The sequence below is a fragment of the Phocoena phocoena genome, chromosome 16 (genome assembly GCF_963924675.1).
Source record: "Phocoena phocoena chromosome 16, mPhoPho1.1, whole genome shotgun sequence".
Taxonomy (NCBI): Eukaryota; Metazoa; Chordata; class Mammalia; order Artiodactyla; family Phocoenidae; genus Phocoena; species Phocoena phocoena.
The window spans coordinates 31,325,434-31,469,612 of record NC_089234.1 but is presented as its reverse complement, the minus strand read 5'-3'; the positions used below and the strand labels follow the sequence as shown (position 1 = coordinate 31,469,612).

At 40.8% G+C, this 144,179-nt stretch overlaps 2 protein-coding genes across 2 annotated transcripts; one reads left to right on the top strand and one right to left on the bottom strand.

Annotated features, from left to right (window-relative positions):
* Window positions 1-23,855: 23,855 nt before the first annotated feature.
* Window positions 23,856-28,325, top strand: ZNF518A (zinc finger protein 518A). Its single transcript, XM_065894896.1, has one exon. The coding sequence runs from the start codon at window positions 23,856-23,858 to the stop codon at window positions 28,323-28,325; it is 4,470 nt and encodes a 1,489-aa protein (XP_065750968.1).
* A 14,891-nt stretch (window positions 28,326-43,216) lies between these two features.
* Window positions 43,217-118,695, bottom strand: BLNK (B cell linker). Its single transcript, XM_065893971.1, has 17 exons — window positions 118,440-118,695; window positions 95,832-95,897; window positions 91,592-91,641; window positions 81,918-81,958; window positions 77,242-77,398; window positions 74,505-74,668; window positions 68,973-69,054; window positions 67,607-67,678; window positions 60,520-60,592; window positions 58,784-58,811; window positions 57,907-57,949; window positions 55,595-55,682; window positions 55,000-55,031; window positions 51,592-51,668; window positions 50,683-50,766; window positions 47,899-48,054; window positions 43,217-43,612 (listed from the first exon to the last, which is right to left on the bottom strand). Exons 1-17 carry the CDS (start codon window positions 118,484-118,486, stop codon window positions 43,493-43,495), a joined length of 1,380 nt encoding a protein of 459 aa, XP_065750043.1. The 5' UTR covers window positions 118,487-118,695; the 3' UTR covers window positions 43,217-43,492.
* Window positions 118,696-144,179: the final 25,484 nt, after the last annotated feature.

Sequence of the window (144,179 nt, the reverse complement as noted above, 5' to 3'; positions counted from 1 at the left end):
GCAAACCAAAAGTTTCATTGCATCCTCCTCTTTGCTAGTTAACTACTATTTTTTCTCAGGTGGCAATTTGCCCATTCCCAGGGTATAAATCATAATTGATTTAAATCAATCACAACAATCCTGTTTTCCGTTGCCATTTCCTTTGTTCCAGGGGAGAGTATGTTACTCGGTCCTGGCCAATAAAATATAAGGAGAAATTTATTGGAATAGGTTTTTCTTCCTGATAAAATAAGACAGAAAATTTTGCTCTTGTCTTTTTATATTTCTACATTTTCCCAATGATTTCTTGCTCTTGCTTTATATACTATCTTCCCTCATCTCTTTATGTACTATCTTACCTCATCTAAGTATATTTAGCATGTTTATTTTAAAACATTTGTCTTTCTGTTATAATAATTCTTCATCATATAGTATATGTTGTTTGGTTTGATATCTTTCTTTCTGTTAATTTTTCTTTTCACGTGTCTGGGGAGCTTGTGCTCCTCTTTCAGGTAATGTGTATTTGGGTCAGGTTGAAAACATATAGTCAGTATGTGTCCATTAGTGTGTGTTCCTTGGAGTGTGAGTTTAAGGAGAGAGGAATGAAAGAACCCCAGAGCTGAGAGACCAGGTACCACAAAGCCACTTCTGATCACTGTGGCCAATCCACTCATCCCATCACATCATGAACAACTTTTTCCTTTTTGTTGATTAGCCCTAATTCACCTTAATAATTCCTGTTTCTGCTTTCTTTCTTTCCACTGAAGAATTGTTTAGTTTCTCTGAGCAAGAGCAAAGCAAGTCAAACATTTCTGAGATTATTTGTTCTTAACAGATAAGATTTCCGGCACTTTCCCTTTATCATTAGTGACCATACAATTATAGTCCAAACTGGAACACTTTTGACTGAAAGAGAGCTAGGGAAAGCAGGCATTAATCAGGGCTTTCCAGGGCAAACTGAGTTGTATGGTCCCTGTATTCAACATAGATGAACCTTATGTCTGAGGGCAAGAGCAGGTCTTTGTATCCCCTGGCCCTTAGCAGGCATTCCAAAATGATTACTGAACTCTAGGCCACTCTTGTAATTTATACTTTGATAGTATCATTTATCTCCTCCATCTCTCCGAGGCCTTCTGAATCTATTCTCATATCAATCCTAGCTGTGTTTTTGTGTGCCTTTATATTCATCCACATGGTTTCCTCTGTGTTTCCAACTTCCAGTTGATATCTTTCCATACATACATGTAAAGTTTTAGAATAGAGCTTTTCTGCCTCCTTTGCACTTAATTCTTCCCTCTTTGACAAATTATGCTCTTCCTATTGCTGTGTTATACACTTAAATCCTTTGCTATCCTAGTTCTCCAGGGTTTCCTCACCACCTTGACATTTTCTAATGTCCATAGGAACAAGGCATGTAAAGCTAAATGAAATGAGTTATTGGTTCTTTTAAATTTCATAATTGTTTCTCATTTATTCCATCAGACATTTCAGGATATATTTTAATGACCTGTCTCCTCACATCCTCCACTTTCCCAGCAAACGACATTAACAAAAACAGAACATGAACCAAAACATTAATACAATTTTAAGACTTCTGAGGCATCATATATAGCAGTATTAAGGCATTATTAAAAGAAGTAAACAACCTGGGCTTAGGGTTTCATTTTTTTAAAGAGAGGAGTTAGAGAAATGTGCAGATGGATGTAACTTGGAAATTTTGGAGTAATGAGCCATAATAATCTACTCTTACAAGTTCTTAAGTGTAATTTAGTGATAATAACATGATGCAGTGTCACTGGTCTCACAGAAATTAGGTTTACCCTTTTAAAAAAAAACTTTCCACAAAACTTCAAATTAATTTACGTAGTATTTAATTTCCAACAACAATGGAAAGAAAGAGAGAGAGAGAGAGAAAGAAAGAAGAAAAGGAAAACTCTATACTTTTATTTTTTTAAAACTTTAAATAATGAAATGTACTATTCATATAAAACAGTATGCAAAGGAGTATAACATATATATGTATCAGGTTTGTTCTTAAAAGAAATATAATTAACTAGCATTCAATTCCCTCTCTTTAGTTTTGCAAGGCCTTGAGTTATCTGAGCCCTCTGTTCTCTTGCCTTCAGGATAGAGTGAATCTTAGAATTTTACATAATTCTAAGACAGGGAGAGGTGCCCTAAAATATTTATGTAAGGCCAATATAGTTTATATAGTTTAACATTCTTCACAGTTGAATATATTATCCACTGAAAGAATTAAGAGAGACTTTACTATCTTTAATAAAAACAATAGAAATAGCATATCCAAAGTCTTGGTCATCTAGGAAGTCTGAGTTGAGAGGAAACTGGCAGGGATGCCTACCCTAAAAAATATCTTTCTCATCACCTATCACAGTGTCTGAAATCCCACCTTTGTAATTGCTGTGTTGAATCATGAAATCTTTTAGGTATCAAAAATCTCCCATCATACTTGTTACTCCATAAGGGGTCATGTCTTATCACTAGCACAGTTTCTGGCACATAAACAGTGTTCAAGAAAATGTCTGCTGAATAAATATTGAATAACAAACATTGCAGAGGCCATTGGGAAGGATGATACTTGAAGCTCATGTTCAACTAACACTTGTTTGATAAATTGAAGAGAGTAATCAACCTATAATTTCTTAACCAAGAAGTGTGAGCACTTTAAGCTAGATCACCCAGGCTCTTGGTATCTCTATTCTTCCAATTCTGGTTACGCTTGATTATATTTTTGGAGGTAGGGCTTGTGGACTTGAGAGAGCAGCAAAAAGGAGACAGCCATTTAGAGAGAATTGTTCTCCAAATTAATATCATTTAATTCTTTAATTATGGTTGTAACAGTTATCATTTTTATAATGCTTATGATATACAAACTACAACTAAAAGCGTGCTTACATTTTTGTAAATGCATATATAAACTTGTTATAACTTTATTGTGGTATGATGTTATCTATGATTCGAAGGTGTGAATCCCTAGAGTGACATGTAATTTCCACTTATATGTTAACTATTTTTGTGAAGTATAGAATAATCCAGAATCCTTTCTTAAGCTATGTTTCAATATCCTCTTCTTTGTATTCTTTCTCGCTCTTTCTTTTAACCATCGTCTTTCCTTCCTTGTGTTTCATTACCTTTTATGTGCTAACCTTAATGTTCTAAAAAGAGGGCAAGAGAGTGGGTGGAGGTTGTGTGATACAGATGGAGGAAGAAAAGAGGGAAGAGACAAGTTTGGGACCGATATAAACGTACAATCTAATTCTTTCATAACATATGCAGGTTTGCAAGATTTTTTAGGTGAATGTATAATGCAAGGGTGAAGTTGTAATGTATGTACTGCAGAGAAGAGGGGTGAAATTTCTTAATGTGAAAAACAAAAATTACATCAAAACACAAAATAACTGTTCATGTTCCCAATTATCATCATGTTTTTTGCTATTAAAAAAAAATCCTACTTCTCTTTCCTCTGTGATGTATGTGCATGTCTGACTTGCATGGAAATAAAGACGGGAGAGAGGAGGAGGATGTTTAATGCAAAATAAAATCCATTTTGTAAACATGTTCTTCATTCCATATTGGCATTCCTTTAGGTGTTTATGTAAGATTTCTCCTTGTGTGTTTTATACAGGCATACGAGTACAAGATATATGAACACACCTAATGTGTACTACCCCTCATTTCCTTTTTTTGAACTATGTAGACCAGTAGACAGTGATAAGAAAATTCCTTAAAGACAGAGTGAGGATTCCACAGAGTACATTTTTATTAAACGATGCAGAAAATCGTGTGTATGGTTACATGTCAACATTTTCAAAAGCATACTCTAAGACAGTGAAAAATATTTAACAGTTTAGAAGTTTTTTTTAATCACAAACGGCATATATACTTCCTAAGAACATATGGAACATAAAAAATAGAAGACAAAAATTCTATCGCACTGCCCCTTTTAATATTTTGGCATATCCCTCCCCTCCAGTCACGTTATTTTTTTCATTTTAAAAAAAGCTGCCACCATAACAACCCCCACCCCCTCCCAAGGAAGGTAATTTATGTAAAAAAGTGAGGTCAATTAATAGATTTCATTTCAGAAATCCGCTAAAGGATAGAAGAGCCATACTGGCTCCTGGCGCAAACCTAATCATATTACTTGACCTCTTTGTCAGCCCTGTGTGTAGTGTTGGAAAAGATTCCTTTGATGGGGATGAGAGCCTCCCTTGTTGAACGATGGTTTTCAGATCAATTATTAAATATGTACATGTTTGGAGTTCAATATGTCTTCCAGTGCTGCTTGTGGCAGCTTCCTTCGTTGACATGGGCTGCAATGGCTGCTAAACCCTGCCATGTCAAAAGCAAGGAGTGGGGGAGACGCCATTTGCAAAGCCGGAAATGATTAAAATCTCAGGGTTGAGACCATTCCCAGTCAAGCGAGGGTTTGCCAAGAGCACAGTTCCTGCTTCTGAAGTCTTCCCTGAAGAGCATAGAATGGAGGTGTGTCTCTCATTCCATTGAAAGTAGGCTCTCTCCAGCTGCTGGTGAGCCAAGGGGGGGAGCGAGCCACTGCCGTGTCAGGCACCCGGGAAACGCGCTAAACGAGAGGTCAGCAGCGAGCCCAGCTCCGTGGCCTAGACTCACCAGGGTGGGGGGAGGACCCTGCCGGCCTCCGTCCTCTTCCGCTCGCCTCAGGTGCGGCACGAATCCCTCCGCCTCAGCGAGCGCTCCCGGTAGCGCTGCGATCGGCTTTTCGGCAAAACCCGGATGGAAGCATAATGGCCGCCATCAGGGACTCGCAGGCAATGGGGACCACGACAGGTATTCCCCGTGAGCGGGGCCGCCCAGACCTGTTAGGATGCCGGGACTTGTAGAGAGCCAGCCAGGGGGCAAAGGGCGAGTTTGTGGGGGCTGCAGGACCCCCCGAACCCTCTCAGGGTTCCGCCTCTCGTGATAGGAAGCGTCTGTTAAATAGTCCCGGCCATTCAGCGCTTCCGCCTAACTTGTCGCAAAGTTTTTCTAGAGAAGTCGGTCCTTTTTCTAGGCGCTCTTAGGCTGCCAGAGCTAACCTTCAGTCCTTTAGCCTGGGCTTGCTTTACGTCGAGGCTTTTTGAACTCCGCACTCTTCCACAGTCCAGGAACTGGAGCGGGAGCGCGGCACAGTGTGCCTCCGCGAGCCCGAGGGGCAGCCGAGCCCCGGAGGAAGGGGCGGATCGGGCGCGGTGTTTGGGACGGAGCGGGGCGCGCGGCGCTCGAAGCACCCACTCGGCGCGTACCGGGGCTGGTGGAGACTGCTTGGGTACCCCTCAGACCGCACCCCTCGAGCTGTAGGTTCGCAGGTCCACGGCACCCCGACTCGACGGCGTCCCCATTGTGGGTTCATTCTGTGGTCTTTGGAGGTCTTTTTTTGTTGTTGTTGCAGATATGCTCAAGTCTCTGGCGCGCGCGCCCTCCTCCAGAGTTGGCCAAGGGCGCTCTTCCGTGCAGACCCCAACCACACCCAGTGGCAGATGGATTTCTTTGTAACTGGCTTTCTTACTTGTAGGGTCCATTTTGAGTCTGTTCTTAACATGATGTCCTTATTGTCAAGTAGTAGACAGTCTCTTCCTAGATGGCTATGGTAATTGAAAATATATAGGATGAATGTATGTAAGGTAAAATGCTATAGCTCTTAAGTAGACCAATGAAACAAATACGGTAGCTTTAACGTTCTGAATGCAAAAGTCCAGGTTCACTTTTCTTTTTAGGTTTAAATTTGGGGGCGTTTAGTGTTTGTGAACAATTTTAGCGAAAACATTCATTGGGTATGTTTGGATATCAAAACTTAAAAAAACACTAGAAGAGTAAAATAAGTCAATGTTTAAAGAATACATAATAGTGTTGAACTCTGAGCGGTTGTCACGATGATGAAACATACCACCAAACTGTACATTAGGGTGGGAATTTCGTTAACTTTGAACGTCTAAGTGTTAGGCCTAGTTTACTGAAATGGTTGAATTGTTTTTCATGCAGGAAGGGATCTGATTTGAGTGTACTGTAAAGTTATTGTACTCAAGTTGAACAGATAGAAATCACTTAAATGGATTCTGTGAAATACCCTAACATTTTTCAGAGTTTAACTGCAAGTCAATAGAAATGGGTTCATTATTTTTCAGCAAAACTGAATTTTCCTGAAATTCATTAAGACATTGCATTGTATTAACTTTTTTCAGGGTGTTAGCATTTCATGAGGACGGTAAGCATAGTAGACCATGTTGATTTTTGTTAAAATTCTTGTAAATAAGATGAATCCTAGATCTAGAAAACTAACAAAAGGGTGGGGAGGGAGAAAAATGGAGGTATCTAACACCTGTTCTGCACATCCAAATTTTTCCTTGTTGTTGCTACGAAAAGTAAGTATAAGTATCAATTCAAAACGTTTTATGTCTGTTATTTGGGAAGGATAAAAGGACAGCAACCACAGTGAATATCTACTTTGCACATTGATAATGTTTGAGCTTTTAAATGCTTGCGATTTTTATCATCACACTTCAGATCTTCTCCTATCCTGTCTGGTAATAGTGTAGTCTGTTGTGATCCCAAAGTTTTGATATCTTGAAACATTCCAGAGGGGATATATTTTAGCATAACTCTACAGTTTGACTTTAAAATATACTTAAACATGCTCTTTTAATATACTTCTATTGTTTACTTTCCTGTTTATTTTTGATAAAGCATTGTGTACTGTAGATCACCTAATACAGCTTTTTTTTTTTTTTTTTTTAAAGATAAAAGACTTGGACCTTGCCCAGTTTCCTTCAGTTACTCTACTAAAAGTTTTTTGGCAAAGCACTATAAGCAAAAGAAAAGAGTTAAAGTTGAAAGTATTCTTAATTATCTTATATCAGATGCGTAGGCTATGAGTATTTCGGTTCTATATGGGGTATTGGCTTCACATGGTGAGCCATTTTCATGGAACCGTGGATATCAGAAGTGAGTATTAAGAGGTAGCATTATCATGGTAGGATATCTAGGTTGGAATCAGATCCAGATTCTAGTTCTAGCTTTGTGAATTTAGACAAGACTCATTTTCCTTATCATGTAATAAATGAAGATATTGAATTAGATTGATTCTAAGCTCCCTTCTAAGCTTTGAGTTTTGTGACTTGTAAATTTATGACATGTTATCACTGGGTGTCAATGATAGGTTATTTGTCTTAAGTGCAGAGAGATTTTTTTCTTCTAAATTTATACACATACGTTGACTATGAAGCATAACTGAATCAAAAGTTTAAAAACATTTTACTGACAGTTTTTGCAGTCAAAGTTTTAAAATTTTGGTCTTCATTTCCAGATATCATCTCTTCTTTTGATCACTGCTCCTGATTGTGGCTTTGTCCAAGCATTAAATTGTGTGCCTTTTGTTCCTTGAAGAAAGAGGTATGGTGAAGATTGAAGTACTATAGTACATAGTCTATTAAGTAGTAAGTTAATATGTTTTAATATGGGGCAAAATGGAATAGTTACCTATATATGAATTTCCGTAAGTTATAGTTTTACTTTTGGCCTAAATAAAATACATGTGGGTTTTCATTTTAATGGAAGCAAAAAAAGTAGTTTTTTGTTTCATAGTTTATGTTTCAACATTGCATTAGAAATCTAAAGATGATTTTAACTATATCATCCTTCTAAGTATAAAGATGACATTAAGGGCTCCTAGGTAATGGATGATGGAGATAAATATGGTAGGAAGATGTTTTGAAGCTGTATAAATGGCCAGAAGAGTGTTTCTGTTTTGCTCTAGTAAGTGCAAAGTAATGCACCTAAATAAAAATTATCTAATGTATATTTGTATTGTGATTAATGATATCTGCGTTGTGAGACAGAAAAGGGACTTAGGAATCACTATAGAAGTTATGACTGGTTTCCTGGAAACAGTCGTCTGAATATCCTGGTTTGGACAAAAAGAAGGAAAAATGCCTGCCAACAAATCCATGGTGTTATAATAAGGAAAGCTTTGCACTCAGTGGAAAATACTTTACCCTTGTACAAAAACGTGGCTTATTTATCCTTGAAACACAAGTGCCTCTTGCTGTTTGTGTTGGATAGATTTGGGGATATCACAGTATCATATAATTCCCCTCACCAAATGTATACCCATAAGTAGAACCCTAAGTTAGGAATAAGATTGTGTATGTAACTACTAAAATAATTTAAGTAGACTATACCAACTTAAATTATTACTGTAGTAATCGTAACCATGTTCTGTGAACTTTACTAGCAGATGGATTTTTTTTTTCAGGCCATTTTTCACAAAGGTACAAATTATTTTATTAAAAGTTAAGGTAATATAACAACTACAGTAAGAGAGCAACAAAGCTAAGTTGAGATACCAGGTTATCATTTATGTTCATTTACATGTGTCATTTCTTTGTATATAACATTTGTTTGATCTCTTACCGTGAGATTCACATGGGTACTGTGTTGCTCCTTAACAGAGAAAGTAAATGCTGAATGCTAAGAGTTTTCTTTGCTAAGTTTGAGCCAAACTACTCAAAAAAAGTAACATGGTGAACAATGAAAGCTTCACGTGTAACGAAGGAAATAAGAGACTGCTGTATGGTGACAGATCAAAATGATTTGGATTATCTGAGCTTAAAAATTATAAGCAAAATCTGACTAAAATTTTAAAATCATGATTGGTGTGACTGCATGAAACCAGTGTCAGAATATTGGAATGCAGGTTCATGACTTGAAGCTTAGGAAAATTAAGTGGGTTTCATGTGGGTCTCATTTCAAGAAGTGGTAATAGCTGAAAACAAATATTGGCTTTATAGGAAGTCAAATAATTTCAAAATATGGTAAAGTCATCACCAATTCCTAATTAAAATTGAGTTGTTGGAGGTTGTGGCTGGTAGAAGACGTATATATATGTGTGTATGCATATTGTTTTCGTCAACCCAGTATCTCTTCGTTTGGGGAACCATCTGTCCCCTGTTATGAGTGGTTGGTGTCTTGTCTTATGAGTCAGTGTTATAACGCAAGCCCAGTCATCCCTGTTGCAACAGTGATTGCCCGTTACTCAAGCAGAGCCAATCAGAATCCTTTGAAATTGATATATGAATGCTGGGAGAAAGATGCTCCCTTTTCTCTAATGTTGTTAATCTGGGAGGATGCTAGTGACATTCTTTCCTACATGTATGAGAACCGCATTTGTAGTAGGTGAAACTGAAGCCATATAGATGGGAGATAGATGAAGACAGAGTACCACTTTTAGTCCCAGGAGCCATGGTATGAGGTATCTATGGGTTTTTTTTTTATTCTGTCTGCTACCCTGGTGTCCTTTCCAGTCCCTTGGCCCAAAATTCTGCATATAAGTTAGTTTGAATTGGATTGTAGCAGAAAACCTCCTGATGAATATATGGCCTTTATGAATTTAAGATCTGTAGCTTCAAGTTGATCATTCACGTCCATACATAATTTGCCCTTTCCCTCTGCCTCATAAAAGATACCTTTTATTCATGCATGCATGCATGCATTCATTCATTATACATGTATTTAGTCCTTCATTCAATCTACACATATTTATCGGATACATAGTAGTATGTACAAGTATGTGCACCTGCCTGGGTAGTCAAGGATTGTACATACTTGGCTGAGTGGATGGTGGACTTTTTCTGATACAGCACAGTTTTATATACTTAGGTTACACAGGTCAACAAGCGTGTGTTGAGAATAATCTGTGGTGTACTTAGCTTTTTAGTAATATATAAGAATAAGAGGAGCTCTTTGCTTTCAAAGTGCTTATAGTTTAGTTAAGTAATCCACATTAATATACATGAAACATAATACAAATGGCTAAAAAGGTTAAATGAACGCACAGTCATATGGGTTGTAAGTCTGAGTTCTGATAGGGAGGAAATTAGTGAGGGCTGGCCCAGTCTAGAAAGGTTTCTTGAAAGGAGGTATAACTTCAAATGGATTTTGACTTATGAATTGGGTTTTGATAGGCATAAAGAATAATTGAAGAATGGATGGAGTTGAAAATGATTAAGTGCTCATCCAAGATTGGGAGGAGACTGGTTTGACAATAACAATTTGTATTTTGGGGGAATGAGAGGTAATGGGAAATAAGGTTGGCTGTTTTAGGTAAATCTATGTGTGAGGTATTTGGAAAGCCAGGCAGAAATTTTGCTTCTTTCTACTAAGGTGGAGCTTTCTTTGAGTAAAATGTTTGTGTTTCTTTCAGTGTGATACCATTTTTGTGATGCTAAGATATAAAATAAGTGTATTCAAGTGGTGTATATTTATTTGTCATGGAAAAGATCTCGTTGCTAATAACCATCCACCTTGAAAATTTAAAAAAAAAATGTAATTAACCTGCGATGCTGTTCTGTGTTTTATATGTAGTTAATTTCTTCTTACCTCCTTCTTTTTGAGGGCTCCCTTAGTACAGTGGCAAAACCATACCTCCTCTGTAGAGATAAAGCCAGTTCAAAACTAATATAGCAATAGTTATAAAAACATTTGAAAAGAGATGAGTGAAATTAAAGTAATGTTTGATTACTCATAGAATATTTTGAGCTCCAGGTATTAGGAATGATGTATAGGTTAATGTGTCATTCTCACTAAATGCTGTTGTTTCCTAGGTCTTTGTTTATCTTCTTTCTTCTTTGTTTATCTTCTTTCTTCTTTGTTTATCTTCTTCCTTTTTTCTTCTTTCTCCTTTGTTTCTTCTTTTCTATCTGGTCCTCAGCTCAAAGAGTTAACAGAGATTCCAATATACCAGGGTTGGCAAACTTTTGCTATAAATGGCCAGGTAGTATATATTTTAGGCTTTGTGGACATATGGTTTCTACTGTACCTATCAGCAGCTGTGTAACACCAAAGCAGCCATAAACAATATGTAAATGAATGAATGTGGCTGTGTTCCAGTGAAACTTAATTTACAAAAATAGGCAGCAGGCCAGAATTGGCTGTTGGCTGTAGTTTGCCAACCCCTATCGTAGACTTAAATGAGGCATTTCTCTCCACAACCTCTCACAATAACATCTACCCACCTGCTGATGTCCTTTTCTTTCTCTCCAGTAACTACAGGTGAATTATCTTTGTTCTTTTCTAAGTTCAACTCTTCCACTTGTTCACTAGATCGCATCTCTTCTCACTTACTAAAGGACATTGCCTGCATTTCTTTTCTTTCTCTCTTCCATTACTAATTTTAACATTTTTACTGGATCATTTTTATGAGCATACAATCATACTATAATTTCTTCTACCTTTAAAAAACAAACAAATCAAAAAACTCCAACTCCTCTATTTCTTGGTCCTTTGTAGTAAAATTCCTTGAAACAGTTGTCTGTATTACACCTCTACATCTCTTCCCATTTTCTCTTAAATTCATGTTTGTGAGCCACTGAAACCATTCTAATCAGTGTCACCAGCACTCTTGACGTTAAGTCCAGGGGTCATTTCTCAGTCTTCATCTTATTTGACAGAGTTGATCATTATGATTCTGGAACCACTTTCTTCACTTTGCTTTGAGGGTACCACTCTCCTAATTTACCTTCATTCTCACTGCTCATTCCTTTCAGCCACACCAGCTCTTCTCTTCTTTATCCTCTAAATGTTAGGGTATCTTAAGGCTCACGCCTTGGACTTCTCTCTTTTTTTACTTACCCCTTTCATTCAGTTCTATATACAAAAATACATACACATATATATACACAGACTAATAACTCCCCAAATTTTATCTTAACACCTAGACCTCTGTATTTTGTATTCGGTTACACATTCCATGTTTCCATTTGGATGTCAACTGGATATCTCCAATTCTACATGACCAAAACCAAATTCTTGATATCCTTTCCAAACCTACTACTCCCACACTATCTTTTCTTAGTAAAGAGCAACTCATTTCTTCCAGTTGGTGAGGTCAGAACTTTCAGAGTTATCCTTGATGTGTTTCTTTCTCTCATAGACCAAATTTAGTCTGTCAGCAAATCCTATAGGCTCTATCTTTAAAATATATTCAAAGTCTGACCATGCATTATTGTCTCTACCAAGCCACCATCTCTTACCTGGGTAATTGTCGTATAATAGTCTCCAAAGTGGTCTCCTTGCTCCCATTTTTACCTCCCTCTCAAATACTGGGTTCTTAACATAGCAGCCAAAGTGATCTTTTCAAAAAACGATTCAGCTCATGTTATTTCTCTACCCGAAATGCTCCAGGATCTCTCCTCATTACTTCTTTGATCTCATCTTCTCTGGCTGCTTTCCCTCTGGTGCTTTCTGTTCCCATCATACTGACCAACTTCTTGCTGTTCACCGGACATGTTAGGCACACTCCACACTCAGGGTGTTGGCACTTACTCTTTCTTTTCTTTTCTCGGAATGCTGCTTGTCTGCCTCAGCTCCTTAAGATCTTAGCTCAAATCAGACTGTTTCAAGTGAGGTCTCCCTGACTTTGTATTTAAAATTAGAACTCTGGTTCTGCCTTTCCTTCTCTACTTTGTTTTTTTCCACAGCATTTGTCACCTTTGACTATATTATATAATTTACTTATGTTGATATTATCTAAATAACCAGTAGAGTGTTAGCTCCATGAGGGGAGGGATTTTTGTCTGTTTCATTCACTGCTGTATTCCCAAGGTTTAGAACAAAGGCCAGCACATATTTGGTGCTAGTTACAAGGCCAGCACTGTGCCAGATGCTGGTGGTATAGCAAAGAATGTGACAGGTGTGGTCCACGTGTTTATGTGCTTTTATTCCAGTGGTAGAGACAGATAGAAAATAAATTGACAAATAAATAAAATATTGCCAGAGGGGAAAATGTTACAGAAAAAGAAATACAAGGGGCTAAAATAGAGAACAATTTTTTTTGTTTGAGGAGGGAATGGCTTATAGGTTGGGGAAAGCCTCTCTGAGATGGTGACATTTGAACTGCCTAAAAGATAAGAAGGATCTAACCATTTGAGGAATGGGAGAGAGAATATTTCAAGCAGGGAGTAGCAGGTGCAAAGGCCTGAGATAAGAAAGATAGGAAGGGAGTATCAAGGAACTGAGAGTCTATATATGGTAGCTTGCTGGAGTATATTTACAGATGGGAAGAGTGGCATGAGATGAAGTTGAAGAGTGAAGTCCAGGACCAGATGTCACTGTTTCTTGCAGGCCTTGGCCAAGAGATTAAATTTTGCTTGCTAAGTGCTTTGGGAAGCCCCTGAGGAGTTTTAAGCAGAGAATACTGTAACTTGTTTTATATTAAGAAGATCACTTTTGCTTCTGTGTGGAGAATGGATTCAGAGAAGGGTTGGTGGGCAGGGGGGGGAAGCGTGAATGCCAGTTAGGAAGACTATTATTTTAATCCAAGTTAGAGATGACAGTGGACTAAGATGATGCCAGTGGGGATGGAGAGATGAAAATAAAAGAATAAATGAATTAAGAATTTGTTAGGTCCCTGTGTGCCTAGTCTTCTTGGTTTTTGTGAGGGATAAATGAGAAATACGAAATAGAACTTATTTTTAAGATGCTTATAAGTTATCTTGGGAGGTAAAACTTAAAAATGAAATGATGTATCGATAAAAGTGTAATAAAGTGATGCGCAATGGCTATCCTTGAAATGAATATTCAGAGAAGGCGGGAAATTAGTGTGTATTGCAGAATGTTTCATGTCCCTACAGGAAGTAGAATTAGAAAAGAAGTTTGACCAGAATTGAATTAAGAGAAAGAGGGATGACAAGCCTGGTGAAAGGAAACAGTATGAACAAAGGTAAATATAGGTGTATATATTGGGGAGCAGAAAGCATCTTATGTGTTGGGCAGTGTGTGTGTGTACAGTGAGAAGTTATAGTTTCAGAGAGTAAAAAGAAATAAGATTCATCTGAGTCAGGAACTGCTTCTGTATTTTAATTTTAATTTTAAACTCCTTCATAATTGTATACCAGTGTCACAAATCTACCTGAATGGTATGTGGCTCACATGTACACTAGCATTTTGAATATTTCTATATCTGTACTTGATCACATTTGCATACTTAACTTTTTTTTTCTCTTTTTTGTGGTAAGTTAGGTCATTAGACCCCAGTGATTTGAAGGGAGCTGACTTTCAATATAAATTTCTACAATATTTATTTTTCACTTGTTTAAAATAAGATAGGTGTCGGCTTCTGGGGTAAACTTTTTAAAAACTTAAAACAGCTACAAAAAGAGTAAGCCCAAAATGTTCCAAGTCATGAAAAGATAATAGTTTATTTTGAGGACATTAAAATAGGTTCTGTTAGTTTCTACTAACACAACATTGTAAAACAACTATACCCCAATTAAAAAATAAAATAGGTTCTGCTTTGAAAATAAGAGTTTTAGTATTTTGTGTATTCTAGGTTCCTTTTAGGCAGAACTTTATGTTTTTCAGCAAGCTCTTCCTGCTGTACGCTGCTTTGTTCTATCTCCAGTTGTATGTTTATATGATTGTTTTGCATTCAGCTATCTCTGCAGAGAAAAATTCAATAACTCAAGGAATGCAATAGTTATAAAAAAATAATGACTAATCAGTTTTCTTAACTGTGTATGGACAATTAATGTGACAAGTTAGGTTACAGAGGTACATGCTGAGTCACAAAGAGGGCTAAACTAAGAGTTTTTTTAGTTCTTTGTTTAATGTTTGAGCAACTAGAACGTTGTGAGTTAGCACATAGATTCTTTTTATACCTTTTCACTAAAGCTGAACACTGTAGAATGTCTTTGCTTTTTAAAGCAAAACAAAACTCTGTTGTAGAAAGCAAAAAAAACTCTCCAGGAATGGCACTTTTTGATTCACTGTAAGTCTGTATCCTTGGAATTTTACTCTGGGAATCATCTTTTAAAAACTTTCTCTGTACCTACTGTGTGATTCCTAACATATGCTAACACTGCCAGTTCTCTGGTTCCTCACTTTTTTGTTTGGATTGTCACTTAGTCCTCTTAGTTTTCTCACTTCTATTTTTACTCTCTTTCTCCAATATATCTTGCTGTCTAGTAGCATTCTAATACTATTTCTAAAGTACTGCTTTCATAACTCTCTGCTCATAAAGTAATATGGATGGCTCCTTGTTACCTTTCATTTCAAGTTCAAATTTGTCCTCTGTAGTCTTCTTTTTTTTTTTTTTGCGGTACGCGGGTCTCTCACTGTTGCGGCCTCTCCGGTTGCGGAGCACAGGCTCCGGATGCGCAGGCTCAGCGGCCATGGCTCACGGGCCCAGCTGCTCCGCAGCATGTGGGATCTTCCCGGACCGGGGCACGAAGCCGCGTCCCCTGCATCGGCAGGCGGACTCTCAACCACTGCGCCACTAGGGAAGCCCGCCTCTGTAGTCTTCTTACTTATCCTTGCCATTCTGTCTGTGATCTAGATCCTGCAGTTCTTCTAATATTTCTTTTTTTCTGGTCTAGATAACCTTTCCTCCTTTCTTACATGTTTAAGTCGTTTAACTCTTTAAAGGATCATCACAAAACCTTCCTTTCTGTGAAATAAACACAGTCAACATTGATCTATTAACTTAATGTCAGCGATGCAGACATAGAGAACAGACGTGTGGACACAGGGAGGGAAGGGAAGGGTGGGATGAATTGGGAGATTAAGTTTGCCATAAATACACTACCATGTGTAAAATAGATAGCTAGTGGGAACCTGTGGTATAGCACAGGCAGCTCAGCTGGGTGCTCTGTGATGACCTAGCTGGGTGGGATGGGGAATGGGAGGGAGGTCCAAGAGTGAGGGGATATATGTATACATATAGCTGATTCACTTCCTTGTACAGCAGAAATTAACAAAACATTGTAAAGCAATTATACTCCAATTAAAAAACAAAAAGAAAGAAACTTTGGTTACAAGTAATAAAACTAGCTTAAGCTAGTTTAAGCTAATGTCAGCTGAAAAGGGGGAATTATGTTAAGGATACAGAATTTCCTAGAATTCAAGGGCAGGAATATACAGGCAGGCCTCAGTAAGGACTTGTGGTAGTGACATTGCCTTCTTGGTTTCAGTCAAGGTTCTTATGAGATCTGATGATTCTTTCCCTGTTGTTTTGGTTTATTTGGTTTTTTGTTTTTGTTTTATTTTATTTTGTTTTTTGCTGTGCCATGCTGTCATTCCTTTAAAATAAATTAACCTGTTATCAGTAGTTTGAAGGATATCTATAAATTTGTCTATGTACAAACATGTACTCATAGGATCTTTGCTTCTGACATAAAAACAAGGCTCTTTCCTGCTAATTTAAAAATATATTACATGCCTTAGTCTGCAACTTCCTTTTTTGAAAACTAAAAAAATTTCACAATAAATATCTTTCCAAGGCAATTCAATACATATACCTCTTTCTTTATATTGTTTTCATGTGGATATTCCATAATTCACTTAATCATTTTCCTATTCGTGGACATTTAAGTGCTACTGATACATATCTCTATGTTGTGCTTTTATTTCTGTAGGATAGGTTGTTAAAAGTAAGGTTTATGGAGGTATACTTAGAAAATGTGAAGGAAATTGCTTTTTTTTTTTTTTCAAGGAAAACCAAAGATCCCAGAAACCATAGAAGAACTTACAAAGATTGTAAGTCTAAAATTTAAAGAGGTACCAGACCCATATGGTGTGTTGGTGCAGTCTGTGTAATTTTAAAGAGCAGACAAGTCTCATGTTCAGTGAACTGTTCAAGAGCAGATTAAATGATGGAAGGTACCCCAATTCATTTTACAAATTCTTCATAATACCAATACCAAAACTTAATGAGAACACTAGAAAAGAAAATAAGAATAAATGCCATTTTGTCAGATCAAAACCAGTACTTTATTAAAGAATTATATGCTTAACTATTGCAAAAACAGTTCAACATTATACTTGCTATTTATTTCTTTATATAGTGTATAGAAAAAAAAAGTCAAACTTAGATTGATGTTACAATTTTTATTCTTTCTTTTAACAGTGTACCAAGATCAGGAATCATATTATTAGTTGAATACTACTTGTTTTCTGTATAAAATACATAACAACTTTTTATTTGTTTAACAGCAGTGCATACATAACTGCTATTCTGGTGGTGCCAACTCTCTTTTTACTTACTTTTTAAATAACCTCATGGCTTTCAAATTAATTGTTAAATTAAAAAATTTCTCTTCATAGCATGAATTTATGAGGTATAGTGACATCTAATAGCATAGTTCTTCATTCTCTGAGTATTATGTTTGCCGTTAGCTTTGTAGCTGTTACAGTATAATTGGGTACCTGTGTGTTGATAAGGGGAGGACAGCGTTGAATAATACCTATTTTGTTTTAATTTCTTGTCCACCTTTAGTGTCAATGTTCTTCAATTTTATACTGGTGTCAAGTTTACTATTTTGAGTTTGTTCAGGAAAATCTTAGTTGGTTTACCACAAAGTCAGTTGCTTTGTTTGAGAATTACAAAAGTTTCATGGATTCATGCCACTTTTTTTGATAAAGCTTCATAATAGTGTGGTCTAGGGACAAAGAGATTGTCATTCTTGTTACATCCAAATGTAAGCTATTTGCTTGTGCTATGATAAGGAAGTATGCCAGTGTGGAGGTCATAGTAATCCAAGGATAACATTTTAAGAAACACGTAAGGATAACCAGTAATCACTATAAACATTCTTTGTGTGTATGTTCTTGACTTCTTACTGAGAGTTTGTAGGGGACCATGTGTCTGTTTATCCATCTATTTTCTACCCATCTAATAATAGTTGAACAAATTAAATCCTAACATGTCTAGTGTTTGATTTCTGTTTTTTTCACTTAATGTGTCTTGGATCTCTTCCTGTTAATAAATGTGGGTTTACAATGTTGTTTTTAAAATTGAAGAGTATTCCATTGAATAGAAATACCATAAATTATTTATTGGTGGGCTTTTAGTTATTTTTAATTTTGTGATTTTGTAAACAGTGCTTCTGTGAACATCTGATTATTACCTTTAGGATAGATTTCTAGGAGTGAATTGGAAATTATTGTACTTTCTCCCCCAGCATATATGTAGATGTAGATATGTTTATATTTATATTATTTTATAAAAATTATTATAATATTTATAATAAATACATATATTTTACAAACTGTTTTTTATGAAAGTTCTGTCAGCTTACATTCCCGTCATTAGTATGTTGTAGTGCCTTTATTTCTAGAAAATGAAATATTATGGGAAATCCATGCACAATGTTTATCGAACGAAAAATAAAATGATTTTTAGCAAGGTAAAAAACAAAAAAGAAAATGAAATTTTAAAAAGAAAGCATGCAAAACAAGTCCAAATTTTTATTGTTGGATTCAACAGACATAAACTTAACACTGTGAAAGTGCTGTTACAGTTTCTAAATGCTTACTCAGTTTCTGTACAAATCTTGTCATGGACTGGTGACAAATGGTTCATGGATCATCAGCAAACCACAGTTTTAGTAGCCCTGTTTTAGCCTAGGAGCCAACTGGGGCATGGGGTGGGGTTTGTGTCTCATATGTATATGGTCATTTAATCCTCTTCTTTTTGGTATGGTACCCACTTTCTCAGCTGTGTCTGGTATCCTGTATTTCAAAGATTCTGTTTTACTTTCTGCAGAGAATAACCTCCAGACTTCTGCTGTGGTTGGGGAACAGCAGTAACCTAGCTTGATGGAGTGGGGAAGAGAATCTTAGCATCTAACCAAAACTCAAGGAGCTTTCTCCAAAATTCTCTTTATTTTAGCTTCCTCCTCCTTTCTTCTTCCCATTTTAGAGTGACTTGGTGCTGCCAGTTCCTAAGTCTTTTGAAGACTCAGAGTATAAAATGGGTTAGTTCTTAGTTTGCACTGTCTGCCTGGGATTGTTTTCTTGAGTCTGCAAGGTCATTTATTACTTATCTCCTTTCCAGTATCTAGAATTTTGTTGCTATTGTCACCTCTTCTGTTTCCCATCGTGAATTTTTCTGTAAGGGCTTCTTATATATTTGTCATTTTGCAGATGTTCCTATTCTCCAGTCTTTTCTGCTTTCTTAACTGTGTTTACAAAATATTTACATTTATTCTCTTTTGTAGATGTTATTGTTGACAGATATTTCTTTTATATCACATTATTTTTTTTAGTTCTTTTTTTTTCTGACTGAAATTTGGTTTTTGCTGAAGTATTAAAAATTTTCCTAGAAACAGTGCATATGTAGTATATTCTCTGAATCTTTACATATCTAAAATTGTGTTTTTCCCTCCCATATGAGAGTTTTCCTGGGTATAGAATTAATTCTTGGGTTAATTATTTTCCCTCAGAACTCTATAAATGTTATTTCATTGTCTTCTAGTGTTTCGAATTGTGAGTAAAATGTCTGATTAATATTGATGTCTGATTAAAGTTGGTGCTGTGAATATCTTTTTAGGTAATTCCCATTCCACTCTTTTTTGGTAAAATTTCATTTTTATCTTTTAAATTCAAACATTTTACTATGATAAGTTTAGATACTGAGTTTTATATTTTCCCACTAATAATCTTGCCTGGCATTTTGGGGAGCCTTTGATTTTGAAAATTCAAGGCTTTAAAAAAAAAAAGCAACAACTCCATGTAATTTTTTTCTCCTGTTTTCAAAACCATTATTTCTCCCCCATCTACTTTGTTCTCTCTTTCATGGCAGTATGTTTTATTTTTGTTTTTTTGTTTTTCTCAGTATACTAGCTCAGGTCTTAGTGAGATTGCCAATCACTACTTGATTTTTTTTTTTAAGCTTTCTCCGTTTTCCTCCAGTAACTTTCATTGTAGTTATTGGTTTTCACTGCTGGTTGAGAGAATGGGTGAGAGGTTTCTCTGAGTGTTCAGAATATTTTCCCTTTTTTGAGCTGCTGCATCCAGTGATGTTTCTGCCTGCTTATCTTTTTTGATGGCATTGGGAGTTGAGATGTATTGTTGGAGAATAAACCAAGATTTTCGTAGTTGGTTAGATGAAGTGGAGAAAGTTAATGTAATTTTCTTCTGACAGCTTAGAGTTAGTAATTTACTTACATTGAGAAAAGGCAGCACTCTTAAACAGAACAAGATGGCCATGGATTTAGGAAGATGTATCTTTGTTCAGAAATGATGTCTTCTTTACATCTCTCCTGACAGCTGGTGCTAGCAACCCCCAACTGTGTCTGGTCTCTGGACCCAGCTCAAAGCCCTGGATTCATTCTCTTCCCATACCTCAGCCTGAGCCTTCTGTCACCCCAAAGGGCTTCACACAAGCTTCCTCTCAAGCCCTCACTTCTCTCACAAGGTATGTTTAGGAGAGGGAGTGGGTGGACTTGTTACTTTTTTACTTAGGGCATAATAGATAGATACTCATTGAATATTGGTTGAATGAATGTCTCCTAGTGTGCTTCTTCTTTAAAAGTGGTGCTTTAAAGGTGCTGCTTGATCAGCATTTGTTTTCACTCTTCTCTCTCTGGACCTTTTCTTTCCAAACACCTTGTGGCATAGCTGTGGAATGTGTTTTAGTTTCTTGCCATTTTGTAGGATTTTTTTAAATTATATTTTTTGGTTTGTGTTTCAGTTGGGAGAGGGAGAAAATCAAATGGCTTGAGTTGCTATCTTGATGCAGCAAACTCTGGGTTACTTTAAAGGACCAGTCATACTTTAAACAAATAGTATTATTTTAAGGCTTGATGAGATGTTGTTCAAGTCTTATGAGATAATAATACATATATGTAAGGCAGTAATTTAAGTAGGAGATTTAAAATCAGTAATCCTTGTTGGTGGGGTGTAGAGATTGGTCTGTAGTGAAAATAGCATTAGCTAATAGGTTGGAAGATTAAAATTATAATAAAATTTCTTTCCTTTTTTTTTTAATGGAACACATTTTCCCCCCCCATAGATGGCAACCGTAGTATAATTTGCTACCAGGTGTCATCTTTGATTGCTTCCACATAAAACAGGTTGAAAAAAATAAAACACATTCTCCAAACTTAAAATTTGAGGGCAAATTAACCCCAAAATACCTAAAATGCACAAACTCTCTTAAAGCTACATTATACATGCCATACATTAAATATAAAAAATAATGACATTCAACATCAGTTAATTAGCAGTTATCAGACTTAAGTAAAAGCTAAGTGGATTTCTTAATGAGGTGGTCCCTTTTTTCAGCATTGTTTTTTTGTTGTTGTTGTACGCGGGCCTCTCACTGTTGTGGCCTCTCCCGTTGCGGAGCACAGGCTCCGGACGCGCAGGCTCAGCGGCCATGGCTCACGGGCCCTGCCGCTCCGCGGCATGTGCGATCTTCCAGGACCAGGGCACGAACCCATGTTCCCTGCATCTGCAGGTGGACTCTCAACCACTGCGCCACCAGGGAAGCCCTTCAGCATTGTTTTGTATGTGAGGAAGGGGCATGTTACACTAATGGGTGAACTCTGTGGCATCTGTTTTGGCTACCATGCATCCTACTTAATTATTTTCTATTTTTTGTGTATTAGAAGCTTAAGGTTGCTGGATGATCAACTCTGAATAAGAAGTATATTAACTTATTTGTCCTGCCTCTTCCTTTAGATTGCAAGCTGCAGTTAAGGGTAGGGACCATGTTTTTGCATCTCTCCATAGCACTCATCAAAATGCAACACATTTATAGTAGGTATTTTTTTAGTAAGTATTAGTTGATGAAGTTATTTAAATCACACTGGTTGTCAAACTTTGGGATATGTGTTTTCTTCTAAGAAAAATTTTAAATTATATAGGTATTTTGAAATGAAGTTGATGATATTTAGAAATATTATCAAAATATGTAATTTTTTAGCATTACACATTTTTGGAAACATAATATTACTATAAGAAGCAATTTGCCTTTTGTAATGAAACCTATGATACAGACGTCTCTTGATTATATATAGAAATACAAAAGCTTGGGTATGGATAGTCTGGAGTGACCACAATATGGTATCCAAATGTGGAAGAATCATTACTTAATGTGCTTTAAAAGTTTCACATATTTGAGCCCCACCCTCAGATTCTGGTATGGTGAAAACTCCATAGATGACCATGATGCTTGTCACTCTATTGAGAATGTGATACTCTGTAGAGAATCTTCTCAGTTGGTGTGAAGTATCCACCAGGTATCATTGAACTTTCTTCGAGCCATTTATTATTATTCTTACTTTTGAAGAAAAAGTCTTTACATTTAGCTTTAAATAATATAGTAAAAAATTTAATATTTTTTTTACTGTATCAGGCATGGTATGTAAAAAAATTTTTTTTCAGTAAACTCATACCCTTCTAATGAATTCATTTTCAAGTTAGCATATATATATTTGAAAAATATTGAAGGTGTTTTTTAGACCCAACCAAAAGTTTTAAGTTTGAGAACTATTCAAAGGGCCTCTTAGTAGTAATGTAAAGTAATTTAACTTTTAATTATATTCTCTCAGAAAGGATTTTTAAAACAGTGAAGTTCCTAGTTACTTAGATTAATTGAAATTTAGAGGTGAGACCTTTGGATAGACATGGATGAAGCTTAATGTGATTTATACTTTATTTTTTTAGCTTACCTAATTATATCTATTACTCATATACATATTTAAGACCATGAAAGTAAGAAAACGTAGTACTGTTTGATATATTTACTACTGAACCTTCAGTAGTCAGATTCCATTCTCAGCAATATATTGTCACGTCCCAGCTAGGGATCAGACCCGCACCCCCTGCAGTGGAAGCATGGAGTCTTAACCACTGGACAGCCAGGGAAGTCCCTGTCACATCTTTTTAACTCTACTGTTTTCTGTTCCTCTGCACCTTGAATCATAATGTCTCATACATGGTGATCACATACAGTAATGGTGGTAGCTACAGTTTATATAGTACTTTACAGGATTCTGTTACTTATGTGTCCTCATTTAATCTTTACAACAACCCTGTGAAAGGGGTAGGGGAAATACTAATTTTTTTTTTTCATTTTATAGATGAAGAAACTAAAACACAGAGATTGAGACTTGTCTAGAGTAACACAAACCAGTAAGTGTTTGAATTAAGGGAGACAGCTAGTAATGGGTACATTCTCATCTGCCAAGGGCTTGCCTTGCTGCCACCTGACTTAGTTCTAGGGACAAAAAAAGCCAAAATGGTAGGGAATCAGAAGTAGTAGCTAGACTTAGGAGTACCCCAGGGAAATGTGTTACTCCTTTTAATTTCTTCTTTTTTTACCAGTTATTAATGCTAACTTGAGACAGCAGGCAGTGTCTTTTTGTTATTGTTGTTTAGGTGAATGAAACTTTTATTTTAAATGTAAATTATCCCTGAGGCACTAGGGAAGTAGAAAATCTGCAGAGAAGTCTGTTGAAATTCTCACAAGGTAATAGCTATAGGGTCAACTAAGTAATTGAGAAAGTTAATGGTATATATGTATAATTGGAATCATGTGTGTCAGTGGAACTTAAGTTTATAGGGCTCTCTTGTTGAGATTTTTAAAATCCTGTTTAAAAACTGTAGTATCAACTTTATATAAAATCTTAGAGCTTAAAGATGCATATCCAATTGTGGTTTTCTTTAGATGAGGAAACTGAGGTGCAGAGAAGTCAAACCTTACCCAGTGTTACAGAGCAGAGCTGGAAGTAAAGCTTGTATTTCCTGAGATCCAGATTAGTGTCATTTCTACTTCAGACTATTACTTCTTGGTAAGCTGTTCTTAAAATACTTAATAGGTCTTTTCTGTCTTTTGTTTGATCAACATTCTTGCTTTTTGCCAAAGTGAACTTAAAATATGAATTTTACTGATACTTCTGTGATGAAAATTTCAGTTCTTTGTTTGATTTTAGGTGAGTTAATGTGGGAAAAGTCCTGGTATTTTGAAGATGTCTCGGCACAGTATTGTTTCCTGTTCAAATTACAAGTAACTTCAAGAGTTTGCAGGAAAAAAAGAAATTGGGATTTTTTTTGGTTAAATCATGCCATCTGAACAGAAACATTTATTTTTTGATGAAAAACAGAATACTTTAAAAAGAGATTATGATGTGAAAAATGAGAGAGTTGATACTATCAGATCAGTACTTAAACCAAAAATTTCAGAAAGTAGTTTTCATTATGAACTAAAAAATGTGAAAATTGTTTTGCCGAAGATAAATATTCCAAATGAGGTCCTATTGAAACATGAAGTTGACAAATACAGAAAATTATTTCAGCATAAAACACAGACTGCAAGAAAATCTATCGCTATAAAGACTGTAAGCTGTGTAGAGGAGTGTATGTTACTCCATAAGTCTGAGAGAGTTGAAGAAGAAGGTATAAAAATGTCTGCAAAAATACTCAACTTCAACTGTTTGAAGTGCCGAGATAGTACTCGGTATAGCCCAAATGATTTGCAGAAACACTTCCAAATGTGGCACCGTGGTGAATTACCTTCATATCCTTGTGAAATGTGCAGTTTTTCAGCAAACGACTTCCAGGTATTCAAACAACATAGACGAACCCATAGAATTACTTTAGTAAAATGTGACATTTGTAACAATGAGAATTTATATACTTTATTAGACTTGACAAAGCATTTTTCATCCACACATTGTGTAAATGGTAATTTTCAATGTGAAAAGTGTGAATTCTCCACCCAGGATGTTGGCACATTTGTTCAGCACATACATAGACATAACGAAATCCTTTATAGATGTGGTAAATGCCATTATATATGTTTAACCAAAGGAGAGCTTCAGAAGCACCTTCATATTCATTCTGGTACGTTTCCCTTCACTTGTCAATATTGTAGCTATGGTGCTACCAGGAGAGAGCACCTTGTAAGACATGTTATAACTTTGCACAAAGAACATTTATATGCGAAAGAAAAACTGGAAAAAGACAAATATGAAAAAAGGATGGCAAAGACTTCAGCAGGACTTAAACTAATATTGAAAAGATATAAAATAGGTGCATCGAGGAAGACATTCTGGAAACGTAAGAAAATCAACAATGGAAGTGACAGAAGTATAGAAAGAAACACTCAAGTGCTTAAAAAAGTGAACAAAACACAGGCTAAATCTGAAGACCGGAGCCATCTTGTTCAGGAACATATAAATGAAGAAAAGGATGAAAGACTATACTGTGAGACTAATGATAAACCTGCTGAGTCAGGGTCAGAAAAGCCAACTCTTCTGTCCACTGGGCAATGTAATGGAGCTGAAGAGGGATCAAATTCTACTTCAGGTTTCTTGAAGACTGCTGTACAAGGACCTACAGTGTTAATGGTAAAAAATAATAGAATAACAATTCCTGCTAACTACAGTGCTAAGTTTATGGGCTTTAAGATGGTGGATGGAAAACAACATATTGTAATAAAACTGTTGCCTACCAATAAACAGAATTTATATTCACCAGGCTCACAGTCAGGTGCTGTAAGGGACAATACTGCAATTTTGCAGCCCCAGACTTTGGACACTACTGCATTTTTAACAGGAGTAACAACTGAGTTGAATGACACAGTTTACATGAAAGCAGCTACTCCATTTTCATCCTCATCTCCTGTACTTTCAGGGAAGGTAACTTCAGAAAAAGAAATGGCTTTGCTATCTCAAACAAGTAATATGCTTCCAACAATGGATGATGGAAAAAGTGTTTCTCCTTTGCCAGTAACATCAGAATTGATCACAGCATCGGTGAATTTGACCACAAAAGTAGAAACGAGAGAGAATGTTGACTTATGGGGAAGTCATATTACTCAGTGTCATCCTGAGGTATCAGGTACTGCCATTAAAAGTCAAGATAAAGTCACCTGTACTACCAAACCAAATTCATACAACAGTGGAGATATGCATAACTATTGCATTAATTATGTCAACTCTGAGTTACCTGTTGAATCTTCCAACCAAGGATCATTACCTTTTCATAATTACTCAAAAGTGAATAATTCTAATAAACGTCATAGGTTTTCAGGGACAGCAGTGTGTGAAAACCCTCAAAGAGAATCTTCATCAAGCAAGACAGTAGTTCAACAACCAATAAGTGAGTCAGTTTTATCACTAGTGAGGAAGGAGAGCTCAAACCCAGATAGCCTGTTAGCATCTATTAGTCGTTTAAATACTAAAGATGGAACTTTAAAAACACAAGCTGAAATTGAAGAACAGTGTGTTTTAGAAAAAGGACAAAACATTGATGGGCAGAACCTATACACTAATGAAAATGAGAATTTAGAGAGCATGACTGAAAAGCCTAAATGGGATGATGTTTCTAGTGTTGAATCACCTATGATGCCTAGAATTACATCTGTTTTCTCTCTCCAGAGCCAACAGGCGTCAGAACTTTTGCCACCTGAAATAAACCAGTTACTTCAAGATGTATTAAAAGCAAAACCTGATGTAAAACAAGACTCTAGTAACACTCCAGATAAAGACCTGCCGCTTCATTGTGACCAGTCATTTCAGAAACATGAGGGAGAAGACAAAATAGTTGAATCTTCAAAAGACTTGAAAGTACAAGGCTTCTTTCCAGTTCCATCTGGTAATATGGGGATTAATGTGGCTACAAATTATCTGAATTTAAAATTCAGTGGAAAAGAAAAACAAATGTTGTCAATGTCACAAGATGTGAGAGATTCAGAGAAGACTCCTAGAATTTCTGGTTTTGGCACATTACTTAAGACTCAGTCAGATGCAATAATTACACAGCAGCTTGTAAAAGACAAACTACGAGCCACTACGCAAAATGTAGGTTCTTTGTATGTGCAGAGTCCACTTGTAAATTCAGAACCAAAAAAGGCTATCTTTGTTCAGACTCCAAAAGGCTTTTTTGTACCATTGCACGTTGCTAACAAGCCTGCATTACATGTTTCAGGAAGACCACTTCCATTGGTTAATACACAAGGTGTCCCTGCCTCTCTCCTTTTAAACAAGAAACCTGGGATGATTTTAACATTTAATAATGGGAAACTTGAAGGTGTTTCTGCTGTCAAAACTGAGAATGCTCAAGCTTGTGGAACTACAAGTAAGGAGCCTTGCAGAACACCTTTTTTAAAAGTAGAACCAAACAGTAATTGTCTAACCCCTGCACTTTGTTCCAGCATTGGCAGCTGTTTGAGCATGAAAAGTAGCTCAGAAAATACTTTGCCATTAAAAGGCCCTTACATTATTAAAACGCCAGCAAGTTCTTCAGTGAAAGGTGTTCCTGCTCCTAATATAATATCTGAGCATCAGGGCACTAAGTTGAGTATCTCAGATTCAGTAAAACAGCAGAACAAGATTTTTCCAAAACCACCTCTTTACACCCTTTTGCCTGATGGCAAACAAGCTGTTTTTTTAAAGTGTGTGATGCCAAATAAGACTGAGCTGCTTAAGTCTAAATTAGTCCAGAATAGTACTTATTATAAAAATATACAGCCAAAGAAACCTGAAGGAACACCACAAAAAATATTGCTGAAAATTTTTAACCCTGTTTTAAATGTGACTGCTGCTAATAATCTGTCAGTAAGCAACTCTGCATCCTCATTGCAGAAAGACAATGTACCATCTAATCAGACTATAGGAGGAGAGCAGAAAGAGCCAGAATCTTCTAGAGATGCCTTACCCTTATTACTAGATGATATGATGCCAGCAAATGAAATTGTGATAACTTCTACTGCAACATGCCCAGAATCTTCTGAGGAACCAATAGGTATCACTGACCATTCAGGGGCCAGGGTATTACGGTGTAAAACAAATTGTACAATTGAGAGAAACTTCAGTAAGAAAAAGACGTCGAAAAAGAAATGTTCAAGAATAAAAACTCATGAAAGAAGTAAAGATTCTGAAACTTCCTTTGTATCTAGAAACAGAAACTGTAAACGCAAGTGTAGGGATAGTTACCAAGAACCTCCAAGAAAAAAAGCATTACACAGAAAGTGTAAAGAAAAAGCAAAGCCTGAAGATGTCCATGAATCATTTGGATTCAGCAGACCTAGGCTTTCAAAAGATTCAGTCAGAACTTTGCGGCTTTTCCCCTTCAGTTCCAAACAGCTTGTGAAATGTCCTAGGAGAAACCAACCAGTTGTAGTTTTGAATCATCCTGATGCAGATGCCCCAGAAGTAGTAAATGTAATGAAAACTATTGCTAAATTTAATGGACGTGTACTTAAGGTTTCATTGTCAAAAAGAACTATCAGTGCTTTACTGAAACCAGTTTGTTATAACCCTTCTAAAACAACTTACGATGATTTTCCCAAGAGGCACAAAACATTTAAACCTGTTAGTTCTGTGAAAGAAAGATTTGTGCTAAAATTAACTCTCAAAAAGACAAGCAAAAACAATTACCAGATTGTGAAAACTACCTCTGAAAATGTTCTGAAGGCTAAATTTAAATGTTGGTTTTGTGGTAGAGTATTTGACAATCAGGATGCTTGGGCTGGTCATGGTCAGAGACATTTAATGGAAGCTACTCGTGATTGGAACATGTTAGAATAATTTACTGTAATTACCAAGGAAAAGAAAAGTAAAAGTACCTTAGAAGAAAATAGTGGGTTGAATTACTAATGCAGACATTTTTTACTTCAATATAGTACCTGAAGTTAAACATTTAAAAGTTGACTATTTCCATGGAAGAGCAAAAGTTTTAGTGTGATATTTGAAAATGCTGTTAGTGCACATGTAAGTTTTGAAAGAAACTAATCAGCACAGATATACCTTGATTTAATTTTTTAAAATGTGTTCTCGGGAAGTTAGGGCTAAAAATTTTGATAAAACAGTTTTCCGAGTTTAGTGACTCTTAGTAGAGAGTAACAGGTGACAGCCCCATTCCCTCTCTTCTTCCACCAGCCTTATGATTCTGATAACTGTAGCTCCCCTGAAGAGGTTGAGAGCTCTTTCATTATGGAACTGAAGGAGTTTCTCATCATTTGTGAAGATATTCTAAGAGAACTTGGGTAAAGAACTTACTCTACATCTGCAAAATGTAGTTCTTTAGAAAGTAGTTAAGCTCCATTGAGGGTACATTTAACTCACTACAGTTACACCTCATATAATAGTTGATAAGAGTTTTTGACAAGCAGATCTTTTTTCCTTGTAAGCTGTGTTACATGTCATTGATTGGAACACCCTTCCAAGGTGATTTTCTTTTTCTAAATGGCTCTCAAGCGTTGCAGTAGATGGGCAATCTCGAGAGAAGAATTAAACTCTCTTTGTCTAGTTTGAAGTTCATTTAAAGAACTTGAACATTTTTCTGAATTTGGTTATATTCCCCAGTGATTCCCTTGCACAGAACTATGTTTATTTGATTTAAATTGTTTGTCCCCTCGTAAACCAAGTGGCCAATTTTTTTCTTGGTTGCCATCCCTTTAAAAAGAGTGAAACATAGAAGCACTTCCAAGGGAATGGCTTTTCTTGAAAATTAAAAATTATTCCTCAGAAACAATATTTTGAAGTAAGATTAGCAAAGCAAATCATACTTTTGTGTTTATTATTAGTGTCTGAACATGTCCACATTGGGGCAAACCATTTTTGTTAGCAACTTCTCAGTATGACTGACAACCCAAAGCAGATTACTGATTGTTTGCAGTTGGAAATTGAAGAAGCATTAATAGTTGACTCAGTGACAGTGCATAACACTTCAGGACAGATTCCGAAGGGATATGCCCAACAGGTAGAGTTTTAAAATGAATATTTTCGTGACAACAGAATCATCAATTTAAACTTCCCACTTTGTAAGTTTGAATCAAATTTTGTTGGACCATTGGACAATGGAGTTCTTGTATTAAAAATTACATACTATATAATTTTTGTTACATTGTTACTACTAGTGTTATGACATTTTCATTGATTGAAAACTTCAGGGCTCCTTTTCTGTATATAACAAAGAATTTAAAACCTGTACATATTTTTGTACCTTTCAGTTATGTAAATTTTGCACAGAAAGTTTTTGACATAAAAAGTTTATTTTCTTTCAATTTAGTTCTGTGCATGCACTAATAAAACTTGTCGTTTAATTTAAAAGGAATATGTAAGACTTTACCCATGTTATTTTTTTGGTTTCCATTTCAGATGTACAATTTCTTTTTTTTGATAAATTCAGTTTTCAGGGATTGAACACTATTGTTAGCAAGTGCCTAAAAGATGTGAAACAGTTTACATACGTCAACTGTAACATTAGGTCCCAAATGGGCCCACTCCCCCAATAATTTTATTTTAAAGAAAGCCATACATAGATGCTTCAAGCTATCTTGCTATGCACATTATACATGTACTGTTTTTGTGCAGTTTGTCTACTTTCTTAGAAGTGAAGTATTTTTTGTATAAAACCTGTTACAATTGTGTTTCTTAAATTGAGCCTAAGAACGGAGTTGATTGGAAATATACGGTATATATTAATAATGTATATGGTGTTTAAAGAATGGTAAGCATTGTTAAAATCTGTAACGAATGTCTTCAATTAAATTTATCTTAAGTTTGTGTTTACATAATTTTTTTTACTATGATGAAGTCAAATGGGAATTTTATTCTAGTGGGAAATACTTAGTTTTCAAAGCTTTTTTTTTTTTTTTTTAATGCTAGTGAATGCAAAATGAAGTTTGGGATTTTTTCCCCCAGAAATTATAGGTGAAATTTTGAGATTTTGTTTGAGAAGGGTAACATACATTATAATTTAACTATGCTGGTTAGAAAAGCCACAGAGAGGCTTATGTTCTTCAGTACCCTAACGGCAGTAAAACTGAAATGTTGCTCTGTTATGGTTAGATCTATTATGATGCATCACCTTCTGTGAATAGAGGAGGGAGAAGGAACTGTCTTGCCAATGTTTGCAGCACTATAAAAATACATATCAGAATAGCCATACCAGTAAAAAAAAAAATCTAATGTCAAGATACATACTTTCTGCCTTAAGGTTTTAAAAGCTATTTTAAAAAGCTTCGTGCCCCAGATACTCTAGTTGATACCTTTTATGAGTTTTTTTGTTTTGTTTTGTTTTTTAAACTAGGTTATTCTGAAGGAGGAAAGCCTGCTTGGAGCCTCTTTATTGCCAGAGCAGAAAGTCTGAAAATAAAACCCTCTATCCTTTCTTTCCTTCTGGCTGAAAGTTAGCTAAAGATGGCTTTCCAAAATATGATATTCATTAGTTTGAAGTTCTTATTACAACTGGAAGAGTTTGTGTTATTTTTGCAATCCAACTTCTGGGTCAGGAGATTTTCATTTTTTCCTATTTATTCTTCTGCATTGAAATGGGCCTCACTACTTGTCATTCACTTAAAATAATAGTTCAACTTTTAGAGTTTGAAATATAATTGAAATACAATTTCAATACTAAGCATTCAGCACAGATTGAATTCTAATAGTTTTTTATAAAAATTTTTGTTTTCATTAAGGAGTCAGGTATTTCAGTAAAGGGTCAGACAAATAACTTAGGCTTTGTAGGCCATTAGTCTCTGTTGTTAACTACTTTGTCATAATGCAGAAGCAGCCATAGATGACACATGAATGAGTTTGCCTGTATTTTTTTTTTTTGCGTTACGCGGGCCTCTCAATGCTGTGGCCTCTCCCGCCGCGGAGCACAGGCTCCGGACGCGCAGGCCCAGCGGCCATGGCTCACGGGCCCAGCCGCTCCGCGGCATGTGGGATCCTCCCGGACCGGGGCACGAACCCGCGTCCCCTGCATTGGCAGGCGGACTCTCAACCACTGCGCCACCAGGGAAGCCCTTGCCTGTATTTTAATAAAACTTTGTTTAAAAAAAAACCTGTCAGTGGGACAAATTTGGCCCATCAAATGGTTTACCAACCCTTGCTTTCTCTCAAAGATCGGTTTTTAGATTGAGATTTTTATTCAAAACAAGTTTGATATAGATTTTTTTGTGATATACACCAGCTATATAAAAGTTACAAGTATGAAAACTAAAATGTAGGTATATACAGTTAACCAAGGTAGATGTATTTGTTTGAAAGTGAAGTGAATGTAAAGGTAATGAAAATAATTAGTGGGTGAAGTAGATAGGTCTTTTGTGTGCTAAGGGTAATGCAATTTATGGAGAGATTAAAAATGAGATCAGTTGCTGTGAGAATTTGTGTCCAGGTTAGATGAGAATTAGATAGTATTTCTTTTAGTGACTTGAAATCACTGGTGAGAAAAAGTAATAGGAATTCTTTAGGATGGGGGGAAATGGAGGTTAGCTGAAAACAGAATGTTGTATTAATTCCATGCAACTCACTTCATATTTTTTATTTTTAGTAAGATTCCTTTTCACCATTGACATCTGCTTACTTAGGATATGTCCCATTTGTGTTGAGGTGTTGGCTCTGTTCCTTGTCACAGCAATTTGTTACGATCTTTGTTTTCAGCAAAGTGCCTTGGGGATCTCAGCTGGTAAAACTTGCTGGGGGATGTTAGTTAAGAGTGCAGTATTTGCAAAAGAATTTCCCTATAATGGAGAGCTGAAATAGGATCAGCTTTGTTGATTTGGGTATTCATTGCTTTAAGTATGCTTCCTTTAATAACTAGACAAGAAGTAGCCAATATCTTGGAAGAGGTGTTTGATAATCTTATTTGAATTATTTTTTGACTATTTCTCTGTCTAAAATGGCTTCTGTTAATAAATGCCCCAAGTTTAAGAATCTTTTTTCTTTAAAAAGTGAACATCATAAATTATCATAGTGTAAACTTGAGTAATGTAGGAGGAATGTTAATGTACATCAATTTTGAAAATCATGATTTTAGTCAATGCCAAGAATGTACTTATAAAAAATACTAATGCCTAGTAGAGACATTTTTAATATGTTAAAAGAAGAATTCTTCCTTAATAATTTAGAGTCCTTCAACCAAAAGTGAAGGTTATATTCAGGTTGCAACTCAAATTGCCTCTTTCAATTAAGTAGTGAAACATAGGTGCCTACTGTCATCAATTATTTCATAAGTTACTGCTATGTTATTGTAGGAAAGCAAAATGAAAACTTGGAGAGAGACCAAAATACTATTTGCAAATGACTTTATTTCAATATTTTGAAAATCCAAGAGAGTACGTTGAGAAATAGTTTTCTGAACACTTAAGAGTAATCATTTGGGAGGCAATAAAAGAAGACCCATTTATAATAAGAGCTACAAAGTAAAAAATTGTGTGAAGCTTCCAAAAGAAAAACCACAGAACCTAACTGGGAGAAATACAGTGTTTCTGGGTGTAAGGTTAAATATACTGCTGTTCAGAAGATCTCATTTTCCAGGCCTGTGCCCCACAGAAGGCTTGTATTGAATAAGGTGGTGGCGGCTGGGTAGTGGTGCCCATTACCCCATTCCTAATTCATGCAGTATAAAAATCAGGACAGGGCAGCTACAGAACTGTGCAGTCCCCCTTTCCCTCACAGCTCTGTTATGAGACCTAACCTGCTCTGGTTGGATTGGCAGTCATGTGGCAGCATACATCTCTCCCAGCTTTCTTGGGGCAGGAGAGCTATTGTATGTACATTCAGCAGCTGGTGAACCTTGGCACATTCTAGTCTCCTCCTATGCCTTCCCCAGCCACCAGCACAGCTGTTCCACAGGGAATATTCAGGGAGCATTCAATGTAGACCCAGTTTCCCAACATTCCCCCACCCCACAACCTGCTCCATAGCACAGAGGCACAGGGGTCCTGTTCAGGGGAGCGTTGGAGTGAGCTTCAAAGATTTGGTAAACATGCTGTCTGTTACAAGGGGCCTGACTTTATCTGGATCAGACTGGAACAATTTATACCCTATAGTATTGTAAACAATAGAGCAATCATCTAGCAGTTACTGAAGGCTAACAGTTGCTGGTGATACCACTAGATATCACTGAGAAGCTTAAAGATGAGAGAGAGAGAGAGAGAGAGAAAGTCTGAATAAAACTGCAGACGTCCCTTGTAATCAGAAAGAATGTGTGCATGCTCAAGGCTGCAACCACATAGGAGCAACCCTTGCTGCATGTAGGGCAAATCTTGTAAACTCCCTAAACAGTGAAAGCAGCCTCTAAGTCACAGATCCAATGGTAACGGGTGTAAATCTCTTACTGATTCAGGGGGCTTAAGCACAGCCTTTGATCAATCTGGCTGGTTGCTAGGTGGTGTTGACTTGAAAGCAACCCCTAGGAGTCAGGCTTAAAGATAAAAATGAGGGGGAAACAAGTTGAGCAGTGACAACAGAGGCTGCATACTGTGAGGGGAAAAAGACTTGGTGAATTAGTTTAGCCAAATTACTAAAAACAAGTGCAGAGTGGGCGAGGAGTATGCAGAGATCCTACAATATGTTACCTAAAATGTCCAGCTTTCAATATAAAATTAGACATTCAAAGAAACAGCAAAGTGCGACATACGAGGGAAAAAGGCAATAGAAACTTCCTTTGAGGGGTACCAGATGTAGGATAAATGTTAAGCAGCTATTATAAATAGGTTCAAAGACCGAAAGGAAACCAGATTTAAAGAATTAAAGTATACTGACAATGTCTCATCAAATGGAAAATATTAAGATAGAAATTACAAAAAAAGAATGAAATGAAAATTCTTGAGTTGAAAAGTATAATAACCAAGGTGAAAAATTTACTAGAGAGGCTCAACAGTAGATTTGAACTGGCAGAAGAATCAGCAAACCTGAAGATAGATAGAAATTGAAATATGAAGTACAGACAGAAAATAAAAATGAAGAAAAACAGTCTTCCTCACACCACATACACAAAAATTAAAAGGGAGTATAAACCTAAATATAAGAAGAAACTATAAATCTTGTAGTAGAAAATATAGAAATAAATATTTATGACCCTTGTTTAGTCAAACCTTCTTAGACTTCTTCTTTGGTGTCATCACCAAAATCACAAATGAAAAAATAAGAGACAAAAGATATATCGAGTTTTTATTAGAAGAAGACATTGTAAAGCTGATCTTTTTCACCTAGTTTGGATTAATACCAATTTAATTTCAATAATAAAAACTTTGTAGCTTCATCTCTCCACCTCCCCCATGCTGTTATTGTCACAGATTATATAGCTTTATAAATTGTATGCCCATCAATGTAGATTTATAATTATTGCTTTATGCATTTTTCTTTTAAATGAGAGGGAGGAAAAGTTACAAGTAAAATGTATGTATTTTTTGTCTTTTATATTTACCTATGCTGGTATTCGTATTTACATTTATCAGTTGTATATTTCTTTGTGTGGAATTGCATTACTATGTAGTGTCCTTTAAACCTGAAGAACTTTTTTTGTAGAACAGTTCTGCTAGCAGTGTTTATCTGAAAATGTGTTAATTTTTCTTTCCTTTTTGAAGGTTAGTTTTGCTGAATATAGAATTCTTGGTTGGCAGTTTTTTCTATGCAGAACTTTGACTATGTCATCTCACTGCCATTTGGCTTCCATGGTTTCTGATGAGAAATCAGCTGTTAATCTTACCGAGAACCTTTTGTATGTGATGAGTCACTTCTCTCTTGCTGCTTTCAAGATTCTCTTTCAATAGCTTGATTATCATATCCTTTGTGTGCACATTTTAAGTTTATCCTACTTGAAGTTTTTGAAGCTTTGTGGGTTGATAGACTAATGTTTTCCATCAAATTTGGGAAGTTTTTATTTCTTTAGATATTCTTTCTGATGCTTCTTTTTCTCTTCTTCTGAGACTCACTTTTTTTTGTTTGTTTTGTTTTGTTTTTTGCAGTACGTGGGCCTCTCACTGTTGTGGCCTCTCCCGTTGCGGAGCACAGGCTCCGGACGCGCAGGCTCAGTGGCCATGGCTCACGGGCCTAGCCGCTCCGCGGCATGTGGGATCTTCCCGGACCGGGGCACAAACCCACGTCCCCTGCATCGGCAGGCGGACTCTCAACCACTGCGACACCAGGGAAGCCCTGAGACTCACTTTTTAATATGCTGTTATGCTTGATAGTGTCCCACAGATCTCTCAGGCTCTTTCCATTTCTCTTCATTTTTTGTGTTTCTGTTTCTCAACATGGGCAATATCAATTGACTTATCTTTAAGTTCATGGATTCCTTCTTCTGCCTGTTCAAATCTGTTGCTGAGCCCCTCTAGTGAATTTTTCATTTCAGTTATTTTACTTTTCAGCTCTATAATTGAAAGTTCTAGAATTAAAAATTCTTTTCATAAATTCTGTCTATTTATTTATATTCTCTATTTGGTTGAGACATCATTGTCTTACTTTTTTTTCATTCTTTAAACATAGTTTCAGCTCTTTGAACATATTTAAAACAGCTAAATTAAAATCTTTGTTTAGAAAATCCAGTGCCTGGGCTTTTTCAGGATTTTTATTGATTGCTTTTCTCTGTGTCTGGGCAATACTTTCCTCTTGCTTTACATGCCTTGCAATTTTTTTTGTTGTAAACAGGACATTTAAAATATTATAATGCGGCAACTCTGAAAATCAGGTTCTCCACCTCCCCACACACACCCTCCAGGGTTTGTTGTCATTTTTGCTTGTTGTTTGTTTGTCTAGTAACTTTTCTGAACTAAGTTTGTAAAGTCTTTATTCTTTGTTATGTGTCACCAATAAAGTCTCTGTAATGTTAGCTTAATGGTCAGCTAATGATTGGACAGAGAATTCCTTATATACTTGGAATGAAAAAGTCTCTCAGTGTTTGCCAAGGGACACTGTGTGTGTTTTTGTGGTGACCCTGCCGCACTTAGCCAGGCAGTTTACAGCTCTGCTTTAGCCTTCACTTCTTACTTCAGCAGAGCCTCCAGGTCAGCCAGATAGGAGAGCTTATGGCATTCTTAGGTCTTTCCTTAGTGTACACACAGTCGTGGGCATGTGTGTGACCTAGATTCCCAGGAGTTTGTTAAAGCTTTACAAAGCCCTATTGCTTTTCTCCCTAGCTTTTTGGTTAAGGATAACCGTAACCAAATCGCCTCAAATTTTATCTGTTGCATCAGACAGCAGCGACTAAAACATCCACCTGTCAATGTTTTCAACATGCCCCCTAGGTAGCAGCTGTATCTCTCTGCCAGCTTCATGTCAGACAAAAGCCAATCTTCTAGGAAGTCACCAGAGTAGTCAAAACAAATAATTACAATTCTCTATGAATGAAGTCTGTTTTGTTTCCCTCTGATACCAGGAATGAGGTTTTTTATTTATAGGACTCTGCTGACATCAAACTTAAGGGTGAAAGACTGACAACTTTCTCTTTAAGATCAAGAACAAGAAAGGATGTCCACTCTCACTGTGTCTGTTAAACATTGTACTGGTGGCAGTTAGGCATCCAAATGGGAAAGGAAGAATTAAAATATCTCTATTTTTAGGTGACATGATCTTATGTGTGGAAAATCCTAGGGAATCCATTAAAAAACCTCATAACTAATAAAAGAGATCATGAAAGGTGCAGAATACAAGATCAATAGAAAAATCAATTCTATTTCTATACTTTAGCAGTGAGCAATCAAAGTGAAATTAAGAAAAAACTTCCACTTGGCATCTAAGGGAATAAAATGCTTAGGAATAAATTTGACAGAAGAAATGCAAGACTTTTACACTGAAACTACAAATCATTGTTGAAAGAAATTAAAGAAGACCTAAATAAGTGTAGAAACATGACATGTTTGTGCATTTATTGTTAAGATGGCAGTACTACCCAAGTTGATTCACAGATTTGATACAAGCCCTGTCAAAATTTCAGCTGCCTTTTTGCCAGAAATTGACAAGCTGATTCTAAAATTCATATAGAAACACAAGATACAGAATAGCCAAAACAATTTTTTAAATTAATTAATTTACTTATTTTTGGCTGTGTGGGTCTTTGTTGCTGTGCGCAGGCTTTCTCTAGTTGCAGCAAGCAGGAGTTACTCTTCATTGCAGTGTGAGGGCTTCTCATTGCAGTGGCTTCTGTTTGTTGTGGAGCACGGGCTCTAGGCACGTGGGCTTCAGTAGTTGTAGCACGTGGGCTTAGTTGCTCTGTGCTATGTGGGATCTTCCTGGACAAGGGCTCAAACCCTTGTTCCCTGCACTGGCAGGCAGATTCTTAACCACTGCGCCACCAGGGAAGTACCAGCCAAAACAATTTTGAAAAGAAGAATAACATTGGAAAACTCACACTTCCCCATTTCAAAACTTACCACAAAGCTACTGTAATCAAGACAGTGTAGTACTGATGTAAGAATAGACATATAGATTGGTGGAATAGAATTGAGAGTCCAGTAATAAATCCAAACATTAATGATCAATTTATTTTTGACCAGAATGTCAAGACAATTCAACATGGAAAGAATAGTCTTTTAACATATACTGCTTGGACAGCTGGATATCCACATGCAAAAGAATATTTAGATATTCCTTCATACCATGTATAAAAGATAACTCAAAATGGATTAAAGACCTACATGTTAGAGATAAAATGATTAAAATATTAGAAACATATAAGTTGAAATTCATTAAATTGAAAACATTTGTTTCAAAGAAGACAATCCACAAAATGGGAGAAAACACTTTCAAATCATATATCTAATGTGGGAATTGTACCCAGAATACACATAAATGATTACAACTCAATAATAAAAAGACAACTCAATTAAAAAATGGTCAAAGGAGGGAATTCCCTGGCAGTCCAGTGGTTAGGACTCTGCGCTTTCACTGCCGAGGGCCTGGTTTCAATCTCTGGTTGGAGAACTAAGATCCCACAAGCCATGCAGCCCCCCCCAAAAAAAGAAAAATTGTCAAAGGATTTGAATAGACATTTCTGCAAAGAAGATATACAAATAGCTAATAACAACATGAAAAGATGGTTAACATTTTTAGTCATTAGGGAAATACAAATCCAAAGCACAATGAGATATTACTTCACACCCTTTAGGGTGGTTACAGTTGAAAAGACAATAACAACGATTGATGAGTATGTAGAGAAACAGAAACTCATACACTGTTAGTCAGGATGTAAAATGGTGTAGTCACTTTGGAAAACAGTTGGGTGTTCCTCAAACTGTTAAGTATATTTGCCATAGGACACAGAAATTCCACTTTTAGATATATACCCAAAAGAAATGAAGAACATACATCCACTCGAAAACTTGAACAAAATTGTTTATGGTAGTAGTATCCATAATAGCCAAAAAGTGGAAACAACTCAAATGTCCATCAATTGATGAATGAATAAACAAAATATGGTATATCTATATAATATATTATTCAGCAATGAAAAGAAATAGAGTACTGATACTATAACATAGATGAACATTGAAAACAGTAGGCTAAGTGAAAGAAGGCGGTCACAAAGGACCACATATTGTATGCTCCCATTCATATGAAATGTCAAATATGCAAGTGTATAGAGACAAACTAGATCAGTGGATGACTAGGATGGGAGCTCGGGGAGAGTGGAGAGTGTCTGCTTATAGGTATGGAGTTTCTTTTTGATGTGAGAAGATTCTAAGCAGATTGTGGTAACGGTTACCCAACTCTGAATATAGTCAAACCACTGAACTGTATAGTTTTAAGTGGGTGAATTTTATAGTATGTTAATTATATCTCAATAATACCATTAAAATTATCAACTAGTAAAAGTTGGTTAACTATTAGAAGGGGAAAATTGGATATTAAGGAATGCAGAAATGACAAGTGAGAATAAGCAAGGAAGAAACTAAGCACTTAGAATAGGTCTCACCAACCCCTAGTCTGAGATTCAGGCCTTGTTGAAGAGGTTGTAGCTGCCACAGGGACATTCAGGCTGCTGATAGTGAAGAAATTTTCTAGAAGGTGCAGACCTGACTGAGCCGGTTTGTGGGAATAGTCAATTCAGTGGCTGTGAAACTCATTGGAGGGTGCTGGTCAGCTAGAGCTGGTCTACTCCTGCTAAGAGTTAAAGAAACTCACTGGAAGGTGCTGGCAGCCTTGAGCTGGCCCACAGGAAGTTTCCTCACCGAGTGGCAGACAAACTCATAGAGGGTGTGGCCAAGCTAGAGCCTACTGGGTGGCTGAGAGAAATTCATTGGTGAGAACTGGTGGGATAAAGCCAGTTAGCAGAACCTGGCCTGGGGGTGCTGCAGAAAAGCTCAGTGGAAGACGCCACAGCCCAGAACTGGTCTGCAAAAAGTGACCTGCTAGGTGGCTGAGAAACTCAGAGGAGAGTGATTGTCACTGGGCTTCCCTAATCCACTGATAGGGAAAAAGCACACTGGAAGCAGGGAGGGATATATATGTGTATATATATATAAAGCAGCACCCTTATTGGCCCATACTCTGCCTCAATTGATGCCATATTCTGTTACCCTTATCCACAACTCTGTGAGCCCCCTTGATTGGTATCCTAATCTTGTTATGATAATTGAGACCCCCCTGGCTTCTGATATGTAAGTGCTGCTATCAGTGTCCCAGGGCTTAGACTATTAGCCCTACCTACCATTAGCCCTGGCCAGCAGAACAGGGCTACCAGTGAACTTCTTAGTGATATTTGCTCCTTTCTTACCAGTGCATTTCTAATGGCCTTGGTGATCACACTTGTCCTTTGGGACATAATTCTCTGGTGGGCCTTCTGCCCTCACATAATATATCCACTCCAGCACGCTCAGTTCGCTGAGCCTTTTAATTCTCTCCTCTACTATCTGCCATAGCAATTCAGGCATTTCACCCTCAATCAGTGAAGGTCATCACTTTTTCTAGTCTTCCAGGAGCCGCTCAATGAGTTTGCATCATCTCCTAGGGTCATTGCCAGAGTATTAAATTATGTATCCTGAGAAGCGCCCTTAAGTTAATAAATTATTCCTTATCCAATCTTATATTCTGGCTTCTTTGCTCAAGTATTCTCAAAATCTAGTTCCATGGTATTCCCTCAGCTCCTGCCAGTACATGGTGCCTAATTCTTCAATCTCTTTCAGGATGTATTCTTTCCTCCCTCAGCAGGCCTAGCACATTTATAGCTGATTTAAGCTGCAACTTAACTTTAGTTATTGGCCTAGCAGCCCGGACAGAAGGTAGGGGCATATCCTGAGGGGTATTTCTGTTGCCTTGCAGGGGAGAGTCCTCTGCAGTGTCTTCCCACACAGGCAGAATGCTATTTCTTAATGACAGGGGTTAATTCTGCCGACTCTGAGGGTTCAGAGGAGTCTGGGAAGCCAAATAATTGATGGCATTCACCATTAATGATGGTTTTACCATCATTCATCCCCAGATGGTCTCATCCCATCTGTCAGGGTCTCAGGGTTTTTGAACTAGGACTCTGACCGTGGTTGGACAGACCTGTCTTGGTTTAGCATTAAATTATCTTTGCATGGAATTCCCTGGAGGTCCAGTGGTTAGGACCCAGTGCTTTCACTGCTATGGGCCTGGGTTTGATCCCTGGTCAGGGAACTAAAATCCCACAAGCCACGCAGCGTGGCCAAAAAAAAAAAAAAAAAAAAGTTTTGCAGTTCAGCAACTGTATTAAATCCTGAGTTTGGTCTTCAGCTTTTTCTTCTCTCCCACTGCAGGAGATTAGCAATTGGGTCACCACTTTGTACCAGGGATGGTTCATGCCTCAAATACCCCAAGGATGGAGTCTTTATTGTCAACTGGGTGGTGAGTAATCTGGTTCAAAGATGCCATCTTAATGCCTACTTTCTTGAAACTACTCCTGGTACTAAATCTGTCATTTGGGTCTTCTGGGGAGAAGATGCTGAGATGTAATTAGGAGTACAAGAGGTTTATTGGACAGTAATGCCTGGGGGATGGAGCAAGATTGAGTAAGAAAAGCTTTCACACCATAATGCAGATCTGATACTGGTGAAAGAAAAGGTTGGTGAGTGGAAGCAGAATTAGGTATAGAAAGCCTCAGACTTCCATGCACCACTGACAAAGTCAGCCAACTCAATGGATACTTTAGGTTAAAGACTATCCATTAGTTAGAGGAATTCCATGTTGGGCAGAATTAGCCAGACTGAGGGCTGCTTAGGAAGAGCATAGGCTTGGCTCAAAACCCAAGGCAGATTCTGAAGGCATTAACAGCTAAAGGCTGTCAGCTAATTGCACTCCTACAGCCGAATGCCAAATTTTTTCCTGATGGGAGATCCAAACAGTGTACCTCCATGGCTGCCATACGATGGGGCAATATCAAGTAGTGTGACATTCATGTAACTGGAGTCCCTGAAGGGGAGGAGAAGAAGGATAACAGAAAAAAATATTTGAAGAAAAAATAATAATTGAAACTTTTTCCCTAAATTTGATGAAAACTATAAATACAAAGATCCAAGAAGCAACATGAAGCTCAAGCAGGAAAAAGAAAACCATACCAAGACACATTATAATCACATGTTCATCATCACAGGTGATAAAGAGAAAAGTTTTATTGTAGCCGGAGAAAAAAAGCACACATTATGTACTGAGAATCAAAGGTAAGAATTACTGCAGACTTGTCATCAGAAACGCTGCAGGCCAGAAGAGTGGAATGATATCTTTAAGGTACTGAAGTCATCCTAGAATTCTTTCTCTAGCAAAATTACCCTTCAAAAATGAAGATAAAACAAAGACAATTTCACAAAAGAGAAGTCTAAGATATGTCATCACCAGTAAAATTGCTCTATCTTAAATGTTAAGAGAAATTCTTCATGTGGAAGGAAAATGATACCAGGTGGATATTAGATCTATACAAAGGAATTAAGAGCACTGGAAATGACGAGTAAACAAATAAATGTAAAAGTGAAAGGGGGGTATTATGACATTTAAGAATACAGTTATTTTTATGAGTGAGTTTGTGAGTTCATAACCTTCTAGAATTTCAAAATCCTTTCAGATTGCTGTCTTACTCAGTGATCAAGTGCATTCCTCATTTAATTATTAGATTTATCTTAATTAGCTGCTTTATCATTTCAGTGCTGTCTAAAGTACACAGTAGGATAAAAAGCTTTGATATGACAGAGTATAATACATTGCTGGGACAACCTAAGACCTTGGATATGGCTGCTCACAATGGTATCTCTTTTATTCCTGAGTGTTCATCAATGTCTGCTTTTCTGCCCCTGTTCTGTGGGCTGTTTCCCTAGGCTTTTAATCTAGCTTTGCTCTCATCCCACTCTGAACCTTATATCAAGTTTAGGGTCCATTTAATAGACATGCAGATCAAAGAGGGTATAATTATATTTAATAAGCTAAGCTAACAACATAATCATGGATAAGAAATTTCGTATCTGTATACATCTCCCATGGTTGGGAGCTCACAAAAAGGAACCATTACATCCCCCTTATTTGTATTTATAAATATTATATATTATCTATATTTTATTTTCTACACATTAAAATTTTAACCAAGGCAATTGTCAAGCACTGACAGTAGGCGTCCTAGTTACATTGGGGCACTAGGACCATTGTGGTGGTCTAAATTTTCAGCAGCTTTGTTTTATCCAAGAGTATCATTTTCTTTTTCTGGAAGTAGCGTGTTATTTTCTTACATGACTGAAAATACTTTACACCTGTTTTTTTAAATAAAGACATTTATTTGGAGAATATTAGTAGCATATTCTCAGCCTCACCAGATATTAACAGTTCATCAAGTCAGGCAACAGAACATGTCCATGTGAGCTTCTTATAAGGAAATCGACGACCACCTCAACAGCTTCCTCATCTTCTATTTTATTACTGGACGATTCATAATCCAAAATATGAAGTTTTTGGACTTTTTCCTCAAAAGTAGAAGTAGGTAAAATGTCTGAAGCAATGATGTTGACTTCCTTTAAAAATTTTTTTTTAATTTATGAAACTTTAACTGCATATTTCAGTCTTGTGGAATCTTTTGTGTTATTCTGACTGTCAATAAGAACCAGGGGACTGTGTTGATGATTCTTGATGATTTCAGCAACACTTCCAAAGTACTAGAACAAGAAAACATAGATGAATTATAAATTGGCATTTATATTAACAGTGAGCTCCACTCCTCCCGTCTTCTCCAACTCTTTCAAGTTAGTCAGAGTTACTAGGTCCCAGATGACATTCTATCCAAAAAAGTCTAATTTAACAATGGCTGTAACCTTTGAGGTGGCAGAACTTGGCCATTCAATGAGACTGAAAATGCAACTGACATCCTCAATTAGTATAACTTCTTAGAGAAAATTACTTTATTGAGTTATGATGTAATATTTTGTTTTTTATTTAGTGCCAAGTGTAAAACTGTCATACATTGAATTTCTCTACATTTTTATAAAACATAGATTATCTGTTATGTTGCATGTATTAGATACAAGGACTGATGTAGTAAATTAACGTTAGAATTTAATGTGAAGAGAGTTATTTCCCAGGTTAATTCATGTTTGTTTTTGTGTTCTTTTTTTTGAATAAATAAGGAAACCTTTATAAACCCTCATATACCCATTTTTGCTTTAGCTCTCAGTAAGTTTAGAGCTAAATTAGTGCCTAGTTAATAATTTCATGCTAGGCTCTTACTATACATACATATTTTTCCATATATTAATTCCTATTGTCTATTGGTTTTAGTTTAAGGCTATCACAATTTTTTTCTGAAAAATGATCAATGTTTTAAGTGAAAGATAAAATAAGTATAACACAGACCAAGAAATGAAATGCATTGATTATACAAAAGTGCTACAAGCTCATGATCATCAGATAAATGCATTTAGAGTCATTTTTTTAAAGGGATAATTGTTTTGCAACACTGCCATATAATTTAGCAGTTACCACCAATTGACTTCATTTTCTCTTAGTTTTTCATATAAGATAAACATCTGGAATAAAAAATGTTTAAAAGCCTTTATTAATTATTTGAATAGCTTCCAAATATTATATATTATATAAGTAAAGTATTCAGAATACTAGTCATTTTTCAAACGAAACACCAGTTGTCTTTTAGATAATTGGCTTCTGAATATTAGGTCAGGGAGGAGAGACAGAGACTTTCAAGTACCTTTAGTCCTTATTTCTTACTTTCTCTTCAATCATTCAGCCCTCCTGTACTTGCCAATGAATTGTTTTTATGATATTCATAAAGACATTCATTCTGTTTGTTTGGCACAGCATATTGTTAAACTGAATGCAGTTGGAAGTTAAATTTATGGACTAACACACCAAGAAATGAAATAGTACAACCTCTTTGAAGTGAATTCCAAGTGAAAAAGTGTGTTCTGAACCCAGTAAATATAGGAGAGAGTTGCTTTGCTTATACAAATAAGCATCTCATTCTGTCCTTATACTCTTCTGAATATTTCTGAGGATTGCTGTGTTGCAGAGTTTGGGGATTAAAATGTTTGAAATAGGGGGTTGAGCTGAGTTGAAATGTTTGAAGTAAGGACTGGATTTGAGGCATATTTGTGATTTGACTGAATGAAGGATTGAGCATAACTTAGTTGCAGTTTCTCCTTAACACTGTTTTTTGGTCTACACTAATTCAGTGTATTTGAGATATTCAAAATATATGTATATGTATTTGAGATAACTCAAAATCCCATGGTCAATAAAATAAAGCAAACAGATCTCAGAGCGATAAAATACTCAATATGTATCCACATAATGTCAAAACATTTGCAAAAAAAGTTAAACAGTTAATCAACTAGTTACTTTTTCTACCCATGAATACCCAAACACAAATACAGACAGACAGACTTTTCAAGATCTCCACATGGTTGACATCAGGTAACCAAAGTTTTCATTTTTCAATTCAGATGTTCAGTATATGGGAGAAATTATCTTTTTATTACAGATAATTTAAGTAAGTGTTTTAAAGGACTCTGTCAGTACTTCCAGATGCTATTATAATAATATGTATTTATTTTGGTATCCATAGGCTGGATAACTGGGGAGTGGGGTGAAGCTCTGATCTATTCATTCTGAGGTAGGGATGAAGATTCTTTAAGCCAAGAAGAACCACTGTTTATCAGAGTTTCCTAGCAGGACAAGGAAGTCCAGAGCCCCTCTGAGAGCTCAAAATTTATCTGAGTGAATTTCAGTACCACTAAAAAGGACAGCGCCCTCACCTACCCTTAAGCCTCTTATAGAAGTACTGGACCCCTGGGGAGGCTTTTTTTTTTTTTAATTTTTTATTATTTATTTATTTATTTGGCTACATTGGGTCTTTCGTTGCTGCGCATGGGCTTTCTCTAGTTGCAGCGAGCGGGGGCTACTCTTCATTGAGGTGCGCTGGCTTCTCATTGCAGTGGCTTCTCTTGTTGTGGAGCACAGGCTCAGTAGTTGTGGTGTACAGGCTTAGCTGCTCCGCGGCATGTGGGATCTTCCCAGACCAGGGCTCAAACCCATGTCCCCTGCATTGGCAGGCGGATTCTTAACCACTGCGCCACCAGGGAAGTCCCTGGGGAGGCTTTAGAATGTAACCATCTGTCCAAAGTCACTCTGTCCTACTAGGATCACCACCATATCCTACTACTGATTACTGTTGAGGAGCATATAGTTTAAAAAATTTGTCATATCAAGGTTCCAGTGAGAATGAAGGTTTTTGCGAGTAGGGAGAAGCAGACAGTTCTGTTAAAGTTTAACTGGTGTGAAATGATAATGCAATCTATACTTTAAAACCCATTTGGTCTTGATCAGTGTTTCGTGTTTTCAGAGTTTTGCATTTCCTAACTATCTGAGACTTTATTAAAAGCAAATTAAACTCCAAACTATAAAACTCCTCGAAGAAAACATAGGGAGAAAGCTTCATGAGACTGCATTTGGCAATGATTTCTTGGATGTTACACCAAAAGCACAGGCAACAAAACAAAAAATAGACAAATAGGACTACATTAAACTATACTACAAAGTTATAAGAGTTCTTTACATATTCTGGATATTAACCTCTTATCAGACACATAATTTGCAAATATTTTCTCCCATCTCATAGGTTGCCTTTTTACTCTGTTGATTGTGACCTTTGATGAACAGAAAATTTTAGACCATTTTATTATACCATATACAAAAAAAAATAGACTCAAAATGAATTAAAGATTTAAATGTAAGACCTGAAACCATAGAAGTCCCAGAAGAAAACATAAGCAGTATGCTCTTTGACATTGGTCTTAGCAATATTTTTTGGACATGTCTCCTCAAGCAAGGGTGACAAAAACACAAATAAACAAATGGGACTACACCAAACTAAAAAGATTTTGCATAATAAAGGAAACCATCAACAAAAGAAAAAGGCAACCTACTGAATGAGAGAAGATATTTGCAAATAATATGTCTGATAAGGGGATAATATCCAAAATATATAAAGAACTCATGTAACTCAGTATCAAACAAACAAATAAGCAATCTAATTAAAAAATTGGCAGAGGACCTGAGTAGACATTTTTCTGAAGAAGACATGCAGATGGCCAACAGGCACATGAAATGATGCTCAACATCACTAATCATCAGGAAAATGAAAATCAGAACCACAATGAGATATCACATCACACCTGTGAGAATGGCTATTATCAAAAAGACAAGAAACAACATGCTTGTGAGGATGTGAAGAAAAGGGAACCCTTGTGCACTGTTGGTGGGAATGTACATTGGTATGACAACTATGGAAAACAGCATGGAGATTCCTCAAAAAATTAAAAATAGAACTGCCATATGATCCACCAATTCCTATCCTGGGTATATATCCAAAGAAAATGAAAACACTAATTCAAAAAGTTACATACACTCTGATGTTCATACAAGCATTATTTACAGTAGCCAAGATATGGAAGCAAACTAAGTGTCCATCAAAAGATGAGTAGGTAAAGATGATGTGATGTATATATACAATGGAATATTACTCAGCCATAAAAAAGAATGAAATTGTGCCATTTGTGACAACATGGCTGGACCAAGAGGGTGTTACACTAAGTGAAGTAAGTCAGACAGAGAAAGACAAATACCATATGATTTCACTTATATGAGGCATCTAAAAAACAAAGCAAACAAAATGCTGAGTCAGACTGACCTCATTAAGCAACAGGTTAAAAGATATAGCTTTTACATCATACCAGTCTTTCCTCCTTTCTGTTTTCTCATAGGATATACTGCCCAAACATAGTATTTTATCTCGTACTCTATGACAATGTGCAAGCCTTAGGCCAGGTACTCTTGTATCCTTTCTCCACATCTCTGGCACCTAATGCAGTATGATGGCATTGTGCTCAAAACATAGTTATAGAGTTGGATTAGAAGAGAAATTACTGACCTCTTCACCAGTTTTCTTTCTGCCCAAAGCATACTGTTTTGTTGCTTCAATAAATCGCACAGGGATATTATATACTCGCTTATTAAAAAATACAACTAGCGTATATGGCTGTTTGGAATCATGGCCAGAGCTTTTCCGAATAAGAAATGATCCATCCTGTTTATTAAAAGAAAGAATAATTATGATTAGTGTTACTTGTATTTCCATAGGTTAAAAATCAGTTTATGAAAAATACCTATATTCAAAAGGTGATTATTTAGGTATATGATTTTTATTACCAATTAGAGCTTGTTTTATTATTTTGCAAGAAAATACTTCAGTAAAATATATACTTACAGAAAATTCTGAAAGAGGTAAATGCTAGCTTTTTGAGGCACTAAATAAGATCTTATGTTTATAGGCTTTGGAAATGTGTGAAGGGACACATTAAGATCAAACCTAAAGGGCACTCTTGAGCTAGGAACCATGTTCACAAGTTACCTATGAATAAAAAAATATATCAACAAATTCCATTCAAAAGTGCTATAAGAAGAAAGCAGATATTTGGAATCAAAACATTTCAGCTGATAAAAATTCTCTCTCCAAAAATTTATGTTGAAGCAGAAAAAATATTGTAACACAACATTCCAAATTTAATTAAATATCGTGTAAAATATTCTACAATCATAAATTCAAAAATTATGAACAAAAAATAGACAAAAACAGGAAGAAGGAATGCAATAAAAGTTGATCAAACCTGGGAAAAAGCACTGACCTGGTGGCACAGTGGTTAAGAATCTGCTTGCCAATGCAGGGGACATGGGTTTGAGCCCTGGTCCAGGAAGATCCCACATGCCACGGAGCAACTAAGCCCATGCGCCACAACTACTGAGCCTGTGCTCTAGAGCCCGCAAGCCACAACTACTCTGCCCACAACTACTGAAGCCCACGCACCTAGGGCCTGTGCTCTGCAACAAGAGAAGCCACTGCAATAAGAAGCCTGCACACCGCAACGAAGAGAGCCCCCACTCGCTGCAACTAGAGAAAGCCTGCGTGCAGCAATGAAGACCCAACGCAGCCAAAAATAAATAGATTAATTAATTAAAAAAACAAAAAACAACAACAAAAAAACCTGGGAAAGAAGCTGAAAAGAAAGACAAACCTGTATCAGAAATGAAGAAGAAATTACAAGATGCCCAAGGGACAATAGCCTTAAATAAAGATTTAATAAATGACTGAAGGAAGGCATGGAAACAACCAAGAAAGAAAACAGAAATAAATAAATAAATAAGAGAGAGATTTTAAAAAAAGTACAATAATGTCAGAGTGGTTGGATTGAAAGAAAGACCCCCCCCAAAGAAAGGTCTAAAATACATGTAATGTGAGTCCTTGCAAAAAAACAAAATAATGAAACAGAAGTACTCTTTAAGACTATAATTTAAGAAAATGTTTTGGAAATAAGAGAAAACTTAAATCTACATATTGAAAGAGTTTCCATCTACCTGAAAACATTGACCTGGAAATCCACTCAGAGACATAATCTGGTAAAACTATTAGACTTTAAAAAGAAAAGAATCTGCAGAGCCATCAGATTAAAATATCAAATTACATATAAGGGCAAGAAAGTAACATTAGCGTCAGAATTCTCAGAAGCATCAAGGCAATCCAGTGGAGCAACACTTTTAAAAACTCAAGCCAAGGATTTTACATTCAGCCAAGATTTCCTCCGGGTATCAGGCTATGAAAAACAGTTTCGAACGTGCGAGAACTCAGGGAATAACGTAAGCACAGTCCTTCCTGAGAATCTACTACAGCCCATGCTCCACAACCAAACAAAAAGAGATAACTGAGGAAGCAACAAGACTGATGGAAAGCATTTAATATATTTCATTGTCGAGCTAGGACTAAACAATGGTGGCAGAAAACAGTATATTCTGGACTTCCCTAGTGGCGCAGTGGTTAAGAATCTGCCTGCCAATGCAGGGGACAAGGGACTCTATCCCTGGTCCGAGAAGATCCCACATGCCGCAGAGCAACTAAGCCTGTGCGCCACAACTACTGATCCTGTGCTCTAGAGCCCATGAGCCACAACTACTGAACCCACGTGCCACAATTACGGAAGCCCTTGCACTCTAGGGCCCGTGCTCTGCAACAAGAGAAGCCACCGCAATAAGAAGCCCGTGCACCACAACGAAGAGTAGCCCTTGCTAGCCACAACTAGAGAAAGCCCACACACAGCAAACGAAGACCCAGTGCAGCCAAAAAACCCCACAAAAAACCAGTATATTCTGACAAGGCAAGGTGCAAGTGGGCAGAGAAAAGAGAAGGAAAAAGAAAAGTGGCACTTTAATCTTGGATTGTCCAGACTGTTCTAGTGTTCCTATATGACTGGGCTTCGACTCTCCAAAAATTTACTTCCCAGTACTTTTTGCCACCTTGATCCCAATCTTTTATCCCAAGCATTGATCCAAAATAGTCTGTTACATTTCACTCCTGGATGGATCTCATGTAGCACCAAGCCTTACAGAGATACCCTCCAGAGCTTTCTTCTCTTCCACTATTTGGAGAGCAGTGGAGCCTATGGATCCATGTATAGATGAAAGGATAAGCAGCAATAAGATAGAGGAACAAAGAAAGAGGGAGGTACTTCAAAGAGAGGAGGGGATGGCAGTTCCTCTTGAGTAAGTAAAGAGAAAAGATCCCTGCATCCATAATTGTTGCAATTACTTAATTAGCATATTATCGGGATGACAACTGTGCCGATATAGGCTGAGGGCACAACATGAGATTTTTAAATGGTCAGACCTTGTTTGATCTGTATAATGCCTCTTCGGCCGACTTTCGATCGCAGGCACCAGCGTACCATGGTTTACAGTGAACGTCAGCTTCCTGTGAGTGAGAGGGCATTATTAAGCATGAGATGGCCCTTCAATGACATTGAACCTTCTGTGCACTAGAAACAAAGTCCCATTTTGCATTACCAGAAAGGCCTAAGTACATTTGGGCCAGTAATCTGAAAATGAGTTTTATGCTTCTTTTGATCAACCACAAGGATTATAATTGACTTTTCCCCAATTTGGCTGTAGGGGGTAGACTTAGTATTTGAACTTGAGACCTAATCCTGCTAGATTCCTGAACCATTTATTCGTTTCTCCTAAATAAGTTATCATCTCCCTTTCTATTATGATCTTACTGTTGCTTTGTGGAGCGTTTTATAATTTCCGAAGTGTTTTTACAAATACCTTATTTGATTCTTGTAACAACTTTGAAGGCAAGACGAATACATGCTACCATCCCTATTTTACATTTGAGAAAGCTTAGAGACTTGCCCAAGGGCACACCGAGTCCTTTCTGTCTTTTTTTAAACTATGCTATTTTATGTGTTTTAATATCATATGCCTCCACAGATCTATTCTGAAAAAATTACATAGTTTAAATAGAATCTATGTGAGAGGAAGAACAATAAAAACAACACACTTCTTTGCTAGTTTTGAAGAAACACCAATTGTTATTTATGGCATCCAGAATACAAATTAGTATAAATGGAGCAAAGTCTTAACAGTTGGGAAAAAAATGTATTCTGTACCCATCAGCAAATGACAACTCACAGGCTTACTTAAAATAGAATCTGTTTCCAAGCTTCACTCCAAAGTCTCTCTTATAAGAAGTCATGCCCTTTCCCTGCAGTTTACTGATAACGAGTTCATTTCATACCTGTTCTGACAAATTGGAATTGGATGAAAAGCTGGGTAATGGGCCATCCACAGTTGGGCTTCCCCCTTCTGGAAATCCTGAAAGGGATTTGAAAAATCAGTGGATCCCATTATATCTTGAGCAGTTACTCTGCCTATACACACACCAAAAAATCCTTAAGAGTTGTGCTTCTCGTAGTGAGGTCTGAGGACCCTGGGAATCCCCAAGATTCTTTCAGGGCGTTTGCGAGGTTTTTTCCAAATACATATCTCTGTGAAGCCCAATTTTCCTCATATACTTCGACCAGTAAAACATATTGTAACAGATTGAATGTAGACGCAGATATGAGAATTCAGCTGCCTCTGTTATTCCAGACATTAAAGAGATTTTTAAAATGTAAAACAATGCCACTCTTCCCCCTAATTTTTTTTGTTTGGAAAATATATTTTTTTCATAAAAATATGTTGTTAACATGTAATGAGTTTAATATTTTAAAAATGGATTCATAAATGTTTTAAATGTCTTCTAACTAATACATTAAATATCATTAGAAAGAAACACATAAACCATAGTTCTTTGGGTCTGCAATGATCTTAAGAGTGTTAGAATGGTCCTGAGGTCAAAATGATTGAGAATTTCTGCCCTAAGGCATAAACTCCCTCAAGGAGTTTACCATCTAAATGCGGAGACATGGAGACACATGAAATGGAGAAAATACTTAGCTGTATTCATTCATTCATTCATCTACTCACTCATTCATTCTTTATTGTGTACCTGCCATGGATCAAGGCTTTGGGAATATACAGCAGTCAACAAAACAGCAAAATGCCCCTCCCTCTTGGAGCTTAAATTTTAACAGAGTGAGACAGGCAATAAAGACATAAGTAAATATATATACAATATTACAAAGTTGTAAGTGCTATGAAGAAAAGTAGGCAGGGAAGTGGGTGGGGGATAGCTTCGGATAAGTAGTATGTTTAAATAGGCTGGTCAGGGAGAGCCTCAATGAGGTGACACTTGGGTAAGATCTGTAGGTGGAGTGGGAGGAGGCCTGTGGATATCTGAGGAAACAATGTTGCAGGTGTAGGGAACAGTGAATGCAAGGGCCTGGCATATTTGAGGAATAGAGAGGGGGCCACTGTGCCTGGAATGCAGTGAGAAAAGGGGTAAAGAATAAGGGATGAAGTCATACAGGAGGTGGTGAAGGGACCAGGTTTGTGGGACCCAGTGGGCACTTAGCATGACTTGAGCTTTAACAAGCATGGTATGGGAAGCTTTTGGAGGGTTTTGAACAGAATAGTGTGATTTGCCTGTCTTTTAACAAGGTCACTCTGACTCCAGGGCTGGAAATAGATAGAAGGGGGCAAGAGCAGAGAGAGGAGGTCAGTTGAGTCTTGCAAGCCCAGGCAGGAGGTGATGGTGGCTTGGAACAGATGGCATCAGCAGAATTAGCGAGAGTGACTGGATTCCAAATGTATTTTGAAGGAACAGCTGGAAGGTGTGAAGAAAGCAAGTGAAGGGACATCCCCGGTGGCGCAGTGGTTAAGAATCTGCCTGCCGATGCAGGGGACACGGGTTCAAGCCCTGGTCCAGGAAGATCCCACATGCCGCAGAGCAAATAGGCCCGTGAGCCACAACTACTGAGCTCGCGTGCCACAACTACTGAAGCCTGCGTGCCTAGAGCCCATGCTCCGCAACAAAAGAAGCCACCGCAATGAGAAGCCCACGCACCGCAACGAAGAGTAGCCCCCGCTCACCGCAACTAGAGAAAGCCCACACGCAGCAACAAAGACCCAATGCAGCCAAAAATAAATAAATACATTTATAAAAAAAAAAAAAAAAGAAAGCAAGTGAGGAGTCATGGGTGACTCTAAGGTTTTTGACCAGAGCAACTAGAGTTGTCCTTTCTTAGGAGGGGAAGTCTACAAGAGAAACAGGCTTAGATGAACCAACTGCTTCAGATAAAAGTGCCCTGGACATTCAAAGGTGACAGCCACCATTGTTAACAGGAGGGAGCAATGAGGGCTTGGCAGGCCCAGGAGGGCTGAGTATGAAGGAAGGCTGTGTTCTGACAGGTGGGGACAGTATTCCCGTGTGGGAGCAGCAAAAATAGGGTGGGAGGTCACGCTCTTCTAAAGTACATAGTACAAGGCGGTTGGTGGTTTCCACAGTTTGGGCAGTTGGGGGGGTTCAAGGCTGACATTTTCTGATCCCTGAATATGTGCCAGCCCTGTCCTGTTTCTCACATCTTAGCTCACTTTGCCTTCACTTCCGCCCTTTATGGGAGGAGCTATCAGACCCCATTTTACAGGTGACGTCTTCCCTGACCACAGCAGCCCTCACTGTCTCCATTCCTCTCTGTGCCCACCCACTGCCACCTTGCTTTATTTTTCTTTATATCACTTTAACATTTGCCTGATATTGTATGGCTTATCTAGTTGTTTATTTCTCCTCTAGTAGAAAAGAAGCTCCATAAAGGAAGGGACTCTGTTTTATTCACTGCTGTATCCTCTGGGTCTAAAATATTGCCTGGCACATGGCAGACAGTCAATAAGTATTTGTCAGTTGAAAGAATGACTTGGGTTGAAAAACAATAAAGGGTATAATAAAGCTTTACATAGTAAAAATACAATAAAATTTCTATAGCTATACCATTTCACTTTGTGTTCAGAATTTTAGAAAAGTTTCTTTTATTTAAGATGAATCAAAAATCCAATTAAAGCCTAGGAAACAGATTTATGTTTATATAAACACACATACTTTTTGTATATAATAATTATTCTCTTTATTTAAATTTATTGAATCTTGATTACTTTGGAATATTTTCCAACTTATCCATGTACAGGAGAGTTTTATTTTGTGTTTTCATTTTTTTCCTACATTGAGTAGAAAGTAAATCAAGGTTTGGGCAGCTGTGTTCTGTGAGTCTGACTTCATATATTTTTAGGGTATTGTATTATTAGCCTAGGGAGAATTATCCAGATATCTGCCAGATCTTCTTTTCAGGGCACCCTCTGTAGATACATTTTATGATCATTAAAATGTATTTTAGATTCAATTTAAATAGCTATCATTTACTGAGGACCTTCTATGTACCAAGCACAATATGTTGTTTTACTTAATCATCTTATTTTGAAAATAGTTGTATTGTTGTTGTGAAAAAAATTAAATAAATAAAAGATGACCAGTAAAATATTCAATCAAAACTAAAAAAGTAAAAATGATCTCAAATCTATTTACTTTTCAGAACAGCTCCATGAAATCAATATTCTTGGCCCCGTTTTACGGATGAGGAAACAAGCTAGAGAGGATACTAAGATACTCCAGCTGGAAGAGGCAGTGTTGCCCTGGACCCCCAGGTGGCTCAGACGTGAAGAGCCAGCCTTAGCCGATACCTGATATTGCTCTCCGTGCCTTCATTGTACTTACTTGGCAGAGGTATGGGTTTTTGATGAATTGGTCTGAAAGGAAGAATTTCAGATTAATTAAAGGGCAAAGCACAAGATGAATAAGTTTGACTTTTTGCTTGCACTGAAGATACTCAGAACAGGTGCATCACAAAGGATCAACAGGAATGGCCAATAAAACATATCTAAAGATAGGAGAGGCACCAAAACCTTCAGGATAAGTAAAATTGTTCCCTTTAATTTTATAAAAAGAGGAGACTTGACTAGTGTTATTTTTTAGTGAAGTCCAATAATTAACCCAAATATTAGTCCAGTCTCTGTAATTCTAAGCAGTTTTTTTAAAGTTGTTACCTACTTAACACCTTTTAAAATTTAATTGCGGAGCAATTAAATATTAAATCTTTACCAATCACAACAAGCCAGTGTTTCTGTACAGTATAACAATGCAGGTGTTAAGGAAACTTTAACTTTTTTGGCCACACCGCGCGGCATGTGGGATCTTAGTTCCCCGACCAGGGATTGAACCCGTGGTCCCTGTAATGGAAACGTGGAGTCCTAACCACTGGACTGCCAGGGAAGCCCCAAGAAAACTTAGTTTTAAAGGAAAGAATTCTTACTTCTGGGGAGGAGGAGGAAAAACTTGTGACTGCATATTTTCTTGTCTGTGACTAGACCCTCGGTGGCGTTCAGCAGGTATAGGTTTTTCTGCATTAAGAAAATTATCATAGTAGGATTAGGGTGAAATGTCTGTCCCCATGCCCAAACCCAGAAACATCAACCAAGAGGAGCCAGATTTGGTCACATGTCTTCCCATGAGCACGTCTTTCACCAGGATGTCATCCCTTTGTGCACCTGTCAGTGTGGTGGTGTGTCTGAGCTATTAAGACCAGGACTCCTACTCAGTGGTGTTACAAGCACACTTTACCACCTCTGCATTCACCTCTTGGCAATGTACAAATACATGGGGACTGAACCTGTGGAATCTGGACCTTTAGGTGTGTGATTACAAGTAAAAGCCAGAAGATGGGCAAGCTTTAGCCACCCCTGATTCCTATGTGGCCTCCACATAGGTGTTACAACACCCTGGTGTGTCTTCATTAGTCATAAGACATGGTATAAGTAATTTCTTACTGATAAGAGGCAAAATATCAGCGTTTGAGAATGATCTACTTTTTTGAAAATTGAATTGAGCAAATTCAAGGTTATCCCTATAATAACGTTAAATCTCACTTGCATTTCACTCTTTTCCTGAGTGAGAGAGGAAGGGGTGGAGTTATAATTAGTTCACAGGGAAATGTGCATAACCTGAAATCTAAGAAGTTTATGGTGAAGAACATTTATTGCTGAACCACTAATAAAAGTGATTATAAATTATTGTAATGCTTTATTCTCCCTCGAATTTCGTCTAGGGTGTGTTAAAGTCTGGGTATGTCCAAAGGTCTGTCTCCTGCATGGAAGAAAGTTTGAGAACTACTGATCTCCCACTACAGGATCCCAAAATAAATAAAAGCAGTAAGAACTCAAAGACTCAAATAAATGATGATAGACTTCAGGGTTTCTTGAGGTGCAGAGAAATTCAGAAGCTTTGAATCTCTGAAGATTGTTTCAAGTTTGTGGCAAGTTACTTCGAGGTGCCACGTGAGATGTTTTGTTCATGACTTTACAACATGGTAATTTCAGGAGAAACAATGAACACTTTGGTTCCCCACGGCCTGATGAGCTTTGACCACCCCTGCTTTTGCCCCCGTCCTCCAGGAGGCTTCCTTCCTAGGTCAGAAGAGGCCGCTCACCCGCTTTGGGTTTGGATGGCCATTGCCTCTACTCTTGAAATGAGAGACCACGCTCCTGCACTGGGAGCTCTTTGGGAATGAGGACACCCGAGCCGCATGGGACATGCCAAAAGCCTGTTCTCTGATGGTTTTCAGAAGCTTCTGAAGCCATGAAGTTCGCACAGGGTTGTACTTACTTCCTACAGAGGCTCACCCTAATGCTCCATTATCACTCCAAGCTCCCTGCTCAGCAGGCATGGAAGACTGTAAGGAATGGAAGGACAGCAAGGCAAAAGCATCAGGAAAGGCAGAAGAAAGCAAGGCACAGGAAGGGAGCGATACCTCAGGAACAGCCTGGGAGAAAGATGTGGGAAATGATGTAAAAAACTCAACAGAGCAGTCAAAGCAGACAGGTGAGTTGTAATGCACATTCAGAAGATGTCTACCGTCCATTGTGAGACCAGGTGTGCCCACGTTAACTCAGGAAATGGTGAGCTTTTAACATTGGGTACCTTCAAGATTGGAATTAGACGGGTGCAGGATTTTAATTTCTATATAGTGTTTTAAGTGTTGAGATTATGGATGATTCTTCTTCTTTCTGTTTTTTTTCCCCCAGTATTTTTCAAATACAAATATTTTTTTAATGGGAAAGTTCTAATAAAAAGTATACATAAGGGTTTTAGGTTATGATAAAACAAAGGAAGGGAAGCATTGACGATGTACTAAGATAGATGTTTGAACTCAGGAAACATTATTTTGAAAACTTAGCACAAGAACTTGTTCGAACAAACAGGTTTTTAAAAATTCATTGCCTTAGCCGTTAATTCTAAGATACGTGACTGGCTCTAAATAAGTCTTCACACCTATGTAACACTGTGGCACTGTTTCTGGCAAGTCATATCTGTCTACAAACAGGCAGGTTTTGGGCATGTAGACTGTGGCCTGCCCCAAAGGTGCAGCCTGGCAAGTGCAGGTCCTGATCAGCTTTGCTACTCACTACTCATGGCAAAGTAAAGACTGTTCTGTTTAGAAATTTGAGTTTTATGTTCACAGTTGCCTTATGAATAATTAAAGAAATTTAGAAATACATTTGTATACAAATCCTTAATCAAAATAACTTTCAGAGGACATGCTCATCTGTCAAGGTAACATAGGCTTACCTTCACAAACACTTGAGGCATTCTGTTGAGAGACAACTGGAGTCTATTTTTAAAAAAAAAGAAAGGCAAGGATCTTCAATACAGTGGTATGTGGAAACAAAAGTCAAAGCAATATTATTAAAATAAATACTGGGGGAGAACATTTCTTTGATGCATAGCTTTTCTTTCAGTCACAAGACCAACAATTAAAAACACACAGTCCAAAAAAAAAAAAAAAAAAAAAAAACACACAGTCCCCTGGCCCACTTTTGCATTAAGTGACAATGGACTGGAAGTGTGTCAGGGAAGGAGCAGTGTCATCCTGGCCTCCCCACTCTGTCAACAGGGTTGGTGGATACCATGACCCCCAGCAGCTGCTGGGCAGTAGCGCTTATGCAGTGGAAATCTGGCATCCGGCTTTGGTCTCAGGGCCCCACCGTCTTGGTGTTTGTAAGGGACTGTAAATGTCAGGCTACAGTATAGATACCAGGTCAAGGTGGGCTTCCTCGAATAGTGGGCTGGCCCAGGTTCCCCACGTTCTGCCCAGAAGTTGAGTGTACTCAGGCCTTTGTGCCTGATATGCAGTTGTCAGTCATTAGTTCCCAGGCCAGCGGGTGGGAAGCAGACACAGGGGAAGACAAAGGTCTTGGGACGCAGGGAGCCTGACCGCTGATCGGCCGTTCATATTCAGTGAAGCCACCAGGTTCAGGGAGGATGTGACCCTCCCATGCAGCATCTTCCCTACCCAAGTGAGGATTCCAAGTTTCTCTTGGACTGTCTGGGCAGCAACATGATTGCTGTGTTCACCTTAGTGGGAAGCATCGTCAACTTTAAATAAGTGGACAAGAATAAACATTGCGGGAAACATGAAGCACATTTAAAAGCAGAATTAACTCACCGTCTTCAGTGGCGTAGCTGTTTTTTTCCTGGGGGATGAAAAGAGATTGGCTTTGTTAAAACACAACAAAGATAAAGAGGAGCTGATTTTACTCTCAAATTTAAACTAGAATAGTGAAAGTGATACAGGTGTGTAGGAAGACTATCCTTGAAGGGAAGAGAGGGATGAAAGCAGGATTTAGCCATGATCCTTCATAGCCTCAGATAGGGTCTGCTGACAGATGGCAAAGGGGTTAATGGGGATAAACAGGAGGACCAGTTGCCAGGGAATCAGGATAACTGAGCTCTTGTTCCAGTTCTGCTACTGATTACTCTGAGACCTCAGGCCTGTTTCTCTCAGCTGTGAGGGCCAGTCTGAACTTGAGTTTCTTCATCTGTAAAATGACGACCAGAATCAGCGTTTGCAAAGTGTGTATGTAGAGCCTTCCCTTCCCCCAACAGCACCCCAGGGCTACTGTCTTGGGAAGGAGGGTGGAGACATGAGGGTGGCCAAGCAGGTACATTTGTAGCCAGCACCTCCCCAAGCCAATGTTCCCCCTGCTTCAGGTGACTCTTCTCTGCTAGACGTCTGCCTAGAATTTCATTCCAAACAGATAAACCCAAGACCAGCACAACACAAGTCTGAAACCCACTCTGATCTCTGGTCCTGAAGGTGCTTGCCTGACCTAACGTTTGTCTTAGTTCAGTAGAGATTGGACTCTAATATTGCTAAGGCTTTATAATTCTCTTCTGTGTTTATTTTGAATACTGGCTTTCTCTCTATCTCTCACTTTGTTTTGGCTGAGAGCTGGAAGATTGGGGGAAGAATACTAACAATTCCCAGGTGCCTCTAAGACGCCTGGCACTGGGTTAGGCTCTTCACATATTTTTTAAACCTCACACTGTCCTTTTTAAATGGGTGTTTTTATTACATTTTAGAGATTAGGAGACTAAGTAACTTGCCTGAAGTGATAAACCTAAGCCAAGAGAGAAGTGTGCAGAGTTTTGTTTAATAAACCCCTGAAATGGAGAATTTCTTTGCTTTACTCAGAGGCAGAATTAAGGCTATAACCACGCAGGCTTGCTTTGGACAGATTTAAATGTGCTTTTAAAATAACCTATTGAGCCAATATGAAATTATGGGGTCACTGTTTGTAATGTTAATACGTTACATTCACCCAATATCTTACAAAGCTCTTCTAAGTTCAATGAGAAAGAATGCCTCTCTCATCTCCCTTTTGAAAGGAGCCTTGGCAGTGTTGCTTTGATTGAACACCCAGTGCATGCTGCTCTGTGTACACATTGGTTTGCAGATCACTAACTACTTGGAAGAGAAACCGAGGAGTAGAAAGTAGTGGGTCTTAAAATTATTCAGGTGCTGGAGCTTGTGTCTTGCGGAACACAAGTCAATGAGCTCAAGATTTAGCTAGAAGTTTATGGGAGGAAAGACTACTAGTTTTTGATGTCAGCAGGGACACCCCTAGTCCAACTTGAAGCATGCATGGGTGTGGAGAATACCAGGGCAATAGGGTTTCATTTCCACACTCTTCAGGAACACACCTATTGTAATGTTAGGTGCACCTGCATATGAGCTTGGGCAGGTATGCTCTTCTGAATGGAAACAGCAGAAAAACACCCCCTCTGGCCCCCAGATTCTCAGGCAGGACTCCTATGTGGATTCCAGGCAGCTCTGCTCACAGCAGTGATGGAGACCATACACTGAATTCACAGAGTTGCTTCTCTGCAACAGGAACTTACCCAGCCCTGGGCAGTGGGGATGGTGCAGCAGGTGAAGAGGTTGACTTAGAGTCCCAGGCCCCGCTCTTTCGACCTGCGCAGACATATACACAGGTCAGTCTCTAGCCCTGAACTGAGGGCTGATGGTCACAGTGAGCTGGCCTTGCTGGCAGGCTTAGAAATACATGCACATTTTTTCTTACTTTCAGCTAAGCATATATAAGTAGTTACATTGAAGTTTTGGGGAAAACCTATAGGCAAAGGTGATGAAACATTTTATAAATGCCAATTTATAAGCTCAGAACTAGGATGTTAATTAGGAACTCCATCTAAACATTGCTAAATGACCTTCTCATTTCCCCCATGGGACAAGTTCAGAGCCCCTGATTCTGTGGGCTCAATAAGAGCTCACAAGGGTTCCTATGGAAGGGAGCTAAGAGCTCTCACACTTGTATCTATATGCACTGCACAAATGTGTGCAACAGCAGTGCCTAGAGACAGAGGGGCACAGACCCACCACTCCTGATCACACCTATAGACACTGCTCATTCCTAACCACATTTACACAGTACACAAACCTAACCTCACATTTGGAGAACACTCATTCATTCATTCATCTCTGAGTTCTTAGGGCCTTTGCTCATTGCAGAAATAAACAAATGGAGAGAAGCAGCAAGCTATTACCCAAATCTCATCTTCTGAAGTCACAGAAGGGACCCAGAGGGCCTTGTCCCCCGCGCCCATTTCCCCTCCCTCTACCTGAAGATAGAAGCCAGAGCATCGTTATGAGGGAAGAAGGTGAGAGACAGGCAGAGATTCACTGCTGAGATAGGCAGCAGGCCTGGATGCGGAGAGACCAGAGCTAAGCCAGCTCCCCTTAGCACGTCCCAGCTGCCTCCTCTCAGGTTGATACCGCCTGCCTGGACATTACTGCTCAGTGAGATAAAGGCTCTCTACTGAATTAAATTGAACTGAATAAATGTTTTAATTAAGAACTTACTACATTTATAAGTCCACAATTCCTAATGGACTTAAAGGGGATACTCTGTACATATAGGTTGGACTTGCCTACAGTATGTATTTGAGTTTGCAAGATAAAGCACACATAAGTAAACACTGAGGTAATAATCTATTACCAAGAATTATTGAGAACCTGGTATGTGTAAAGCCCTTGGAGGCACTGTGTTAGGGGCTGTGGAAGAGCTGAAGAAGTAGACATAGGCTTCTGCCCTCTCAGAATTTATAACAAGAGAAGACACATGCACCCCCATGCTACCTCATCTGACAGGACCACCCATTCCAAACACAAAAAAAGGGAAAAAGTCCTCGAAAAGTACTAAACACAGAGATCATAAAGTTCATTCTCATGTACTTGACTAGAGAGAGGCCTTCAGGCTCTCACTCAGAGCCCATTTACTCTTTCTACACATAGTCCTTACATAGGGCTAATTTCCATAAGCACTCACCAGTGGCATCTGGTGAAGGAACGGCCCCTCCCATGTAACCCTTACTTAGATGTAAGCTGACCCGGATGGGATTTTTAAAAACATTTTGAGAAAGAGACTGCATATGGAATTTTTTTTTTTTTGCGGTACGCGGGCCTCTCACTGTCGCGGCCTCTCCCGTTGCGGAGCACAGGCTCCGGACGCGCAGGCTCAGCGGCCATGGCTCAAGGGCCCAGCCGCTCCGCGGCATGTGGGATCTTCCCGGACTGGGGCACGAACCCGTGTCCCCTGCATCGGCAGGCGGACTCTCAACCACTGCGCCACCAGGGAAGCCCCATATGGAATTTTTAACATTTCCTCCGACAATAAACTGAAATGTCATCTGAATGTGTAGTAGTATGAATCTAACTGTGTTTTACTAGCAAGGGTATCAAGTTGATATTGTTCTTCACATTCTCAATACTTAAGATTCACATTGTGAAAATACACTTGGCTACTCATAGATGTTGATAGAAAGTTTTGGGGAAGAGAAAAAAATTCCCTCGTCTGAAAAATAAGGAAGCAGAAAGAAGGTCTAAGTCAGAATTTCCTCCCAGGGGTCCCCTCTCTTTTCACCAAGGGTTCGCTTGGCCTGAGCATGTTATTGTTGTCATATCTACTGCCTGGCTTCTTTACTAAGCTTCCCTTTCCTTCATATCTGCAAACAGTTGGCCAACGTCTTCCTTTCCCCTTCCCTCCTCGTAAATAACTTCTGCAATCAGAGGAGAGGGAGGGGCATGCTGGCTGTCCTCTGTGGTGGTGGAGTCCAGTATAAGCTCTGGTTTTGCATCAGGAAGACAGGGTTCCAGTTATTTCTCTGCCACCAAACTGGCTGTGTGACCTCTTACGAGCCACTGTGCTTCAGTTTCCCCCTCTGTGAGATGGGGATGCCACTAGCTACTTTATCTAACACAGAGTTACTGTGGTTAGGTAATAAGGTAACTTTGAACATGTAAAGAATTAGCCGAATATAAAATAATATTGCTGGAAAGGGACTGAAAGTTTTGAGGGTCAAAAATGTTATGCTAAGTGAAAGGAGTGAGATGGAAAAGACTGTATGTTATATGACTCCATCTATATGAATGTTTGGAAAAGGCAACTCTATAGCAACAGAAAGCAGATCAGGGTTACCCAGGGCTGAGGATGGGAACAGCATTGACCACAAATGAGCATAATGGCTCTTTTGGAGTTGGGGTAGGCACAGAAAGTTTCTAAAACTGGATTGTAGTGCTGGTTACAAAACTCTATAAATGTAATGATTTACAAAAAACATTGAATTATACGTGTAAAATGAGTGAGTTTTATGATACATAAGTTATAGCTCATAAAGGATCTCAGTAAATATGATTATTGCTATTTTCATTTTCTCATCTTGTTATCTACCACGGCAGTATCTCTAGGTGCCAGGCACTGTGCCAGGTACTTCACATGTGCCACTTCTAAGCCTCACATAACATCAAGGGGAGCAAACAGAGGCTCAGAGGGGTTAACAGGCAGGGCCAGGGTTGGAAACCAAGGCCATTCAAGTTGAAAGCCTAGGCAGGCAGTGTCCTCTCTAGCCAATATCTCATAATGTTACTCTGGGGCATGATTTGGCATGTCAGATTCACTTGCTGCTTCTCCCTTATGTGGGGAAAGGTTAGTGAAACAGAGGGCTGCTTTTGTGAATGCCCACGGGAGGATGGAGAGTTACTCCTCGTAGGCCAGTGACCCTCTCTACCGCCCTGGCTGAAGTCAGACCCCGGGGCATGGCTGGGGTAGGACAACACTGTACCCTTCTCATTGCCAGGATCCCTGCTTCCTGGCCAAGCTGAATTCTTGGTTGGAAAGCTCCAAGGGAGAAACTGGGGATGCAATAGAGGGAGATGTGTCCAAAAGCATATTAATAAAAGAGAAAAATCATCTTTGTTTAAATCATAGGGAGCAAAAAGTTATGTTAAGGTTTGATTTAACAGCACAGGCCTTGCACAAGCTGGTGCTTACTGAAGTTTCTTAACTTGGAAAACAATTTACCCTTCGTTTTTCCTTCTACCACGTATATTTTATACATCATCCTCTTTTCAGTTTTGCATACAGTGGTGGTAGGTTTCCTTATTCTTAATGATCTCAGTGTTGGCATTGTAAGCCCTTGGGATTTAACTCTCTTTTAGCTGTTATAGACACCCTATTATCATTAGTGGGGCTTGCATACTAGCCGAAGCATCCCTTACTCTCAGGTACTATATGAACTCTTACAAAATACATAAAAGAGATTTAATTTAACAACTTAAGAATAATTTGGGCTACGGGTAAAATTCTGCTTGCATATTAGCAGGGCATTGTAAATTCCTAAACTCCTCCCCTAATTTAAGAAATAAAGAGATAGAATACTTTAAAAATGCTGTTTACTTAGAGCAAGCTCAGAAATACATGCTCTGTCTACCCTTTTCTGACAAAAGCTACAAATTAGCCAGAGGTTGTGCTGCCTTCTTCTAAATGCTCATTTAGAGACAAGTCGCAATGGACTTCAGTCTTTCAGTTTGTTTAGACCAGTGCTTCTTGACTGGGAGTGATTTTGTCCCCCTCCCCCAGAGACTTTCTGCAATGACTGGAGAAATCTTTGCCTATCACTGCTGGGGAAGGGGGTGCTAGTGGCATCTAGTGGACAGAGGTCAGGGATGCTGCTAAACAGCCTGTGATGCACAGGACAGCTCCAACAAAAATCACCTAGCCCCAAACACCAACTGTACTGAGGTTGAAAACCCCCGAAATTTAGAGTAAAACTTTATATGGAAAGGAAGAAACACTTCTCTGAGGTGTGTACCGGGTGATGTGCCAGACTGGTCATGAATCAAGGCAGGTTGAACAAGGGATTCTGAGCAATAACAATAATAAGTCACAGAGAGCTATCATTTTATGAGTGTGATTCGTGTCTTTTTACTCGTAATTCTCACAATACCCCTAGGGATAGGTGCCATTTTCCCCTTCATTTTTTTTAGGAGAGGAAACTAAGAAACAGAGGGATTACTTAGCTTGCTCAAAGTCTGGCACCTAGTGAGTGAAGACTTGGACCCTCTGGCTTTGGAGTCTGTGCTAACTCCTGCTACTGTACTTCCCAGTATGGAACGTGAAGGAGAGGGAGAGCCTACCTCTGCACCTAATTCGCTATGTAATCTGCGGCCAGCACCTTATTAGCCATCAAAGAGCCAAAAGCAACATTAACCAGAGGCAAGTGTCGTGGCATGGGACTTTAACAGAAACCCTGAAACCTTAGCACTTTCATGATGCCTATCAGGGAACTTTCTGAAGCCTTTAAAGACAATGATCTGTTACTTAAAGACACAGGCAAGTAGTCTGATTATTCCTTTTATAAAAATCATCTCTGAAAACTGTACTGTTTGCACACTCAGAAACTCGCTCTAACTGCGCAGGTTTGTTCCCTACCCACACCCCGCCCCCGCCCCCCCCCAACCCCCCCACCCCCCGCTCAAGTTATCAGTTATCTCACTTCCTTCCTCCTCCTGAACTTCCTCCTGTCTATATCCAATAATCATTTAACCAGGAAATTATTTTCTTGTTCAGGTTTGATTTCTTCATCTGATGCCTCTAGTGATAAAATATAGCTATACTAGGTTAATATAAAAACGAATGAATAAAAAATCCAGTGGGCTAATGCCTTCATGATGGGGCCATGTGATTCCTTAAAGACAGCCAGAGTTGGGGTACTCAATCGCTCTCTCAACCAACTGACCCATCTACCATTTCAGCACCTACTCTGAGCCAGGTCCTGTCTAGGCCTTGGAAACACAGCTATGAGCAAGACATGGAGCTGAGAGTCTTATGGGAAAGACAGGCTGATTGGAGTATTGGGTGTGTTTTAGGAAGGAGAGATCTGTGTAAGGCAAGAAGAGCATTTTAAGATGTAAGCACCAGAGAGTATTAAACTATTACTCTAAAGGAGGGTTTAAGCCTTCATTTATCTGTTTCAGTGAAAGGTTCTCTGTTCCAGTAATAACAGCCCTTCTGAGTTATCACGTGTCAGGAGTCTCCGTTTCAGTTGGGACCAAAGCGACCTCGCCGTGACGTTTTAGGTTGGTGTGTTGACATTTGTTCCCAGAAATTAAGATGAGCTGGATAAGATGCCTCTGACCTCTAGTCCCCAAGTATAAAGAGCCTGTGGATTCCGAGGGGGAGGAAAAATAAGAACTTGTGAAGAGGGTGAGCAATTGCACAGGAAATGAGTCTAGGAAAAGATTTTTAAAAATACTCTTCTTTCATTTTCTCTCAAGGAGCACGTCCCTGAAAGCAGAGGTCAGTCTCCCAGTCTCTGTGTTCAGCCTTCAGGTCTGGGACAGAAGGGAATGTGTGTGTGTGTGTGCGTGCGTGCGTGCATGCGTGTGTGTGTGTGTGTGTGTGTGTGTGTGTGTGTGTGTGTTTGGTACAGGGTGGGGGAGAGGAGAAGGAGAGAATGCTGTTGAGGAAGCTCCTGCACCTCTCTGTGCTGTAAAAGGGTTGGGGTATGGGCGCCACTCAGTACTGTGGGCCTCAGTCTGGGGGTTGCCAAACCCTACAGGAGACATCTAGGAACCACTGAGTGTTCATGGTTTGGGTAGGGATGACATGGTAAAAACTAACTTTGTAATGGAATGAAGCTAGCAACATTTGGAGGGGGTCAGAAGCTCATCTCAGTGACTGAGGAGAGAGCCTAGAGGCAAGATTATGGCTAGTGGACTCTGTAAGACAGAAGGTATGAAGTGATAAAGTAAAGAAAGCCTGGCTCAGGTGGTGGCAACTAAAATAGAACAGCAAATTCAGGAAAAAGCAAAGCAGAATGGGGACAGAACATGGGCACTCTGAGACATGGAGCCTGGAGGCTGATGTGTAAAGATGAATAAGGATGCCCGAAGAGTAAGGGTGATGGATGCACTGAGCTTGAGGTAGTGGGAAGGTCAAAGTGTTCAGAAGGGAAGAAAGGTCAAGGTTGGACACCAGAGAGTTATCAGCTTAGACCAGAGAAGTGAAGCCAGAAGAATGGATAAACCGGAAAGAAGTGAAAAATACTACTCTACCGAGCACCTACTGTGTGCCAGGCACTGCATTAAGAATTTCCCGTTCACCATTTCAGAATTCTCCTGTCTCAGGGCACGGGCTATCATCTCCATTTACCGATGAGAAAATGTGATGCTTGGAGAGGTGAAGTACAGACCCAAAGTGGTACAGCTGATAATGGGGAGCACTGGGATGCCTGGCCCGTAACCCAAGCTCTTAACTGCACGACGTTCCGAAGGAAGAGCAGAGGGCTGAGGCCGAACGGTGCAGGCGTCCTCAGTCAGGGGAGGGAGGGAGGGCAAGCCAGCCAAGTGCCCAGAGAGGTAGGATGAAAAAAAGGACTTGTCTGATAGAGGCACAGGGGCATGGGGGCGAGGGTCCCCTCACAGACGTGCCCCCAGACGGTGGGTGAGCCTGAGGAGAAGGCCTCTGTTACCATTTATTAGGACATTTGGAAATACAAGGGATTATTTCTTAATATTTGCTCTGAGTTGTTTGTTTTATTTAGAACAGATTAAAAATGAAACCCCCAAATGTAATCATTTCACGATAAAAAAAAACAGAAAAAAACCCACCAAATCATGTGTACACTCTACCTGAAGCTGTCCCTGGAGGTGAGGCTGGCTTTGAGGAGTTATTTGGCTTGGTTGATCTATTCACCATGGGAGCTGAAACACAAAATCACACCTATATTATATATATATATATATATATATATATATATACACACACACACACACACACACACACACACATACATATATAGTAGATAGTCTACACACACACATATACATATATAGTAGATAGTCTACTGAGGGAGATTCACACTTATGGAAAAATGCATTGTGGAAATGAGGGGTCAGACCAGAGAATCTGCAAAGAATGGGAGACACAATTAGTAAGCCCACAAGCCATTAAAAGAAGCCTTCTCAGAAGAAAAAAACAGTTTTAGAATGAATATATTAATAATTAAAGTGAATACTGGCTTGGAATTTCATTTGCCAAACTGGGTGTCTAGGAGATGAAAGAGTTTGTTTTTATACCAGGAGACGTGCATTGAACTAACAATGGAGGGGCCAGATTAATAGCCCCACCTTCCCTGCCACACGTAACACACATAGCACATATCATTCCTCTTGGATTTTGTAGGTTTATGGGGGGTGGAGGTGGGAGCATTTAATTTGTATTTATTGTTTCATGGTGATGGGTGGATTCAGAAATTCTGGTGGGTCTAGAAGCTGTCGGTGATATTTAGGGCGTGGGAGAGGGCTGCGACGTGATGGCAGTGTAAAAACCGAGTATTGCTACTTTGGAGTCAAGTTTATTAGATGAGTAATGTTACTTGAAGAGGCAGTGTTTATACAGGATTATATTTTCCATAGCGACTATATCCAGAGTAATCATACACTGCTCCACACCTCATCTGAGGCTATGTGGCACGGGCTTTTGAAGATAATTTGTTTGTAACTGCGTTTGTTATTTCGTGAAGGATTTACAAATGAAATGTTTCTCATGGGCCTGAGATAGCACTCAATTTTAAAGAATTAGAACATAGAGCATATTTTACTCTTTCATTTTTTCAGTCCTCTGCAGAAACTGTTCCTGGTGCAATATTTGTAAGGTCAACATGGTGGCTCATGACTTTGTGAGTATTAGGCTTTATAAGAAATCCGTTCTAAGTGAGGAGCTAAAGAGAAGAACTTAGGTGCTTTTATACCTTGAGAAGAGAGTATTAAATCATGGAAGAGGATGGAGAAAGAAGGGTAAAGGCTATAAAACACAGAGATGGGTTGCTCACTATACTCTCTGTTCCACTAGCCAAAGAAGGCAAATGCTACGGCCACAGAGGAGAGAGGCCTGGGCACTGTCATTTCTGAGCCCCTCAGAGCTCACTACCAAATGGTCTTGTATGCCTCTATCAACTGCAGAAGTTTTCAGGTGCTTAAAACTACAAACTCTTGCCTTTTTCAGATGGGAGTGAACTGTCTTCTGTGGGATGAATATAGTTTTCATCTTCATCTTCCACAGGGACCACATAATCAGCCTAAAAGAAATACAGAAATGCTGTATATTCAGAGTTTACTGCATAAGAAGCAGTGATATTTAAAAAAATCTTCTGAGATATAATCCATATACCATTAAATTCCCCTATGTAAAGTGGTTTGGTGATTTGTAGTATATTAACAGAGTGTGCAACCATCACTGCAATCTAGCTTTAGAACATTTCCATCACCCCCAAGAGGACCCCTGCACCCATTAGTCACTCCCATCCATCCCCTCCCCTGACCTAGTCAACTACCAACCTTCTTTCTATCTTTAAGATTTGCCCATTCTGGACATTTTATATAAATGGAATCATACAATATTTCAATACACAGTCTTTCATGACTTCTTTCACTTAGCATAGTAATTTCAAGGTTTAGCCACGTTTTAGTACTTCATTCCCTTTTATGGACAAATTATATTCCATTGTATGACTATACCACATTTTACTTATCCATTCATCAGTTGATGGACATTTGGGTTGTTTCTACTTTATTGGCTATTATGAATAACATTGCTGTGAACATTCATGTACAAGTTTTGTGTAGATGGACATTTTTCTTGAGAATATACCTAGTGGTGGAATTGCTGGGTCATATTGTAGCTCTATATTTAATAGTTTGAGGAACTGTTAAATTGTTTTCCAAAGTGGCTGTGCAATTTTTCCATTCCCACTGGCAATGTATGAGGGTTCCAATCTCTCCACATATTCACTAATACTTGTTATTGTCTGTCTTTTTTATTGTAAGCATCCTTGTAGGTGTGAAGTGGTATCTAATTGTGATTTTGATTTGCATTTCCCTTAATGATGTCAAGCATCTTTTCGTCTGCTTATTGGCCATTTGTATATCTTCTTCAGAGAAAAGTCTGTTCAACCCCTTTGCCAACTTTTAATTGGGTTGTTTGTCTTTTTTATTCTTGGATTATGAGTTATTTAAATGTTCTAGATTTAAATCTCTTATCAGTTATATAATTTGCAAAAAAATTCTCGCATTCTACACATTGTCTTTTTACTTTCTTTATGGTATCATTTGCAGCACAAACGTTTTACATTTTAAAGTCACTTTTATCTACTTTTCTCTTTTGTTGTTTGTGCTTTTGGTATTGTATCTAAGAAACCATTGCCTATCCCAAGGTCATAAAAGTTTATACCTGGGCTTCCCTGGTGGCGCAGTGGTTAAGAATCTGCTTGCCAATGCAGAGGACACGGGTTGGAGCCTCTGGTCCGGGAAGATCCCGCATGCCGCGGAGCAACTAAGCCCATGCGCCACAACTGCTGAGCCTGCGCTCTAGAGCCTGTGAGCCGCAGCTGCTGAGCCTGTGTGCCACAACTACTGAAGCCTGCGTGCCTAGAACCCACGCTCCACAACAAGAGAAGCCACCACAATGAGAAACCCGCGCACCGCAACGAAGAGTAGCCCCCGCTCTCCGCAACTAGAGAAAGGCCGCGTGCAGCAACGAAGACCTAATGTAGCCAAAAATAAATAAATAAAATAAATTTTTAAAATAAAAAAAGATTTATACTTATGTTTTCTTCCAAGAGTTTTATAGTTTTAGCTCTTACACTTAGACCTATGATCCAGTTTTATTTAACTTTTTATATATGGTGTGAGATTGGAGTACAATTTCATTCTTTTGCATGTGTATATACAGTTATCTTAGCACTGTTTGTTTAAAAAACGAATTTTTCCCGTTGAATTGTCTTGGCACCTTTGTCAATAATCGATTGACCATAAATATAGGGAGGGAGTGATTTTATAAGAGGTAAATAAAGTAACCAGATCTCAGAAGTGGTTTTTACAACCTGCCTTGGTTGGTTGCCAACATGGGGACTGGGAGAAACAAAAACCAAACATGTATTGAGCGCTTATTGCCAGGTGCTCTTCTGAGTACTCTACGTGTGTAATCTCACTTACTCCTTGTAATAACCCAGAAAGGCAGGTGCCACTAGTACTATGCTGTAATACTATACTACAGCTGTTACCTGCCAAAACAAGCAGACGATCAAGAACCATCATAATCTGTGTCCTAACAAGTTCATCTTCACGGTGCTGCAGTGTTTCGATATAAACCCCATTATCCCACGTTCACATCACAAAAAACTGGCTGTAGTTACATGAATAATTGGTCTTGTGAAGCCAGGCAGATTGTTCTACTGCCACAACCTACATGCTATTAGAATCCTTCCTCAGCTTTTACAATGGCATGATTAAAATATAGATGATTATTTTAAAAAATCATCTTAGATCAACTCCAGTGTTTAGATGTTCAGTATTAAGACACCTGCTGTAGGTATTTACATGTTTGCCTTCCCCCAAACTTTAAATGTGAAAAATAGGAGCACCACGGATTCATCTTATTTTCACTTTCCCATTGCCCTTCACCCCATTGCATGCCAGGAGTCGTTAAGATGAGCTATTAAATGCCCACATGAGTTTCTTGCTTAATACAACTCATGTGAACATTTAATAGCTTTACATACATTATTTTACTGAATTCTTTCGATGATACCCACTATTAAGTTAGGTGTACTTATCCTCATTTTACAGGTGAGGAATTTGAGAGCAGTTGAGTAATCTATCCAAGGTCACATAAAAGCACAAAACTGATGCCCTGCAAGGACAGGTACTGGGTCTGCTTTGGGCACCAATGAAGCCCTGGCACATTTGTGTTGAATGAAGAGCTGGTCTCTTCTCAGTGGATACTGGAGAGGTGGCACAGGATAGCTCTTTGGCACCTGCGATCTAGTGTGTAATCATCTGATTTCCAATGCTGGCTCTATCATTTACCTCTGTGACCTTGGACAAGTTCTTCAACCCCTTTGCACCTCATCTGTACCATTTCCTCATCTGTAATGGGGGTGATAATAGCACGCACTTCCTAGGGTTGCTGTGAGGATGTAATGAGATAATACATACAGAGTGCTCAGAACACCACCGACACACAGCACTGGTCAAGTGTTAGCCGCTCTCGTTGTTATAGCACAGATGCTCCTTCCTCCCACTGCCAACTCTCTGGTCAGCCTGTACCCCCATATTATGCCTGTAACCTGTATGGTAGAGCTAAACGTTTTCATTTATGCTTCTGTTTGACTTCTTTTCCTGTCTAATGGCTCAGCCAGATCTTAATGTTGGCTTCTTTTTTCTTTTTTAAACCTCTTTCTCATCTTGACTGTCCATCTGCCCATTCCAGAATGTGCCTCCTCCAGACTTCTCCTTTTCCCACTGGTTCAGACTTGCCTGAGCCACCTCCACAAGGCTGCTATTAGCAAAGCTTGGCCTCTCCCCACTGGGGTCCACCTCCAGTTAGTCACAGAAATGGAGAGCTTCACATAACCCACAGTCTTCATTTGTATTCTGTGTCTGAATTGATATCTTCATATGGATTTGCCGAATGCCAAAAGAATTCATGGTGAGACCCTAACAGATGGTCTCCTACCGTGTCCCACGCTCAGATTCTCCCGGCCACCCTGTTCTCACCCTGAAAGGGCAGCATCCCCTCTCAGACTGACAGACAGACTGAGGATTGACAAACTATACTCATTCTCAGTCTGCTGACTTCCTGACTTAAACTGTCTCTAGAGAGGGGGTCATAAACTCAAATACTTATAGGAGCAGGCATAGAACAATAATGGGACATGTACAGAGTCAGAGTGTGTGCAAGTCTTGTATGAGTGATGGGGATGATGACAAATGGAAACAGGGGCCAGGGATTCACAGCTGAGCTGGAGTATTGCCATGAGGCTCAGCTGCTTTGAGGCCATGGCTGGCCAAGTGTTGACAGGCCCTAGTCTTCAGGAGAAACTAGAAAACTGGATTTTATAAAGAATCTAGAATATGGTAGAAAGGAATCCAATATATATATATGATACATGGAATCCTTCTTTGTGTGAGGCACCGTATTTAGTGATTATATATATATATATTCCTTTATTAAATCTTTAAAATAACCTGAAGAGAGGAAAAGCTGAGACTCAGAGAGTTTATCTGACTTGCCTAAGTCACACAACTAGTAAGGGTCAAAGCAGGAATTTGAGCTTGGGTGCTGCCTCTATTTTATTTAAAAGTCTCTTTTCCATCTCTTCTTGGGCTACAAATTATTCTAAGGTGGAAATGAAGGTCATTTCACAACATGCTCATAAGCTGTAGGTTTTACCATCTACAGGCATTTAAAAACAAGTTACTTCTGGGGCTTCCCTGGTGGCGCAGTGGTTAAGAATCCGCCTGCCAATGCAGGGGACATGGGTTCGAGCCCTGGTCCAGAAGATCCCACATGCCGTGGAGCAGCTAAAGCCGTGTGTCGCAACTACTGAGCCTCTGCTCTAGAGCCCATGAGCCACAACTACTGAGCCCGTGTGCCACAACTACTGCAGCCTGCGTGCCTAGAGCCCGTGCTCTGCATCAAGAGGAGCCACCGCAATGAGAAGCTGTGCACCGCAACGAAGAGTAGCCCCCACTGTCCGCAACTAGAGAGAGACCGCGCTCAGCAACAAAGACCCAATGCAGCCAAAACTAAATAAATATATACATAAATAAATTTATAAAAACAAGTTACTTCTTCGAGAAGCTGCAGTAAGATTATGTCGTGATGGTTAAGAGTTGCCTTTAATGTTATTTTCTTTCTCAGACTGTTACACTTGTAGGGTTGTTCTAATGGCTAAGTTTGAGGGCTTGTCTTTGACTTTATTTAAAATACAAGTACATCTGGGAGCCATAACATATTAGGCTTTATCAGTCATTCCTACAATAGCCTGAATGGGTTTACCTGTTCATTTTTAAATTGGAACAATTCCATATGGAATAAGACGTGAAAATCTAGGTGCTGGCAGAAGGGAGATTGATGACAGAAACCGAGAGTTGGGTCCTGGACAATCGGCAAAGATGGTCCCTGGATACCCGGGGCTAGGGAGAGGGAGTGAGAAGCAAGAGCTGCCGAGGGAAGTGAGGGGTCAGCTCCTCCACGGGTTGTGCAGGGTCTTCCTACAGACTAGGGGTCTCCAGTGTATGTCCCACTGCACCCCTCTGCATTTTAGAGGAGGGGGGTGGAGGATCAGAGAGAAAAGAAGGTGGGGGAAAGAAAATGAGGCAGGACAGGGAGAGGAGCAATGGGGAATAAAGAGGGAAATATATTTTGGAGGAAAGAGGTCTGCAGGAAACTGAGGGACTCTTTCTCAAAGGAATAATTAGAGGGGCACAGCTCCAGTATGGATATATATGCCTCTAGTAAATGAAAGTGCTTAAAATAAGACCATATATGTCATTTTTAAAGAAAACATCCTTTCAGCATAACAGTGGAGAGTTAGAGGGGGCAGGGTGGCTAGTGCCGGCCAGAGAGCAGGGCCTGGAGGAAGGAAGACACGCCTGAGGCCACACTGTCCTGCCCCTCCCCCTATCCGGCCCACATCCTGCCTTCCACTGGGTCTGTGCAGTCTTCTGGACAGAGTTACTTTACCTCATCCTCAAGGAGCTCTTTGGGTCTGGGTGGGACTTGAGGTTTGTGCAGAGAAGTCGGGGCTGGCAGAGTGGCGGCCTGCCTCGCCTTTGCGGAAGGCCAGTTGGGTTTACTGGGAAGGGTCTTGCTGAAGGGCGGAGACTGCCTCTGGCTTGACCGATTGTCTTTGAGAGGAAAAACAACAAGAACAACAAAGCATAAGATGAACGGATTCTGGATCATTCCCTGGGCAGAAGCCACCGAGATCTAGAAAGTATAAAACCCCCAGCATCTATGTAGCCAACACATTATTAACTGGGGCATTCCCTTAAAGAGTAGAATGACATGTTAGGCAAAGATTTCAACTGCCCATTGACTTACATTATAAAAACCAGAAGAATGTCCTCATCAAAAACATCCTCCTAGGGACTGATGGAGACCCACAGACCCAGGAGAGCAGACAGCCCAAACACTCTGCTAAACAGAGTGGATGGTGACCTTGTGTGTGTGTGTGGGGGGGGGGGGGTGTCTCGGGGGAGCGGTACTCCTCAGTGGTTCACCTTGCTCCATGAAGCCTTAAGAGCAGTGATTCTCAATCCTGCCTACACATAGGAACCACCTGGGAGCTTTAAAAAATGCCAAGGCCCCACTCCAGACATGCAGTTTGAACTTCTGGGGAGGGACCTGGTATTATAAGTTTTAAAATTCCCCAGGTTATTCTAAGGTGTATTCAGGGTTGCAACTACTTATGCGGGTGAACCTATACGTTCCTCCCCTTGATGATGTCCTCGAATCATGGGGAAGTCGTCAGTACCCCCTGGTCCAGGACCGTCCTCACCAGGTGTCAGGGAAGGAGTCCAGGCTCCTGCTCTCCACCCACCAGCGGCACTCCTTTGGGCTGCTTCTTCATTATGTAACCTCTCTGGGACTCACATTCCTCATTTTTAAAATGAGGATCGGAGTTATCCACCTCAGAGAGTTATTGTAGGGATTAGGGAGAAAGCAGCAAAGCAGGAGGAACCCTGTGTCTGGCAGAGCCGATGCCTAATATACACAACTAACCTTACCTGCATAACGTGGTGGAGGGCTTAGGCAACAGGGAGTCTACCCGGTTGATCTGCGAGCACACATTCTGACTGATACACTGTAGGAAAATCTTCGCATAGGAGTAAGCTGGTGGGTTCCCCTTCCCGGAACCAGCCCAGGCGCTTACCCTGGCTTCCTGCTCCTTCCTCCTGCTACAGCCGGCCCCTAGCTTGGTACAGCTGCCCCTGCCTCTGCCTGGCCCACTCTGCTCTCCTCCCGGCGCCTGCTCCAGCCCTCGGCCCGCGCTTCTGCCTCGTTGAGGGTACGTGGTTAACTTTACACTTGGTGCTTCCTCGGAAGCCTCCTTCTGGTGGCGTAGCTGCGTTCAGGCACCAAGGCATCTACTTTACTATGCCTATGACTGTCAGTTTTTGTAGTTTTATTGGCAGCTCTTGGAGTTTACTGAGATTTCTTAATATAAGATTTAAGCCCATCAGAAGGAGCAAAGCATAGAAGACAGGCTTCGAAGAGTATGACCTGGAATGAGCCGCTTAACCGTCCTGAATAGCGGTTTCTTGGTCTGTCAAACAGGCCTGATGCAGCCCCTTCCTTCCCAGGGTTGTTGCGATGATTGAACGAGGTCACAGATTTGGTTGCGGTGTGTGGAGCAGAGTGGTGAAGAGCACGGGCTTTGGAGGCTGAAAGGCCCGACTTGCATCCCAGCTCCGCTACTTATAAACCTTGGCCCAGTGAGTTCACTCCTCTGAGCCTCCCTTTCTTCCTTTGTGATTATCAAGAAGGTGAAGTAGGCCGTGACTGGAAAGCACTAAGTTGTAAACTGTGAAAAGCCGGGGAGTCTGCCTGTCTTGCTTGCTGCTTAGCATAGCCCCAGCACATAGTAGGTCCTCAATAGATGTGGCGCGAAGCGGGGGCAGTACCTGGTACCCTGTAAGGAGGAAGTTATCCTCAGGGATAAGGGACACTAAACCCTGTACATGTAGGGACGCTCTGTACGACTCCTGGCCTCACGGTGATCACGTGGACACACTCCCCACCTCACCTTGCGGAACTTAGTCACCTGTTAGAATGGAACACAGACTTCTTCTTGGGGGAGGGCGGGGCGTGGGGGCATTAAAAGCTACACTCAGGCCTGGAGGCCACACCTAAGACTCGTCCTTTTAAGCAATAAGGCTAATTCCAGGCTTAGAGGGCTTCACTCCTATCCCCTCCCCTTGCCCCTCCCCCCAATTAAAACTCCACTGTCCAGACTCAGTGTATCTGTACAGCCTGCCAGCGTGGGGCTGCGGTGGGAGGGATGGAGGAAGGAGGGGCCTTAGCAGACACTGGGATCCCTGAAGGTCATCCTGGTTCCATACAGCCATCTCAAGAGAAATTCCAGAACCTTGTACGCAGGAAGCCAGAAGAGAAGAAGGGACTAATCTTGGGTTGATTTCTCTGGGGACTATTAGGAATTGAGGTGGGGTGGGGAACCACGTCAGGATGTGCTTGTTTTATCTTTTGCCTGTTTTCAACATTCCCAGTTTAGGGAGGATACCCCCTCCCTTCCCCAAAGGGCAAACTTACCAGCGGGGGCTCCAGTGCCTGTGAGCGATCAGATGACCCACTTGGAGGTGGTGAGAGTGGGAGGTGCCCACCATGCTGCGACCTTGGCCTGCCCCCCGCTCCCTGCTGCCCTGAAGGCCGAGCGCCCAAGGTCTGGGTGGGGACTCACCTACGTACTCGCCCCTGGTGAAGGGCAGGGCCCGGTGAGCTGTCCGAGTCTCCTGCTCAGCGGGTGGTGGCTCGTAGCTGTCGTCCCCAGCCTCCTCGGCCGGCAGCACATACATTTCCGAGTCGGAGTGCTCATCTGGGTTTTCATAATCGCTGTCCTGCAAGGACAGATACCATGCTCAGTGCCCCACGCGTGCTTAGGAGGGACGGAGGGACAAGAAAGCAAGGCTGGGAGGGGTCGGCTAACCAGGGTTAGGCAGCTGTTAGCAGCAGCCCTGGGGCTGAAGCCGGGCCTTTTGCTCCAAAACGTATCACCTGGACTACTATCCTGGGGGAACGCATGGACTTCTAACCCCAAGGGTGGCTGAATTCTGTATGTCTGCAAAGAACAACCAGAGATAAAATATATTTTAAGAAGACAGAAAAAGGACCCAATAAAATAGAATAACCAAATAGGTTTTATTAATCATGATGGTTGAGGAAAATGCAAGTTTAATAAGAGAGGGTAAGGAGAAGCTCAGGAATACAGACACCTTTGAGGAGATAAGGTTGGTTTGTTTTAAACAGAGCTGGACAGTTGTGGGGACAAGGACTTCAAATTGACTCAGAGTCCATTCTCTTTCTTTTTGTTTGTTTTTTTCATATAAATTTTATTTAAGTCCATATTGAAAATACGTTGAGCCAGTCTGAAGTTCCAACAGTTCACAAGGAGGGAAGTCTTCCCAGCCACTCAGTTCCTCTCCCTAGAGGTAAACAGAGGGACTAGCTTCTTGTGCGTTTTGTTCAGAGATAGTTTATGTGTGTGGCACACATACATATATTCATATGGAGGAAATATTTGATTCAGGACTTAAGAGGTCCTCTGACCTCTGTGCCCACTGCCCCCTCACACTGCCTGACATGACGCTCAAGCCATACATGATTTTCCGATGAATCTATGATGTACCTGCCTTTTGGCCTGTCTCCTTTCCCTGGCAATTGTGTAACATTGAGGCAGGTATAGCGTTTCCTTCATTGCTGTATCCTCAGGGCCCGTGACAGGGCCAGCACATGAGAGACACTCAGGATGTTTGGAACAAATGAAGGAATCAGTGAGCGAGCACTGTGCTTTCCTCCTCAGTCCGTAGGGAGATGTGGGAGAGGAGAGGAAGAGGGTGAAGAGTGGGATAAGGAAAGAGAAAGGAGGCTGAAAATAGAGCTTTTCCCGAGGTGGCTGGAGGAGTGGGGGGAGACAGAATAAAAGGAGGAAGGAGCCCAAAGGAGGGTGCTTGTCCTTACCCTGGCATGGGGGAGCCAGGAAGGGACAGGGAGAGGGGGGAGGTAAGAAAATTCCTGTAGGGGGGATTTTCCCAAACCCCTAGGTCAGAAATAGCAAATGGGAATATGAAATTAGGCTGAATAAAGTAATGATAATAGTAATGATTATTATTATAACTAACATTTCTATGCACTGTATATACCTCATTGACCCCTCATCACAATCATAGGAGATAGTTTTTTTAAAAATCCCATTTTGCACTTGGCGGAAACTGAGGCCCAGAGGAGTTGAGTAATTTGAGCCTGTGCTCTGGAGAAGCCAAAGACTGTTCCCAGGCTGGAGGCCTGGGAGGTGGAGTGGGAGTGAAAGGGTGGGCCGGGGGGAGGCTGAACAGGGCAAGACCCTGGCTTCCCAAGCCAGGGACTCTCTTCATCCAGGCCAAGGACCCAATTGGTGCTGTTGCAGCATCCCAGGGAGACGTCAGTATGAGCACTGAGAAGCAGTTGCTTTAATAGACATTCAGAAAGTGAAAGAACCAGTGGGCAGCCAGACACATGTGCCCGAGTGGGGGACAGTTTGGGCACCCCACTTTGTTTCAGTTTTCGTGGAGCAGGGACTGGCTTCCTAGACTTCATTACCTGGAGGCCGAGGATCAGTGTGGATCCCGGGGAGGAGTCTGGAGTCCTTGCAGCCCCTCCAGCACAGCAGTCTGACTGAGAGGACCAGGTTGGCAGAGGTGGCGGAGAAGGTAGAAAAAGAGAGATCCCACGTCAGCTGTTCCTGGCAGCCGCCTTCTGACACTGGGCTGCCTACCAGACTGTGCCCCCATGAGGACCAGACTGAGACTATATATCCAGGGCCCAGCATGGGACCTGCTGCAGGGTAGGTGCACACCCAGCATACTTGGAATGAATGAATGCGCTGAGCTGCTGCCTGGGCTCTGAAGGGACTGAGGAGGAGGGAATGGATGCTCAGGAAGTGCTGAACTGGCCCTTCATTTGGAAAGTCTTTTCTGTGGGAGGTGCACCACAAGCCCCTCCTACTTCAAGCACAGGAGAATGTGTTGAATGCCTTTTCATCAAGAGAATTAAAAGGGAATCTATTCAAACTTCTGAGAGTTTAAAAACATCCCCTCCCCCCAAATTATTCTAAATTATGACAAACAATATATAAAAATATAACAAACTTCTTTTGTTAATTAATTAATCCATTCATTCATTCAATACTTGAGGAAGTACAATACTTTGGACAGTCTAATGGGAACTTTGAAGAAGGGAATGTGTAATCAGACAAAAATCTTCTCAAATTGTCCATTCCTTCATGCATGTAATCAATATTTATTGAGCACCTACTATGTGCCAGCCATCATGCTTGACTCAGAGCACAGTCCCTGGCCGCAGAGTGCTTGTATGCTAGCATGGGAGACCAACAACAAACAAATAGTGAATAATAAATAAGTAAATAATCAAACAGATAAAATAGATATGCCTGGTCATAGATGCACTGAGGGAATGATCAGGTTCCTGAGACAGAGAGCAAAGGGAAGAGGGATTCTGTCTTGGAGAAGGGTGCTGGAAAGGCCTTCCTGGTGAGAAGCAGACACTTAAGCCAAGCCTGAAGTACAAGAAGGAGCCGACCAAGTGAAGAAGGTTGGGGATACCCTGGTTTCTCCTTTCTTCCGCTCTTCCTTCACCTGCCCAAGGACCATGAGTCTGAAATTGCTGAGTTAGGCAGGACCTCGACCTGCTGTAGGGACTGAGGGCAGGCCTGTGTGCCTGGGCTGGGATGAGCAACCCCTGCTGAGGGGGTGCAGGGAAGGCTAGACATGGCTGCAGGGGTCAGATTTCATCAGGTCTGGAGGCTTTAGCAACAAGCCTGGATTTCATTCTATGTACCAAGGTAATCCAATAAGGTAAAAATTGTGAGTGAATGTTCAATCAATCCTTACTATAGCTGGTACCTTCATTTTGGTTGTTTAACTCTGGGGACACAAGTCATTCCCTCCTCTTCAGGCTGATTTTATTTTGTGTTTGCTAGGTCCCCACCTTGTCTTCTTCCAGCCAGGGAGCTCAGTTTTCTCGGTTGCCTGGGGGAGGTTGGTCCAGCGCCTTAACTTTGCTTCCGATGTGGCCCTGTGTGTGTGTGCCTCCAGCAGGGGGCGCAGCTGCAGTGCTTCTGAGGGATCAGTGCTGCTGGGCCCTGGGAGGCTCTCCATGCCTAGGTGACCCACAGTGAGGCCACCTCACTCCTTCTTTACAAAAATATTTTCTCTGCAGTTGAAACGGGAGGAACTTCCATCTCCTGATACTCTGAATAAACTCCAGGTGATGTACACAGTGCAGAGCTGGGCTCAGGCTCAATTCTGGGCACTGGACAGGAGTCCTGGGTTCTCATCCTACTGGGTCACTGAGTAATTGAGAGCTGGTCGGCAAGTCATTTTCAGGCTCTTGGCCTCAGATTCCTTATGGGGTATGTGGTTGTGTGGAGGCCCTCTTGGATCCCTTCCAGATATAAAGCTCACAGACTGGAGCAGCCTAACATTCTGCATGAATCTGATATGTGACGAATAATCATTGTACAGAAAAGTTTTTAGGATGTCTTGTCTCTATAAGATTCAGGCCCAAAGAGAAGTGGCCCCTGGGGCCCTGTGGGTTGCAGAGCCATCTTGAAGAGGTTCACAATTAATTCTGACACACCACTCCAGTGTCATCATGGTCAGGGACAGCCCTCTCCATCTGTGGCCCCCAGAGTCCGTTCATATCTTCTTGGTCACAGCAAGCCCCTTGAGTTTTAAAAGTCTGCTTCTGAGATCTGAGAGCCTGGGTTTGAATTTTGGAATGGCAAGTTACTTAAACTCTCCATGCCTTGGTTTCTTCACCTGTAAAATGGGCAGGGCTGATGTCCAAACTGTTTAAGAACAAATCCAGCCCAGGTACTGACCATGACCTTAAGGAGTGTCCTGGAGACTCCCCGATGTGCCAAGCATTCACTCTTTAGTTTGTTTAGGGCTCCTGGCAGGGACCAAGCAGTGATGGGGCACTGCAGAATTCAGGGCAGAGGCATTTGCCAACTGATTTGGAAATATTCAAGCATTTTAACACCTGTTTTGGCTGTGCTGGTGAGTACTCTGAATACCAGCAGAAAATGGGGATAAGAATGCCTACTCATAGGGCTGTCATGAGGATTACATGAGGGAATAAGTATGAAGCTCCTAGCCTGGCACATGATGGTGCTTGCTCAAGTCAGCCATTGTGAGGTTATTGCTGCCCTGCCTATAGGTGGCCCTTCCAGCCCAGCCACCTCCCCTCCGTGATGGGCAGCTGACCACCAGCGTGTCATTCAGAAACAAGTCTTTATAAAGGCCTCCCAGGGGCCCTGGTGGAAATGATACCCTTCTAGTCCCAGGAACAAATACTTACAAAGTCATCTGACCACTGCTCCTCTTCGTCAGCTGGCCTCTCTGAAATGGCATGTGGGAAGCAGAATGCACAAACATAAGTCTCAGCTGACCAGCTCCACCCTGTCCACAAGCACCCCGAACCTGCCTTCTCTGCCTTTGAGCCACCTGCTCCTATCTACTAGGCCTTGAATGGTTATTACAGTCATCTCATGTTCATTCCTTTCAAATCCTTTTTTTTGTCTGTTTTTTTAAAGTCAGTTCTCAGAGGGAAGTTTATAGCTATACAAGCCTACCTCAAGAAACAAGAAAAATCTCAAGTAAACAATCTAAACTTGCACCTAAAGGAGCTAGAGAAAGAAGAACAAACAAAACCCAAAGTTAGCAGAAGGAAAGAAATCATAAATATCAGAGCAGAAATAAATGAAATAGAAACAAAAGAAACAATACCAAAGATCAATAAAACTAAAAGCTGGTTCTTTGAGGAGATAAACAAAATTGATAAACCATTAACCAGACTCATCAAGAAAAAGAGGGAGAAGACTCAAATCAATAAAATTAGAAATGAAAAAGGAGAAGTTACAACAGACACCGCAGAAACACAAAGCATCCTAAGAGACTACTACAAGCAACTCTATGCCAATCAAATGGACAACCTGGAAGAAATGGACAAATTCTTAGAAAGGTATAACCTCCCAAGACTGAACCAGGAAGAAATAGAAAATATGAACAGACCAATCACAAGTAATGAAATTGAAACTGTGATTAAAAGTCTTCCCACAAACAAAAGTACAGGACCAGATGGCTTCACAGGTGAATTCTATCAAACGTTTAGAAAAGAGCTAACACCCATCCTTCTCAAACTCTTCCAAAAAATTACGGAGGAAGGAACACACCCAAACTCATTCTATGAAGCCACCATCACCCTGATACCAAAACCAGACAAAGATACTACAAAAAAAGAAAATTACAGACCAATATCACTGATGAATATAGATGCAAAAATCCTCAACAAAATACTAGCAAACAGAATCCAACAACATATTAAAAGGATCATACACCATGATCAAGTGGGATTTATCCCAGGGATGCAAGAATTCTTCAATATATGCAAATCAATCAATGTGCTACACCATATTAACAAACTGAAGAATAAAAGCCATATGATCATCTCAATAGATGCAGAAAAAGCTTTTGACAAAATTCAACACCCATTTATGCTAAAAACTCTCCAGAAAGTGGGCATAGAGGGAACCTACTTCAACATAATAAAGGCCATATATGACAAACTCACAGCAAACATCATTCTCAATGGTGAAAAACTGAAAGCATTTCCTCTAAGATCAGGAACCAGACAAGGATGCCCACTCTCACCACTATTATTCAACATAGTTTTGGAAGTCCTAGCCATGGCAATCAGAGAAGAAAAAGAAATAAAAGGAATACAAATTGGAAAAGAAGAAGTAAAGCTGCCACTGTTTGCAGATGACATGATACTATACATAGAGAATCCTAAAGATGCCACCAGAAAACTGCTAGAGCTAGTCAATGAATTTGGTAAAGTTGCCCGATACAAAATTAATGCACAGAAATCTTTTGCATTCCTATACACTAATGATGAAAAATCTGAAAGAGAAATTAAGGAAATACTCCCATCTACCACTGCAACAAAAAGAATAAAATACCTAGGAATAAACCTACCTAGGGAGACAAAACACCTGTATGCAGAAAACTGTAAGACACTGATGAAAGAAATTAAAGATGATACCGACAGATGGAGAGATAGACCATGTTCTTGGATTGGAAGAATCAATATTGTGAAAATGACTATACTACACAAAGCAATCTACAGATTCAATGCAATCCCTATCAAATTACCAATGGCATTTTTACAGAACTAGAACAAAAAATCTTAAAATTTGTATGGAGACACAAAAGACCCCAAATAGCCAAAGCAGTCTTGAGGGAAAAAAACGGAGCTGGAGGAATCAGACTCCCTTACTTCAGACTATATTACAAAGCTACAGTAATCAAGACAATATGGTAGTGGCACAAAAACAGAAATACAGATCAATGGAACAGGATAGAAAGCCCAGAGATAAACCCACACACCTATGGTCAACTAATCTGTGACAAAGGAGGCAAGGATATACAATGGAGAAAAGACAGTCTCTTCAATAAGTGGTGCTGGGAAAACTGGACAGCTACATGTAAAAGAATGAAATTAGAACACTCCCTAACACCATACACAAAAATAAACTCAAAATGGATTTGAGACCGAAATGTAAGACCAGACACTGTAAAACTCTTAGAGGAAAACATAGGAAGAACACTCTTTGACATAAATCACAGCAAGATCTTTTTTGACCCACCTCCTAGAGTAATGGAAATAAAAACAAAAATAAACAAATGGGACCTAATGAAACTTAAAAGCTTTTGCACAACAAAGGAAACTATAAACAAGATGAAAAGACAACCCTCAGAATGGGAGAAATATTTGGAAATGAATCAACAGACAAACGATTAGTCCCCAAAATATATAAACACCTCATGCAGCTCAATATTAAAAAAACAAACAACCCAATCCAAAAATGGGCAGAAGACCTAAATAGACAGTTCTCCAAAGAAGACATACAGATGGCCAAGAAGCACATGAAAAGCTGCTCAACATCACTAGTTATTAGAGAAATGCAAATCAGAACTACAATGAGGTATCGCCTCACACCAGTTAGAATGGGCATCATCAGAAAATCTACAAACAACAAATGCTGGAGAGGGTGTGGAGAAAAGGGAACCCTCTTTCACGTTTGGTGGGAATGTAAATTGATACAGCCACTATGGAGAACAGTATGGAGGTTCCTTAAAAAACTAAAAATAGAATTACCATATGATCCAGCAATCCCACTACTGGGCATATACCCAGAGAAAACCATAATTCAAAAAGACGCATGCACCCCAATGTTCATTGCAGCACTATCAACAATATCCAGGTGATGGAAGCAACCTAAATGCCCATCGACAGACAAATGGATAAAGAAGTTGTGGTACATATATACAATGGAATATTACTCAGACATGAAAAGGAACGACACTGGGTCATTTGTTGAGACATGGATGGGTCTAGAGACTGTCATACAGAATGAAGTAAGTAAGAAAGAGAAGAACAAGTATCTATTAACACATATATGTGGAACCTAGAAAATGGTACAGATGAACCGGTTTGCAGAGCAGAAATTGAGACACAGATGTAGAGAACAAACGTATGGACACCAAAGGCAGAAAGTGGTGGGGGTGGTGTGGTGGTGTAATGAATTGGGAGATTGGGATTGACATGTATACACTGATGTATGTAAAATGGTTGACTAATAAGAAAAAGAATTTTGAAAAAAATAATATAAAATAAAATAAAGTCAGTTCTCAATGTGTTAAGAAAAGTCTCACTGGGGCAGAGAAATGGTGCATCTGACCCTTATATGTCTTTGTCAAGGGACATTTTTGGGACCTGGGAGTAGCAATCCATACTGTGCTGCTTCCAAGGATTTCTTTGAGTCAATATGTGGATGGTGTAATAGGAAGAGCACTGGACAGGGAGTCAGAGAGACCTAAATTCTCATCCAGGATCTGTTTCTAACTAGTTGGAGAGTAGGCAAGAATATCTAACATCTCTCGGCCTCAATTTTCCAGATCTATAAAATAAAATTCCAGATCTCTAAAAGAGAGTAACTTCTATGATTCTCTGTGGCTCAAAGAGTAACTTCTATGATTCTCTGTGGCTCAAATGTTGACTTTCTTATAAAAAAATTTTTTTTCTGGTGCTTTACTCCATGCCAGGCAATATTATCAGAGCTTTGTACTCACTTACCTCTCTCAAAAATCTTATGAGGAAACTGAGGGCTAGAGAAAATAGATCATTTGCCGAAGGTCATATAGTAAATGTTAAAACCAAGGGTTGAGCCCTGGAAGTTGATTGACTTCCAAGTGCATGCTCTGAACCCCAGCGTCATGCTGCCTCATTGTCCTTGGGCTCCAGGGTGCAGGCACTGTCTTAGGCTCCACAGGGTGTATAAAAATGGATGTGACAGGTCTTAAGTAGCTTATGATCTTGAAGAATAAAATAGGTCTGGATGATGACAGTCAAGGAGACTATCAGACCCCTTTCCCACCAAAACACGTTTAGAGTATGAGAAGCTTAGCGTCAATCCCATCACATAAACTGACCTTAGAGTCTAAATACAATTCACTCAATGAGACACAGGTTCAGATGGCAGAGTGGCTCTGATGACTGTACCATAAAGCATCCCATCTTCCCTCCCACCCCACTGAGCAGCCATGGCTAGAAGGCCTGGTGGATGGTCCCTGAATCCCCCTTTGCATTTGTAATTCTGCATTAATAAAAGCATAAACTGATAAATGTGTTGAATGGGTGACAATGAGGAAAATAATAATAGATTCCATCATTGAATACCTCCTATGTGCTGGGTGCTAGGGGAAGTGTTATAAGTGTATTTCTTCATTTATCCTCAAAGCAGTACTATGTGGTAGGTGCCATTATTATCTCTGTTTTACAATCGAGGAAACTGGGGCTAAGGCAAATGTGTCTGAGGCACATGGCTGGTGAGTACGGGGGCTGGATTGGAGGTCAGGCTGTGTTGGCTCCTGCAGCTGAAATCTCATGTGAACCACCTGGCCCTCCACTGAGCATTCAGATAAAACCAAGGAGAAACAGAAAGCTCTGCTTCTATGGTGGGCATTTACCCAGCAATCCCTGTCTAACAATCTTTCTTTGCCTTGAGGTCTCCCAGCTTTATCATTGCTCCGATCTCTTCCCTGAACGTTATCAGTGGTGGGAGGAGAAGGTGGACCTCCTGGGGACACGACAACAGCCCCTGGCTGTCAGGGCCCTAGGGTACAAGGAGAGAGGCCTTGTTCAGTTCTGACCTCTCAGGGGCTTGCAGAGTGACGAGTGGGGCTTCTGCAGTGACCCCAGAAGACTCTGGGGGCACCACGACTGATCTCCCCTCCCCACCCTCCCTCTCCAGCCAGACCTTAGACTGAAAGATAGAGGAGGCTGTTCAACTCTGAAAGTTCAACAAGCAGGTGTTAATGTCAGAGGCTCTGGGGCTTTCAGAATAGTAAATAAGAAATGCCCCAGAAAAGTGTAGCCATCCCAGCTTGGGTCAAAGGGAGGAAAAATGGAAGCCTGGGGTGGGTCTTCTTTTTAGTGGCTGCTGTAACCTTGGACAGGTTACTTAATGTTCCTGAAACACATTTTCCTCATTTGTGAAACTGAGATAGTCATTTCTATATAATGTGCTAATGGGAGATTAAATGAGCTAATGTCTGTAAAGAGCTTAGCATAATGCCCAGGACAGAGTAAACACCAATATGTTTTGGATATCTTCCTTTCCCACAACAATGCCAGCTGCACAGGAGTAAAACAGTTTGCTCAGTGGACCGTGAGCTCCCTGTGAGCAATGTTCCCTCCTCAGAGACCAAGTAGGGTTGTGAGGTCTGAAGTGAAAGCAACAGGCTTCACACTGGCCTGACCTGCATCTGTAGGAGGTCCAGGCTTCCCTTCTTTGTATAGTTCAAGCTTTGTCCTTACACACTCCACTAGAGGGACTGTGGTTACTCTTTTGCTGACCTCTGGGGGGCGCTGGCTCTTTCTATCCTCTGCTCTCTGAAGGTCAGCATCACCAAGGTCAACACACTCTCCAACTTGGCTTAAAGGGTTTGGGAAGCCATTTGCTTCCGGAACTGGAAAGAGGACATAATTCCAGCATCCAGCTGAAACAGGTGGGGCTGTTTCAGAAGCCTTGGGTGGATCAAATCTGCACAGACCTCCAGGGAGCACTTGATAGGCTTCCTGGGCTCAGGAGGTCTGGTGGGCTAAGGTCTCCAAGCACTGGGGCCTCCAAGATCCTTGAAGATGCTATAGGTTCAGGAGGAACTGTCAGGGTTGGTTTCTGAGGCCCCAGGCTTGCAGCTGCGCAGCGACCCCAAGGCTCAGGCAAAGTAGCTGGAAATGCTCCTGGGACATGAGTTGGGGGGGCAGGGATTGGCAAAAGGGGTACTAACTGCAGGTGATGAGGGTGGTTTTGCCAAAAGGACCTTTTCCAGGGATTGAGTGTAAGAGCAGGGAGATTAAGCAAGGCCGTATAGGTCTGGTGAAACAATAGGATGAATTTTAGAGATTCTGGAACTTCAACAGATTTGTCTTTCAGTTCAGGAGAATCAATAAGGACAGAGTTGGTGGTTTATAGCAGGGTTTGTCAAATTTAATATACATTCAAATCCTCTGGAGTTCTTCTTAAAATGCAAATTCTGATCCAGTAGTTTTAGGGTGGAGTGGAGATTTTGCATTTCTAACATATCCCAGGTGATGCTGTTGCTGCCAGGCTAGGAATTACACTTTGAGTAGCAAAGATTTAGAAGACCTGACTGGGCCAGGTTTCTGTGTTCCAAGAGAGATTAACTACAAATGTATTGATATCAAGACTATTTGGGGGGTTTCAGGGAAGAGAGCAGGTGTCTGAAGTCAAGAAAGGGAACTTCTGAGCATCAAGGAGATTGGAAGAGGCAAAGTTCTAAAGCCAGGGAAGGTTAGGAGAGACTTGCTTCATCAGTGGGCCCTGGGCTCCCAGGACTTGTGTTTCTGCCAGAGTGTTGAGTATTTGCTTTGGTGGGAACCTAACAGGTCTTCTGGTTCAGCCCTGCGTGATCTAGAAAAGGAGAAAAGAGTGAGTTGTCCAAAGTTACACAGCCATTTAGTGGCTAGGCATTGAAGGACCTTGTATGCAGGCTCGGTAGTTTGCAGTTCTTCTTGTTGATGAAGTAGAGCCGTGAAAATATTTAAGCAAAGGTATTTCAGAACAGTTCTCTGGTGGAGGTTGAGAGGACCCCGTGGAATTAGGAATTCAGGAGACTACTTAGAGGCTTTTGTTCTAGGACAAGCAAGAGATGACCAGGGTCTGAGCTGTAGCCATGTACATAGAGAGGGGCAAAAATATTTGAGAGACACTTAAAAGAGAGAATTAATAAGTTTTAGAGATTAATTTTTTTTGTAGAGGTTGAAGGAAGAGGAGGAATCAAGGATGATCTCCAGTGTGTGTGGGTTAGGCCAAAGGGTGAATAAATCATGAATGCTCCCTGTCTTCTGCCCAAGTAAAAAGTAGAGGAAAAGAAGGGGCCTGGGTGAGGGCATGAGCAAGGAGACAGTTGAGTATGAGGAGGCCAGACATCCATCCTGAAGTCAGATAGATCGAATTGCCTCTGAGCACCTAATGTTTGTATCCAGCATCTCCAGTGCTGCTGGGTCATCTACAAAGTGACAAACGTTCCTCCTAATTCCCCAGGATTCAAATTGAATGTCACCGTCTCAGAGAGACCTTCCCTGACTGCTTACATTTTTCCCTTACCCCATACTGATTCCCTATCACTGCATCTGCCATGTTCCTTCACAGCAGTTACCATGTTTGGTAATTTGTATTTACCCGTTTATGTTCTGATTTATTATGTGACTCCCCACTAGTCATTAGGCACTTTAAGGTTGAAGACTATATTTTGTTCCTTATTATATATCTAGCACAGTGAGTGTCAAACAGGACACTCGTGTAATATTTGTTGAGTGAATCAAAGACTGTGTGGTATGGCTGAAGCACCTGGAGATGTTTATTCTAGAGAAGAAGCCGTTCGAAGGACCTCACTTCTTAATTCTATCCTTGAAGTTTCACAGAACAACTCTGTTTCCCCTTTTTTTAATATTTAAAAACTTGCACTGTGTGGCCACCCGGAGAGACTTAGGAAGCCACAGGAAATGGATCGCATCTTCATCACTCCAGGGTTGTCTCTCCGTGACTGGACCAGACAGGCTTGGGAGGTCATCACAGGAGGTGTCCAAGTGGAAAGTGGGCCTTGTGTGTGGTGCATGGGGGGTGGGTATCTTTAAGCATTGGATTGGATGTTAGATTATATGACCTCTGGGGTCCCTTTAAAACCTGAGACTCCATGATTCCATATTTTCTGATCAGACCTTTGGGTACCTAACAGGTTCAGGCTGCTTTGATTTCTTTTCTTTTTTAGAACTTGGAGGGAAAATGTATTTGTTCTCTTTAACTTTTCTTTTTTTTTTTTTTGGCTGCACTGCTCGGCTTGTGGGGTATTAGTTCCCCAACCAGGGATTGAACCCGGGCCCTCCGCCAGGGAATTCCCTCATTTGCTTTTGATTAAGTAGATTTTAGACAAGATTGGGTGTGCTCAGGGTGGTATGGCCATAGACAAATTAGGTAGATTTTAAAAGTCAGGATGGGGTGTTTATTCTTTAGCTCCAAATTGCAAAGGAATCCCCTAATCAACTGTCTAGGCTTACTGACTGATTGGCAATGTGAGGTCAATAAATACTGTGTGACCTAGTGAGTTCTGGAAAGTGACCAATGGGTCAGTCACCAGACTTGGTATGCTGGTCAGCATTTCTGAATGTGATAAGATTTCATCAGTGCCCAAGGGGAACTCAACTACCTGATTTAATGCTATCTTGATCAGTGCCAGAAAAAAAAAAATAGTAATCATCCTTTAAGGTTGTGATTTGGTTTTAGCTGTTGCCCTATAGAGGAAGAGTCTTCATCAGTGTCTGTAGCCTTGTGGTTTTCACTGAGGGCTGTATAGATCTGTCCATATCCAGGACATCTTTATATTTAAGCCAGTAGAAAGAGATTTTAGACTTATCCTCCCAATGCATCTGTTCTAGAAAAGGAAAGTGTGGTGGATAGTTTACTTAGCTTACTGCTGCCATAAACACTACCAATCTCAAGACTAACTCCTCTTCCCTGACAAAGTTGATCTTAGGTGGAATGGGGCTGCAGGGCTAAAACTTGGAGAGCACTGATGTGCTCTCAGTAATTTATTCCACTGATGTGCTCTCAGTAATTTATTCCACACCCCTTCCCCCCACCTCACTGACCCTCAAATATCTATTTTAACAATTCTTTGTCTAGGAAGCCTTCCATTCCCCACTTCCTGCACATTCTCCACCTCAGATTAGATTAGGTACTGTTGCTATGTACTTCCATAGAACTTTGTGCTTCCCCATCACGCTGAATTGTAATTGCTTTTAATATCATTTATCTTCCCTTCTAGACTATAAATTCTGGGAATATGGAGATTATGTCTATTTTATTTTCACTGTATTTCTACTAAAACCTTGTATGTGCCTGGCACATGGAAGTTGCTTAGTACATATTTGATATATAGGTGAGTGGACGTATGGATGTATGTATGTATGGATGCATGGATGGATGGATTGAAGGATTAGTATCTCCCCACTACGATCAAATGCCTAATAGATTTGGTCATTCTTAAAATTAGGATGGGGCTTCCCTGGTGGCGCAGTGGTTGAGAGTCCGCCTGCCGATGCAGGGGACGCGGGTTCGTGCCCCGGTCTGGGAGGATCCCACATGCCGCGGAGCGGCTGGGCCCGTGAGCCATGGCCGCTGAGCCTGCGCGTCCGGAGCCTGTCCTCCGCAACGGGAGAGGCCACAACAGTGAGAGGCCCGCGTAACGCATAAAAAAAAAAAAAAAAAAAAAAAATTAGGATGGGCTCCTTTTGTTTTCAAATGAGGAGAACAGTGTTCACTTTTCAAGAAGTAACTGTGAACGTTAGATTAGTCAAGAGTTCAAGTATCTTAGAAATACTCTTACCTGAGGCATAGTCCCTTCGCGGAACACTTGGAGGTGCTTTGACTTTCAGCCTGTAAATAGCAAATTAGACAACTGGTCAGTGAGTAGGACAACTGTTGTCAAGGTCCATGATATAAGCATGTTTAGAGATAATGGATAGATAACTAGTAGAATAATAGCTTCTTTTGGACTCATCACATTGAAAGACTAAACGTACTGTAAACCTAGTGAAGCCATTAGTCAGCGGTTTCCCACCTCTCCCCATCTCCCCGGTGTGGCTGTGACTCGACAAAAGTGAAGTTGGGAGGTGAAAGGGCTCCGAGAGGCCAGAATACATGTAAGCGCTGAGCTCAGAGGTTCAAGGAAGGTAAATGTTGATTGGTTGATAGGAAGGGAAGAGAAGATGAAGTCTATTTTAACAAATAATTTAATAAACGCTTTAAATAATAGTAAAAAATTAGCTATAATCAACAGTTTAGCTGTAGGTGGGACTGAAATTATTTTTGTACTATTGAAAAAATGCCAAATAAGTGAGCAGTGAGTGTCTCCAGGTTGGGGATTGTGATATTTAGATTAGAAGTTGAACTGTTTCAAGCACTCTCAAAACTGCTATCTTTATGCACATATAAAATGTTCTGAATATGCACAATGCTTCCCCAGTCATTAAAAGGAGAAAACTAAAATTACATTTCAAAAATGTATCCCAGTTTTTAGGCTTTTTACAAGTTCTGACAACACTTTCTCTTTCATTATTTGAAATGTGTAAGGTTTATAGTAAATTATTTTTAATAATAGTTACCCATTTTATTTAAGAATGATTTGCTTAGTGAAATTTAAAATATATATAAATAAACCTATATAAAACTCAGTAGCCTTCATATACTAAAATATCACATCTCTTTATATAAGCAGTGTATAAGGTAACCATTACATACAAAACATATTTCATTTTTGGGGAAAAAAAGCGGTACAGAAAATCACGTTTGATTACAAAAAACAAGCCTTATAAACCAGAACTGCAATGCTGCAAAACTGACAATATTTATATTTGCCTAGAAATTCTGCTTTTTGTTTCACCAAAGGCTCTCCTGTTTGTTATTTCATTTAATTCTCAGCAAGCCAGCAGGGCGAGCTGGGAAGACATTGTCATTAGATCTATGATGAGGTCCAGAGAGAGATTGTCCAAGGTGATGAAGGGAAGAAAAACAAAAATAAAAGTGTATCTGGTGCGAGATCTGTTCATGGAACATTAAGATTTCAAAAAACACAAACCAACTATTACCTGTTATTGCCTTCCTTTCAAAAAAGAAAAGAAAGGGTATTTTAATACCCCCAAATGTGTGAAGGTCATCATCTCAGAATAAAGGACAGATTCAAGAGATTACCGTTGTTCACTGAACACCGACCAGGAATAAGAGGTGTGGTTTGGGCCTCACTGAGCAGCCGGCAGCTACATGCCAGCCCCCAACACTTCAAGGTCATTATTTTCTCGTTTGGCCATGAACCAGTGACAACTCTGTTCTGCTCTTCTGTTAGGAAACCAGTGTGCTCAACTGTGCTTCCTCCTTTCAAGGTGGCACCTGTTGCTTGGTTACGAGTGAGAGCTTAACTTCGGGGCACTTAGACCCAAAGGGCCACTGACTTCACCCAGGGTAATGACTGTGGCAGCCATATTTCCCAAGCTGAGAAGAAAACATGGTTTGTCAAGTAAAAGTGCATTTAGGGATAATGGGCAGAATGAAGTAGAAATTATATGGAAAAATTTGTGCTCCATGGCTTCTGTTAAGTATGACTGGCCATGGAATAAAGAGACATTTTATACAAAGACTTCATATTATTGAAAGAATTGGTGTATTGTAAAATTGGCAACTGTGGGATAATTAATCTAGAATTGCTAGTAATTGAAACAATGACTAGCAGGGTTCTCTCATTTCAATGAGATTCTATATATATCAGAAATAAGAAATGAAAATAATCACACACCTCTCCCCATCATAGGACAGAACATAAAGACAAATTCTTCTCCTGTATGAGGTGACCACTGCCCCACAAGCAGAAGACCATTTTAACTATTTTATGGTGATCAGTTATACATATTGAAACTCGTTTACATTTTATAGCCTAAAAACACCACAAAAAGTGATTTCTTACTCTTTTTTTAAAAATTTTTTTATTTTTTGGCTGCATTGGGTCTTCATTGCTGCGTGTGGGCTTTCTCTAGTTGTGGCGAATGGGGGCTACTCTTCTTTGCTGTATGCAGGCTTCTCATTGTGGTGGTTGCAAAACACAGACTCTAGGCGCGCAGGCTTCAGTAATTACAACACACGGGCTTCAGTAGCTGCAGCACGCAGGCTCTAGGGCACAGGCTCAGTAGTTGTGGCGCACGGGCTTAGTTGCTCTGCGGCATGTGGGATCTTCCCAGACCAGGGCTCGAACTCGTTTCCCCTGCATTGGCAGGCAGATTCTTAACCACTGCTCCGCTAGGGAAGTCCCAGATTTCTTACTCTTAAGTTTAGCAAAGACCAAAAAAAAAAAAAAGATACTCTGTTCTGAAGGCATGAGGAAATGAACTTTTATCCACTATTGGTGGTACAAAATTTTTGGACAACAATTTGGCAATATCAAGCAAAATTTCAAGGGCACAAATCCTTCTACCCAGAAACTAGAAATTTCAGTTCAGGAATTTAGCTTTCTGGTACATTCAAAGTCTGCAAAGGATATTTATTGAAGTATTATTTGTGACAGGTAAACTAAAAGAAATGGCCACAAAATTTTGATAGATATTATCAAATTGGCCCCCAAAATGTATGTTTAAACTCCTACTCCCACTTTAAAAACTGTCTATCAATATGTAGCTGGTTAAATGAATTATAATACATTTATAGTAGACTATTAATTATCTGTTTAAAAGGTATATGGTGGGCTTCCCTGCTGGCACAGCGGTTGAGAATCTGCCTGCCAACGCAGGGTTCAAGCTCTGGTCCAGGAAGATCCCACATACTGCGGAGCAAACTAAGCCCATGCGACACAACTTCTGAGCCTGCGCTCTAGACCCCATGAGCCACAGCTCCTGAGCCCGCGAGCCACAACTACTGAAGCCCACGTGCCTAGAGCCCGTGCTCCGCAACAAGAGAAGCCACCGCAATGAGAAGCCCATCCACCACAACGAAGAGTAGCCCCACTCGCCATAACTAGAGAAAGCCCGTGCGCAGCATGAAGACCTAAAGCAGCCAAAAATAAATAAATAAATAAACTTTAAAAAAAAGGTATATCGTTATTTTTACATACGAACAAAGAAAGATGTCCATGATTTAGCATTAATTAAAACCAACAAAGCAAGTTGGTAGAATGTGTATGTGGTATGATGCCACTCATGATGAATATGTATGTACTCTATCTATGTCAATGTGTGTATGTGAGTGTGTACGCATACACATATAGACATATAAACCAAATTCACTCATGCTGTGTCCATCTCTGGGGAGTGGGTTAGGGTGGGGATAGGAGAAAGTGAGAGATTTTGACTTTGTACAATTTTGAACTCTTTGATTTTTTTTTTCCTGGTGAATCTGTATTACTTTCATAAAAACAAAAACAAAAAAGCCTTAAACAAAATCTTAACAGAATACCATTTCCCCTTTCCTCTTGACTTAGATTTTGAGTAGCAAATGCTGGTATGTACAATGTACAATTTCTATTCTCTAAAAAGCAACAAAAAGAACCTTAGGGGCTTGTGTGTGTGTCTGTGTGTGCAGGAAGGTTTGGAATTCTAACTTGCCCTCTCCAAGTGCCAATTGAAAACACCATTTTAAGGCCATAATTGAAAAAGCAGAAATCAAAATATGGAAACAGTTATGGCATCCTAAAGAAGTCAGGTTGTGTTCTTGCAACTTCTCTTTTGGACTTTTCCAAGTGTGTCCTAGTGACCCTTAGCTAAGTGGTCAGAGAAGCTGATTGTCCTGCTTCTATAAAGTCCTCTTTTGATGTTTGCCAGGCACCTTGCGTGGCATAGCTCAGCTTTCCAGCAGTGAGAGAGAAAAGCAAGGTGCCTGAGTACCACCCACTCATTCACCATGTTTCCTGAATGTGGGTCTGACCACCACGACTCTAGCCATGAGTAAGAAAGTGTCACATGCTAAAGAGGTTGCAACTCATCACTCGGGTAACAAGGAAGTTTTGTGTTCTTCCACTTAGTGCAGGCTGACATAAGATGTTATTTACATAAATAAGTGCTCACATAGTGCTATGGCATCTAACTTACTTTTTGATCTTGTTCATTATTCCACCTTCATTGTTCTTCATATCATGGACCATTTTTTGAAGCTGCCTGTAAGAAATGAAATTAAACATAAAATATTAACAACTAGGTTGATTTTTTAAAAAGTCTTCTCTCCTTCTTGAGTATAAAAAAAGAGAGAGAGAGAGAGAAAAACCTTACCATAAACCCCCAAACAGCATGAATTATATTGTATTTCATTAAGTTGACCATTTTCTACTTGAGCAGAGGGAAGGTGTGACTGATTCTATAAGGAGTGTGGTCACTGGACCATGCCCCCACCCGTTGAAGTCTGGGTCAGTCTCAGGCTGTAAGAGGAATTCTGATTCTCAGATCAGAACAGAATGTCTGTTCTGAGGAGACATGTGAGCTATCATAAGCCTCACTGTTTATCACTTATTGTCCTCGGAGCATCAACATCGCAAGGATGCAGCTACCTTGAAGGACACAGTATAGACAGAAATCAGCCTCAAGATTTTTTTTTCTTGGTTAACTTTACTAGGTAGAATCTGGAAAATTGCACAGACATCTGAAACTTCTGCAGAACAAAAAGTAATATGCACAAAATCGAAAGATAAATGCCATGCTGGAAGAAATATTTGCAACACATAATAATAAGAACTACATGTTTTGATTAACAAAGAAATCTTACAACTCAGTAAAAAAAAGTTTAAAAATGTGTTAAGAAAGTGAGCAAAAGATGTGAATGCAGAGCTAACAGAAAAAAAATACCAGTGGCCAACAGACCAATGAAAAGTTATTTAACATCACTTATATTTAAAGAAATCTAAATGGAAACAATGAGATATCATGTTCTACCTATCAGATGGGCAAAACTTAATAAGCATAATAATCCCCAGGGTTGACAAGTATATGAGAATACAGATATCCTTGGGAATATAAGTTATTACAATCAATATCTGTCAAAATGTAAAACCACTATGCCTTTTGACCTGGAAATTCCACTGCTAGGAATTTACCTTATGAACATAGTCACAAACTATACAAACATTATACATATCAGCATGTTTACTCCAGAATTATGTGTAATAACCCTAATCCTTCCTGCCTTTCCCACTAAAAACACCTGGGAGCTACCTAAATGCCCATTTATCATTAAAGGGGAACTAGTTAAATACACGTTGATAAAACCATAAATGGAATACCACAGACCTTAAAGAAATACATCTATATTGCTGATATGTAAAAATACTCGAGATATTAATTTAAATGAAAATGGAGGATGAGGAGAAAGAAAAGAAAGAAGGAAAATTCAGAATATGCATATATTTTTTTGTGGGAAAAAAAGACGTACATACATGTGTGCTGATATGGACATAACTTTTTAGAAGGATATGCAAGAAGTTGTTAAATGGTTTTCAAAGCTAATTGTAATTAGAAAAGTTTCCAAATTAGAAAAAGGGTCAGAGTATAGGACTATGTTTTGTTTTCTTCCTAATGATTTTCTAACTTAAAATATATCTAAATAAAATTTCACATGGTTCTGCCTTGAAAGAGTAACATATTTGAATTTACCTTCCATGCAAGCCTTTCCTTTGTTCTGAGAAAACTGTTTCATTGGGCCCTTTAGTTAATGAAATGTAAACTTGTATATAGCCATTGTTCTAGAAGAAAATGGACTTTTTCCATTAAAAAATGCAGATTTTTCTCACTTTGGGAGCTAAGCCCTCTGTTAGCTAATATGAAGAGTGGTGCATAATTAGGCTTAGCATAGGTCTAGGAAACCCCATTGATTGGAATTGGAATCTGGGAGAACTAGTCTCTTGGACTATGTATGGATTTATGACTCAGATGCTGCAAAGTTTTTCGGTGTAGGGATGGAGCAGTTGAGAGGATGAGAGGACAGCTTGTCAGAGGAACTCCGCCTGGCCTGGCTGTTTGCGTCCTCCACTAAGTGTTCACCTCAGGCTAACTCTCCTGTGCTGATGTTCTGCTGTAGTTGTTTCCTGAGGGCCATTGGGCATCAAGGAAATGGCGGGAGATTTATTGCATAAGTGATAGACATTCCCTCTCTCAACAACCTTGGGAAAAGGGAGATTGTCATACAAGAAGTGGGAACGTAGACTGGGGATTTGGGGGAGCTCTTTTCCCTTCTAGGTCTAATCACTGTGAGGACCTGGAGACCTGAAAAGCAGAGACAAACCTGAGGGGTTTTCAATGGTGGGGAAATGGAGGGGTGGGGAGGTAGCCCTGAACCTGAGACTGGGTCTGGGCCTCTGCGTTGAGAAGAGCCATCCACAGCACCATCAGTAGCCATTTTCAACGAGATAATTCTCTTTATTGTCCCTGAATCTGCAGTAGTATCCTGTCAGGATCTGCAGCCCGGCCTTGGTTGGGCTGTGGGGAAGAGTGTGTCCCATTGGCACAGAGTGGTGGAGTGCAGAGGGAGAACAGGCTGGAGGGTGGAGTAGAAAGAGAAGAGAGACTTCTTTCAGGACATTCTTAAGACTGCATCTTGGGAAATCATTTACATAACTGGGGGACCCACTGAAGGGCCCAAGTTCAGATATGGGAAGGTCAGTGCAAGTCATAATTTGGGTAACAAAGGAAATGAGGCCACATCTTATATCGCTAGTTAGGGAGGCTGGGCATGTGTGAGAGCTCAGCAAAGCACCAGGCTCAGCGGCAGAGAGAGAAGGATGGGTGAGAGAGAAGAGGACCAGCTGGCCCATCAGAGACACACAGAGGGTCCTTCAAACTGGACTCTTGAGTTACCTCAGAACCATACAGTATTCTAGAATTTGTTCACGTACATCCTGTGCAAACCCCTTTCTCCTTTACTGGAGGAACTATAGAGAATCTGTGAGATAGAGGAATGAGTGAAAATGAAAAATAGGAGGTCTGGGAGTAGAGAGGAAGTGAGATTGAGAGAGAGGTTGAAATGGATTGATTGGAAAGAACTTGAATAATTTCAAGTGGAGAGCAGAGGGCACCTCTGGTTATAAGCTGACTGTAACTGAGTGGAAAGTCTTTAGCCTAAGTTAATGACTAAAGGGGTAAAAGGCCAAAATGATCCAGAGTGAAGGATCCTATCAGAGGTCTGTCAAGAGTGGGACACAGGCAGAGTAATAGGGAGCCAGAGGCTGATTTGCATACGTGACTTTGCTGTAGACGTAGACAAACAGATGTTACAAATAGTTGCAAAAAAGTTTGATGTAATTTTGTCATTTGTTCAACTTGGTAGCTGATGCTTCTTGGCATTTCCTAATTACTTTTAATTATAGATTATTAAAATAATTATAACCTATAACTATAGTAAATCGTTGAATTTTTCTCCTCCCTCTGCATCTCATTCACACAAATCCTGATGTCCACAGACTGCTCAGTTACAGCTGCCAAACTTAGGTTACCTTATAAGTGTCCCCCAAACCAAGAAAATGTGGTAATGCTCTCAGCTCATTCTGTCAACTCTTCATACACTGTGTGATGCACAGCTTTTGCTGCCCTCTAGTATCTTCTGCTCCATTTTGGAGCACAGTTTTTCCTCTACCACAACTTGAAGGATATGCAATAGCAAAGAAATGTGCAACTGGACTGTTTCAGGAGAGGATGCTCTCAAGCTGAACATCAGTTGTTTCACCGTGATAAGTTGTGTGTGGGTGAAAATAGGTAAGGCATAAAAAAGCTGCACTTTGATTATTCCTTTCTGAGATATCCGTCCATGGTTGGGAGAATGAATAATAGGATCACAATGTTCTAATTTTTTAAATTGTGAAGAGACAGCCATGTGTATGTAACAAAATAAAACGAAGGACATAGCTTATCCAGTACACATTTTAAAACAGTATTAATATGCAATTTTTAAGCAGTATGGCATTTAGGTGTTTAAAAATGGTGAGAAGGTAATATAAATAATTATATTTATTATTCCTTGTATAAACCAAATTGAATTTTATATTCTCTCCTTTGTCATTGTTTTAAAAATTTTTTTCAAGGTTTTGAGTTAATATCAACAAACTTATTTAACAACACACTGTAGTAGTGTGGCCCTGGCTGAGCCTGGATCTCAACAAATTTAGATCCCATGAGGTCCTGAGAGAGGAAAAATCATCATTTGAAAGTTACCAGCAGTTTTTTGCCTTCAAAGAAGCAGCTTACTTTAGAATCTGACAGACTCATGGTCCTCACACCAAACTGCACCGGAATCACCTGGAGGCCCTTTGAAACCCAGAGTTTCACTCCACCCCCGGAGTTTCTGATTGGGTACATCTAGGTGGGGCTGGAGAATTTGCATTTCTAACAAGTTCCCAGGTGATGCTGACTCTACTGCTCAGAAGCCCACCCTTTGGGCTCAACTGTAATGGATCATGCCTTTTCCCACTGAGGGTCTTTTAGTTGTGTCAAGTAAAGCAAATACCTGCTTGAGGAAAATTAAAATCCTTGTTAACCCCGTGCAAAGTTTCAGACAGAGAAGCTGAGTGGTCAGTTTGGTAACCTAATTTGGACGTATTCTTTACCAGACTGTCACTTCTTTATGGGACTTGATTTTTCTCTGTGGGAATTTAGACTACCTTGTGCCTGTATATTTTTATTTTTCTTGTAGTCACACACTTTCTTCTTGAGCCACAGTTTGTAAAAGCTGCAGAGTGGAGATGAAGGGGCTACAGGAAGGATGTGCCCCTGACTCTGTGCAGTAATCCAGAAGCAACTGGACCTGCCCTGAGCGGAGTGCTATGGCTGGGATTTTGCCATTCCTCATATGGTGCTCTAACACGGAATAGCATGGAATGTGGTGGCATTGGGATGAAGACACAACCATAGCCCTATCTGTGGGGGATGAGCTGTCCTTGCTGTCACTCATCCTGCGAAGACTCCAGTCCAGAAACCGGCAGTGAAGAAAATGAGGATGTGGTCGGCAGGTCTTGAGCTCTGGTACTGGGATGCTTCCTGTCTTCCTGGGGCCTCCTGGTTGCTGGTCCCTGGACTACAGGTTGAGTTGACCTCTAGTAGCATTCATTCTCGTGATGCAGAGGTGAGATGGCACTTGAAGTGGTCTCTGGCTGGGAGCAAAGCAGGGAGGACCTGAGGAAGGGTCCAGGACACTAAGCGAAGCCTTGACTAGTAGCAAATATGTGTCATTCTTTGTGTTATACTTCCCTTCTGTTATTCCTCAAACTTCAGTGAAGTCTTATTAACTCTGTTAGGACTGTGGGGAAATAAGGGATGGGTTGGTGGAAAGAGGTGGAAGGGGCCCAAGAAATCCAGATGGAACCTAGAACCTAGAACCTCTGCACCAGAGAATGGCTCCTAGAGACTGGTGAATGGATCTGGACACAAGCAAGAGCCAGAGTAGAGATGTGGGACATGCAAGCAGCCCCAGGGCACTCAGAATCCCAGGGGAAGGAAGTCTGTAAAAGTGGGCTAGGTCTACTATGATTTGAATGGCAAAAGATAACCATTTTTCTTTTCTTTTCTTTTTTGGACTCACAGGTAAGTAGTGGCTGGTTACACAGGCTGTACAGTTTTTTAATTTCTGATGATTTCTGATTTAAAATGTAACATGTGCTAAGTAAAAGAATCCAATCTGAAACAGCTACATACTGTATGATTCCACCTGGAATCTGGAAAAGGCAAAACCACGGAGACAGTAAAAAGATCAGAGGTTTGTTAGGAGCTCAGGAAGAGGAAAGGATTTTTAGGGAACATGGGATTTTTAGGGCAGTGAAACTATTTTGTGTGAGACTGTTAATGGCAGCTGTATGCAATACATGTTCATTGTAGATGAACTTGGGGAGATTTCCTCCAGGCCGGAAGGTACCCCAGAATTTTTTTTTTTTTGGTAGTGGCAGGGAGGGTTGACTGAGAACACTCCCCAACCTGACATGGCTGATTGGCATGGAAGGATGGATTGGCGGGATGCAGAGCTCCACTAGGGCTGGGATTGGGGTGGGGGGCACTGGGAAGGCAGCTGCACGTGGCCAGATCAGCAAAGAGTAGTCCCAAAACAGACATATTTCACTAAAAACCTCTCTAATAATTTTTATTATATACAGGACATGATTTAAAAGATGCTATCATCTGCAAGAAGTGCTTTTTTAAAAGTTTAGTAGAAAAAAATCAGAAAACATCTTGTTTTCCTTTTAGCTTCTTAGTGCACTCACAGAGGACCGTGAAAAGACAGGTTTTAGTGTATTTTTTTCACTCTTTTTCTAGAAAAAGTGGAATGTAAAGCAATGTTAATCTGAGAAAATCCCTATTTAATCTGGATTTAGGAATGGATTAAAGAGGGTTTCATATTCAAGCAACTCTTCACAAACAAAAAGAGCAGGCAACTCCTTCCTCCTTCTTCCCCCCCCCCCACCCCCACACACACATCTTAACCTCAAGCCCAGTTCTGGAGTTTCATCCTATCAGTATGCGCGGGGCTGGTCCTTCTCCTGCAGCCAAGATCCACGCCTACAGCTGCCCCTTTGCACCAGGAAAAAGCTGCCTCTGCCAGTGTACCTCTCCAATCCATGCTCTGAAGCTTTGTCAGGGCCTATTCAGCTAATATTTCTAAAACCCAGCTTTCACCAGGCCACTCCCTCCTCAAGGGCCTGCAGCACCCCAATGTCTATTGAATCAAGCCTGGCTTTTTGTTACTGTTGGCTGAGAGTTACTCAGTCTCACCCTGAGTTCCCGGAACTGCGAGGGTGACTGCCTGTGAATTATCTACACCTACTTTGTTGGGTACCCTTAGGACATCTACCTGTGCTCTCCTCACAACTGGCCTGGTATCTCCAACTTATATGTTTCTTAGATCAAATCGGAGTAGAAATATCTCTAATATTGTCTTTGGTATATGGAGAGGCAAAGAGAATATCCAGTCTCTTAATTACTTCATGCTATGAACGGATTTTTTTAAATGTAACTCTCATCACTAGGTCTGCTGATTCTTTAGCTGACTTCCTCCTTTTACAGGAGTTTAAATGATCTCATTATTGACTCTGGATTTCCTTTTTAAGGTGCTACTAATCATTTTATGGTATATTTTATTTTTGTTATTAAATTTAACAAGTAATTAAATAATCTGGTGTTCTTGGATCTTCAGGCTTGAAATTTCCAAGCTTTTTTTTTTTTTTTTAACTTTTTCTCTCTCTCACTGACTATTCATCTCCTCTCACCAGTTACATCAATTCATCTTTAGATGCATCTTACCCATCTCTGTACCCTCCTGTCCACTCCTTCAGCTACAGCCATTGTGATCTCATGGATGATGGACTATGCCAGTGGTCCCTCATCTTTTGTTTTTAACTTTTTATTTTATATTGGAGTATAGTTGATTAACAAGTTGTGCTAGTTTCAGGTGTACAGCAAAGCGACTCAGTTATACATACATATGTATCCACTCCTTTTCAAATTCTCCTCTCATTCAGGTCGCCACATAACACTGAGCAGAGTTCCCTGTGCCATACAGTAGGTCCCCGCTGGTCATCCACTTTAAATACAGCAATGTGTACATGTCAATCCCAAACCCCCTAACTATTCCCCCCCCACCCCCCGCTTCCCCCTCGGCAACCACAAGTTCGCTCTCCAAGTCTATGAGTCTGTTTCTGTTTTGTAAATAATTTCATTTGTATCATTTTTCTTTAGATTCCTCATATAAGCGATATCATACAATATTTCTCTCTCTCTCTGTCTGACTTACTTCACTCAGTATGACAATCTTTAGGTCCATCCATGTTGCTGCAAATGGCATTATTTCATTCTTTTTTTAAAATAAATTTATTTATTTATTTGTTATTTATTTTTGGCTGTGTTGGGTCTTCGTTGCTGCGCGTGGGCTTTCTCTAGTTGAGGCAACCAGGGGCTACTCTTCATTGCGGTGTGTGGGCTTCTCATTGCAATGGCTTCTCTTGTTGCAGAGCACAGGCTCTAGAGTGCAGGCAGTAGTTGTGGCGCACGGGTTTAGTCGCTCTGCAGCATGTGGAATCTTCCCGGGCCAGAGATTGAACGTGTCCCCTGCATTGGCAGGCAGATTCTTAACCACTGCACCACCAGGGAAGCCCTATTTCATTCTTTTTATGGCTGAGTAATATTCCATTGTACATATGTACCACGTCTTTATTCATTCCTCTGTGGTTCCCCATCTTGTCTCCCTACCTTCAGTCTCTCCCTTTCCCCATGTTCATTTTCTTAAATTGCTTTTATCATGTCATTCCACTCATGAATAATCTTCGATGTCTCCCTGTTGCTTGCAGGATAAGGTAAAAACTCATTAGCTTGGCATTCAAAGGCCTTCAAAATTTGGACACCAAACATTTTAGACATAATTAACCCACTGTTATGAACACACAATTGTTCCCATTCCATCCCACCAGCCCACGGCCCAGCTCAAGTCATCCCTTTCCCCTTACAGATCATTTCTTGATCTGTACACAGGAAAGGCACAGGAAGGGAGGCCACTTAAGGAAAGAGCACTGGATTGAGAGTCTAGAGATGCAGGTTCTACTCTAATCTCTGAAGCTTCCTGGCTGTGCAAATCTGAGCAATTCTTGTCACACTTAATGCTTCATTTTCTCCCGTAAAATGAGAAGGCTGGATTACACGGACATTCAAGTCTTTCGCAGCTCTAAATTCTATTTCTATATATCCTGAATTCATAGCACTCACGTAGCACTTAGTCATTTAATCTCCAGTGCTATAGCAATTTTTGAATTATGATTTGGTTCACATGACATCTTTTGTATTTTATATCTTAAACTGTTTTTTTGTCCTAAACTGAAAATAGTCTTTTTGTTCAGTTTATGAAAGTAATACAGCTAATTTTTTAAAATTCATGTGATACAGATAGATAACTAGTGAAAACTACTCATAATTCTTTGCTGGGAACAGGGAAGATCAGAGAGCTGTAAGAATCCCAAAAAGGGAGTGACTGCTTTGAGGTTTTAAGATGAAATGACCTGAGAGCTGGGTCTTGATGGGAAAATAAAAATTCACCAGGCAGAAGAGTGAGGAACAGCAGCTAGGTAGTGGGAACAGCAACTACAAAGGCTCAGAGGAAATTGTCTGAGATGTTTGGGGTCTAGTGAGAAGCTGAGAGTGCCAGGAATTGGGGGTATGGGGGAAAGGTGCCGTCAAAGCTGAGGCTGGGTTGGGGGGATACAGGGAGTCAAGGACCTTGTTCGTCAGGCCAAGGAGATGGGGTTTATGGGCAACACGAAGCCTTTGGAAACCTTTACTCAGAGGAGTGTCATGATTAGGGTGGAAGAATGGAGGAGGGCCTAGGCATGGTGACACTGGTGGCTCAGAGACCAGTAGGAAGGCAACTCTGCTGGGCCCTGGCCTAAGCCCACAGCAGTGGGATCCCCAAAATAGTGGGGTAACACTAGGAGTGGCCTTCAGGGCCTCAGCTGGACAGAAGAAAGAATTGATGGCCGCAAGGCCAACAGTTCTCACAGAGGACTGTGCTGGAACACAGCGCCGTGTCAGTAGCCCTGGTCCTGTCTTCATTTAAAAGGTCAATATTTTGTTCATCATGGAAATTTTTGCATTAATTTTGATTTTTAAAATATTACATGAAAATATTATTTCTTGATTTACTGACTTGGGGGCCTCCCCCTTAAAGTTTAATATTATTATTTGTTTTATGTAAGACATGTATTTGGCTTATTTACTCCACAAATATTCAGTGAGTGCAGACTGAGTAGGGCATGTGTGGATCCAGAGCTACCCTGAACACAAACCCTGTGTCTGGTAATGCAGGAGGAAGGTCCCTTCTGCCACCATATCACATGACAGAAGCCTATGACTTATATCAGACCAGAGGACAGAGAGAGGCAGATGGGTGGGGGGTAGGAATTCTCTGATTCTCACAAAATATCTTCCTTTTGGATAACTTCCATCTCAAAACTGAAGTCTGGCTACCGACCGTCATTTTGAAACAGAATGTCACTTTTAATGAGTATTCTGTTTTTTGCATGCAGCAGACCTTGTCCTCCTCCGTCCTTTCCACAGCCTCTTCTAGCCCTGGCCTGGCTTCCTCATGCCCCATTTCCTCCAGGCCAGCCTTTCTGTGGTATTATTGGTGTTATATTTAGATTTGCAAATTCAGCAACCAAAGCTGCTTCCTTCTGGAGAGCGAGTCCACGGTGAAGCTGGGACAGAAGTTTTGGCAAGTCCTTTCCATCCTGTGATAACCTGAGAAGCCTCCCAAGAGTGAGGTAGCTCCCCCAGCCCCATTCACAGATGCAGATACAAGGCCCAGGAGGTCACCGGGCTGGTCTCAGACCACGCAGCTCTGAAATCCCAACTCCTAGTTTTGCCTGTTATCAAGGTAGTCACAGAAGTTTGGTGGTGAGAGAGACTTTAGGAATATCCTGGGTCAGCCTCCTACTGGAAGGGAGGACACTAAATTCCAGAGACATTTTCCCATTGCACCAAGATCAATTATTGAGGATTCCCCCAGCTCTTTCCCTCACACCCTGCTCCTTCCCTTTCCACACATGGTCCGAGCCTCCTTCTAGAGGAGCAGCTTTTCCATGGCAGGGATGTGCCTTCCAAATTCTCATACCATAGCCCAGAGCCATGGTTACAGTCCAAGCCCAGTGAGCCAGGCTAGTTGTCAGCTGGATAATCAATGGCGACAACAGTGAACGCCAGGACTCACTGAGCATGTGTTATGTGCCAGGTACTTCGCATGCTTATCTCATTTAACCCTCACAACCGTGTGAGGTAGGTCTTATTATTATCCCCATTTAAAAAAGTGTGATCAAAAAATAACCACACAACATTAAATTTATGATCGTAACCAATTTTAAGTGTACAGTCAGTAGTGTATTCACATACGCATTGTATATTCACACTGTTGTGATTATCCTAATTTTTATAGTGAGAAAATATTTGCCCAGAGAAGTAATTTGCCCCAGGTCCTACATGTAATAAACAACAGAGCTGGGATCCAAAATCGGGCCGTCTGACTCCAGAACCCGTGCTCTCAATCACACCTGGATGACATGTGCTGACTTGTCTCAGCTTGGGCCGCTCACCAGGGTGGATGACCAGCTTCACCACGTGCCTCTTTGGGCACCTTCCTCTCCGTCCCTGGGGAAGGCATCCAATCCCTCTACCAGCCAAGTGGGTTTTACCGGGAACACATGTGCCCCCACTGCCCTGCCACTAGTCCCCAAGGTCAGACTTGTTGCTAGATGGTTGCATGGTCTCTTAGGGGCCTGTTTCAGTCTTTAGGGAGGGGCAGAGAAAAAAGAGGAAGGGACAGATGGCAGGAAAAGGTGGAAAGAGAGGGCAGGGCACGCAGGCAGCAGGAAGGAATGTGGCAGGGGCTCTCTGGGTCCGGAACAGGCTTACAAGCAGAGTGGCTGAGCTCAGCTGCAAGGAGACCCGGGTAGCTATCCCTGTGTGCCCTTCTTATCACCCTAGTCAGAAAGGCCACCCAAGAGTCCTGGAGTAGGGGCATGTGTGCACCTTGCACGTGAGCATCTCGCAGCCTGGGTTGTCTTACTAACCACCTATTAACCAGAGAAAGTAATTTTCAAGTTTCTGCAGACGCTCCACCATTTCCTTCTTTTTTTCCCACTGAGATCTGCAAATATTTTGTGGTAGTCTTTGGCATATCTAGATTGCTGATCTCAGTTATAAGCAGACCGAAATTGGGCTGACTTGGCATAACCAGGACCAAGGATGATCCTACTAATACCCTGATTCTTTTCCCAAAAACTCCTGGCACACTCTACCCTATCAGAGGCAGTGAGGCTTGGGCCATACCGCTCTGACACTGATGAGATGACAGGAAACTAGGTTATACTAGCTGTAAAAATTTCTTAGAAAATTTGCCCCTTGATGGGACAGCAGAAATTGTCAGGCTCTCCCCCTCCCAGATTTTATGGGTCTGTAGGGATGCACCACTTTCCTTCCTCTTGCTGGTGCTTGCTCTCACTCACCCCCACAGGGAGGGGCTGGGATAGAGGGAAGCTTCTTCCTAAAATATGTGAAAGCAGGTTGTGAAAAGCAAAAACGTTAAGGGAGGCTCATGGGTTTGGAAGAACCCCCAGAGGTCCTGTTATTTAATCCTGTACTGGGCTCTGATTTTTTTTTTTAAGCCTATTTTTTAAAATATAAATTTATTTATTTTTGGCTGCTTTGGGTCTTCGTTGCTGCTCACGGGCTTTTTCTAGTTGCTGAGAGGGGGGCCTACTCTTCGCTGCGGTGTGTGGGTTTCTCATTGCGGTGGCTTCTTTTGTTGCGGAGCACAGGCTCTAGGTGCGCGGGCTTCAGTAGTTGTGGTGCGCAGGCTCAGTAGTTGTCGCTTATGGGCTCTAGAGCGCAGGCTCAGTAGTTGCGGTACACGGGCTTAGTTGCTCCACGGCATGTGGGATCTTCCCAGACCAGGGCTCGAACCCATGTTCCCTGCACTGGCAGGTGGATTCTTATCCACTGCGCCACCAGGGAAGTTCCTGGGCTCTGATTTGCTTCGTGTTCTAACTAGGTGCTGGTAGCAGGAATTTTGTGATGTTTACAGTTTTTCCTCTAACAGCATGAAAATTATTGTGTGAAGCTGATGATTCTCAAATTTGTAAGACTCAAGGATAAATAAGTAACTCTAATCATTTTCATAAAATTCTGAAAATATAATCCTATGTAATTCTAGAAAAGGAATATGTTTTAAGAATTTGAGCGTGTTCTTTAAAAAATTAGCCTTAATGTAGAAAAAACATGAGCCTTGGCTGTGTCTACGTGGTACACCCACTTGTCTGGGCATTCATTTCTATAGCTAAAAGCAAAGATATTTTCAGGGAGTAAAGAGAGATTTTGCAGAAGGGTATTGCCGATACATTGAAAAAATTTGACTGAAGCTCATTTCTTTGGGATCTTAGTGAAAAAAAGATATTGGGCAATATCACGTGTAGGGATTGAAGTGGAAGGAAGCATTGACATTCTTAAATGTTTACCATCCAGAAACATTTATCGATAATACATTTTTTATTTTTTTGGGCGCACCGCGCGGCTCGCGAGATCTTAGTTCTCCAACCAGGGATCTAACCCGGGCACACGATAGAGAAAGCCCTGAGTCCTAAACACTGGACCGCCAGGGAATTCCCCAGTTAATACATCTTTTTTAAAAAAAACAGCTTTGATACAGTATCTAATTGGTCGAATGAAAATATGATCATGGATCCTCATAATATTTTATGGTAAATATGGAAAATAATTTCATTATCAAAAATTCATCATTCCACCATTTCAAAGTGTTCAATTCAGTGGCATTTAGTAAATTCTCAGTGCTGTGCAATCACCACCACTAACTAGTTGTAGAACAGTTCCTCACCCCAAGTAGTCATTAACAATTTTAAAGCGGATTTTTTTTTCCAGTTTACTTTTGAGGCACATGAATAACTTTTGTTTTAGTCATGTTAAGAGTTGTTTTCAGCATTCATCAGGTGAATTTGACCAGTCATCTGGGATTGGTTGGGCAACTGAAATAATCTGTAAATGTGGTGATGACATGAAATCAAAAGGTTTTCAGCTGTAAAAAGCAGACACCCTGAACAGGCTGTAAAGACAATTCAAAAGGCAAAATAGTTACATATATGTAGAGGGCCCAGTTTTCCAGTGATGTGGTATTACATTTGCCATTCTCCTTTTTGAAAGTATATTTCTCATGTTTGTATTTGATTCTACTGTAGTTATTTGCACTAAAATGACTGTTTCCTTCCTGTCCAGGATTAGGTATGGTCATTAATATGTCAAACATGCTTAAAAGGTACTCTTCACCCTGCAGTTTTTGCACTTTGAACCAAGTGAAGTTGTAAAGTAAACAGCAACAACATAGTCAATGGGGGAGGACATTTCTTTCTACCTTTGAGCTCAACTCTAATCCTCTGGTCCAAGCAACTTCAGTCACAGCCTCCCCACTGGGAACTCCCTTTACTTAGGTGTGGTCTCCCTCCTCTGACCTTCCCCTCCTTCTTATCACCACTTTCCTGAACAATGTCCCCTTCTTTCAACTAACAACCATAGACTGAGCCACCTCTGTGCTGGAGACAGAAGAACACAGGTCTCATTCCCCAAGGTCTGAGCTGTTAGACTCCCACTTGGGTGTTAGTGACGGCTAAGGCTTAATGCCTTAACCTATTACACATAGTGATGTTTAAGTTTGAACCAGGACTCTGAGACATGCCTTATCCCAGGAGGATGTCTCTCTAATGACACAACTGGGGCAACAGGAGAGCCCAGGCCAGGAGGGACTTGTGCAGAGGGGACATTGACTGAACTTTTACTCTCTATTTAATATGTTTACTGTTACAACACCCTTATTATATTATATATTATTATTCCCATTTTCCAGGTGAAAAGCTGAGGCTAAAAAGGATTAAGTAACCTTCTCAAAGACCAAGAACAAGGGAGTACAGAGCAAGTATTCAAACCTAGGTCTGCCTGATTCCAAAGTTCAGCAAAAAACACCTTTCTGGGGCACTTCTCAAATTATACAACATGGTCCTGTATGCTTAGTCTACACATAAGACCAACTCTGCTCTTTTTAATTATAACTCACTCTCAGATTCCATGAACAATTGTGGGAGCATTCTTTGAAAAATATATAGTCTCAGTAGGGTACCAAACATGACTGAGTCAGTGTGAAATTCAAGTTTGGACCTGGAAACATGTAATAGCATGAAATACTGACAGTAATATTCTGTAGGGCCTCACTGGAGTTTCTGACTAGTAAATTAGCTGCTTTTTAGTTAAACAAAAAAAAAGTCTCGGAAAAATACAGAACACAGACTAAGCTAGAATGTTTTACTGGCCAGTAAATAACACAGGAAAAAAAAAAGGAAGGCGTGGCCTGCTGTTCCTCCCTCCTCCTAGGCAAACATGGAGGTGTAGTTCTAGACTAGGCCTTTCTGGTGTGAGCTTGGATAAGTGACTTCACCTCTCTGGGCCTCTTACCTGAGGGACTAGAGAGATGGCCGCTCCATCTTACTTGCCCTGTAAACCTTTCTCATTTGGGGGCTGGGGAGAGGAAAGGAGGAGGCTTCTCCACTGATGTTTGCATCCTGACACATTGCAGGGAGAGCTGGCTCAGCCGAGGGGGCTCACGGAACTTGTGGCCAGCACTGGCTACCTAATTTCTGGGGCTCAGTGTAAAATGAAAATGCAGGGTTACTAGTTCAAAATTATTGAGAATCTTAAGACTGCAACAGCAGACATTAAACCAAGCATGGGGCCCTGTGAGACTGCACAGCACAGGCCCAGGAAACTTGGTGGCCTCTGCTGTGTATTCCCTACACTGTAGGGAGGGTTGAAACCTGGAGGAGATCTGGGGCCCCCAGCTAGCCTGCTGGGAGGCAGAGACGCCCCCGGGATAACGAGCTCCTTTTTTGGGAAAGTGGTCAACAGGGAAGCACCGCTCACCAAGGACATGCAATACATCCCTTAAGCTGGCTTCCATGCCTTGCTGTGGAAATGAGCATTGAAACAAGCCATGCTGGACTGAGGGACTAAGGCCTGTTCGGGGGCCTAGACCATGATGCTGTAAAAGGGTTGTGAAAACACCTGAGTGGAAAATCAGCCTGCAGATATATGACCTTTCGGAAGGGAGGTGAGACAGGACAGGTAGGAGAAGGCGGGTCAAACAACGAGGAGCTGGAGGGAGGAGTTGTTGGGAGCAGACAGTCCTCAGCTGTGGAGCGAGGTACAGGCGTGGGAAGGAAGACAAGCTTGCCCACTGAGGGACGCAGAACTGGGAATGGGAGCACATGAGCCAGCAAAAGGCTCAGCCCACAGCAGGAGGTGTGCTTCTCTGAGGGAGGGTTTCCACCGCAGACCAGGGGACCTGTGCTCCAGCATCAGAGCCCGGCACAAAAGCTGCTTCGCTACAGCGTGCTGGGGAGCCTTGAGGTCAGTGGGACCTAGCGGACAGTTAGCTGGAGCACGCTTCAGGGTTCACGGCTCCCTTGATCTGGAGGCAGGACTTGGATGGGGGCTGGAATTCCACTCAATCTGCAGGGGGGGCCCATTTCTGGAGCCACAGGTGTGCCATCCTCTTAACCTCTAATTGTGTGCTTGGTCCCTGGAGGCTTAGGAAGCTGAGCAGGTATGTGGAATGAGAAAACTAAAGCTGTTTCTGAGAGCTTAGACATCAACACCTAAGGGAGCAAATAGAGAGGTGCAGGGTCACCTTAAAGAAGCAGAATGGTCCCAGGTCAGTGAGATTTAAGGGGACCTGATGGATCCAAATCACAAAGCAAGAGACACAATGTGTCTGATGGGGAGGCAGCGGCAGCCCCTGTGACCACTAACCTACAGAATCAGAGTCTGACTGACTTTTTATCCTAACTCCAGTGGTGTCCACTCAAGTTGCCCAGTCTACTTAGAGAGGTAGAAACATACTATTCTAAGGCGACATGATGTCTGGAAGTCTTTTCCTGCTCTCCCTTCTCTACCCAGGAGAGAACAACTTATGCTTCAGTGGCGCATGGAGTTCCTGGAATCTAGTTTTGTTTGACACTAAAAATTCTTTTTTTCAAAAACAACTCATTGAAATATAGGCTCAAGCACTTCTGAACTTTCCCCTTGGCAACCCTTGACCCAAATCATCCCAGACAGAGGAAAATCAGTCCAGCAAGCAGAGGCCACATCAATTGCAAAGATATGTATTATAAATACATACTGTCACTATAAGCACATGCAAGTGAATCTGTGCTTCTTGCTCTACACAGAATTCATTCCACTTGGTCTGGATCAGAGTTTCCCAAATGCAGCACTATTGACATTTTGGGCCAGATAATACTTTGCTGTAAGGATTGCTCTGCACAGTTCAGGGTGTTTAGCAGCACCCTGGCATCTACCTACGAGGTGCGAGCAGCACCCCCTCCCCAAGTGGGATAGTCAAATGTCCCCTGCAGGGCAAAATTGTCCCTGGTGGAGAACCACTGATCTAAATGATGCAGCTATGTCTTGGGGGAGGGCAGAAGGAGATAACTTCTATTGGGTTTATTAAAAAGCCAAAGAAAGCCATCCAGTGTTTCAATATCTCTATAACACGCTATTATTTAATTTCTTTTTTTTCTTATTCATGTTTTCTTTAACAAGCCTAGATTCCTTCATGTCATTGCATGAGGGCAATAGTAAGATCCTCTTTGGAAATGCACCAAATAAGTAAATTCTCCACAGAACAGATGAGGTTAATCATCTGTGGGGGAAAACCAAGAGGTTGTAAGTGTGTGCCTAAAGCATTTGGTACCAGTCCAATCTCCTCCCATCCAGTGATGTAAGAGGCAGGGCTACAATGTAATTGTGGTTCAGCTCTTGGAAACCGAACTAACTGCATCATAGCCACTTTGGGGACAGGTTCCATGAAGAGGGAGGAATCGTTCAGCCACAGCACATACTGTTCAGGTGATTATTGGATCCAGAAGAGAGGGTGCCTTGAATATGTGGACTCTGGTTTAGCATTTTCCTGGCAGACCCATGCCCAGACTGGATGAGAAAGAGTGCCTTGAGTTTTCCTAGGTGATGATCCTGAAATCCACAAACACTAAGCAAATTTCTAAAGTGGCTCCCATGTAGCTTGCCCATGAGAAGACAGAGACCTTGTCTGAGAATTGCATCCATTGGTACAACACAATATAGCCTAGTTGTGCAGGTTCTCAGCTGACATAAGGCAGGTAGGCAGTGTGAGAATAGGAAAACATACTTCCTGGGAAGTCTATCTTATCTCTACCATTAGATGCTGTGCCTCCTCTTGCCCTCCCACCTCAGCACTGGCCTCTGATCTAAACTTATAAAAGAATGAGAAGAGAGATGCCCGAGATACATTTGTATTCAGGATGGGCTCTATCCACCCACCGTGAGCCCCTGGGCAGCTTCCTGCTCTGCTTGCCCTCCAGGTAAAGGGGGTTGGATCTTCTACCATGAGTAGGAAGAGAGAGAACAAATGGTCACTCATGAAGGGTGGGTTAAAGTACTGATTGTTGTGTTTACTTTTTATTTACTTGTTATACTGACCATGTGACAAATATTCTGGGCACTTTAGCCCATGTCTTCACAACAAGCCTGTGAGGAAGGCATCTCTAGTTTTATTTGACAGTTGAGGAAACTGAGGCTTAGAGAAGTTGAGTGATTTCATCAGGACCCATAGCTCATAATTGGCAATTGGAATCCCGACCTTTTGGGTACCAATTGCTTTGTCCTTCTAAATACATAATAGCTACCTTCTAGATGATGCATCTGGATGCTGTCTAGATGAATCCTCTGTTCCCAGTGTTCTGAGTTGGGCAGTTTTCAAAAACTTTGTAAGAAAAGAGTTTGAAAATATTTTGAAAACTATCTCAAACAAGTTGATAATTCCATCAGGAAATATTTCCTGAGGGTCATGGGATGAAATGGTAGCCTTAGAGGATGTAACATTTCAGGCATGGTCTTCATGGCTAAAGGATCACACAGCATCAGAGCTGAGAGGGACTTTGAGAATTGTCAGATCCAAACTCCTCATTTTGTAGCTGGGAGACACAGGGTGATGAGGACCTAACCAGGATGGTGTGGTAGAAAAGGAAAGAAAAGGGCATATATGGAAGCATCATGAAAGAAAGACTAGAGGTTGTGTTAGGTGAGTGGAGGTACAGAGGAAAGGATGCATCAGACTTAGAGTTGATGATGACACCATTGACAGAAACAGGGAGGACCAGAGAGGGATCTAGTGGCAGAAAGGTGAAAAGAAGATAAATCTGTTTCTGAAGAATTGAACTTGAAAAGTCAAGTAACTGGAAATGCCAATTGAGGATTCCAAGACCTGAGAAGAAAAATCATGTCCCAGGATCTGTCAAATAGGATCTCCAAGTGAGAGCCCTAGCCATGAGACACAGACACCCATGGCAGGGCTCTGTCATGCTCAACAGTTTATTAGCCACTTAGATTAGGGCAGAGAAGGGATGTTTGTCACGTCACAGCCCATGCAAAGCTAAATGCCACAGATGTCAGAAGCAACAGGTAAAATAGACAAAATAACTAAAAAGAAGAACTGAAACTGACATGAAATTTATCAAGGATCAATGTAAAGTACTATGTTTCTGTTCGGAAAATCAATTGCACACCTATAGAATTAATAAGAATAACAATAAGATATTAAATAACCACCATTTTTCAATCCAATAATTACTATGTACCAGGATCACTCTAATCCTTACAACAGCCCTGTGGGATCGGTGCTGTTATTAGCGCTATCTTTTCAGCTGAAGTAGCCGGGACCAGGGAATTTAAGTAAACTTTCCTAAACTCACACATATGTTAGTTTGACTGAAAAATACCATACTCTTCAACCAATAATATAAGGATTAGGGAGACTTGGCTTGACCACACCTGTGTCAAAGACTTTTTCCATTTGTAAAAATAAGTGAGTATGTGTTTGTGGGAGCTACAAAGAAAAATACACACGCACAGATGATGAGTCATCTGGGAGGTTATTAAAAATATAAAAACGTAAAATTTCCTTTACAAACTAGTTTCACTAACTTGAAAGGAATATAGTCATTGTGATTCAGGACTGTAAATGTTGAAACGTTTACCTCGGAGTGTAATATTTTTATGAATAGGAATACTTACTGTGGAAGGATTGAGACCCCAGGTCTGAGCTGAGTTTCTGATGATATCATTACCTTATAAAATCCAGGGAAAATCATGGCTAAGAATCAACTAAAAGATCCTGAGAGTTTTTGAATTCCCATTAACAGAGAAACTGACTTCATGTAGTGCCCCAAGGGGAGAAAAAAAGCAAGAATCTGTGCTCACACATTTCTGTGGTCACATACAACTTAACCACTTCGCCTTTCTCAATTCCTCTGCAGTAGAAACTCTCAGGCTGACTACTCATCCCCAGCTGTCCATCTGGGAAGGTCCATCTGGAACCTTCTCTTTCTCCTTCATTTTGAGAATCTTTTTTTTTTTTTTTTTTTTCCAATCATGCCTGCTCTCTTTTCCTTAGCTGACTCTACTTTCCCTCCCTCCTGGTCACTCCTTCTGCCTCTAGTCTCTTTCCAGCCCTGGGAATACACCCCCTAGATCAGGGTCATCCCTTTTACTCCCCCTTGATGGACACTCACTACCTCTCTGTTTTATCTGGCTAAGAATTTAAGCAAATTATCATATAAACTTTGATAAACCTAAGAGTACGAACACAGCTCTTCACTTATACTGTCATCTGATGCCAAATAATTACACAGTTGGCAACATTCTGAATTGGTGATAACCTGTCAGGACAGAGGATACAAACCACAGGGATCAAGTATTCATTGACCTATTCCTCGCCATCCCATCTAATTACAGAAAAGATTTTAAATGGTGCTTCAAGTTCACTGTGTTTACAATTTCATTTCTTTGAAAAGTTCCACATCGACAGTACACATTTTATTAAAACAGGCCAATTCTGTAAAAACAACTCAGTAACCAAGTAGAAAAAAAAAAGTTACTTTTGCCTGAGCAGATGAATGTAGTATATGATTATCCACAATACGGTTTTGGTTTTCTACCCTCTAATCTAGTGTTGGATGTTGTCTATCGACTGCTCTGTGACAAAGCTGAACTTTGTCCCCGAGGGAAGGATCATAAAGTGATTTAGGTTCTATTGCCTCTCTTTATTTAAATCCCCATCTGGATATCCTGAAAGAGGTTCTAAGACTTAGTATAGGCCTAGGTTATGGAATATCTCTGAAAAGGACCTTCTAAACCCTCTTGCTCATTTGGGAGAAATCTTAATATCCATGCCTTGTTAGTTTCTTTGGCATGTCTTTCCTTCGCTCTCCCTTTTCACTGCTCTGCCCCAAGTCCAGGCCTGCAGCACTAGAGGCTTGGGTTACTTAACCGCCCCTCTTACTGAGCATCCCTGCCTCCAGGTTCCGCCCCCTCCGGTCCATCCTGCCAACCTCCCTTAAGCCCGCTGGCATGACATCTGTAACTGTATAAACCGTTCTCCAGCCCTCCGTGGTTAGAGCCCTCTCTGCCCTTTGTGATCTGGCCCCACCCTACGCATCCAACCTTTTGAGGACTTTCTGGTCCCACAGGCCTATTCTACAGCCTCTGTTGGGCAGAAGACTCTCCTCATCATCCTACAAATGGACCTAGTCAACTCCAGCTCCCAGCGTCAGCTTCTGTCTTTCCTCCCTCCCAGCACATCAGGCTTTCCCTCCAATTCTCCAACTTCTTTTATCTTACCTGCCTCTCAAAGCCTAGTTCTTTATTTATTTATTTATTTTTATTGAGGTAACATTGGTTTATAACATTATGTACATTTCACTTTTACAACATTATATTTCTACCTCTGTATGTACCATAGTGTGCTCACCACCAAAAATCTAGTTTCCATCCATCGCCATACATTTGACCTCCTTTACCCATTTCACCCTCCTCCCCCTGCCTCTTCACTTCTGGTAACCACGACTCCGTTCTCAACATCTACATGTTCGTTTTTATTTGATTTTGTTTGTTCATTTACTTTGACAAAGCTTAGCACTTGAAGCATCTTCTCTGTTAAAACCTCTCCAGCTACTCCAATTCACTTCTTATACTCACTGAGTCACTTACTACTTGCACTGTTTTACCTACCCACCTCCCATGACGGTGTAGCAACGTGAGACCAAGGGCAAGACTGAGGAAGCTTTTTGTCTCCTTATCAACACACCCTTGAAAGGGCTGACCGCGGCCATGCTGCCTCTTGATTCCAGACCAGCAGTTCGTTTCAAACTATCATTTACCAAGTGCCTACCAGGTATATGACCCATATTCTAACTGTGAAGGGCTGTCCCTCTGCCATTCTCAGACTAATTTCTCTTAAATTCTGTCTCAAAAGCTCTGATTCTCTAGCTCCTTATCATTTCTGATAACTTCCTTGCTACACGTGTCACATCACCCTGTGAAAAACTGAAGTTCAAGTGGTAGCTGAAATATAAAACACTCATTGAACACTTAAAGGTTCCAGTCTCAACAAGCCATGATGTTGTCACAATGAGACAAAAAGAAAATCTTCAAAATAAAAATTTGGGAAGTCTTTTCTTCTATAAGTCAGAAGAGTTTCTTGATTCTTTCCCCTTGGGACACTTCTGGTTTATTTATTCTTTCTAAGTGGCTTTTTATAGATAATTGTTACACTGACATGAAGACACTGGAAAAACAGATCTAATCTCCCCAAAACACTTGTGACATACAGCCACAAAATAAATGAGATAGTAAAACTACAACGAATACAAATTATTACAACAATCTTTAACATTAAATAGTAATCCACAATGAAATATTTGAGTACTCAGATTAGACCAAACTCTTTTTAGAAAAGCTTGCTGTGTTCAGACTCTCCAAGCTGACCATTGGTAGAGTCTAAGCCCTTGGCTTTTCTCTTTTCTTTTCTCTTCAAAGCTTTACACTTCAATCCATCACTGGCAAAGCCAGCTAGAGTAAGCTCACTTGTTCCTACACATTTCTTTAAAAATGCAAGTCCCCTTCCCTATAGCAATTGACATCCCACTGCCTTACAGCTAGCAAAGTATTCCAGGATTTCAGTATTTCTGAGATGCAGTAAGATCACTGAAAAAAAAAAAAAAAAAAAGGAGAAGAAGAATGAAAAGTATTGGATAGCGAAAATCTTACCTCAATTTCTGACTGGCGGGGACAGTTATTTTATTAAGCTTATCCATTCTTTTTGGTAACTATACGAACCACAGATCACTGTCCAGTGGTCACGTCAGCAGTCCCTGGCTGTCCTGGGGAGTAGCATGGTAAGCCTTTGATCTCAAGAGTCCTAGTCACTTGAGTCTGATTTCTGAGACTGCAGGCTGCTGGCAGACACCCCTGCACGAGGAAGAAGTAAAACTTGCTTGAGCACATAGTCCAGTTTCATGTTTCTACATAGTCACGTGATCTGGGTAGCCAGCCGGCTTGGCTGATCACTCCACGTTGTGTAAACTTTAATAGTGAAACCTATTGGACATGCAAATTGCTTTCCAGCTGCTTTCTTCTGTAACCAGATTTATAATCAGGTCAGGGCAAGCTACTGGCTGGTCACTACTTCCTGTTGTCCTGAACACATATAGTCCTTGTTTTCAGCAGGTGTCATGCTGTCCCCTTCCTGAGCTCAAGGAAAAGCAGAATAATCAATTCCATCTGAAAGTCTCTTTGGGACTTTCTTCTCATTTGCATAAAGTCATGGATAAACTTTTCCACTTAAAGGATCATTATACGAAAATGGCATTTTTTGTATAGTTTCTCCTCACTCCTCTCCCCCAAATGGTTTTAAATAAATATCAAGATGACAGTGACACAGTGGTAACAGTTTACTTTGAGAGTTAGAATTCAGTTTTCCTGAAGATCTGTGTAAAATGGGAAGACAATTCTCTAGGCAAGGTCATTAGGGATAGAGACAGATAGGAGATCTGGAAAAGGGGAGAGGATCTCCATTGTACAGCATGGCCCCTTTATGAGGTTGATGGTGTCAGGAGGTTGACAGCACACTGTTGAGGTTGATCAGCACACTGATAGCCAGATGCTTTCAAACAAAATCAAGATGTACTCAAAGGTCAGCTAGGAACAAATTTAACAACCTCCCAACAATGCAGTTCTGACATCAGGCCATCCAGAAGTCCCCTTAAAAGCAGGGTGCCACTCTCCTCACTGCCTTTGTCCCCTCCTGGCCTCATCCACTGCTCACCTTCATCCCCTCACCAGACCTAGTGATGGGCCAGTGAGGAGGGGAAGAGGAGCGGGAGGAAGGTGAGAGGCAGAGATGGATGTAGTAGATGGATTCCTTTCCTCCTGTACCTCTCCTTTGTACAAACAGAGGTTCTGTATTTCTCCAGGTAAATCTTTTTTTTTTTTGTGCGGTACGCGGGCCTCTCACTGTTGCGGCCTCTTTCGTTGCGGAGCACAGGCTCCGGACGCGCAGGCTCAGCGGCCGTGGCTTACGGGCCCAGCCGCTCCACGGCATGTGGGATCTTCCCGGACCGGGGCACAAACCCGCGTCCCCTGCATCGGCAGGCGGACTCTCAACCACTGCGCCACCAGGGAAGCCCCTCTCCAGGTAAATCTTGATTATTCACATTCATGTACCGTCTCTGAATTTCTAGTTTAACCAGATGGTCAGGAGCAGAATCCACAGGGCTATTGAAGTGTGGGGCCCTTCTGCTCGGCCAAACCCCTGAATTGGCCAGGCCAGCAAGAAAGATCATCTTTCATGAGAAAAATGTAAGTGCTTGGCTCTTCCAATTGTTGATTTTCCCCAAACAGGAAGCTCAATTTTCTTGCAATTTATCTTGAAAGAGTTCTAGACCTTCGCCCCTCAGCTCCTCTCAGGTCTTAACAGAAGGGAACTAGTAGACCAGGAGAGTGAGGGCACGGAGAATGTCATCAGGGTCAGGAAAATCAAGCTCCAACGAATGGGGCAATAATCGGCTTGTTCCTTCTAAATTACTGTAAAGTGCACCCCGTCGGCTACTTGACTTTTCTCTCAACCAACAAGTCTGTTCAGCACCTGGGCTGCGTACTTATTATTTCCCCAGGGAAAAAGGCCAAGGGCAAGGGTTACACTTCTGCTTTTTCTTTTTACAGCCACTTGTCTTTCTTCTTTTTACTGTGCCTAGTCTGACGTGATAAAAATGAGTGTCTGCTTTTCCAGACTGGACATTTTACCCCATGTGGTACGTAGTGTGACAGCCATGATGTTCCAGGCTGCCACTACTTGGTCAGTGCAAACATGGAAATTGAGGACACCAAATTTTAGCCTATGATTTGTGAAAAGAGTAAGACCACACAACATGGTTTCCACAGCACATGGAGATCAATGTACCATGATAAACAGTCTCGAACTACACGGCACAGTGAACATGACAATTAATTAATTACTAGATTAACAAATGAAAAATGGATAATACCAACCTTAAAGAAAATGTGGAACTCCTGTACACTGCTGATGATAAAAATATAACTAGGGGGCTTCCCTGGTGGCGCAGTGGTTGAGAGTCCGCCTGCCGATGCAGGGGACATGGGTTCGTGCCCCGGTCACGGAGGATCCCACATGCCGCGGAGTGGCTGGGCCCGTGAGCCATGGCCGCTGGGCCTGCGCGTCCGGAGCCTGTGCTCTGCAGCGGGAGAGGCCACAACAGTGAGAGGCCCGCATGCCGCAAAAAAAAAAAATATATAACTAGGTACAACCACTTTGGAAACAGCTTGGTATTACCTAATACACTTGATGACATACATACCTGACCCAGCATGAGGTCATACATAACATAGCACTGTGTCAGAACACTAAAAATATACCATGTACACCAAGTCACGTGCAAGAATTGTCATTGAAGCACCATTTCTAATAGAAAACAAAACAACACTTGGAACAACCCAATTGCCCCTCAACAGGAAAACAGATAAATTAATTGTGGTACATTCGTGTAGTGGAGTACTATTCAACAGCGAAAAGGAGTGAATACAATTGATCAGTATGGATAAATAGCAAAAATAATCTGAGCAATAAAGGCAAGTTAAAGAAGATCATACACCATGATTCCAGCTATGTCTAGGTTAAAGACATGTAAAACGAATTTATTATTTAGGACATATACATATACAGTCAAACCAAGGGAGGGAATGCTAAATATAAAATTCAGGTGAGTGGAACTAGGGAGTGGGATTGGAGTGAAGGGGCACATAGGACTTCAAAGGCAATGGTAGTGTCCTATTTCTTGAGTGGTGGGTATATAGGTACTTATTGTAGATATTAAATATTTAACAAAAATATATAAAATAAGATCTGGTCTAAAGCTATGGGGCAAAGCCAGGACAGTCTGCCCAAGTCTCAGTTAGCTCTGTGAAATGATGAGGCTTGAGAACAAGAAGACATTATATTGGAGTCTGGGGATGAGTCTGACCAGCCCTGGTTTCTGTTGGGTTCTTTTCCTTGCATCCGTTAATGACAACCAACATGCTTTTTCAATGCTTTTATGTTCGTGTACTATGACATCATTCTTTTTTTTTCTTTTAATTAATTAATTTATTTGGCTGCGCCAGGTCTTAGCTGTGGCACGCGGGATCATCGTTGTGGCAGTCAGGCTCTTAGTTGTGGGATGTGGGAACTAGTTCCCTGACCAGGGATGGAACCCGGGCCCCCTGCATTGGGAGCGCAGAGTCTTAACCACTGGACCACCAGGGTAGTCCTGACACCTTTCATTATACTTGTGAAAAAACGGATTCATAGGGAGGTTAAGTAACTGGCCCAAAGTTACACCACTCGTCAATGCTGGGATTCAAACCCAAGCTTGTTTCCATATTCTAAGCTGACAATCACAGGGTTTTGCCATCACAAGAGTTACCTGTGCTTCAAAAGGGGGCCCTGTCCTGACATCAAGGCACCAACTTAACCAAGACCTTGGGTGAATCACTTAATCTCCCCGGCCTCAACTTCTCACCTTTAGAGGATGAGAAAGGGTATTCAAGAAGGGCTCAGACTCCCTCTGACTTGGCATCTGGACACTGGCCCATGTGCACAGAAATTGGATTCCGTGAGCAGAAACACTCTCACAGCTTCCAGAAGAGATGCCTTTGGTGATCTGTGCAAGATTGCTTCCCAGAGTGAGGCTAGGGGGTTGTGTCAGTTTACAGACCTTTGGAAGTAGTCCAAGTCCTCACTGAAACTGGAAGGTGAGCCACGGTTCACCCTCTCTGCTCTGCCACCCACCTGCTCATGGCTCTTCCCCTGCCAGGGCTGGTTTAGGCAGATTGCCAAAGGAAGTAGGCGAAGTGTGGCATGGATACTATGCTTCTATTGTTCTAATCATAACCTACTCCCACAAAGGTCAGCCTCACAACAGCTCTGTGAGGGGGGTACGCTTATCATTCACGATGTGAAGTCTGAGCCTCAGAAAGGTGACAGCACTTGCCTAAGGCCACCCATTCTTCCTGATCCCTGAGCCAGGGCCCCTTAACCCCCAAACCATTCCCTCTCTTTTGCCTGTGCTGGCCCCCATTCTTGGGATGGGGGTGGGGGGGCTCTCCTGCAGGAACGGTGGCCCTGGCAGCTTTCTGACACGTGCAGGCCAAAGGAGCAGGGGCTTGCTGTTGGTCAGGCCCATGCCTGGTTAATTGGCCAGTGCCATTAAGGGCCCTGATGGAGGAAGGTTTGGGAGGAAGTTAGGGAGCCTGGGTAAACCGCTGGAGAAAAATAGCAGACGAGGCCAGAGAAAGGCCAAGAGAGAACAGGAACTGAGGCAGATGCTGCTAGTGGTCTATCTGTTCTCCTTTGCGGGGAGGGGGCAGGAAGGGAGGAAGAAGGAAGGAGACGACACAGCTGTGACTTGAACAAAGCGGCCAAGGCTCTTTTAAGCTCGAGGCTTCACTTTCTGTGACATGAATCAGTTCCCTATTTCATCTGTTCAGTAAACTCAATATTCTGTATATGAAATTGGCCTGGAGTGCAGTATCTTTATTACGAGGAGAATTGCTTAGAAGAAAACTGTCCAAGTATCAGTCCAAGTCCTTGGTTGGTAAGAACATTACCATAGCCTGTTGTCAGGACAGACAACTCCTGGCCTTTGTCTCATCTTCACCTCCTCCCTTGCCTTCAGCCCTCAGAGCTGGTCTGCGAGCAGGACTCTCATTTGTAATATTTCCACCCTCGCCCTGTTCTCACTCCAGCCTAGATCCTCACCTGGATCGCTGCTCAGCCTCCTGCTTCTTCTCTGCAGCCAGATCCACCCCCACTCTCATTCCCAGGCCATGTTCCCAACTGCTGACTCTCAAGAAGGATTTCAGAGGTTTTTCCTTTCTTCTAGAACCAAGTGTGAATGTCATTCATGCCCCTGTCACTGAGTCTCACCTTGGGGCTTCATCTTATTCCTCACTGATTCCCAGCACGTGACCATCCCTTTGGTCAGACTGGTTCCCAAACACCCATTCTCCTCATCAGTCACACAGCCCAGCCACCAGCCAGAAATAGCTCTCCAAAGATAGGGTGGGAGGCAAATACATGGGTTCCTAGATGGTCAGGAGGCCAGGTCTTCCCTGTTAGTCAGGGCCACGATGAAGCCAGAGAGCGGGCAAGGGTGGAGAGGCAGAGTGCTCTGTCCAAGGAATGGGAGTGTCAGAGAAGTAGAAAGCCAAGATAAGGCTCATGGCCTCCAGGGGTTGAGCTCCTGGAGGCCAGGAGAAGCCCTTGAGAGCAGATGCTGTGGCTGTTGATGACAGATTTCTGTTACCTTTTATCTGGTGGAGCGCCACTAGTCTCCTAGTCCTCTTACCCAGACAGTCCATCTAGATTCAGAGGGACCCCAACTAAAGCAGACTTGAGCAAATCGGGAGATGGTCCATGTTCTTGGGTAGAATGACTCAGTGTCACGAATGCCATTATCTCCAAGTTAATATATAAGTTTAATGCGATGCCAATAAAAATAGCAATAAGATCCTCTCCTCCAACGACACCTGAGGGAAGTAGATTCTAAATTTCCTCTCTCTATAAAAACAAGCAAGAATTGCCAAGAAATCTCTGACAAAGAAGATCAAGGGAGTGGAAGGAGATAGACCTCTCAGAATTAAAGCACGCTATGAAGCCTCTCTAATAAAAACGGCATGGTATTTCTGCATGACCAACAGAACTAAAGAGAAAGTGCAGAAATAAACAGAAGAATTTAAGGAGATTAAACGCTATGAATGTGGCATATCTAATGGGAGAAAGATGGACTTTTTTTTTTTTTTTTTTGCGGTACGCGGGCCTCTCACTGTTGTGGCCTCTCCCGTTGCGGAGCACAGGCTCCGGACGCGCAGGCTCAGCGGCCATGGCTCACGGGCTCAGCCGCACTGCGGCATGTGGGATCTTCCCGGACCGGGGCACGAACCTGCGTCCCCTGCATCGGCAGGCGGACTCTCAACCACTGCGCCACCAGGGAAGCCCAGAAAGATGGACTTTTTAATAAGCAGGGCAATTGCAAAGCCACTGGGGAAGAGATAAGATTTAGATTCATACCTCAAACCATTCAACAGAAAAAACTCCCAGTGGATCAGAGCTCTAACTATAAAAATGAAGCCATAGCTGTACCAGAAGCGGACACAATTAAATTTCTTTATAACCTTATCTATGACTTAAAATCCAGAAGCAATCAAAGAAAAGACTGATAAATTTAACTAGAAAAACTTAAAAAGAACTTTTTTGTGGCAAAAAAACATTATAAACATCATCAAAAGACAAAGGACAAATTGGGAGTAAAGAGTTGCATCATGTATCACAGATAAAAGGCTAATCTCCCCAATAGATAAAGAGCTCCTAAAAATTGAGACAGAAAAAAAAATGACCATGAAAAGCCTTTAAATGGATGGAAATATGCTCAATCTCCTATTACAAGAAAGGTTATAACCAGGCCGAAGAACATATGCATGTTTACGTACCAGATTAGCAAAAATCTGCAAGTCTGGTGATAGGATGCTCTTAGGAAACAGGCACTCTTTGCTAACAACATGTTACAATCCCATGGAGGGGAACTGGCAATATTTAACAAAATAAATGAATTGACCTTGTAACCCAGCAATGTCACTTCTAGAACCCTCTCCTGAAGATACGCTTTCACAGACACAGGCATGCAACATCTGCACAGAGTTATTTGTTGCAGTTTTATTTGCAACAACAAGAATTGGAAAAACCTAAATGCTTTTCAGTGGAGGACTGGTTGAATACATTTTAGTTCATCCTTGTAACAGAGTTCTGTGCCGCCATAAAAATGGTGTGACCTCTGGGATACGGTAAGTGGAAGAGACAAGGTCAGGACAGTGTAAGCTACTTCTTTAAAAAAAACAAGAAGATAGAGGAAAATACACATACTTATTATTGCAAAAACAAACATAAACACTAGAAGGATAAATCATAAACGAATACAAATAGTCATCTATAGGAGGCAGGAGGGAGCTGGAAATAGAGCAGAAGTGATAGGGATGTAGATTGATTCTCTGGATCTATCTTTTCATAGTTTTGACTTTTAAACTAGATAATGGCTTGACATGTAATAAAAAAACAAAATTAATGCAAAAAATTTAAAAAGGCAAACTTTAGAATAAAAGTAAACAGAAACAAGTGAATGTAAATAGTAACATACCCTGGAAAAGAGAATTCTTTTGACTTTTTTTTTTTTTTTGCGGTACGTGGGCCTCTCACTGTTGTGGCCTCTCCCGTTGCGGAGTATAGGCTCCAGACGCGCAGGCTCAGTGGCCATGGCTCACGGGCCCAGGCGCTCCGCGGAGGGGCATGAACCCATGTCCCCTGCATCGGCAGGCGGACTCTCAACCACTGCGCCACCAGGGAAGCCCTATTTTGACTTTTGAACACAGTCCTCTGTGCATCCTCAGTGAAACATATTCTAAGAATGAAAATGTTACAAAGAAATCTCAAACTCTACTCAGTATTTTTATTTTTAGTAATAAAATGTGTATTATAATTTTCAAAGTGTTCTTTTGGTATAATGTAGATAAAGCTAATAAATATGTTCATATTAGCAGAAACTAAGATTTTTAGTGTGAGAGAAAAAATACAAATATAAAATCAAAGAAAAACTTGGTAATGTTAAATTTAATTGGAAATATCAATCTGAACTCACTATTTAGTTCCTAGCACTAAATCTTGAAAGGACCTAGAAGCAATGACATTCCAGATTTTAAACACATGAAGAGATGCTCAATTACAATTATATCAAGAAACAGACAAATTCCCCACTAGCAGGAGCTAGAGGCTAGAAGGCAGGGTTGATTTCAGGTCTGGGGCATAGACAATGGAAGCTGAACCTGGAACATCTCGTGCCAGAAAACATCAAAGATCCAGGAGCAGATCTTTGAAGGGGGTGATTTGAGCAACAAAAAAAGAATAATGAATGTAATTTACTTTAAAATTTTGAACAAATTAAAATCCACTGCTGTACAATAATAAAACCCCAAACCAAAGTCAATTGCGAAAATTGGAGATAACTATTCCATCAACTCCTTACTTCTGGTAATTAATACATTAGAGATGAAGGAAGCATTTACCGCTTTTTAAGAGGAATTGAAAACCCTCCTTGATTTTCTAAGAATGCTAGCTAGTAAATGTAGAAAGAATTACAGAATAAGAAAATCACCATTTTGCAACTGCAAAATAAATAATTGATTAAGGTGAGGATCATCAATTATTACTACAACTAGTAGGTGAATGTTGGGGAACAGGATAGTCTCAAGGTGGGAAAGGCTCATCCCATGGGCTGCTGGCTAATTGCCAAGGGAAAAGCCAACGTTTGCAGAGACGAAATCTGGCTGTCATTGTCTTAAGTGTTCAAACTCAGTATGATCCTTACTTCTTCCTGATGGGATGCAAAACTAAATACATCTCACTAAGAAGCACTGTTACCACAAATGTTTGATCGCAATCTAATCAATTTTTAGACCTAACTTCCAGTTCACAGAGAGTGAACATATAATCAATCATCCAAGCTAGGGCACTTATGAGAGTGAAAGAGGATTCATTTAACAATTATGCCAGGACTACAGGTGTAAACAGGCAGGACATTCCCAGATAAACTGGAATGTGAGATCTCGCTAAGTTTACAGGAAGTAAAGGTGGTAGAGAAACAAGTTGGACAGCACTAAGAGGGAAGAATATAATTTTTAAAAATCCAGATGTGGGGAATTCTACAGAACAACCACCTGGTCTTAAAAAAAAGAAAAGAAAAAGAAAAAAAGTGGAGGAGATGTTCAAAATTAAATCAGACTGAAGAGTCGTAACAACCAAATGCAATGCATGAACCCAAATAGGATACTGGTGGAAAGAAACCAACTCTAGAAGACATTTGCGGACCACTGGGAAAATTTTCCTATGGTCTGGAGATTAGATGACATTAGGGAATTGTTAACATTCTTAAGAACAATCATGGTATTGTGGTAATATAAAAAGATCCTTATTAGGACATTTTTGGGAGGTGAATGCTTTTGGATTTAAAGGTTTAAGTAGGCATGTCTACAACTTACCTTCAAATGATTCAGAAAAAAATGTTAGCAATGATTGAAGCTGGGTGGTAGGTATACAGGTGTTTGTTGTACCATTCTTTCAACTTTTCTATACATTTGAAATTTTCATGTAAGAGTTTAAAAAATGGCAGGACTCCAAATGTTTCTCACCCTCAAGCCCTCTACAGAGCCATCAGGGGTATTGGAACTGCCTGGTTCCCCAGGCCTCCTCATCAGTGCCCTCTCCATCAATGTAGAATCCCGCTCAGGAGTTCCCAAGCACAGTCTTTCTGTCTCCTATTTCTGGCCCCAGTCTTGACCACTTTCTAATTTCTTGTGGCCTGTCCAAATCCCACTCACCTTCAAGGCACACTTCCTCCTGGAAACTTGTCCTGTCTTCTGGTCCACCTGGGCTACTACTCTGACCTCCTCCAGCTCTTCGAACTTGGACCACAGTTTTTGCTTTTAGCCATATGCCAACTCTCTAATATTTTTCCCAAGTGTGTATCCTATTACCTTGATGAGATTATAAACATACCAGTGAAAGAACTATATTCTATTCCTTTGGTCTTTCTCTGTAGCAAGCACAAAACTAGAATATTGTTTGTATTTGATAAATACTTTCTGAATTAAACCTGACAGTTATTAAAAGATATGTGCAAATAAATAAAGTAAAAATTAGTTGTGAGACACCATTACTATTCAAACTCAGGAAGTGAATCAATGTTAAAAATCATTGAAGTTGCTGGTTTCATATGTAAGGAGCTTGGTAGTTGTCACTCCATCCTAACAACAAGTGAAAAACTGAATAGACTGAAAAATCAACAATTCTTCTTTGCTCTGTAAGAGAGGAAGTATACAGTGCAAACTGCTGCCCCCAAGGTCGAAGAGACAGACAGGTGCATACAGGTCATTATGGCTTCCTGGAGCAGAGACTTGCTAGCAAAACCACTGTAGGAACGAGTGAGGGTGTAGAAAAACCTGAACTGCAATTGAGGAATTGCTGGAGGCTCAGTGGGGACAACTCTGAGGATTAAAAACTCCAGGAAGACCCAGTCATAAGGCAACAATATTTTGAGATTTACCTCTAGGAGCTTGACCAGGTTCCCACAGTAAATATCAGAGAAAAATCCCCTTGAGCTTCCGGTAGGGGTGGAGAAAAGAAAACATTTTGAAATAAATCAGAGCACTCCATTATTAACAAGCCCTGCCCCCAGTGGAAACTAGTTAACCATGGCCTAACCTGCTGGTGTATTATCAGAGCCTAACTGACCTGGGAAAGGGAAGTACCCAATTCCAGCCCACTCTAGTCATGCTGTCCCACCTAAGTGGGAGAATAAAAAAGAGAAGCATTTGTGAAGTTCACGGCCCAGAGACTTAAGCTCACTAAGACTGAGACCTGATCACAGGACTGCAGAATGCTCCCCCACCACATTACTAGAGGCCTATTTACAGCAGTTCCTTTTACCTCATACATCATGTCTAGCCATCAAAAAAAAAAAAGAAAAAAACAACAAGGCATACCAAAAGGGAAAACCCCACAATTTGCAGAGACATAGTGATCATTAGAACCAGACATGGCAGGGATGTTGGAATTATCAGACCAGGAATTTAAAACATCTATGATTAATATGTTAAGGGCTCAAATAGATAAAGGAACCCAGCATGAAGATCAGGTAGGCAATGTAAACAGAGAGATGGAAATCCTAAGAAAGAATCCAAAAGAAATGCAAGAGATAAAAAAACACTGTAACAGAAATAAAGAGTGCTTTTGATGGACATATTAGTAGACTGAACAAGGCTGAGGAAAGAATCTCAAAGCTAGAGTAGATTTCAAGAGAATCCTCCAAAACCGAAAAACAGAGAGGACAAAGACTGAAAAAAAACCCAAACCAGAACAGAGTACCCAAGGACTGTGGGATAACTAAAAAGTTATAACTTACACAGAGTGGGAGTACCAGAAGGAGAAGGAAGAGAGAAAGAAGCAGAAGCAATATTTGAAACAATAAGAATGGAGAATTTTCCCAAATTAATGTCAGACACCAAACCATACATCCAGGAATCTCAGAGAACCCCAGGCAGGATAAATACCAAAAACTACACCAAGGTGTATCATTTTCAAACTGCAGAAAATCAAAGCTAAAGAGAAAATTCTGAAAAAAATCCAGAGGAAAGAACACACAGAAAAAGATAAGAATCACATCCGACTTTCCTACACAGAAAAAGATAAGAATCACATCCAACTTCTCAGAAACCATGCAAGCTAGAAGAGAGTGAAATGAAATATTTTAAATGTTGACAGAAAAAAACCACCAACACAGAATTTGGTACCCTGTGAAATTATCCTTCAAAAGCAAAGGAGAAATAAGGACTTTATCAGACAAACAAAAATTGAGGAAATTTGTTGTCATCAGAATTGCCTTGCAAGAAATGTTGAAATAAGTTCTTTAGAGAGAAGGAAAATAATATAGGTCAAAAAACTGGGTCTACATAAAGTAAGAAAGAGAATTGAAGAAGGAATAGATAAAGGTAAAATAACTTTTATTTTTCTTATTCTTAATTAGTCTAATAGATAACAGTTTGCTCAAAATAATAATATCAACAATGTATGTATGTTTATGTATATATTTTATGTATATATTTGCTTATGTATGCTTATACATAAGTGAAATAAATGACAGTGATGATACAAGGGATGAGAGGGAAGAAATTAAGAGTTATTTTATTATCAATATAAGGTACTGACACTACCTGTGAAGTGGTATATTCACAGGTTATTTGAAAGTGGACTTGGACTAGCTGTAAATGTATCTTGCAAACTGTAGCTCAACCACTGAGAAAAGTAAAGAAGGAAGTATAAACAATATGCTAAGAAAGGAGAGAAGATGGAATCACATTAATCACTGGATTAAAACCACGAAAGGCAGAACCTTCCTGGGCTGAACAGGCTACAGAGTTACATATATGGTTAGAACTGTTTTTCATGTACTCTGGGCCTCTTGGTTAATTCCTTACTGGGGGGATGGCTCTGGCTCAGTGGGTTGCTGGATGTAGTTCATACCAGCTCTTGAGAGACAATTGTTAAAATTTTAGGAATTTTGTGAGCCTGTTGTTAACATAGCCATTATTTGAAAGAGATAAATTATTTAAGCCTACAATTAAATGTTATAATTAAAACAAAGGTAATACGGTGACTTCCCTGGTAGCACAGTGGTTGAATCCGCCTGTCAACGCAGGGGACAAGGGTTCGATCCGTGGTCCGGGAAGATCCCACATGCTGCAGAGCAACGAAACCTGTGTGCCACAACTACTGAGCCTGCGCTCTAGAGCCCGTGAGCCACAACTACTGAGCCCATGTGCCTCAACTACTGAAGCCTGCGCGCCTAGAGCCTGTGTTCTGCAACAAGAGAAGCCACTGCAATGAGAAGCCTGCGCACTGCAACAAAGAGTAGCCCCCGCTCACCGCAACTAGAGAAAGCCTCCACGCAGCAACAAAGACCCGATGCAGCCAAAAATAAATTAATTAATTAAAAACAAAAGAAACCTTAAAAAAAAAAGGTAAAATATACTCTAAACTCATCTTTCATAGTTATTTTTTTACATTTTGCTCTTATCTGTGCTCTTAAGGTTATTTACATCCATTGTATCCATGTCTGTGGTGGAAGGATTACGTGATGGTGGTGCTTCCCAAGTCGGTGTTCAGCAACATTAGGTTGGAGATTGGAATCAGCCATGGTGGAAATGTTTATAGCCCTGGAATTGGCAAATACTGTACTACAAATCAGGGCTGGGTTTTTTTTGAGAGCCAATTATTAAACATTGACAAATATACCACTACTCTGCTCTAGCCTCACAGTCCCTTAGGTTCAAGAACAACAGAATGGTGACAGCACCCTCAAATGTAGTGATATCTACCCTGTTTGGATATTTTGGTCATATCTCCATCCCTGAACCAAACACCAAGGCCAGGGGGAAATTTATGCCCTGTCCTCCACCCTGGACCTTGGTCAGAGGCTGTCCCATGCCCATGTATGTGGGGTGATCCCCACATGAAAATCAGGGGCTTTCACTGGAAGAAGGGACATAGGCTACTAGAAAAACTTCAAAATATAACCACCATAGCTTGTAAAGCAGTGGCTTCCATGTAGTCTCTATCTCCCCTAACTCACCTCAAGGTGTCTTGGGCAAGAAGCAAGTGGTTCTGGACCAGTGAAGCTCCTGGTACGTGGGGAGAGATGGGGAGGCTCTGATCTGAGACCTCTTGTGCGCCATCTCCAATCTTCCCCTTTGGTGGAATGATGTCCCCACTATCTTCCCCCCCAGTCCTGTTTATTCCTGCTCACAGCTTGCTTCCAACTTAGACAAATGAAACATGCATTCTTGTGTTGTGTGGGTTTCTGAGATATTTTAAAAATCAATTTAAATTATTTTTCCTGTGATGGGTCCTAGCTAAGTGGAGGAGACATACAAACAAATTATTACAAAGCAATGTGAAGTGAGTTTTCAAAGAGATATTTATAAGCTGTGCTGAGAGCTAGTGGGGAAGTTAGTTGGGAAAATGGGGGCAGCTCCCCAGAGAAGAGGACTTGTGACCTGGAGATTTACATACAAGTAAGAAGTTCCCTATGTGGCAGGAGATGCACAAAGGGGACTATCTATTCCAAAGGAACAATGTGAGTTGTGGTACCACTAGGTCAAGCAGCTTCATTTATCCCTTCTCTCTTTTTCCCAATACTCTAGACACCTCGGGAAAATTTCCCTTCCTCTCTTGCTCTCCTTTCTATTCTGAGCCAAAAATAGAACCCAATCATGGGAGTCGCACCAAAACACTGTGGGGTGCACCCTTGCATGGGGGACAAAGAACACCAGGGCTTTAAACTGAACAAGCAACGAGCCCAGGCCATGGAAATGACCCACATGCACCCTGGAATCTCCAGCTGCCTCTACTACCTCCTCAGGTGAAACCCACTCCTCTTAAAGCATAAGCATTCAAAGCAAACAAGTTCTTACTTTGTTAGCTTTTCTCTCTGGCTCAGTTACTATATTGCCAGAGAGTCGTTTTCTATTTTCATCACCAGAGCAGACATTTCTCCAACAGTCTTTTGAGCCTGGGGACCAAAGCACCATTTATAGCTTTGCTTCTATGGGGAAAAGTGCTTTCAAGTTCCAAACAACGGACTTACAAATAAATTATTGAACTCAAACTGCTTTTAAGCAATGAGCTTCCTGTAATGTTCTGCACACTTCAGTGCTAAAGGCTGGTGTGTGTGTGTGTGTTTAAAATTGTCTAAATATGGGTGCCAGGTGTTACATTTTCAGACTGACCGAGTGTATCTTTTTTTCCCTCTTAAAGCAACAGAATCATTTCTTTTCTGAACACATATCCGCTTTAAAATAACTGATGAAAGAAATGACTGGGGCTGCAAAACTAAAATAGCAATGCTGAAAATTCAGGGGTAAAGATATGTATTTGCGCAGTATGCGAAAAACGGTTACCTTACTTGTAAACTTTATTATTTCAGGTTCAGGAAAAACAGTAAAGTACCTCCAAGCACAGGGAGAGTTAAGAGATCAAAGCCACCTGTACAGCTTGGTTTTACTTCGAGTCCAGTCACCCAAGGAGATCGCCAAGATGAGGTTTCTAGTCTGCTATGAAGCAAGCCAGACACAGAAAAATTTAAAAACCACCCAGTGAAGAGAGCACACAATCTGTCTCCCTGTTGTCAAAAATATCATCAGATAATGCGCATATCAGTCAGAAGGGGTGAACACGCAAAATGCTTTTTTCCATGGAAAGAAGACTCTCGGGCTCAGTACTTGATTCATTTCACTCTCCCACCCTCAATTCCTCCCTATTTCTTTTCTACACCCTTGACTGCTCTTCTCTGTTCAGTCTCTTTATTTCTCTCTCACTTCCTCTAATGATAGGAGATGACATGGTTAGAATTAATCCTCCTGAACCAAAGAAATTAATTCAGCTACAGTTTTTTTCCTTTCAAAACCTTTTATTTATTTCTGTTTATTCCAGATTCATACCCTATATATATATATATATATATATATATATATATATATATATACATTGCCATAATGAAGCATTTTTCCCTGTGAGCATTAGCACGTAATTTTATATGTACCTGAACAGTAGGCATTTTAAAAAATAAATATGATAACTAGCAAATTAAACATTTTTAAAAAACACCTGTTTGTCCTTTTGAACAAAGTCCAATATTTCATAGTGAGCAGAACTGGCTGTATATTTTCTGGGATCCAGCACAACATGGAAATGTGAGGTCTCTTGTTAAAGAATTAAGGATTTCAAGATGGTGATAGCAGAGCACTGAACCACTGTGTGGTTTTTCTGAAAGTTGGGACCCTACATGACTGCACAGGCCACATGCCCATGAAGCTGGGCCTGCTGGTGGGATTTTATTAATGAGAGTAACACACACATAGACACATGCACATTTCTCTAGGCTGGTATAGAATTAACCAGCAAATTTACATTGAAAATGTAATAATGTGACCTTACAAAAAAGTGCAAACATCTTTTGGTGGTTTCCAATATACTTCCTGAGAATTCACTTATTCATAATAACTGACACAGAGAAAATATTGTAATTTGTTATGACATCTGGGACAACTGATAAACAGGGTGTTTTGGATGACCTGTTTTCAAATTTTTAGAACTTGATAAAATACGCTCAAAATGTGCTAAACATGGAAAAGGAATTTTGAAGCCATCTTTCCCCTGGGGCTAGAAGCATCTGTAGTAATGTATGTGGAAGGGCTCTGAGTATTGACAGCCATGATCAACCTTAGCCATCATATAACAGATTAACAGAATGGCCGATAAAGCCGAGTTTACAGCTGAAGGAATTCTGAACAATTTCTCTGGTTCCAACAAATTAAACCACAGTCACATTTTTTCTTCATTAAGTGTCCCATAGCTGCAACTCGAATGGTTGTTTCATTCTCTCCTGGTCCTTCTTCTGCTCGTCTCATGGATGCCCCTCTTTTAAATCCCCATCCAGTGGCCCCACCCATTTTCCTCCTGAACACTCTACCTTCCCCCTGTGGTGATGGAGTCATCATCCCATGTCCTTTCTTGCAAATTTGGTGGGATATCAGTGGCACCTTCCTCTGTCCAGACTCCTGCTAGCTTCAACGTGGGGAGAGGCATTCATCTGCGGGATGAGGAAGGCTGATTGCCTGGACTCCAGTTGCACCTGCCTCCAGCAAGATCGGTTGCAGACAGACTCTGCTGCATTTTACAAGGACCACCATTAGGAAATGTACACTTTTTCTTCAACTGCCCACTGCAATCCCTGATCTAGTCTCACACAAGTATGAAGAATGCATATATGAATATCATTGCTTTGAAGATGAGAAAAGCGGGCCTGCAGAAAGAGGAGGGACTTTGATTCAACCACTGTACTATCCTACTCTTAGCCTCTATGCTGTACTGCCCTCCTGTAAATTAAATTATGAAACAGCAAATTTTAAAATTTTCTAGGAAATAATTATAAGATTGCAGATAAGCTCATTCACTCTCCCTATGATTCTCCGTGTTTTCCATCCTTCCAGCAAATCTCTCTCCTTCCCCCATGCAGATTCACTTCCCTCTCCCTCAAAACTGAATGGATGATTCTAACTTTCTAATCTTCCCTTCTCTTCCTTTCACTACCTCCCCAACTCAGATGCTGTCAGAAAACACACAAATAAACAAAAATTAGCAAACGCAGAATGCTCACCCGCAAAGAGAAAGAAGTTAACCATCTCCAAAGAAGTTGGAAGAATTTCAAGAAAATTGATAAATTAAAAAATCTAGAATTTTGTTGCCTAAGTCAACTGGTAATGCTGTACCAACTTGTAAAAATTCAAAGAACAACTAATATGCCTATTGCCCTTTATAAAGCTCTTTCACATTTATTAATGCTCTTGAACTTCACAATACAGTATGACATAGATGCTATTATTAGTTCTGTTTTACAGAGGAGAAAACTGAGGCACAGAGCAGTTAAGTGACTTGCCCACAATTACTCAACAGGAGAAGTGAAGTCAGGTTTTCTGAGCCCATGTTCTTTCCACTCTCCCACACAGCTATTTGTTGAACTAAATTTTCAGATCAATGCATGTTTATTTCTTCTTTTTCCAAATGACAAGAGACACAATTCAGAAAGAGCTAAGAGCCTAGTCTAAAGTTCTACAGCTTGGACATCCTCCTGCTGCCAAATGTAGAAGTTACTGACCTTCTTTCAAAACCTAAGTAGGTTTCGAATCAGTGGAGAAAATACGGATTATTTAATAAAAGGATCTAGGACAACTCAAAAGCTTATTGGAGGAGAAGAAACTTGGATCCAATACCTCAGTTTGTACACAAAAATAAACTCCAAGCAGATTAAAGATATAAACATGAAAATAAGGCTGTAAGAAAACTAAAAGAGAAGATGGGATTTTTCCCCCCTGTTTTAGAATCTCAGTGTGGGAGAGGGCTTTCTAAATATGACACAAAACATAGAAGTCATAAAAGATAAGATTGAGATATTGACTATATTAAAAAGTCTATATGTTTGAAAAACATCACCATCAACAAAATCAAAAGTCAGTAGACAATCTGGGGCAAATATTTGCAATCTATATGCAGGAAAAGGGTTAATTTTGTAATATGTAAACAAATCCCACAAATCGGTAAGAAAAAGCCAACACACCCAACAGAAAAAGACAAAGATATAGATGGGTGATTTATAGAGATAGGTGAAAAGAGGCATAAACTCACTTATATTAAAGAAAATGCAAATGCAAACTCCACTGAGATACCTTTTTCCACATGTCAGATTGTCAAAGATCCCAAATAATAATATTTGATAATGCACTGTGCTAAGAGTTTGAGAAAATGGTATATAATCTGAGTGTAAATTAGTACATCCTCATGGAAAGCAATTTGCAGAAGGGCAATAGCTATAATTTAAATGTACACATGGAGGATTTCAGCCATTTACCTGTCATCAGGTGTAAATGATGGAACCTAGACTGGGTTCCAAACCCCACACTATTGCACAGCCCCAGAGCTGGAGGACCATGAGGCCAGAGCAGCCCCTACCTGTCATGTTAAACAGACATTCAGTAAGTACCTGTGAGTGCAAGTAACACCTTTAATTTTCATGATAAACTGGATGTTTATTATGCATTCTTATGTATGAGAAGGCTGGCTCAGAGAGGTTAAGTTTCTTGCCCAAAGCCACACAGCTGCTAAGTGGCAAAGCCAGACTCAAAGCCAGGGCCAGCCTCCTTCCACAGTACTGCTGCCTCCAGTGGCTTCCTTTGCTCAGTTTATGCTGACAGCTGGAACCCCAAAAGCTCTGTAAGAGGAGGGACCTGTATTACACCATGCTGATTTTCAACATCCGTTGGTCATATAAATGAATGGTGTAACCCTACGCTGGCCTTTGTAGATAAAGAGGATGCTGCCCTTTTTCTGCACAAAGGGAAGAAAATTACAAAGCAGAAAATGAAGGAGTGAATTTCAGGGAGACAAACATTGAGCCCATAACAACTGGTAAAAGCCAAAAGCAAAACCAAAAACCACTGTTTGCGTGTTACATGCATACATTGTTACATAAATATTAGTTCTCTACTTAGGACATTGGTTCACAACCCTGGCTACACAATAGAACTACCTGAGCTTTAAAAATATCAGGGACCGGGCTTCCCTGGTGGCGCAGTGGTTGAGAGTCCGCCTGCCGATGCAGGGGACACGGGTTCGTGCCCCGGTCCGGGAAGATCCCACATGCCGCGGAGCGGCTGGGCCCGTGAGCCATGGCTGCTGAGCCTGCGCGTCCGGAGCCTGTGCTCCGCAACGCAAGAGGCCACAACAGTGAGAGGCCCGCGTACTGCAAACAACAAAAAAAAATCAGGGACCAGGCTCCATCCCAGACCAATGGAACCCCAGTCTGAGAAGGTGGAGGTGGGGCTGGGCATCTGTGTGCTTTTTCACAAGCTCCGCATTTACCCTCCTGGGCTGCCAAGATTGAGAAACTGCTGGAAGAATATTTTTTTAATTAAATAATTTATTCACAGTCAAATGCTCCAGACTCTCTCCAACAGGAACTTTGCTTTACAACCTAGAGACATTTTAAGATAGAATATAGTGACACCAAATGGTGACAACTAGAACTTCCATGCATGGGGCAGCAGAATCTGGGAATGAAGTCCCGCTGTGTCTGGCCAGCTCACTGAATGATGTCAGTAGTTCCCCAGCAAACTGGCTTGTCGATGGCACCACTGATGGGTTTCATTCTGCAGCATTTCCCATATGCATATGTCAGGATTTGCCTTCAAGAAGCTGGTATTTCTTCTCTGCCACCAGAATCCCAGACCATGCCAGGTGCTGCCCACCGCTGGCCTGTACTTCTCAGTTCTCCATCTATGGAGGCATATACATATACAAAGGCATATGCAGATTGTTTATAAGCTCATGTGTCAGGCTGTAAGATCACTTACCCTACCTTATGTGTAAAGAGAAAATGTGAGCTTTGTTATTTTGTCCAGAGAAAAGCTGATTTTCTTTCTTCTTGCTGGAATGTGGGGAAAGCACTAAAGTTTAGTCCCATCTGGCCGTTTTGGTTCAATCCAAGAATTTAAATTGTCCCATTAGGTATCTCAGTGTCTGCTTGGAAAACTCCAGGAAATGTCATACCCCCAAGATGGCACCTGGGTATGGGAGAAGCATGTGACCATGTGTCCCTGCGGCATCTTGGACGCTGTCTCACGGGGTGATGATGAAGTGGAGCTAGTACTCAAAGGGGTCAATGTCTTCTCCTGATGCCCTGCTTGATGCCATTTGGCAAGTGTTGGTTGGTGTAAGTTTGAGGTGTCCAGAATATTGAGGAAAATGTTCCACCAGTTAAAAGTAGTGATTTCCACCACTCAGAATGGCCATCACCAAAAAATCTACAAACAATAAATGCTGGAGAGGGTGTGCAAAAAAGGAACCCTCTTGCACTGCTGGTGGGAATGTAAATTGATACAGCCACTATGGAGAACAGTATGGAGGTTCCTTAAGCAGCTAAAAATAGAACTACCATATGACCCAGCAATCCAACTACTGGGCATATACCCTGAGAAAACCATAATTCAAAAAGAGTCATGTACCACAATGTTCACTGCAGCTCTATTTACAGTAGCCAGGACATGGAAGCAACCTAGGTGTCCATCAACAGATGAGTGGATAAAGAAGATGTGGCACATGTATACAATGGAATATTACTCAGCCATAAAAAGAAATGAAATTGAGTTATTTGTAGTGAGGTGGATGGATCTAGAGACTGTCATACAGAGTGAAATAAGTCAGAAAGAGAATAATAAATACCATATGCTAACACATGTATGTGGAATCTAAAAAAACAAAAAAAGGTTATGAAGAACCTAGGGGCAGGACAGGAAAAAAGACACAGACGTAGAGAATGGGCTTGAGGATATAGGGAGGGGGAAGGGTAAGCTGGGACGAAGTAAGAGAGTGGCATGGACATATATACACTACCAAATGTAAAACAGATAGCTAGTGGGAAGCAGCTGCATAGCACAGGGAGATCAGCTCCCTGCTTTGTGACCACCTAGAGCGGTGGGATAGGGAGGGTGGGAGGGAGACGTAAGAGGGAGGAGATATGGGGATATATTTATATGTATATCTGATTCACTTTGTTATACAGCAGAAACTAACACACCATTGTAAAGCAGTTATACTCCAATAAAGATGTTAAACAAAAAAGTAGTGATTTCATTTAGCAAATCCAAATATCAAAAGGGAGTAGGGCAGGAGTCTGTCTCTATATCTTTTTATCTATATATAAAGGAGGACAAAATAGAGTTAGCAATGGCAGCCATACACACAAAATTCTAAACCAGCAGTTTCTCAAACTTGGCAGTACAGGAAGATAATTGTGGAGTTTGTAAAAAACACAAATGCCTAAACTCCCACCCCCACCCTCTGAGATTCAGATTCCATTAGTCTGGTATAGAGCCTGATCCTTGATATTTTAAAAGCTCAACCGGTGTAGCCAGGGTCATAACCAAAGTTCTAAGTAGAGAAAAAAGTATGTATGTAACAATGTATGTATGTCCCAGGCAAACAGTGTTTTACGGTTTTGTTTTTGTTTTTACCCATCGTGATGGACTGAATGTTTATATCTCCCCAACAGTCACATGTTGAAGCCCTAATCCCCAGGGTGATGGTATTTGGAGGTGAGGCCTTTGGGAGCCCATTAGGTCATGAAGGTGGAGCCCTCATAAATGGAATTAGTGCCGTTATAAGACGAGACACAGGGAGTTCCCTGGTGGCCTAGTGGTTAGGAGGTGCAGGTTCAATCCCTGGTCAGGGAACTGAGATCCCGTAAGCCACACGGTGTGGCCAAAAACAAAAAAAATCATACTGAGTGAAGTAAATCAGACAGAGATAGACAAATATATGATATCACTTATACGTGGAATCTAAAAAAATGGTACAAATGAACCTATTTACAAAACAGAAATAGAGTCACAGATGTAGAAAACAAACTTATGGTTACCAAGGGGGAAAAGGGAGGAGGGATAAATTGGGAGATTGGAACTGACATATACACACTACTATATATAAAACAGACAACTAATAAGTACCTACTGTACAACACAGGGGACTCTACTCAGTGCTCTGTAATGACCTATATAGGAATAGAATCTAAAAAGAGTGGATATATGTATAACTGATTTACTTTGCTGTACAGCAGAAACTAACACAACATTGTAAATCAACTATATTCCAATAAAAATTAATTTTAAAAAATTAAAATTAAAAAAAAAAAGAGGAGAGACACAAAAGACATGATGTCTCTCTCTCTCTCTGCCATGTGAGGATACAGCAATAAGGTGGCAGTCTGCAAACCAGGAAGAAGGCCTTCACCAGGAACCATATCAGTCAGCACTTTGATCTTGGCCTTCCCAGCCTCCAGAACCATGAGAAATACATTTCTGTTGTTTAAGCCACTCAGTGTATGGGGGTTTTTTTGTTTGTTTTTTTTTGTGGTACGCGGGCCTCTAACTGCTGTGGCCTCTCCCATTGCGGAGCACAGGCTCCGGACGCGCAGGCTCAGCGGCCATGGCTCACGGGCCCAGCCGCTCCACAGCATGTGGGATCCTCCCGGTCTGGGGCACGAACCTGCGTCCCCTGCATCGGCAGGCGGACTCTCAACCACTGCACCACCAGGGAAGCCCCAATGTGTATGGTATTTTTGTTATAGCAGCCTGTGCTGACTAAAACACCCGCCATGCCCCAGGAGACTCTAACATCTAGAATTTACTGAGTTTTCCTCTCGGAGCTGACAGCCTCATCTTGGATTTTCCTGGAACTCTCCCCCTTCTCTCTCTCTGTCCTTCCTTAAAGCTATCTGAAGCAAACCTCTTCCTTCAGCCAAAGTTCTTTCTTCTGGACCCTCTTCTGCCTTTTCTAATAAAGCTCAGACTTACTAGTAGTGCATAGGTTTATTTTCTCTGAGACTAAGTAACCTGCTGCCTCAGAAAACTTTTGAAAGGAGCCAGGCTTTTTTACACCAAAGTAGCGTATAGTTTCTACAAGCTAAAACATTTGATTAAATTTAATCACACCATTTAGCATATAACTTACAAGCTAAACTATTGTCTCCACTGTTTTAAAACATTGCATATGAACTTTTTTCAGTTTTTTTAGAAAGTAAACAATTGCCACAAACCTTTATGAAAAAAGTTATGATGCTGGAAGTGAGCCTCTGCTCCTCACCCCCTAAATTATTCTCTTTGAGAAGCACACATTCAACAGAAATTTCTCAAAGTTGTTGTAACAAGAACTGAGTTTCATACCATATTCACCAATGTGAGGTTGTTTTTACTGGGCCTGAGCGGTTGAACCCCTTTTTCCTCCCAGGTGGTGATAAAAGACTTTCACTTCCTGGCAGGGAATCAGAGAGGGTTTTGGCTGCAAAACCAGCTTCAGAGAAATGGTTTGGCACAAACATCTGTGGGCCTTAGCTCTCTTCTTCTATGCACCAGGGTGTGTCATCCACACAATTCTCATTGGTCTCCTGGATGAAAGCAGAAATGGGCTCTTAAGCCTGTAATTAGGGACAGTCATTTATGGATAAGGACCCTGGAGGGTACACAAAGAGGCCAAGGACAGTCTCCTTGCCCTCAAGGAGGTTTTGAAGAGAATTTCAAGATGGCGGAGAAGACGTGGAGATCACCTTCCCCACAAATACATCAGAAATACATCTACATGTGGAACAACTCCTACAGAACACCTACTGAACGCTGGCAGAAGACCTCAGACCTCCCAGAGGGCAAGAAACTCCCCACGTACCTGGGTAGGGCAAAAGAAAAAAGAATAAACAGAGACAAAAGGATAGGGACGGGACCTGCACCAGTGGGAAGGAGCTGTGAAGGAGGAAAGGTTTCCACACATTAGAAGCCCCTTCGCGGGCAGAGATGGGGGTGTAGAGAGCAAGCAGAGAGATTCCCGCACAGAGAATCGGTGCAGACCAGCACTCACCAGCCCGAGAGGCTTGTCTCCTCAGCTGCCGGGATGGGCGGGGCTGGGAGCTGAGGGTCGGGCTTCGGAGGTCGGACCCCAGGGAGAGGACAGGGGTTGGCTGCGTGAACACAGCCTGAAGGGGTTAGTGCGCCACGGCTAGCCAGGAGGGAGTCCGGGAGAAGTCTGGAGCTGCCGAAGAGACAAGAGACTTTTTCTTCCCTCTTCGTTTCCTGGTGCGCGAGGAGAGGGGATTCAGAGCACCGCCTAAACAAGCTCCAGAGACGGGCGCGAGCAGTGGCTACCAGCGCAGACCCCAGAGACGGGCATGAGACGCTAAGGCTGCTGCTGCCGCCACCAAAAAGCCATGTGCAAGCACAGGTCACAATCCACACCTCCCCTCCCGGGAGCCTGTGCAGCCCGCCACTGCCAGGGTCCCGTGATCCAGGGACAACTTCCCCGGGAGAATGCATAGCACGCCTCGGGCTGTTGCAACGTCACGCTGGCCTCTGCCACTGCAGGCTCGCCCCGCATTCCGTACCCCTCCCTCCCCTGGCCTGAGTGAGCCAGACCCCCGAATCAGCTGCTCCTTTAACCCCGTCCTGTCTGGGCAGGAACAGACGCCCTCAGGTGACCTACACCTGGAGGCAGGTCCAAATCAAAAGCTGAACCCCAGGAGCTGTGCGAACAAAGAAGAGAAAGGGAAATTTCTCCCAGCAGCCTCAGGAGCAGCGGATTAGATCTCCACGATCAACTTGATGTACCCTGCATCTCTGGAATACCTGAATAGACAACGAATCATCCCAAATTGAGGTGTTGAACTTTGGGAGCAACCGTAGACTTGGGGTTTGCTTTCTGCAACTAATTTGTTTCTGGTTTTATGTTTATCTTAGTTTAGTATTTAGAGTTTATAATCATTGGTAGATTTATTGATTTGGTTGCTCTCTTCCTTTTTTTTAATATATAGAGATATGGTTTTTTTTTCCTTTTTCTCTTTTTGTGAGTGTGTATGTGTATGCTTCTTTGTATAATTTTCTCTGTGTAGCTTTGCTTTTACCATTTCTCCTAGGGTTCTGTCTGTCCTATTTTTTTTTTAGTATAGTTTTTAGCACTTGTTATCGTTGGTGGGTTTGTTTTTTGGTTTGGTTCTCTTCTTTCTTTCTTTTTTCTTTTGTTTCAGTACTTTTTAATTTTTAATAATTAAAAATATTTTTATTTTAATAACTTTATTTTCTTTCTTTCTTCCTTCCTTTCTCCTTTCTTTCTTTCTTTCTTTCTTTCTTTCTTTCTTCCTTCCTTGCTTCCTTCCTTTCTTCCTTCCTTTCTTCTTTCTTTCTTTCTTTCTTTCTTTCTTTCTTTCTTTCTCCCTTTTCTTCTGAGCTGTGTGGCTGACAGGGTCTTGGTGCTCCAGCCAGGTGTCAGGCCAGTGCCTCTACGGTGGGAGAGTCGAGTTCAGGACATTGGTCCACCAGAGACCTCCCAGCTCCATGTAATATCAAATGGCAAAAGCTCTCCCAGATATCTCCATCTCATCACTAAGACCCAGCTCCACTCAACAACCAGCAAGCTACAGTGCTGGACACCCCATGCCAAACAACTAGCAAGACAGGAACACAACCCCACCCATTAGCAGAGAGGCTGCCTAAAATCATAATAAGGTCACAGACACCCCAAAACACACCATCAGACGTGGTCCTGCCCACCAGAAAGACAAGATCCAGCCTCATCCACCAGAACACAGGCACTAGTCCCCTCCACCAGGAAGCCTACACAACCCACTGAACCAACCTTAGCCACTGGGGGCAGACACCAAAAACAATGGGAACTATGAACTTGCAGCCTGTGAAAAGGAGACCCCA

What these genes read in the sequence shown, in the direction of transcription:
- BLNK (XM_065893971.1), bottom strand. Translation starts at nt 118,486, where the DNA reads ATGGATAAGCTTAATAAAATAACTGTCCCCGCCAGTCAGAAATTGAG. An exon ending in TTCACTCCCATCTGAAAAAG is followed by an intron (nt 67,679 to 68,972) that starts GCAAGAGTTTGT and finishes TTTGTGTTTCAG; the next exon opens with CTCCCATGGTGAATAGATCA. An exon ending in AAAACCCATACCTCTGCCAA is followed by an intron (nt 51,669 to 54,999) that starts GTAAGTACAATG and finishes AATCCCTTTCAG; the next exon opens with GATTTCCAGAAGGGGGAAGC.
- ZNF518A (XM_065894896.1), top strand. Translation starts at nt 23,856, where the DNA reads ATGCCATCTGAACAGAAACATTTATTTTTTGATGAAAAACAGAATACT.